The 144,179-nt window shown below is 38.3% G+C and overlaps 1 protein-coding gene across 1 annotated transcript; it reads right to left on the bottom strand.

The window, feature by feature from the left end:
- Positions 1-48,524: 48,524 nt before the first annotated feature.
- On the bottom strand, positions 48,525-123,962 carry DBP (D-box binding PAR bZIP transcription factor). The gene is made up of 4 exons (XM_053690648.1): positions 123,301-123,962; positions 100,942-101,274; positions 69,535-69,755; positions 48,525-60,125 (listed from the first exon to the last, which is right to left on the bottom strand). Exons 1-4 carry the CDS (start codon positions 123,461-123,463, stop codon positions 59,910-59,912), a joined length of 933 nt encoding a protein of 310 aa, XP_053546623.1. The 5' UTR covers positions 123,464-123,962; the 3' UTR covers positions 48,525-59,909.
- Positions 123,963-144,179: the final 20,217 nt, after the last annotated feature.

Raw genomic sequence — 144,179 nt, 5'->3', positions numbered from 1 at the left:
TTATGTTTCCATTGAAGCCAGAATATATTGTATACATATGTGTTACTCTCCATGAATTCTACAATAACTTCTTGCAACTATGAACCACAGAATATCATCTATCCAAATCCAGGATACTCTTCCCTGGGTCAGGGGTCCGTGTCTCCAATTCCGTACCACTGCCCCGAGGGTCTGTGTCCTGAGCGCATATACACCGGATTGTGACAGTTTCTCTCATTTCCTTCAGTGGTTTTGTGTATGGAAGTCCTAGGTCTTATGATTGCAGCTTCAGATGCAATTCCATTTGCTCAATTTCACATGAGGCATATTCAGCTTTGTATGCTGCGTCAATGGTGCAGGGATAATACTCAGCTGTCTAAAAGGATATTTTTTGGACCCCAGCACAAGTGATTCTCTAACTTGGTGGCAGGATCATCAGTTTATTATTCAGGGGACTTCTTTTGCTCATCCTACCTGGACTGTGATCACTATACAAGTCTTGCAGGTCGGGGCGCTGTTTGGGGGTCTCTGACAGCACAGGGAGTTTGGGATCCTCAGAGGGCGAAGTTACCAATCAATGTTCTAGAACTCTGTGCAATTTTCAGTGTCCTTCAAGCTAGGCCTCTGTTGAAAATGCAGTCTCAGCTCAGTTTCCAGACAGACATTGTCACAGCAGTAGCTTATATCAACCATCAGGAGGGAACCCTGGCTATGAGGTGTCTTTGATTCTCTCATAGGCAGAATCTAATTCTTGTCTAGTCTCTGTAATACATATTACAGGAGTGAACAACTGGGAAGCAGACTTTCTCAGTCATCAATCTCTACACCCGGGGGATTGTGGATCTTTGGGGTCTCCCAGAAATAGATTTGATGGCCTCTCATTTCAACAACTATCTTCCCAGGTACTTTGCGGGGTCCAGGGATCCTCAGGCAGGACGCTATTAGTTCCTTGGTCTTTTCAGCCTGTTTATCTGTTTTTGCCTCTTGTTTTTCTTCCCAGGATGATTTCCAAGATAAGGTTAGAGAAGTCATCAATAATCCTGATTGCCCCAGCGTGATCTTGCGGGATTTAGTATGCAGATCTGGTTCAGATGTCAAGTTGTCAGCAGTCAGATCTTCTGTCTCAAGGTCTGATTTGCCATCCAAATCTCAAGTCTCTGAATTTGATGGCATGGAAATTGAAATGTTTTGTCCTTAGACACAAGGGTTTCTCTTATTCTATGATTGAAAACTTGATTCAGGTCTGGAAGGCTTTATTTCTTGGTGTGTAGTTCATGGTTTTTCCTGGTATGCTTTCAGAAATCCCAGGATTTTGCAGTTCTTGCAGCATGGTCTGAATAAGGGTCTATCTGCCAGTTCTCTGAATGGGCAGATTTCTGCTCCACATGAAGATCACTAATATTCTTGATATTCATAGTTTTGTTCAAGCTCTGGTCCGTATTAAGCCTGTAATCAAGCCAATTTAACTTGGTGTTAAGGCTTTAGCAGGCTCCTCCTTTTGAGCCTATGCATGAGGTGGATATTAATCTAGTTTCTGGGAAAGTGTTAATTTTTGGCTATTTCTTCTGCTAGAAGAGTTTCTGAATTGCTCTTGTGATCCTTCTTATCTGATTTTTCATTAGGATAAGGCTGTTTTACGGACACCATTTGAATTTTTGCCTAAGGTTGTTGCTTCAGATAACATTATCAGAGACATCGTTATTCCTTCTTTGTTTCCTAATCCTAAGAATGCTTCAAAGAGATATTTGTATGATTTGGATATTGTTAGGGCATTGAAATGTTATATTGATGCTTTTAGTTTGTTGATTCATTTTTCTGGTCCTATGAAGGGTCAGAAAGTTTCTGCTGTTTCTTTGGACTCTTAATTGAAACATTTGATTCACAAAGCTTATTTGGAGGCAGGTCAGCCTCAACTGCAGCAGATAAACGCTCATTCTACTAGGTCAGTTGCCACTTCTTGGGCTTTTAAAAAAAAGAAGGCTTCAGTTGATCAGATTTGAAAAGCAGTGACTTGGTCTACTTTTACTTAATTCTACCATTTTGATGTTGTTTTTGTTTCTTCTGAATCAGCCTTTGGCAGGAAGGTTCTTCAGTTAGCTGTCTCAGTTTGATATTTTGCTTGTTTGATTTTAAGTGCATTTAAAAAAAATATTGGGGTTGTATATTTAATGTCTCAGTGAAAGAGATGTTTTTATATCCCTCCATTTATGTTTTTACTCGTGGACTACACAGTTTGGGTATTAATTCTCAGGAGTAATGGACTCTCCCCACCTGTATGAAAGGAAACATTATGCTTACCTAATAAATGTATTTCTTTCATGGTGGTGAGAGTCCCCCCCCCCTAGTATCACAACCATCTTAGGTCTGCTAATAATAAATAACACTTTTATTTCTGTTTTAATTTTTTTAATTTCAATTTTTTTTCTGTAGTGTAGCACCCCCGCCCCCACACACACACCCTCACAGATCACTTTTTTTCTGCAGAGTAGGGTCCTCTCCATCATTTTGTGCCATAGTGTAGAGTCCCATCCCTCCATCTCCCCGGCCTTACATTTTTTCTGTAGTGTAGGAAACCCTGTCACATCCTTCCCACTGCCCACCCACCTTGATCAACTCCCACTTGCTCCAATTCCAGCCCTCCACCCACAGCAGTATCAAATACAGGCAGTAACATTGCCTGTATTGGATCTGCATTCATATGGCAATGGGGCACGATCAATAATCCCCCCATGTGTGGCTCCCGCTGTTAAAGATGACAGCAGGGCCATAGCTTGCGCCAGAGTGTTGGGCATACTGTAGGTACTACGTCACACAGTACGCTGTGCAAAGTACTGTGTGACGTAGTACCTACATTCATTTGGCGCAAGGTGTTAAATAAACTGACATATATTTATTTCTACTCTCTATCTAATATTGAAATATAAATATTTATTTATATATACAGGTAGAAAACCCTTTATCCAAACTGCTTGGGGATGGAAAAGATTTGCATTTTGGAATTTGGAGAAGGGATAGAACCAACTGTAAACAACATCTTATGTAATTTAGGCAATTATTACATGTCATAATACAGCTTATAAATGTAGTTTTATATCATTTTTAATAATTTTGTGTGCATAGTACCCTCAGAAAGATAGTACAGTACTATAATCAGAAAGGTAATATTTTATTGTTTTAAATACATTTAGACTATTTGCATTTTAGAACACAAAAACAAAACAAAGACACAGCCAGAGAAGATTGTGTTACAGGCAATTTATTATAATTTTATTTAAATTTTTTTTTAAAAAAGTTTGGATTTCAGAATCCAGAATTGGGGGATTTGTACCTATATATGCATGTGACATACAGGGGTTAACCAACTCTGCGAAAGTCACCAGTGTCCCTCAGAACCATCTCAACCTTAACCAGTTTGTCACAGTCTAGTCACTCCAGCCAAGCCTCTGACATAGTTCAGTGGGTTTACAAACACTATCCCTTCTGTAGTAGACCCAGAAAAATACCCAAACTCCCATTTAAAGCGGCAGTCTAGTATAAATTAAACTTTCATTATTCAGATAGGACTTTTACACAGTCTAGTCACTCCAGCCAAACCTCTGAAATAGTTCAGTGGGTTAACAAACCCTATCCCTTCGGTAGTAGACCCAGAAAAATACCCAAACTCCCATTCAAAGGGGCAGTCTAGTATAAATTAAACTTTCATTATTCAGATAGGACTTTTAATTTTAATCAACTTATTTACTTTTATCATCAAATTGTTTTTTTTTTCTCTTGGTATTCTTAGTTTAAACTAAACATAGGTAGGCTCATATGCTAATTTCTAAGCCTTAGAGGGCTGCCTCTTATTACATGCTTTTGAAATCTCTTTTCAACACAAAGAGACAGAAAGTACATGTGGGCCATATAGATAACATTGTGTTCAGGCACAGAGGGTTATTTAAGATTTAGCACAGAACAACGTTACATTTAAGACAATAGATAATAAACAGTCACAGTCATGTGATCAGGGGGCTGGAAGAAGGTTCCTAGATACAAGGTAATCACTGAGGTAAAAAGTATATTAATATAACTGTGTTGGTTATGCAAAACTGGGGAATCGGTAATAAAGGGATGATCTATCTTTTAAACAATAACAATGCCACCCAAATTAAATTATGTCTGTAAAATACAAATTGTACTTGTTCCACTTTCTCCCAAGGAGGCTTGGGTAAATACTTTTAGCTAATTATCTGAAGTTTTGTTTACCCACCTCCTATCTCTCATTCGGCTAGATTTAGAGTTTTGGCGGTAAAGACCCGCGTAGCTAACGCTGCTTTTTTTCTCAACGCACCCTTCCAACAACGCTGGTATTGAGAGTTGTCTGAGGGGCTGCGTTAGGCTCAAAAAGGGTGCGTTGAGCCTAACTTAGCTCCACTTCAACTCTCAATACCAGCGTTGCTTACGGTAGCAGTAAGCTGGAAAAACGTGCTCGTGCACGATATCCCCATAGGAAACAATGGGGCTGAGCTGGCTGAAAAAAAAACTAACTGCAAAAAAGCAGCGTTCAGCTCCTAACGCAGCCCCATTGTTTCCTATGGGGAAACACTCTCTAAGTCTGCACCTAACACCCTAACATGTACCCCGAGTCTAAACACCCCTAACCTTACACTTATTAACCCCTAATCTGCCGCCCCCGCTATCGCTGACCCCTGCATATTATTATTAACCCCTAATCTTCTGCTCCGGACACCGCCGCAACCTACATTATCCCTATGAACCCCTAATCTGCTGCCCCTAACACCGCCGACCCCTATATTATATTTATTAACCCCTAATCCTCGCCGCCACTATAATAAATGTATTAACCCTTAAACCGCCGCACTCCTGCCTCGCAAACACTAGAATAAATTGTATTAACCCCTAATCTGCCCTCCCTAACATTGCCGCCACCTACCTACAATTATTAACCCCTAATCTCCCGCCCGTACCGTCGCCGCTACTATAATAAAGTTATTAACCCCTAAACATAACTCTAACTCTAACCCTAACACCCCCTAACATAAATATAATTTATATTAAACGAAATAATATTCCTAAAATTAACTAAAGTATTCCTATTTAAAACTAAATACTTACCTATCAAATAAACCCTAATATTGCTACAATATAATTAATAATTACATTGTAGCTATTTTAGGATTTATATTTATTTTACAGGCAACTTTGTATTTATTTTAACTAGGTACAAAAGCTATTAAATAGTTAATAACTATTTAATAGCTACCTAGTTAAAATAATTACAAAATTACCTGCAAAATAAATCCTAACCTAAGTTACAATTAAACCTAACACTACACTATCATTAAATTAATTAAATAAATTACCTACAATTACCTACAATTAAATACAATTAAATAAACTATTCTATAATACAAAAAAAACAACACTAAATTACAAAAAATAAAAAAATATTACAAGAATTTTAAACTAATTACACATACTCTAACCCACCCAAACCCCCCTTAAATAAACCTAACACTACCTCCCTGAAGATCTCCCTACCTTGAGTCGTCTTCACCCAGCCGGGCCGAAGTCTTCATCCGATGGGGCAGAAGAGGACATCCAGACCGGCAGAAGTCTTCATCCTATCCGGGCAGAAGAGGACATGCGGACCGGCAGACATCTTCATCCAAGCGGCATCTTCTATCTTCATCCATCCGGAGCGGAGCGGAATGGAGCCATCTTCTTCCCAGCCAACGCAGATCCATCCTCTTCAACCGACGCCTACTCGCCAAATGAAGGTTCCTTTAAATGACGTCATCCAAGATGGCGTCCCTCGAATTCCGATTGGCTGATAGGTATCTATCAGCCAATCGGAATTAAGGTAGGAAAAATCTGATTGGCTGATTCAATCAGCCAATCAGATTGAGCTTGCATTCTATTGGCTGATCGGAACAGCCAATAGAATGCGAGCTCAATCTGATTGGCTGATTGGATCAGCCAGTCGGATTGAACTTCAATCTGATTTGGCTGATTGAATCAGCCAATCAGGTTTTTCCTACCTTAATTCCGATTGGCTGGTAGAATCCTATCAGCCAATCGGAATTCGAGGGACGCCATCTTGGATGACGTCATTTAAAGGAACCTTCATTCGGCGAGTAGGCATCGGTTGAAGAGGATGGTTCCGCGTCAGCTGGGAAGAAGATGGCTCCGCTCCGCTCTGGATGGATGAAGATAGAAGATGCCGCTTGGATGAAGATGTCTGCCGGTCCGGATGCCCTCTTCTGCCCAGATAGGATGAAGACTTCTGCCGGTCTGGATGTCCTCTTCTGCCTCATCGGATGAAGACTTCGGCCCGGCTGGGTGAAGACGACTCAAGGTAGGGAGATCTTCAGGGGGGTAGTGTTAGGTTTATTTAAGGGGGGTTTGGGTGGGTTAGAGTAGGGGTATGTGGGTGGTGGGTTTTGATGTTGGGGGGGTTGTATTTTTTTTTACAGGCAAAAGAGCTGATTACTTTGGGGCATGCCCCGCAAAAAGTCCTTTTAAGGGCTGGTAAAAGAGCTGATTACTAGTAATGTAGAATAGGGTAGGGACTTTTATTATTTTTTTTATTTTTTTATTTTATTAGGGGGCTTAGATTAGGTGTAATTAGTTTAAAATTCTTGTTATATTTTTTATTTTCTGTACTTTAGTGTTTTTTTTTTGTAATTTAGTTTAGTTTATTTAATTGTATTTAATTGTAGGTATTGGTAGCTAATTTATTTAATTAATTTAATGATAGTGTAGTGTTAGGTTTAATTGTAACTTAGGTTAGGATTTATTTTACAAGTAATTTTGTAATTATTTTAACTAGGTAGCTATTAAATAGTTAATAACTATTTAATAGCTATTGTACCTAGTTAAAATAAATACAAAGTTGCCTGTAAAATAAATATAAATCCTAAAATAGCTACAATATAATTATTCGTTATATTGTAGCTATATTAGGGTTTATTTTACAGGTAAGTATTTAGTTTTAAATTGGAATACTTTAGTTAATAAGAGTTAATTTATTTCGTTAGATTAAAATTATATTTAACTTAGGGGGGTGTTAGGGTTAGGGTTAGACTTAGCTTTAGGGGTTAATACATTTATTATAGTAGCGGTGAGGTCCGGTCGGCAGATTAGGGGTTAATACTTGAAGTTAGGTGGCGGCGACGTTGGGGGGGGGCAGATTAGGGGTTAATAAATATTATGTAAGTGTCGGCGATGTTAGGGGCAGCAGATTAGGGGTTCATAGGGATAATGTAGGTGGGCGCGATGTGCGGTCGGCAGATTAGGGGTTAAAAATATTTATTATAGTGGCGGCGATGTGGGGGGACCTCGGTTTAGGGGTACATAGGTAGTTTATGGGTGTTAGTGTACTTTAGAGCACTGTAGTTAAGAGCTTTATAAACCGGCGTTAGCCCATAAAGCTCTTAACTACAGCCTTTCCATGGGCAGTAGGAGTCTTGTCGGTAGAGCGTCTACCGCTCACTTCAGCCAAGACTCTAAATACCAGCGTTAGGAAGATCCCATTGAAAAGATAGGATACGCAATTGGCGTAAGGGGATCTGCCGTATGGAAAAGTCGCGGCTTGAAAGCGAGAGGTAGACCCTTTCCTGGCCGACTCTAAATACCAGCGGGCGGCCAAAAGCAGCTTTTGATGGCTAACGCAGAACTCTAAATCTAGGCAATTCTCTTTACTCCTTTGCTTTTTTTAAGGTGGAGCATCAGTTTTACATCAACAATCATGATAGGTAAAGTATTTTTTTGCAATAGCAGTGAGCATATAAGGTAATTAGGTGTTAATATTATTGTGTATATATAAATATATATATTTAGCAATTAGATACAGATTAAAAAGGAATACATGTCTGTTTATTTAAATACCTGTTAAATATATAGTTTTCCCCCCACTAATTAACTATGCTGAGTCAGTGCTAAACCACCTTTAGAGAGTAAAAGAGGGCAGGCTACCCCAGTCTCTTTCCTAACTGCACATGTGCAAACATAGTTCATGCTATATCTGTGAATTAGTTTGTGATTGGTTAGCAAGGGTTCTTTTGTTCCAGGAGACAGGGAAATCAGTGAAAATTAAAAACATAAAATAATATGCTCATTTGACAAAATAAAGCTGCATTATTTATTGCTATATTCTTATCAGATATAAAGGTACATTGTTATGCATCTTACAATTTGTGTTTTATGTCCCTTTAAGATTAATATATGGGAAATCCTAAGGAAAAACCCAGACTAATAGATAATCTCAAACATTTTGGCAAATATCAATCTAAAAGCCACATTTATATAAAAATGGAATTTACAAAACACAAATACACAAAGTAACAGTTTAAAATAAAAAAGGAGTAAAATAACAATATAATACTGCTTTAGCATAGATCTCTGTCCCAGGGGAGCTTGATCCTATCACTCTAGAAAAGTTTGAGTCTCATATGTATATGAAGTTACAAATGGGAAGCCCCTTATAAAGTCCCAAAAGTATAAAGTATCAGCCAAAAAAGTTGTAAGTTCACTGTTGAAAGAAGTTATACTTTAAACGCCTGAAAAGTCAATATGTGTCTGAGCCCCACATTAGTACAGTTCCTGTTTGTACTTGTATGCCCAATCAAATGTATAACATATAGGCACGCCTTGACATGAATAAGCCACTACTGTCACCGGATCTCTCAAATCAGTTCAGGCCAGGTGTACAACCCACATCTGTTCTGTGCTGGTAGCACTGCTCCGTTTGTCACCAGAATCCTTCAGATGGTGGGCATGTGCTCCTCCAATGTCTCCAGGTTGGCTTGTCTACATCACAGTGAGAGACTCTCTCTGGCTTCGGAATAGTAGCAGTATATCCAAGGTAGAGAGTGGAGCTCTCAGGCAACAGTTGACTAATGTATAAACATGGACTTTGTGGTATAAGTCACAGCTGTTGAACTGGTACACCTAGCCGGAATTATAGCAAATCGTCATGAAAAAGAAAGCAGCAATAGACTGGCATACTTGCAATATTGTCAAATTTGAATGGTCAGTACCATATAAAAAGCTCAAAAGTACACTCAGAGCAATCTGACACATTTTGCGCATGCGCATATGTGCTTCATCATAGGTTGTCAGCTCATATGATCAATGAAATGGCAATATCCATCTGACCCTTTCTGGAATCAGTTAAACAAACAAACAAGCTAGACGATTGTAAAAAATCCTTAGTAGCCCACAATATAAAACTTAAAAGCTCTGACGACATCCAAACAATGGAGAATCTCCTCCTTAGAATTCTTTGGATTAGGACACAAAGAGAAAACAACAATCTCATGACTGATGTTAACAGAATAAATCACCTTAGGCAAAGGATTAAACTTAGTTCTCAAAAACTGTTGTATCCTAAAGAAAAAACAAGAAAAGGATGCTCACCACAAAGAGCAGACAAATCAGAAACTCTTGTAGCAGAATACATAGCCAAAAGAAACAAAACCTGAATATTCAAAGCATGCATTGTTTCAAAAAGGAGGAACCTGCAAAACTTTGAAAAACAAATAAGATTCCATAGAGGAACATTTGTTTAATTGCATGCTTAATCATAACTAAGGCCTGGATAAAATGCAGAATATATAGGAAACTTCTTGTGAAATAAGGCAGAAAGAGCAGAGCTCTGGCCCTTTGAAGAACTGCACCTTCATGCAGACTTGGTAGTGGAAAAAGGCTTTTTGGACTGTTTGGATCTGTTCCAATTAGGGTTTGGCTTCCAGTTAAAACCGGAAGAACCCTGCTTTAATGCAGGGCTGGATTGGGCTACCGGCAGGCAGAGGCTGCTCTGCTTAGCTGCAGCCTGCAGTTTAGAGCATCAATTTGAAGCAAGCAACTTAGCACAGTTATCATGGGAGCGCAGCGGCAGTCAGAGCCGCCAGCAACATTGCACACAGACTCAGGGGCGACTCTTGAGGCGCAAGGTCCGGGATTAGTGAGGCCGCAGCGCTTTGAGTCACCTGAGCCCTCCCACCCAGTGACTACTTCCCCAAAAGCAGCCGCTGCTCCACCCACCCGGCTGCCGGGGCCGTGCACAGAATATATACAATTTTGATTGAGCAGTGCGCACTGTGCGCAGTTAATATCAGAGGCGGCAGCCCTAGCAGGCGGAATAGCTTGTGATGGTGACGGCGTGGCATGGTGAGATGGGGGCGCAGCTACTCATCAGAGTCTATATCATGAAGGTACCCAGCACTGTTCTGTTTGTACTTAGTAATAATGCTCAGTAGGCAAGACCGTGACAAAACTTCAGTTATAAGACCTAGACTGTGACTGTCCACAAGAGAGCTTGTAGCACACCACATCTTCACAGCAGCCACCTCTAGTCATCATGCACTACCTAAAGTTTGTGACTTGTTGAGACTTTTGCCACACTATTATTGAATAACTTTTAAAGGTAAGATTTTATATCCAGTTGTCATATGTAACAAATAGGATAACAAGAAGGATCCATAAACATCCCAAGTACACAGCTACATATCATTCACCAATATAAGCAGTGGTGCCCCGCTATAAAGCTTGAAATTAGGGAACTCTAAACCACCTTCAGAATATGGTAAATAAAGCTTTCCAATTGCTATTTGGGCCTTTTTCCCTCTCCAAAGAAACAAATGAACAGCTGTAGTCAGTAGGTCAGTTGAGCATAGTTGGCTGGGCTGCAGGGAGTGTGGCTGGGCTGGAGGGGCGTGGCTGGGCCAGTCTATACAAATTTCCAGGGCCGGTCTGATTTCCCAATCCGGCCCTGCTTCAATGAAGAGATGGAGAACTTCTTATTCTTAGGTTGACAAAAAGAACGAAAACAGTTAAATGCCCTAGAATTACCCTTAGACTTTTAAGGCACCTTTCCTCCCCAGTCACTGTAGAAATAATGTATTTCAAACCAGGCCCAAACAATACCCTTCCCTTAAAAGAAAAAGAAAGAAGTCTAGATTTAGAAACCATCTCAGCAGACCATAAGTACTACCATAAGACCCTCCTAGACAAAACTGCCAGTGCCATATTATTAGCACTGATCTTAATAACATCAATAACATCATCACAAGTTAAAGCATTAGCTGTTTCTAAGAGTTTAATTTGATAAGAAAACTCTTTTCACAATCAGAATCCTCAAAAAGTTGTTCAGATTAGCCCTTACACCAAAGGGTTGAAGCTGCATTGCTGGCCTAAAAAGAAAATCTTATTGCAAAAAGGCCTTTCAATGAAAATATTCTTATGTCCATGGTAGTACATTTAACACTCCTTAGAAATTAGCTCAGAGATAGCTTTAGTAACTGGAAATACCTCAGGTTACTTAACAGAGGTCTTAAAAAATCCAGTTGTGTAACAGACATCCACAGGAACCCCTAATGTACATAACAGTTCTCTTAGAAGAGAATGAAGGTGTTCAAGCATAAACAAAAAAAGAGGAAGATTCAGTTTCCTGATCAGAGACTCTTGATCATCTGAAAACACTTCACCATTAGAGGATAAATCAGAAGCACCAGGGCATGGAGCATTTAGCTTAACAGACTTTGATTTGCATAAATCAGATAAGATAGTAGAGGAATTATCAGAAACCTCCTAATTATGCTTACTTGGATGGGGCTGCAACCAATATCTCAGATATAGTAGGACATACAAAATGTTTAAATCCTGGAGCAAAATCTGAAGAACCCCCCTGTGTAGAACAAACAGAGAGAGACCAGATACCCTTAGAAGCAAGATCAGTATTAGTCTGATCAGAATGCATAAGATACGTAAATGATTTGCAAAGTTTAGCAGGAGGGGTTACGTCAAATATCTTGCACAAAATACACTTTATATTTGTAGGAAAGTGTTCAGAGGATCTAGTTTCTGTGGTACTAATAATAACAGAAGAGGGGGCAGAATCAGTATGCTCCATAATGAAAAATGATAGTCAGGAAATGAGAAAATCGAATTACAGACAATGATTTAAACATAGCAATAATATTTGGGGTAAATAAAGCAGCTCTTGGCAGTAATAAAATCTTACCCCCTCACCAGAGGCTTAAGCAAACTTCAGGAGCATTAAATATCCATATAGTATCAGATAAGCACAAACCCGACAACAGAACAAAATAATAGAAGAACCCGATACACGAAAAAAGACGCTCATAAACAAGCCAACACCCACTAACAAAAATAAGGGCAAACAAAGAGAAGCCAGCATGCACTAAGAAATACTTAACACACCTCAAGGCCTATAATAGAGTGAAATAAGGTACCTATGCCCAAACCTAAAAATGCCTTATATAATGGCCCCCAGACTATGACATACCCAAAGGTGAGTACCTGCTAATAGCCTATAGTATAAACAGGTACCAAAATACTTTTTTCTTTTCTTTTTTACAACCCCCCACACTTACCTGCCAGGCACCTATACCACACTTACCTGAAAGGCACCCATTCTGCTGGTCTTACCATAAGCAGCAGAAACTGCTTGCAATATATAGCCAATCCAGTGATGTACGTTTGACAGCAGATGATCTAAATATATAGATTATTATGTAAAGCAAACTGGAGGAGGCTAGGGACCAGCCCCTGTGACAACTGTGGCAGGCCTGTGACTAACTCCCATAGGGTGTTCTTGTGCCACTACCTATCCCCAAAAAACATCCCTCTGTCCAAAGAGTAGCTCTCTGAGGGGAAAACTGGGCCTCAAATTGACCTGAACACCCTTCTCACAAATACTTGGAGCACGTCCCTTCTTCACCTTCCTCCTGTGAAGGCAAAGACAAGACTAGTTTGGGCTCTGGAAATTTTGGGATATTTGCATCCTCCTAGTGGCCAGGAGTATAATTCCCAGGCGTAATGGATTATGGACTCTCACAACCTTTATGGAAGAAACACAGTTTTCAGATTTACATTACAGCAAAAGAAAACAAAATAAATAATGACTGTATATTGCAATAATGTTTTACTTTCAATAATGAAACATTTTGGGCTAGATTACAAGGGTTGTGCAAACAGTTTTGTGCAATCTATATTGTCTTTTCACAAGCAGTTTTAATTGCGTGGATATTACAAGTTGAGCAATCGCAATTTACGTTTCAATCCATACCGCGTTCTCAGAGCTGTGGTTAACTGTTTTCTGAAACAAAAAGTGGCACAAAACACATCCAAAATGCATTACAAGTACAGTTACACTCATAATAAACTCTAATAAAAATGATTAAAAAAAAACCACTATGTATTTACTGTAAATATTTCACATTCCAATGTTCTGCACATAGCATAATCTATAATATGTATTTTTAAATATATATATATATATATATATATATATATATATATATATCTGTATATATCTATACCCATATATAATCATCTATATACACACCATTTGGCCGCCTATTTCTGATCTATTGATTTGTCTGAAAATCACAACCATTAATAAAATGGAATCTGTCATATCAGAAAAAAATAGAGAAGGTATCAGATCAAGTAATAGTCTATCTAACTCAATAGAAATAATCATATAATTTTATAACAGGTGGAAACTGTTTTAGTGGCTTTAATAAGGCAGAGAAAATTTAAAGGAATACAGCTGTGTGACCCTTCATTGATTTATATATATATATAAAATCAAGTATTGTGTTAAACACCTTACACAGCAGCGTTTACTATACTTAGATAAGTATAGTACACGCTTAGCTAAGTATAGTACACGCTGCTCTGTAAGGTGTTTAACATAATACTTGATTTTAGGAATTGCCTTTACTGCTTTCCATGTATTTTGTTCTCCACTATCGAAAATGTTTGGACAAATGTTGCATTTGGAGATTTAAAAAAAATCTATCAAGGGGCATCAACAAACATGAGAAATTGACAAGTCACATTCAAAACCAATTTGCTTTGAAAACCTTTGGAACTGCGAGAAGGATAGATATGTCTTTAAATGAACAGCGGAGATTAAATATCATCAACCACAATGCTAAAGTGAAAGAAAACCATGAGATTTTAAAAGACCTTATTCAGGCAACCTGCTATCTAGGCAAACAGGAAATAGCATTTCGTGGTAACAAGGAGGGTACAAAGTCTTCTAATCGTGGCAACTATGTGGACCTATTGAATCTTTTGACATGGAAAGATGTAACTTTATCAACACATTTGAAGACATCCACTGTGTTTTCTGGATGTTCAAACAGAATACCAAATGACTTAATCGAAGCAGTCGCTGATGTAATAAGAGAGGGTATAAGAAAGCCCCATTTATTGCTGTTAAAGTAGACGAAACAACTGATGTAACAAACAAAACACAAATCTCTGTAATTTTGCGTTATGTGGCTAAAAGTGAGCTGAGTTGTGAGGTAATTGTGAAGGAGGCTTTCTTAGGATTTGATGAAGTGGTTGACAGACGAGCACCGGCTATTGCTAATTATGTATTGGGAGTGTTGGAGAAGTACAAGCTGGTAGCTCAGACTTACGATGGAGCCTCTGTGATGGCATCAGATATTAATGGCGTGCAGGCCAAGATGAAAGAAAAAGTACCTCAAGCCACTTTTATCCATTGGTATGCCCACAAGTTGAACCTGGTGCTCTCTCATTCAGCAAAATCTATACCTGAGTGTCAAGTATTTTTTTCAACACTTGAGGGAATGGCCACATTTTTCAGTAAGTCGACCAAGCGCACCCACCTACTGGACGATTTGGTGAAGAGACGTTTACCGAGAGCAGCACCCACCAGATGGAGTTCAATTTCCAGACTAGTGCAGACTGTCAACATGTTCCAAAGTGATCTACGTGCTATGTTCCTGTTTCTCAGAGAAAATCCAGCTGGTTGGGAGCATGACACCTTGATGATGTCTGAAGAATATTTCTACTTTTCTGGCTAAAGCATCAACCTGCTTCTTGCTAATGACATATGAGCCAATTTTCATGCAAAATGACACACTCTTTCAATTGCTGCAGAATAAAGTGATGGATGTTGGATTCTGCTGTCTTAGAATTTGTGACACTATGAAGAGTTTGATAATTTGTATGGGAAATTTGAGGCGGAATGCATCAGAATAGGGCTGACAGTCAATGAAAGGAGTAAATAGCCGATAAGAGATGTGAGGAGAAGATTGTTTTACAACATTCTGGACAATGTCCTCGTTCAAATGAAAGCTCGGTTTGATCATTTTGCTGAGCTAGAATTCCTTTGTTTGGTTGATTGCACTAAACTGCTAGAGATGTCCAAACATATTGATGACCATAAACTGCAGAGCCTATCAAAATATGGCAAATTATTTGACTTAGTTCTACTAAAATGTGATCTTATTGGATTTTATAGTTTTGAAATGGTGAGGAATGATTGCAAATCACCTACAGATCTCCTTTTTGGCCAACAACGATCTCATGCAGACTGTTCCAAAGGCTGTTAAATTACTCAAGCTGGTTCTCACAATACCAGCTACAACAGACTCTGATGAAAGGTCATTCTCTGCTTTAAAGCGAATAAAAACACATAGCAGGAATTGAACCAGTCAAGGATGACTTTCCTCTCTGGCTATTTCAGCAATTGAAAGAGAAAGACTGGTACAGTTACATGAAAGAAACTGTGAAGATTTGTTTGAATAAAGTTATAGAACATTTTGTGAAAAAAGATAGAAGGATTGACCTTGTCTACAAATGAGGGAGCTGAACAAGACCAGTCACATAGAAAAAAAGTTTTGATTCTTAATATTTGTTACATGTTTTATTATATAAGTTATTAAAGACCTATTTTCTTTTCTGTGAAGTTAATTTGCAATACAATATTCCGCTGTTGCAATATATGATCAAACTTTTAAAAACTGCTTTATTCTCCAGGTAATCAACATATTGCAGATGAACTGGTGCTTTAGTGCAATGTTTCTTAATCATGGTCTTCAAGTACCCCCAACAGGCTAGGTTTTCATTATAGCTGAACCAGTGCACAAGTGAAGTTATCAGCTTAGCAGCAGTAATACCATGTTTGGTTACTAACCTGCTCTCACCCATCAGCTGATTATTTCACCTATGCAGCACTGGTTCGGCTATTATGAAAACCTGGCCTATTGGGGTACTTGAGGACTGCAGTTGGGAAACAATGCTTTAGTTTAACTGCCTAATTTTAAATTTAATTTCAATGGAACCTGCAGAAAAATGTTCAATTCCACAAATAGAACAGCACCATCCAAAAGGTAAGATAAAATATTTCTTTATTGGGACATAACACAGCAACACAACGTTTCGGTCAGGTGACCTTAATCATGTGATATCACATGATTAAGGCCACCTGACCGAAACGTCGTGTTGCTGTGTTTGGTTATGTCCCAATAAAGAAATATTTTATCTTACCTTTTGGATGGTGCTGTTCTATTTGTGGATTTGATGGCATTTTGAGGTCGATGGCAGGACCTTGGTACGTGCACCTCTATACAGACTGATGCTGTTCTCATCTCTTTGAACATTTGAAAAATGTTCAATCTCATCATTGAAAGTGAAGAAATTGCTGCCTTTGGGAAGGTAAGACCATGCACTCTATATTTTCATTTGTTTTGAATGAGAATAAATAGTGGAATTGTATTTGCCTATATAATGAAAATTTAATTGGTTTATTACCTGTATGCATGTGTTGTAAAGAACTTAAATCATCATTGTGCAACCTGCTAATTTAGCTGTAAATTTAAACTACCTCTGTTGGGTTTATATATGTGCTACTTGAGCGTATCATAGTCAGTGCCTCACCAGCCTCTGACCTCACCACACGTCTCTGATATATAGGTATATAAATATATATTTGTTAAAAAAACATCAGATATATGTATAAATATTTATTTATGAATAAATAGAACATATTCCGTTATGTTAAGAACATTGGAATATTAAATATTTATATTTTCATGTTGAGGTAGTGCAATTGTGAAAATGCTATAGTGTTTGTATGAGATAGTAGATGATAGATTTTTTTCCACTTTTTTGACTCCATTGCCTTTTATGAGGGAATGGGAAAATGCGATCGCGATATTCGATTTTGGAATTTAAGCGTGATTGGTTTACTGCTAGTGCAAAATATGTTTTTTTTTTAAACTTGTAATATGAACACAAACCGACTAGCGCAAAAAGCTTAACTCTAGCTGAGTTTTTGCGATTGCAAAAAAAAAATATCTGGAGATTGGATAGCTTGGCTGTGCTAAATCCCTCAAGTCATTTCTATGGGGCTCACTGCAAAACTTTGTTCTGGCTTTAGCCCGAGTGCTTACCGAAGATGCTCGCCTCTAAGCCTAAGTGTGCTAAGCCAAAGGTGTGCTAAGAAACTGTTTAAAAAGTTTTCTTCTTCACTCAGAAGATAATTATATATATATATATATATATATATATATATATATATATATATATATATATATATATATATATAAAATTATATATATATATTTATTTAAAAATAAAAATAATTTTTTTTTACTGAGTGAAGAACAAAACTATTTCCTAAAAAGAAGTGGTGTTAGCATTGTTTTAAATTTATTTGGTATATGACAAGGTGTTAGACTTGGAAGGGCTCAAAGGTGCACACACACACACATATACACATACAAAATACACACACAGTTACACATATATATTTATATACACTTTTGATCCCTTCCCAGTCCAACACCTTGTTATATACAATATCACTTTGAAATACTTCTTAAATGTTTATTTTAATATGTTTAACATGTGTTTTAATGTACTTTTATTTTAGTCCTAACACTTTACTTCAGGTCACCAGTCACAATAACTTTTTTAGTTCTGTTATGTGTTGTGCTTGAGTGCAACATATAACTCACAACTTGTAATATGAGTGATGTTTAGCATTAAACATTATCTGGAAATTATTTTTATTTATTCACTTTTAATACCAGATTGTGTGTTATTCATAGCACATGCTTGCAATATTGATAGTGAACCCTGCGCTATCAATAGAGCTCCACTTGTAATCTGGGCCTGTGTTGGTAATATTAACACTTGCAGTCCTGAGCACCTCTATTCAATACCCTCAATGAATCATTAATAGCATAGTCTGTAATAATGATTTTCTATTTAGTAAAATGTCCAGTGCATTTAAAGGTTTTTTTTTCAAATAAGTATAAATTAGTGTCTATAACAATTGAAAAAAAACTGCTGGCTCACATTTTTTAAAAAATTTTTTTTAATAGAATTCCTAGAGAATTTAATGTCATTAAGAGAATATACAGAGGCTATTGTGAATTTCTGATTGGTCATGGACCATTGAATGTAATGTAATGACCCACAGGATCTGCAAACACCTTTGAAACCAGGAGGGAAACATTTTGTTTAAGGGGGACTAGTTTGGGAACAAGTAAAAACAAAAAGATATAAAAACATGAAAATGTAATTATGAATGGGGATTTGTTAAGTGGGTACATGCATTATATATCTCAGGGTTGTAATCCATCATTTAGCTACCACAAGCAAAGTGTGCAACTAGGGTTACTGTACAATCTATAGGTGACTTGGCACAGAGTTAGGTCATGCAATGCCCCCTCCCTCACAAACTGTACCCTAGCCATCATGTATGATCCTGCCATGTATATTTTTCACAACTGAGCAGTCATTGTACCCCTTGGCTGTTTGTTTACCAGTAACACAAAAAAACCCAGTAGTGACTCAACCCCCTTGACTGTTTCTCACTTATATATTTAGCTAACACTCATGGACTTCAGATAAATTACATCTTTGAATAGAAACATATTTTAAATATACATCTATTAGCAAAAATACTTCTAGCAAGTTATCACTGTTTTAGTGTTAACATTTTCCTCTGCACGTGCATGTGAAGCATAGCTAGATATTTTCAGAGAACCACATTTTTAATACTGCAGCTGCTCAGAGCACCAGTGGGGCTTGTGTTATGTCAGCAATTAACAAATTGAGTCATTGCCAGATGGTAAAAGCACATTAGGCTCTTTGAGCCAATGCTGTGTTTAAAATGCTGTGCACGGTGCATACATAAATACACTTTTGAAACAGCTCTAGCTTTTATTAGAAGCAGTTTTGCTAATACATGTATATTACAAAAATGCTTCTATTCAAAACTGAAATGCATCCATGTAGATTCCAATTTTGCTTAGAATGTTCCTTTAAGCATACCGGCAGAGGACAAACACTGAATCCAAAAGCACAGGTTTCACCTTTTCTTGCATTTGATAAAGAGGAATGACATTTTGATATTGGTGTTTGATCACAATACAAGCTATAAAACAACACAATATTTTTTAGGAAGTTTGTGGTATCTATAATGTTTTCTTTCAATCCTAAGGGGTCGATTTATCAAAGCCTTTGGCAGGTTTCGTTTCCCTACAACTGCAGGTTCTCACAAGAGAACCTGCAGTCCGTATTTAACAAGCAGCTGTCATCAGACCGCTGCTTCCCTAACCTTTTGCCACCTCTTAGGTGGCGAATTTCAATCTTCCCAAGTCTTGTCCAACAGCTCCTGCCCGCACGTAATTGGTTGTTTGTGGGCAGGGGGCAGGATTGCACGCGAGCGCAGAATAGTGCTCGTGTGCAATGCTGAATTCCGGCAACAGAATTCAGCCCGCCAGAGGCGAGTTGCGACAGACAGAGATGCCTATGTGCACCCCTATACGCTGCAGCTTGATAAATCGACCCCATAATGTTGTTTTCAAAGGGTCACAAATGTTTACTCTTGACAGGTGATGATATAAACGACAAAGAACATACTTAGCAACTATATACAGGGCGATTCTACTAAGTCTCACATTACAAACATTTCTTGTTAGATGTATTTTCAGAAAAACAAAAGATGCTAGAAATTTGCAATATTATTATTTTATTAAACATATTTATTTAATTAAACATATTGGGGCCGAATTATCAAAGCGATCATGTCCGCTGCACACCGATAAATGCCGACAGCTTACGCGGAATTCAGCCCGGCAGCGGAATTCAGCCCGCCAGAGGCGAGTTGCGACAGAGATGCCTATGTGCACCCCTATACGCTGCAGCTTGATAAATCAACCCCATAATGTTGTTTTTAAAGGTTTCAAAATGTGTACTCTTGACAGGTGATGATATAAACGACAAAGAACATTCTTAGCAACTATATACAGGGCAATTCTACTAAGTCTCACATTACAAACATTTCTTGTTAGATGTATTTTCAGAATAACGAAACATGCTAGAAATTTGCAATATTATTATTTTATTAAACATATTTATTTAATTAAACATATTGGGGCCGAATTATCAAAGCGATCATGTCCACTGCACACCGATAAATGCTGACAGCATACGCTGTCGGCATTTATCATTGCACAAGCATTTCTAGTGAAATTCTTGTGCAATGCCGCCCCCTGCACATTCGTATCCGATCGGGCTGATAGCTGTCCGCCTCCTCAGAGGCGCTGCTTCTTAACTTCTGCTTCATAATTCGACCCCCTTAAGTAAAGTCTACAAGCGGAACGCAATTAATAGCGTAAAGTGCATTATCTTTTGTACAACCTCACACAAAGAATAACGCTCAATCTGATATTACAAGTGGATAGTTAAAGGGACAGTCTACTCAAGAATTTTTATTGTTTAAAAAGATAGATAATCCCTTTATTAACCATTCCCCAGTTTTGCAAAACCATCACAGTTATATTAATACACTTTTTACCTCTGTGTTTTCCTTGCATTTAAGCCTCTGCAGACTGCCCCCTTATGTCAGTTCTTTTGACAGACTTTTTCCTCAATCATTAAAGTTTAATTTTGATTTTACTGTCCCTTTAAGTATGTTATATATAGGGGTTCATGTCCTGTCACTCTGGAAATAAAGAATTATTGAATGTTTTTTTTGTACAATCTTTTGTAACTGCACAAGTTAATTTAGGAATATTGTGCTTGCAATTAGCTAGCAAAATGTTTTCTTTCATACAGGTGGTGAGAGTCCATGATCCATTACTTGTGGAAATTACATTCCCTACCACTTGAAGAAGGCAAAGGTTCCCAAACATCAAGAGCTCTATATAACCCCTCCCACCTCACCCATACCTCAATCTTTTCTTTGCCTTTGCTGGAGGTGGCTGAAGATCGAAGATGTGCATGAGTTTCTTCAGAGAGGGGTTTTCAGTGTATTTTGAGGCCTAGTTTCCGATCAGTGTGCAGTGCTTGTCAGAGGGATTTATTTTGGGTATTGTTTATGATTCTTTTTTTCACCTCATAGGAATATCTTTATAAACTCTCCAAAATCAGTCACAGGACTTGTCTGTTGCCTCCCTTTATGAATCTACAATATACTCCTATTCCATAACCTCTACAGATATGTTTCAGTACTGGTTTGGCTGTCTGCTACTTAGATGGTGGATGAGTGTCTGCTGGTAAGCTCAAAACTTAATGAGTATATGTAACAATGACCAAGTAACTGCTTTACATGCTTGCTTTTGCCTTTTGCTTACTTGTTGATGAGGAGGCTACAGATCCAGTAGTGTGTACCAAAGTGCTAAACAGTAAACATTTATTTTTGAAATTGTAAAATGAGTAGTAGAATGTATTGATGCACCTATTGTTGTGTTGAAGCCTTTATTGCATTTCTTTAAACCTGACTAAAGAAGAACAAATTATTTTTCAAATTTGCTTTTGGGACAAAGATAGTATGGAACTAAAAAAGGAAATTTATGCTTACCTGAGAAATTTATTTCTTCTACGATATGACGAGTCCACAGATTTCATCCTTACTTGTGGGATTTATCCTCCTGCTAACAGGAAGTGGCAAAGAGCACCACAGCAGAGCTGTATATATAGCTCCTCCCTTCCCTCCACCTCCAGTCATTCGACCGACGTTAGGAAGAGAAAGGAAAAGCCAAAGGTGCAGAGGTGACTAAAGTTTAACAAAAATATATACCTGTCTTAAAAAATGACAGGGAGGGCTGTGGACTCGTATCATAGAAGAAATAAATTTATCAGGTAAGCATAAATTTCCTTTTCTTCTACAAGATAGGACGAGTCCACAGATTTCATCCTTACTTGTGGGATACAATACCAAAACAACAGGACACGGATGAAATGGGAGGGACAAGACAGGGATCTAAATGGAAGGCACCACTGCTTGAAGAACCTTTCTCCCAAAACCAGCCTCAGAAGAAGCAAAAGTATCAAATTTGTAAAATTTTGAAAAAGTATGAAAAGACGACCAAGTTGCAGCCTTGCAAATCTGTTCAACAGAAACATAATTTTTAAATGCCCATGAGGAAGCCACAGCCCTAGTAGAATGAGCCGTAATTCTTTCAGGAGGCTGCTGTACAGCAGTCTCATAAGACAGACGGATGATACTCTTCAGCCAAAAAGAAAGAGAGGTAGCCATAGCTTTCTGACCCCTAGGCTTTCCAGAAAAGACAATGAATAATGAAGAAGATTGACGGAAATCCTTAGTCGCCTGCAAGTAAAACTTCAGGGCACGGACCACGTCCAAGTTCTGCAACATACATTCTTAGAAGAAGGGTTAGGACATAATAAAGGAACAACAATTTCCTGATTAATATTCTTATTAGAAACAACCTTAGGAAGGAAACCAGGTTTAGTACGTAAAACCACCTTATCAGAATGGTAGATAAGGCGAATCACATTGTAATGCTGAAAGCTCCGAAACTCTACGAGCAGAAGAAATAGCAACCAAAAATAAAACTTTCCAAGATAACAACTTAATATCTATGGAATGCATGGGTTCAACGGAACCCCTTGAAGAACATTAAGAACTAAATTCAAACTCCAGGGTGGAGCAATTGGTCTAAACACAGGCTTAATTCTGGTTAGAGCCTGAAAAAAAGACTGAACGTCTGGAACATCTGCCAAAAGTTTGTGTAATAAAATTGACAAAGCAGAGATTTGTCCCTTTAAGGAACTTGCTGATAACCCTTTCTCCAATTCTTCTTGGAGAAAAGACAGATTCCTGGGAATTCCAACTCTACTCCATGAGTAGCCTTTGGATTCACACCAAAAAATATATTTACGCCATATTTTATGATAGATCTTTCTAGTGACAGGCTTCCGTGCCTGAATCAAAGTATCGATGACCGGATCAGAGAACCCCCGCTTAGATAAAATCAAGCGTTCAATCTCCAATCAGTCAGTTGCGGAGAAACTAGATTTGGGTGTTGGAAGGGTCCCTGAATGAGAAGGTCCTGCCTAAATGGAAGCTTCCACGGCGGCAGAGAGGACATGTCCACTATACCAAGTCCTGCAAGGCCACGCAGGCGCGATTAGAATTACTGAAGCCCTCTCCTGTTTGATCCAAGCAATCACCCGAGGCAGGAGAGCAAACGGTGGAAACGTATAAGCCAGGTTGAACGACCAAGGCACTGCCAAGGCATCTATCAGTTCGGCCTGAGGATCCCTTGACCTGGATCCGTATCTTGGAAGCTTGGCATTCTGACGAGATGCCATCAGATACAACTCCGCTCTGCCCCATCTCAGGACCAGATTGGCAAAGACCTCCGGATGGAGTTCCCACTCCCCCGGATGAAACGTCTATCTACTTAAAAAGTCTGCTTCCCAGTTGTCTACTCCTGGGATGTAGATTACTGACAGATAACAAGAGTGGGCCTCCGCCCACCGAATTATCTTGGATACTTCTGTCATCGCTAAGGAACTCCTTGTTCCTCCCTGATGAATGATGTAAGCCACAGTCGTGATGTTGTCCGACTGAAAGTGAATGAATTTGGCCGAAGCCAACTGAGGCCATGCCTGAAGCGCATTGAATATTGCTCTCAATTCCAGAATATTGATTGGAAGGCTGGCGTCCGTCCCTTGGGACAGAGGATCCTGAGACAACCACCAAAGAAGAGAGTCTCTTGTCTCCTGATCCAGATCTATCTGAGGAGACAAATTTGCATAATCTCCATTCCACTGTCTGAGCATGTTCAGCTGTAGTGGTCTGAGATGAAAACGAGCAAACGGAATGATGTCCATCGCCGTCACCATCAATCCAATTACCTCCATGCACTGGGCCACTGATGGCCAAGGATTGGACTGAAGGGCTCAGCATGTATTCAAAATCTTTAACTTTCTGACCTCTGTCAAGAAAATTTTCATGGATATGGAATCTATTAGAGTTCCCAGGAAGGGAACCTTGGTCTGTGGAATTAATTAACTCTTTTCTAGATTCACCTTCCACCCGTGAGTCCTCAGAAAGGACAGAACCATGTCTGTATGAGACTTTGTCAGATGGTAAGACGACGCATGGATCAGAATATCGTCCAGATAAGGTGCCACTGCAATACCCCGCGGCCTGAGAACCGCCAGAAGGGACCCTAAAACCTTTGTGAAGATGCTGGGTGTTGTGGCTGACCCGAAGGGAAGAGCCACAAACTGAAAATGTTTGTCCAGGAAGGCAAACCTTAGGAACTGATGATGATCCTTGTGGATAGGAATATGAAGGTATGCATACTTCAAGTCCACAGTAGTCATATATTGACCCTCCTGGATCAATGGCAGAATTGTTCGAATAGTTTCCATCTTGAAGGATGGGACTCTGAGAAACTTGTTTAGACTCTTTAGATCTAAAATGGGTCAAAATGGGCCCTCTTTTTTGGGAACCACGAAAAGATTTGAGTAAAACCCCAGTCCCTGTTCAAGTCTTGAAACTGGACGAATTACTCCCATAGTAGAGAGGTCTTTTACACAACGTAAGAACGCCTCTCTTTTTGTCTGGTCTGCAGACAATCGTGACAGAAGAAACCTCCCCCTTGGGAGAGAACTTTTGAATTCCAGCTGATACCCTTGGGACACGATCTCCAGTATCCAAGGATCCTGAACATCTCTTACCCAAGCCTGGGCAAAGAGAGAAAGTCTGCCCCCTACGAGATCCGGTCCCGGATCGGGGGCCGCCCATTCATGCTGTTTTGGTAGCAGCAGCAAGCTTCTTGGGTTGTTTACCCTTGTTCCAAGCCTGGTTGGGTCTCCAGACGAACTTGGCCTGAGCAAAGTTCCCTTCCTGCTTGGCGGAAACAGAGGAAGAAGAGGGGACTCCTTTAAAGTTCCAAAAGGAATGAAAATTATTTTGTTTACCCCTCAGTTTAGCAGGTCTATCCTGAGGTAGAAGATGACCCTTACCTCCCGTAATATCAGAAAATGATTTCTTTCAAATCAGGCCCGAATAGGGTTTTCCCTTTGAAAGGAATAGCCAAAAGCTTTGACTTAGATGACACATCAGCCGACCAAGATTTTAACCATAACACTCTACGCGCTAAAATAGCAAATCCGGCATTCTTAGCCGCCAATTTGGCAATCTGAAAGACGGTATCCGTAATAAAAGAATTAGCGAGCTTAAGAGCCTTAATTCTATCCAAAATATCTTCTAAAGGAGTCTCAGTCTTAAGAGACTCTTCTAACGCATCAAACCAGAAGGCCGCCGCAGTGGTAACTGGTACAATGCAGGCAGTTGGTTGCAAAAGGAAACCCTGATGAATAAATAATTTCTTTAGAAGACCCTCCAATTTCTTATCCATAGGGTCTTTAAAAGCACAACTGTCCTCAATAGGAATAGTTGTACGCTTAGCCAGGGTAGATATAGCTCCTTCCACCTTAGGGACTGTTTGCCAAGAGTCCCGAACAGTGTCAGGTATGGGATAAATTTTCTTGAAATTAGGAGAGGGTGAGAACGGGATACCCGGTCTGTCCCATTCCCTCTTAATAATCTCTGAGATTCTCTTAGGAACCGGAAAAACATCAGTGTAAGCAGGTACCTCTAAGTATTTGTCCATTTTACACAATGTCTCTGGTGGTACCACAATAGGGTCACAGTCATCAAGAGTCACTAAAACCTCCCGAAGTAACAGGCGGAGGTGTTCAAGCTTAAATTTAAAGGACATGACGTCCGAGTCTGTTTGAGGTAACGCACTTCCTGAATCGGAAAGTTCCCCCTCAGACAGGAGTTCCCTGACCCCCAAATCAGATCCCTGTGAGGGTACATCGCAAATAGCCAATAAAGCATTAGAGGACTCAGTATTCACATTGACTTCAGTCCTACTATGTTTACCCTGTAACAATGGCAACTTAGATAATACCTCTGTAAGGGTAGTTGACATAACTGCAGCCTTATCCTGCAGAGTAAAGAAATTAGATGCAGTTGAAGAACCAGGCGTCGCTTGGGTGGGCATTAAAGGTTGTGACGCTTGGGGAGAAGCTTGCGGTATACCCTGATTTTCCTCAGACTGAAAATCATCCTTAGACACATTTTCTTTACATAAAATCTGTGCTTTACATTGCAAGGCCCTCTCAGTACACGAGGGACAAAAAGACAGAGGGGGTTCCACAGTGGCATCTAAACACATAGAACAAGGAGTTTCCTACTCAGAGTCAGACATGTTAAACAGATTAGCAATCTTATAATAGTCGTTCTTTTATTAAACATTTTTTGAGCTCTGAATTCAATTATAGTCAAAAAGTTAATGCAGCAAAAAAACGGTACTGCGCCTTTAAATTTTAAAAGCGCAACTATTTTTCTGGAACCTTCAAAAACGTGTTTATAGCAATAAAAATTATTTTGATGTGCCCAAAATTCTCTAATAGTATTGCATCACTTGCTGAAATATGTCAGACCAATTGTCAGTATATTTATGAAAATCTTAGTAGTGCTATCCAAATAATATCTCAGCTTAGGGGCAGGGTTATAAACACAATACAAATTATAATTTTCCTTAAAAATAGAAACCCTAATCAACCATGCATCTACTAGACCATACAATTAATATAAATATCTGAATTTTTTTATTTAGTTAATATCCATGAACATATTGAAATATATTTGCAATAAAAGGAAATGAAATAATATTATATGCGTTTGAAAACTAAAACTATTTAAAATATGCTATGCAAAGCTCATGCCAATTTACTTTAAACCCAATCTTTCATTCAGAGCTGCATTTAAAATATTACAATGAGACCTAAAATAGCAGTTACAAACATTCAGCAATATGATTTACAGTGTTAATTTAAGCAATAGTACAATATACACTTCTATTAAAAACATCAGAAATTGTATATATTATTTATGTAAAAACCCAATTCTGAGTTATCACTCTATAGTTGTACAGATAAAATAATTCAGTAGCAAGGATTTGTTTAACCCTACACAGGCTGAATACTAGTAAAATGCAGACTGCCCTCTTTCTTTTTATATATATACGTTACCAAGGATTTCTTGTTTCATCTCAGAAAATATATAAATAAATTTTTGCATTTACTGAGAAAAAGGTAGATCAGCTTGTTCAGAATTTATGTATTTTGGACGCCCAACAGTATATCATTCAAGTCAGCAAAAATCTGTCTCTCTTCTCCTTCATGCGTTCACTTAAATAACTTTTTAATTCATTGATGAAACCATGGGAGTGGCCCTACGAGATCTGACCATCCCATTGGTTAGGTGGGATGTCTATTTGGATTGGCCCTTGGTCACCATGGAAACGCATCCTGTAAACAGTTAAATCTCAACTGCTATACCGGTATCGGCCCTTCGGTGGTAGCAGATAGCATAAAACAAATTCATCCTTAACATTTCTAAACATTTTTAGACAGTGAAATATTTCTTTAAACTATGTAATAACTGCCATAATTTCTTGTATTAATCTCTCTCAACATCAATCATAGATGGAGCAGCGTCAGATCAATTCCCTGATCGTTTTGATATGAAACGTCATGTTTTATATTATTAACATTGTATTATATTAAAGCAATTTAGCACTGCTAATTATTAGCTTAAAATGCATTATAATTTTATCAGTATCCTGGCATTTCTATACAAATAACAGCTTATTTTTATATTTCCAATAGTTTTGTCTGTATTGTCTTCTCTACGATCCATCTGAAAAATAGAAGATTCATGTTATATATATGCACTTCAAATATGGGATTATTAAAATGGCTATTTAATCTATACTAATTTTGAATTTATTTCCTATATGAATATCCCATGCAGCAATTATCTATTAATACAATGCGTTTATATTTATTATCATATAAAAGACCGTCACATATCCATTACAAATATATATATTTTCTTATAATGCTGAAATGTAACTACAGTTGTTTTCAAATCATGTGCTTTCTCTATGTTATTCTAACCCCAGACACATTGTCTGTGTCACGTGTATTCTGGTGTTATCAGCCACACAGCCTGAGTCACTTGACAGGCAGTTGTCAATTTTCAGCTCCTTTGAAGAATGTTTGCATCTCTCACATTTCTTCAGACGGATTGGCATTTCCCTTGGAGGAAACCCATATATGGGCCTGTATCCTGTTCTCTGTCAAAATTACTTCCCCAACATTCCTCTAAGTGACTGTATTAAATTGGGCAGGCCAAATGTCTTAGAGTCATAAAACTCTGCATATAGTCAAATGAGCATGGTCACTGAGTTAGTTCCTTTTGGAAGATGTCTGCGTGCTCACACCGCAGGAGGTGGTGTTTCAAAGCTATGCTGATCTCCAATCCTGATAAATGTGTATTCACCCAGCTCCCATCTGGTAGGGTTTTTTGAGTTAAATCCTGACATCAGAATTTCTATTCTATAGCACATCTGATAAAATAGACGGCTTCATATATGCACACATCCTTTTTATATTATTTAATTTACGTATATATATATTATGTCATTGACCTTTACCCTGACATAATTCCCCCTTTCAAATTCAAATATATGTAGGACACATGTGTTTGAATTGGATCAAAGTCAGTGGTACTCAGTGAGGATGTTGGCCATATACAACATAGACAGTCTCTTATGTAGATAGTCTGTCAATTTTGAGCCTTCATGTAGTTGGGATCTGGGATGACATGCCCGCAATTGATTGATATGGACCCATTTATCTATGAAACCTTCATTTTTGGGGATTCTTATTTTATAGGCCACTGGAGATATTTTGTCCGTAATGACAAAAGGACCTTTCCATGAGGGAAGAAATTTCTTCTCCCTAACCTGATCTCTTCCAAAGTTATAAAGATAAACTTTATAATTTATTTCATATTCCTTTTTGGACGTTTTGAGATCATAATAGGTTTTGGTGGCGGTTGCGGCTCTTTCTAAATTCCTTTGAGCAAATGCAAAGGCATGTTGCAGGTGTTTTCTTAGGTTCTCCACATATTGATGTGTATTGGCAGCGTTTATCAAGTTTTGGTCTGATGTACGGTACAGCAGATGCTGAGGTAGAACCATTCTTCTACCAGTCATCAGTTCAAAAGGTGACATCTTGGTAGCACTACTTGGAGTTGCTCTTAATGCCATTAAGACTAGAGGTAGTTTTACATCCCAGTCTTTACCCGTTTCACTCACAAACTTTTTGAGGATTTTAACAATGGAATGGTTGTAACGCTCTACACCACCACTTGAGGCAGCTCTATAAGCAATATGGAGCTTTCTTTTTACCCCTAGTATTTTCCACATTTTGGTCATCACTTCGCTAGTGAAGTGGGTTCCCTGATCTGATTCGATTCTTTGGGGCAAACCAAATCTGGAAAACACATGGTTGATGAGCAATGCTGCGCATGTTCCTGCATTATTGTTAGGTGCACTAATGCACTCTACCCATTTAGTGAACAGGCATGTTACGGTTAACATGTATTTGTTACCTCTTGATGATCTTGTTACTGGACCGATAAAATCAATTTGTATATCTGACCATGGCATTACCATCCCCCTCTTCTGCAATGGCGCTCTATGCGTTGGTGCAGTGGGTTGGAACTGTGGACAGATTAAACACCCTTGACAGTAGGTTTGAATATCTTTCAACATGTGTGGCCAAAAAGCATAATCACGCAATATTTCGTACGTGAGTTTGGCACCACGATTTCCAGATGTGGGAGCATCATGGGCATGTTGAAGCATGAGACCTCTGAACTTGGTGGGTACTACCCATTGCTGGATGCCAGTTTTGGAGGTTCTAATTAACAACCCATCCTGTAACTTGAATTGTGATCTAGATTTTATTAAGATCCTAAGATCTTCTTTGCCAATACAATCATCTTTTGAGATGGGGTTGCTTTCTGGATCTTCTATGTGTTTATAGAAGATGCCTACAATGGGGTCTTCTTTTTGACTAGTGATCAGGTCCTCACTAGGAGAATCCTGACTCCATTGTACCAAATTAGGCTCACTCTGTTGTTTTGCCTGGTTTCTGGTAATGGCTTCTACCTGAATTGCACCCATTAAGTGGTCAATATTAAGGAGTTCTCCAGTTATGGCTCCTTGTTTGGCTAATTAATCCGCAAGGTCATTGCCTTCCTTATCCGGACCTAGAACTCTGGAATGACCCTTGGTCTTTTTCCAGTGTATGGTTAAATCATTGTTTACTACCAGATTATCAATCTCGCAGAACAACTTGCCATGCTTGACTGGTTTGTTATTGCTTTTCTGCATGCCATTTCTTTTCCAAGTTGGCAGGTATTCAACAAAACTGTCACGCACATAATTTGAGTCAGTTATGATCACAAATTCATGAATACCATGTTCAATAGCCATTTCAATGGTTTTGAAAAGAGCAGTTAGTTCTGCAACTTGACTGGATCTTGGTCCAATGTTGAAACCTACAGATATATTTGAGAATCCATTTGCCCCAGTTATACCAATGCCAGCGACCAATCTGCGCTCATTATCAATAGTGGCATGGTAAGAACAACCATCAACATATACCCAAGATAATGTTTGACAATGGTCCTCATTGTACATTTTATATGGGGAAAGCAATTGTTCCTCCAGAAAATCATCTTCTGATAATTCTTCCCCAGGATCTCTAGCAGTACAGTCGTGGAGCTCAGCAAGCCCTTGTGCGACTGGATTCTTTTTATTCTGCTTGTAGCGAATTTCTAAGGGCCAGCCTTGTAAGGAAAGAGTCCACGCTGTTATGCGGCTATTAGACAAATTCTCATCTCTTATTCTCTCACTTTGCAAATATAGCAAAGGCTGGTGGGCCATTTCTACAATAATTTTCTCGCCCTGTATATAGCTACGGAAATTTTGTAGAGCCCATACAGTATTACCACCTTCAGGGTACGCTAAGCAAGGTGCTTGAGTGAGTTTTCTCTTCAGCTCTCTGATGGCTGTATCTTGAGACTCACTCCAGTGCCATTTCACATCCTTCTTTAGAAGAAGTAGTAGTGGTTTAGCTAATTCCGCATAATTATCAATGAATTTGCGAGAATAATTTGTCATACCCAGGAATGATTTCAATTCCTTTAAGTTAGTTGGGTTTTTAGAATTCACTATAGCTTCCACCTTTTTCTTTTGGGGATTTAATCCTTCAGAGGTAACTTCATGTCCCAAGAAGTTTACACGAGTGCGACACCATTGAGCTTTTTTGTAGACCCAAATGCAAGGGCGAACTTAAACAAGACCCTTGTACTCTGAGTTTAATCCAGGACGTGACCCCACGACAACCTCCAAAAAACAAAGTACTCACGATATGGAGCAGGGTTAGCCTGTGCCAAAGTAATTCATGATATCAGCCAGATAGACTTCTGAATAAGGAACTGGTTTCAGGAAATGCCTTCCACAGAATCAGGAGAGCAGGGAAAGTCACTTATACTCAGACAGAAGAAGGGTAAAACAGGAAACAGTTAATAATGCAGGATTAGGTCATTTGTTATCAGGCAGTCTGAAGGTTAACACTGTGTAGACAGTCTTTGCAGAGTATGCAACAGGTAATCAGGCAGTTTGAGGGTTAACTCTGAGTAGACAGTCTTTGCAGAGTATGCAACAGGTAATCAGGCAGTTTGAGAGTTAACACTGTGTAGACAGTCTTTGCAGAATATGCAACAGGTAATCAGGCAGTTTGAGGGTAAACACTGTGTAGTCAGAACTTGCAGAATTAACAACATGTAATCAGGTAGTTTGAAGGTTAACACTGTGTTGTCAGAACTTGCAGTGATAGCAACAGGTAAGCTGGTAGTTTGAAGGTTAACACAGATTAATCAGTACTTGTGGAGATTGGCAACAGGATATCAAGCAGTTTGAAGGTTTACACTGAATAATTGTATTTGCAGAGTTTGGAAACAGGTAAACATGCAGATTGAAGGATTCACAGAAATAACAGTATTTGAATAGTTTGCACTACACAGAGTAGTCTGAATATGCAGGGATTGCAGCAGGTAAACAGGAAGATTGAAAGTTTCACAAAACAAACAGTACTTGCATTGTTTGGAGAAAGGTATTCAGGAGGTTGAAGGTTAATCCAGCATAGTAAGTCCTTGAAGAGATTGGCAACAGAAAAGCAGCAGTTAGAGAGATTCCTCAGCGAAATACTAACAGAAGCCTAAAAGTTAACAAACAAACGGACACTGGAGAAACAGGAAGCCAGAATAAAAAGCCTGGTTGTGACATCATCAGGAAGGGGTGGCTCAGACACCTGTCAATCAAGCACACAGAGAGGACTGCAGAGCTTCCCAGCAGCTGAGCGTGACAGTGCCCCCTCCTCAAGGACCCCTCCAGGGGACCCGACCGGGCCTGGCAGGGTATTTCTTGTGAAAAGACTTGACAAGAGCTGGAGCATGAACATGAGAGGCCGGTTCCCAAGATCATTCAGAGATAGGATAACCCTTCCAATGGACCAGGTAGTACAGCCGATTGCCCCGTAGCTTGGAATCGAGAATCTGGCTGACTTCAAACTCAGAAGTTCCCTCTACGGAAAGTGGAGGAGGTGGTTTACTCTTGATAGAGTACCGATTGTAGATGACTGGCTTGAGTAGGGAGACATGAAACACTGGATGGATCTTGAGAGTCTTGGGTAAGGCCAGGCGGTATGCAGAAGAACAAACTTTGGAAAAAATTCGAAAAGGTCCAATGTACTTAGGACCCAACTTGGTACAAGGTTGTTTTAGAAGTATGAATCTGGTGGATAAAAATACTCTGTCTCCAGTACGAAGTAAAGGAGCCTTGCACCTTCTGTGATCAGCATATTTCTTATGTCTTAAGGAAGAAGAGAGTAGATTTTGACAAATGAGTTGCCAGTGATTACTGAGATTTTTCACTATACGATCTGCTCCAGGGACTTCAGTAGAACTGGTAATCATAGGAAAGGTTCTAGGTTCAAATCCATAAGCTGCCTTAAAGGGAGAGGTCTGTAATGAGGCGTTATAACGTGAGTTGTGAGCTAATTCCGCCAAAGGCAATAACTGAGACCAGTTGGAGTGGTGATGGTCTACATAATGTCTTAGAAAAGATTCCAAGGCTTGATTTACACACTCAGTCTGTCCGTTGGATTGAGGATGGTGTGCAGTAGAAAGTGATATGTTGATTCTGAAGTGTTTACAAAAAGACCTCCAAAATTTGGAAACAAATTGGACTCCACGATCTGAGACTATGTCAGTGGGAAAACCATGTAAACAAGATATATGTAGAACAAAGAGTTCAGAAAGTCTTTGAGCTGTAGGCAAGCCTGGAAGAGGTATGAAGTGAGCAGACTTGGAGAACCGATCCACCACTACCCAAATGGTCATATTTCCAGCAGAAACAGGAAGATCTGTAACAAAGTCCATGGATAAGTGAGACCAAGGGTAATGAGGAATAGGAAGAGGGTGTAATAGACCAAACGGTCGATGAGAAGATTGTTTGTTCGAAGCACAAGAACTACAAACAGCAATATAATCCTTAACATCCCTCCTCATAGTGGACCACCAAACATGCTGCTTCAGTTTCCACAACGTATTGGTTATTCCCGGATGACCTGCTGAAATGTTGTCATGAGCCCAACGTAGAAGCTTAAGACGTAATCCTTTGGGTACATACAGGATACCAGAAGGTAGTTTGCAAGAAGATGGTACCCGGACTTGAGCAGCATGTAAAGCCTGTACTGGAAAAGAGGATACTTGAGCCAAAACTTTGACTGGACGTAGTATAGGTTCTGAATCCAATGGAGAAGGTTCAGAAGATTGGAACTGCCTAGATAAAGCATCTGCCTTGAAATTTTTTGAACCAGGAACATAGGAAAGTACAAAATTAAACCTGGAGAAGAACAAGGCCCACCGAGCCTGACAAGGATTGAGACGTGTAGCTGTTTGGAGGTATAAAAGATTCTTGTGATCTGTCAGAATGAAAAAAGGTTGACTGGTACCCTCTAACTAATGCCTCCATTCATCCAAAGCTAATTTTATAGCCAAAAGCTCCTTATTGCCCACATCATAATTTAACTCGGCAGGATTGAATTTTTTCGAAAAGAACGCCACAGGATGTATCTTGCTGGTAGTCGGATCACGTTGGGAGAGAACAGCTCCAGCTGCTATAGAGGAAGCGTCAACCTCCAAAATAAACTGGAAATCAGGAATTGGATGACTGAGAAGAGGTGCAGAAGAAAATGCTGATTTTAGCATTTCAAAAGCCTGTACTACCGAAGAGGACCAGTTCTTACAGTTTTGCCCTTTCTTAGTAAGAGAAGTGAGTCGAGACGTGATGTCAGCGAAGTTCTTTATAAACTTTCTATAGTAATTGGCAAAGCCAAGAAACCTCTGCAGGGATTTGAGAGTAGTTGGTCTGGGCCAGTCCTTGATAGCCGACAGTTTAGCAGGATCCATCTCAAAACCTGATTCAGAAATGATATACCCCAAAAAGGGGATGGAACTCTGATGAAAAGAGCATTTCTCCAATTTAGCGAACAGGGAATTGTCTCGTAACCTCTGAAGAACCAGTCTTACATGATGTACATGTTCCTGTAATGTCTTTGAATAGATTAGAATGTCATCGTCGCTTGAGAAGGAGCGGAGAGGTTATGTAGCAGAGCAGTAATCTGGTCAAGCTTGGAATCCAAAGATTGCAAATGAGCAGAATGATTTCCTAGAAGTTGCCCTTGTAGAGCCACAGCCCTGGATAACTCGTCAGGGTCCATATTATGGTCCGTTTGTACTGTCAGGTTAGGAAATATCCAGAAGTAGACCCAAATGCAAGGGCGAACTTAAACAACACCCTTGCACTCTGAGTTTAATCCAGGATGTGACCCCACGACAACCTCCAAACAACAAAGTACTCACGATATGGAGCAGGGTTAGCCTGTGCCAAAGTAATTCATGATATCAGCCAGATAGACTTCTGAATAAGGAACTGGTTTCAGGAAATGCCTTCCACAGAATCAGGAGAGCAGGGAAAGTCACTTATACTCAGACAGAAGAAGGGTAAAACAGGAAACAGTTAATAATGCAGGATTAGGTCATTTGTTATCAGGCAGTCTGAAGGTTAACACTGTGTAGACAGTCTTTGCAGAGTATGCAACAGGTAATCAGGCAGTTTGAGGGTTAACTCTGAGTAGACAGTCTTTGCAGAGTATGCAACAGGTAATCAGGCATTTTGAGGGTAAACACTGTGTAGTCAGAACTTGCAGAATTAACAACATGTAATCAGGTAGTTTGAAGGTTAACACTGTGTTGTCAGAACTTGCAGTGATAGCAACAGGTAAGCTGGTAGTTTGAAGGTTAACACAGATTAATCAGTACTTGTGGAGATTGGCAACAGGATATCAAGCAGTTTGAAGGTTTACACTGAATAATTGTATTTGCAGAGTTTGGAAACAGGTAAACATGCAGATTGAAGGATTCACAGAAATAACAGTATTTGAATAGTTTGCACTACACAGAGTAGTCTGAATATGCAGAGATTGCAGCAGGTAAACAGGAAGTTTGAAAGTTTCACAAAACAAACAGTACTTGCATTGTTTGGAGAAAGGTATTCAGGAGGTTGAAGGTTAATCCAGCATAGTAAGTCCTTGAAGAGATTGGCAACAGAAAAGCAGCAGTTAGAGAGTTTCCTCAGCGAAATCCTAACAGAAGCCTCAAAGTTAACAAACAAACGGACACTGGAGAAACAGGAAGCCAGAATAAAAAGCCTGGTTGTGACATCATCAGGAAGGGGTGGCTCAGACACCTGTCAATCAAGCACACAGAGAGGACTGCAGAGCTTCCCAGCAGCTGAGCGTGAAATTTTTGTAGGGATAATTTAACACCTGCCCTTTTAAGTTGGCTGAGGACGTGTTTAAGCTCTGTGATGTGTTTTTCAAAGTCTGTACTTTTGATTAAAACATCATCAACATAAGATAAGGTCCCCCTTTCCAGTGCATCAGGCATAGCCTTATGCATGAATACAGCAAATTCATGTCCAGAATTTATGTATCCAAAAGGAAGTCTTTGAAATGCATATTGAACCTTTTGGAAAGAGAATGCTAGCTTATATTGGTCCTCTTCATGTACCTTTATGATCCAATATCCCTGTGCACAATCAATGGCAGTGAATATTTTGGATCCTTGCATTTGTGCTAGGCACTGGTCAATGTATGGTACAGGCCAGCCAGACATGTATACTCATTTGTTTAGCTGTCTTAAGTCAGCACACAAACGCAATTGTCCATTGGGCTTAAGGACACCTAGAATAGGATTATTATAAGAGCTGTGCACCTGTCTGATAATACCTCTTTCTTCCAAATTCCTTATGATCTCTGCAAGAGAATCATATGAGGCTAAGGGAAGTCTGTATTGTTTGACAAATACAGGTGGCGCATCGGGATCTGTTTGTATTCTTTCAATGTGCAAGTCTGTAGTACCACAGTCATAAGAATCCTTAGCGAAAATATCCTTGTATTCCATTAGGAGTTCTTGCAGCTGTTGGCGTTCGTCATCGCTGGAACAGCCTTTAGCTAAGGATATTTGCTCTTCGACTATTTGCTGAAATCCTGGAAAGATTTCAGGCTGTCCTATTTCATAGGCTTCTTCCAATCTAGAGGTGAGATCCCCTTGATTATAGTTTACATTGCTCCCATGACTCTGGGTATTGGGGTAATCTTGCTGTTTGATTGGCTGATCAAACACTAGAGAGGCTTCTTCAATTTTACAGATGCCTTCCTCTGAGCTGAAGGGATAAATAGACTGAATATTAAATAGACCCTCTGGCATAGATGCAAAGGATTGTTCTATTAATTGTTCTTCAGTTAAGTATACTTCAGGTATTAGCCCAATTACATTATTCTGGAATCCAAAAGTGTTATAACTTGATTCCAGTGCATATCCTATGGTAGTTCCCTTGGATAATGTTATATCCTGTGGGGTCATGTTATGCACAACAATATGTATTGGAACAGTTCCAATATTCACCATAGGAGTGTAGGTTACTGTGACACCCAGATTTTGTATTCTATGGGAGAGGCAAATTAGTGTTTCAGAAGTTTTTAATTTCTGACCTCTCTTTACCTGTAAGGGTAAAAGAAATTTATCAGCCCCAGCAGGAATTATAACATTGCTAGATACCTGCATATTCACGGCATATGGCAATTGCTGGTTTGATTTCAGGGCTGCATTTTCATCCTGAAATACTTCAGGGTCCCCCTTTAACCTGCTCCAGAGGCAAGAATTAATCAAATCTATTTGTATGGCATATCTATGTAAGATATCATTGCCAATGTATATTTGATTATGGGGAGTATTTAAAACTAAAAACAGGTGCTTCACTGATTTATTACCAATGGAGATAGATAATAAGCACTTAGCTGTGATGTTATAGCTTTCAGACCTGTCATCCAGGCCGTTGACACAGTGGTTTTGGGGAGAAAGATATTTAATCACTTTAGGTTCAGCTATTTGCGCTAATAAACCTTCGTTTATATAGCTAGCTTCCTGTTTTAAGTTTATTTTAGCATACTTGGTTTTACCAAGGTCATGTACTTGTATAGGGATAAATAGATCCTCTTTAACTCTCTCAATCCCTGTGAGGTATTGAGTGTGGTCTCCCCCCTTAGGGATTTTATGATCCCCCTTGTGGAGTGATATGGTTAATACATCGCCATCTAGGGAAATATTCGCTATCTTTCCAGGCGATATTTTAAAAGTATTACCATCAGAGCCACTAAAAGGAGTCTGACCATCTATTTGTAGAATAGTGATTTCAGGTGCAGAGTTATTCCTGAAATGAATCTCCACAGCATCTGGTTTCTCTTCCACCACGTGACAGCTATGTCGGGCGTGAGATATACCAGATTTTTCATAATTGATAGGTCTCTTAACTTGTGACCAAATTACATTATTTATGCAATCAATTATGGTGCTTAATCGTTTCAGGAGATCACTACCAATAATTAAACGATCAGTTGGCAGATCCACTATAATGACAGGGTGTCTTATGACCCTGTTCCCCAATTTAAATTTTAACCAGGCAGTACCGTAAACTTTTAGGGAGTCACCCCCAACACCTATTAGAGAACCGTCAAATTCTTTTATTTTAGGTTTGTGGGGTGTTAGCTCATTTAGCTGTGTGTAGTACCTGTGGGATAAGATAGTTGCCTGTGACCCAGTGTCAATTAATCCCCTGATAGGGTTGGAGACTGAATCTTGCAGCTCAACTAGTACATAATATCTTCCTGCAGTTTCTGCCATTTCACACATAAAATTTGCATTCTTGTACATCTGTGGGCTTCGCCGCGTGTTACCTGAATTCGCAGTGTCATTCGATGCAGAGGAAATTTCATACCTACCTGTTTCCTCTATGACAGGGTCGGCTGGATTCTTTTGTACTGCATCTGTGGAGACAAGGTTAAGAGAGTGCTGCAAAGGAAGAGATTTGTTAATTTTTCCCGGATGAGGTTGCCTGTCATCACAGCTAAACTGTCCGTTTCCAGTCTGTGGGGAGAGAACATGATTAGTATCATTGATATTTATCATTACATTTTGCATATCTCTCCCCTCCCCTTCAGGTGATACTGCAGTATTTATGACTGTGCCTGTGGTCCACTGCTGACCACTGGCTGTACCCCTAAAAAAGTATTGTTCGGTTGCTGAGCCGTAGATTTTTGACTCATATTAGCGATTTGTTCGCTCAACCGATTTAACTGGGTAAACAGCATATCTACCTGATTGTACAAGTTACCTCTACCCCTCGGCCTATCTCCTGGTGCCCCATTGTAATGATTCCTGGACCATTGGGTTCCCTCAGAATCAGGGCCGCTATATCTATTGAATAATTCTATCTGAATTATTTTATTTAGTTTATATCCATGAACATATTGAAATATATTTGCAATAAAAGGAAATGAAATAATATTATATGCGTTTGAAAACTAAAACTATTTAAAATATGCTATGCAAAGCTCATGCCAATTTACTTTAAACCCAATCTTTCATTCAGAGCTGCATTTAAAATATTACAATGAGACCTAAAATAGCAGTTACAAACATTCAGCAATATGATTTACAGTGTTAATTTAAGCAATAGTACAATATACACTTCTATTAAAAACATCAGAAATTGTATATATTATTTATGTAAAAACCCAATTCTGAGTTATCACTCTATAGTTGTACAGATAAAATAATTTAGTAGCAAGGATTTGTTTAACCCTACACAGGCTGAATACTAGTAAAATGCAGACTGCCCTCTTTCTTTTTATATATATACGTTACCAAGGATTTCTTGTTTCATCTCAGAAAATATATAAATAAATTTTTGCATTTACTGAGAAAAAGGTAGATCAGCTTGTTCAGAATTTATGTATTTTGGACGCCCAACAGTATATCATTCAAGTCAGCAAAAATCTGTCTCTCTTCTCCTTCATGCGTTCACTTAAATAACTTTTTCATTCATTGATGAAACCATGGGAGTGGCCCTACGAGATCTGACCATCCCATTGGTTAGGTGGGATGTCTATTTGGATTGGCCCTTGGTCACCACGGAAACGCATCCTTTAAACAGTTAAATCTCAACTGCTATACCAGTATCGGCCCTTCGGTGGTAGCAGATAGCATAAAACAAATTCATCCTTAACATTTCTAAACATTTTTAGACAGTGAAATATTTCTTTAAACTATGTAATAACTGCCATAATTTCTTGTATTAATCTCTCTCCACATCAATCATAGATGGAGCAGCGTCAGATCAATTCCCTGATCGTTTTGATATGAAACGTCATGTTTTATATTATTAACATTGTATTATATTAAAGCAATTTAACACTGCTAATTATTAGCTTAAAATGCATTATAATTTTATCAGTATCCTGGCATTTCTATACAAATAACAGCTTATTTTTATATTTCCAATAGTTTTGTCTGTATTGTCTTCTCTACGATCCATCTGAAAAATAGAAGATTCATGTTATATATATGCACTTCAAATATGGGATTATTAAAATGGCTATTTAATCTATACTAATTTTGAATTTATTTCCTATATGAATATCCCATGCAGCAATTATCTATTAATACAATGCGTTTATATTTATTATCATATAAAAGACCGTCACATATCCATTAAAAATATATACATTTTCTTATAATGCTGAAATGTAACTACAGTTGTTTTCAAATCATGTGCTTTCTCTATGTTATTCTAACCCCAGACACATTGTCTGTGTCACGTGTATTCTGGTGTTATCAGCCACACAGCCTGAGTCACTTGACAGGCAGTTGTCAATTTTCAGCTCCTTTGAAGAATGTTTGCATCTCTCACATTTCTTCAGACGGATCGGCATTTCCCTTGGAGGAAACCCATATATGGGCCTGTATCCCGTTCTCTGTCAAAATTACTTCCCCAACATTCCTCTAAGTGACTGTATTAAATTGGGCAGGCCAAATGTCTTAGAGTCATAAAACTCTGAATATAGTCAAATGAGCATGGTCACTGAGTTAGTTCCTTTTGGAAAATGTCTGTGTGCTCACACCGCAGGAGGTGGTGTTTCAAAGCTATGCTGATTTCCAATCCTGATAAACGTGTATTCACCCAGCTCCCATCTGGTAGGGGTTTTTGAGTTAAATCCTGACATCAGAATTTCTATTCTATAGCACATCTGATAAAATAGACGGCTTCATATATACACACATCCTTTTTATATTATTTCATTTACGTATATATATATATTAGTATATATATATATATATATATATATATATATATATATAATGTCATTGACCTTTACCCTGACACAATATAATAATGATTAAATTATATACTATCTTTAATTAGGCCCCTGCACCACGCCACAGCTCTGCTGTGGCGCCTACCTGCCCCTGGGATGAAACTGCTGCTGCTCGAGAAGCTTTTCAGGTTCCTGGAAGTCAGGATAACTTAGGCCCCACTCGAGATCCGGATTCTGCCGCCCATGCGATACGGCTGAACTGCGCAAAAATAGGCCCCGCCCACCGTGGGCATCACTCAAGCTCAGTAAGACCCGCATGGGTCATAATTGAAAATAAATATGTCCTCTAAGTACAAGCCATGTGCCCTCTGATATACACTCCAGATATCGAGTGAAAAGCATCCTAAAAACACTGCACACCTCCGGCCAGTGTATACATAACAATGGAAGCCTTTAAGCAAAAACCGCAACTCCCAGCGTCTAGCCCCCCTTGATAAGACAAAGAATATTTTACATACTTTGGCAATAAAGATAAAGGGATTCCAGGTACACCATTTCTTTACACATAGTGTATACTGCTTACCCCTCCCCATAAAGGGAAAAATGTCAGCCTGTTCTGTGTATCAAGTCTCCCAGAAACAGAAAGACTGAACATACCTCAATGTTGCTTGTAGCAAGTCACCTTTCTCCACACTGAAGATTTTCTTACACTACCTTCAGCTGCTGTGGGAACCATCATGGACCTTAGAAACGTTTGCTAAGATCATCAACATCAGGGCAGAAAGATTCCTCACTCTCCCTGAGAAAAATAGTACTCACTGGCACCATTTTAAAATAAAAAAACTTTTGATTGAAGAAACTAAACTAACACCTCACTTTACCTCTTCCTATTACTATACAGGCAAAGAGAATAAATGGGGGTGGAGGGAAGGGAGGAGCTATATATACAGCTCTGCTGTGGTGCTCTTTGCCACTTCCTGTTAGCAGGAGGATAAATCCCACAAGTAAGGATGAAATCCGTGGACTCGTCTTGTAGAATAAATAATAGCCAAACTCCATGTATTGTCTGGCTACTGAATAAGAATAATAGCCAAGCTCTGTTTATTGTTTTGCTACTGAATTAAAATGATTTAAGAATGATCCCAGAAGAGTTTTTTTTTCCTTTGCGTAGCAATATAATCTTTGCAAATGCAAGAAAAACACTCAGAGTTTTTATTTGGAATAATGAACAGGTTAGGGATTAGAACAAGCATATCAGGGGTCAAGTTGAGCGGGAACACATAGAAACGGAGATCCGGCAATATTTTTGCAGGTGGAACTAAGTCCCCCCCCCCCCGGAAAGAGAACAAAAAACACTTCAGTAAACACTGCTGCTGTTGGTGAGAGGAGCTGTAACATAGTCTGGTTAGAGGGATAGTGAGATCTTTTAGTAATGGGCAGTAACATTTTCTACAATACACTAAATGCAAGTCTGTCAGCGGTCCTGCTGTGTGAAACACATGTTGCTTAGATTTCTTTGTGGCTTGCTTGGGGTTATTTAGCTCCCCTCAGCAGAAATAGGACTATTGCACCTTAAAGGGCACAGTCAACACCAGAATTTTTGTTGTTTAAAAAGAAAGATAATCCCTTTAGTACCCATTCCCCAGTTTAGCATAACTAACAATGTTATAGAAATACACTTTTTACCTCTGTGATTACCTTGTACCTATGCCTCTGCAAACTGCCCCCTTATTTCAGTTCTTTTGACAGACTTGCATTTTAGCCAATCAGTGCTATCTCCAGGGTAACTTCACGTGCATGAGCTCAATGTTATCTATATGAAACACATGAACTAATGCCCTCTAGTGGTCAAAATGCATTCAGATTAGAGGCAGTCTTCAAAGTCTAAGAAATTAGCATATGAACCTCCTAGGTTTAGCTTTCAACTAAGAATACCAAGAGAACAAAGCAAAATGTGTGATAAAAGTAAATTGGAAAGTTGTTAAAATTACATTCCCTATTTAAATCATGAAAGGTTTTTTTGGACTTGACTGTCCCTTTAAGTGGGTGTGACAGAGGAGGAGTCTTAGCCCCAAAGGCAACCATTTAACCCTTCATTTGATTTAATTTGCTTTCATTAACCAAAGTGTATAAATTATACACATATAAATACAGTGGCCTCTAGTTATGAAGCTGTCTACTTACCTGCATTCGCCGGCCCAATACGCTCGCCTAAGCTCGCCTACCATTGCCGCCGCGGACCTGAATACGCTTGCCAAAGTTATCAAAAAAGCTGTCAAAAAGCTGCGCACCAAGTACGGGGCGATGAGCAGCGGACTGTGATAGTTATCAATCATCAATCTTGCTGCTCTTCGGCTTTTTTACAGCTTTATTGATACCCCTGTCACTAAGCACTCACACTATACTATACTGTTCTACCCCCTATACCGGCACCCCTGGAGCCCCCCGCAACAAAATAAAGTTATTAACCCCTAAACCGCCGCTCCTTGATCCCGCCGCCACAATAATAAATATGTTAACCCCTAAACCGTCTCTCCTGGACCCCGCCGCAACTATAATAAATATGTTAACCCCTAAACCGCCGCTCCCGGACCCTGCCGCCACCTACATAATACCTATTAACCCCTTTCCTGCCCCCCCTATACCGCCTCCACCTATAATAAATTTATTAACCCCTATCCTGCCCCCCTACACCGCCGCCACTATAATAAAATTATTAACCCCTAAACCTAAGTCTAACACTAACCCTAACACCCCCCTAACTTAAATATTAATTAAATAAATCTAAATAATAGTACTCTTATTAAATAAATTAATCCTATTTAAAACTAAATACTTACCTGTAAAATAAACCATAAGATAGCTACAATGTAATTAATAATTACATTGTAGCTATTTTAGGATTTATTTTTATTTTACAGGCAAGATTGTATTTATTTTAACTAGGTAGAATAGTTATTAAATAGTTAGTAACTATTTAATAACTACCTAGCTAAAAGAAATACAAATTTACCTGTAAAATAAAACCTAACCTAAGTTACAATTAAATCTAACACTACACTATCATCAAATTAAGTAAATAAATTAGCTACAAATACCTACAATTAAATAAACTAAACTAAATTACAAAAAAAACAAAACACTAAATTACAGAAAAAAAATATATTCCAAGAATTTTAAACTAATTACACCTAATCTAAGCACCCTAATAAAATAAAAAAATAAAAAAATAATAAAAGTCCCTACCCTATTCTACATTACAAAGTAATCAGCTCTTTTATCAGCCCTTAAAGGGCTTTTTGCGGGGCATTGCCCCAAAGTAATCAGCTCTTTTACCTGTAAAAAAAAATACAACCCCCCCCAACATTAAAACCCACCACCCACACACCTCTACTCTAACCCACCCAAACCCCCCTTAAATAAACCTAACACTACCCCCCTGAAGATCTCCCTACCTTGAGTCGTTTTCACCCAGCCAGGCCGAAGTCTTCATCCGATGGGGCCGAAGAGCACATCCAGACCGGCAGAAGTCTTCATCCTATCCGGGCAGAAGAGGACATCCGGACCGGCAGACATCTTCATCCAAGCGGCATCTTCTATCTTCATTCATCCGACGAGGAGTGGCTCCATTTTCAAGACCTCCGGCGCAGAGCATCCTTCCTGGCCGACGGACTAACGACGAATGCCTGGTCCTTTAAATGACGTCATCCAAGATGGCGTCCCTCGAATTCCAATTGGCTGATAGGATTCTATCAGCCAATCGGAATTAAGGTAGGAAAAATCTGATTGGCTGATTCAATCAGCCAATCAGATTGAAGTTCAATCAGATTGGCTCATTGGATCAGCCAATCGGATTGAACTTCAATCTGATTGCATCAGCCAATCAGATTTTTCCGACCTTAATTCCGATTGGCTGATAGAATCCTATCAGCCAATTGGAATTCTAGGGACGCCATCTTGGATGATGTCATTTAAAGGACCAGGCATTCATTGTTAGTCTGCCGGCCAGGAAGGATGCTCCACGCCGGAGGTCTTGAAGATGGAGCCGCTCCTCGTCGGATAGATGAAGATAGAAGATGCCGCTTGGATGAAGATGTCTGCCGGTCCGGATGTCCTCTTCTGCCCGGATAGGATGAAGACTTCTGCCGGTCTGGATGTGCTCTTCGGCCCCATCGGATGAAGACTTCGGCCCGGATGGGTGAAGACGACTCAAGGTAGGGAGATCTTCAGGGGGTTAGTGTTAGGTTTATTTAAGGGGGGTTTGGGTGGGTTAGAGTAGGGGTATGTGGGTGGTGGGTTTTAATGTTGGGGGGGGTTTGTATTTTTTTTACATGCCCCGCAAAAAGCTCTTTTAAGGGCTGGTAAAAGAGCTGATTACTTTGTAATGTAGAATAGGGTAGGGACTTTTATTATTTTTTTTTATAAGGGGGCTTAGATTAGGTGTAATTAGTTTAAAATTCTTGTAATATTTTTTTCCCTGTAATTTAGTGGGGTTTTTTTTGTAATATTTTATTTAATTTTATTTAATTGTAGGTATTTGTAGCTAATTTATTTAATTAATTTAATGATAGTGTAGTGTTAGGTTTAATTGTAACTTTGGTTAGGATTTATTTTACAGGTAATTTTGTATTTTTTTTAGCTAGGTAGTTATTAAATAGTTAATAACTATTTAATAACTATTGTACCTAGTTAAAATAAATACAAAGTTACCCGTAAAATAAAATAAATTCTAAAATAGCTACAATGTAATTATTAATTACATTGTAGCTATCTTATGGTTTATTTTACAGGTAAGTATTTAGTTTTAAATAGGATTAATTTATTTAATAAGAGTACTATTATTTAGATTTATTTAATTAATATTTAAGTTAGGGGGGTGTTAGGGTTAGACTTAGGTTTAGGGGTTAATAATTTTATTATAGTGGCGACGGTGTAGGGGGGCAGGATAGGGGTTAATAAATTTATTATAGGTGGCGGCAGGATAGGGGTTAATAGGTATTATGTAGGTGGCGGCAGATTAGGGGTTAATATGTATAATATAGGTGGCGGTGGGGTCAGGGAGTGGCGGTTTAGGGGTTAACATGTCTATTATAGTTGTGGCAGGGTCCGGAAGTGGCGGTTTAGGGGGTAATAACTTTATTTAGTTGCGGCGGTGTAGGGGGGGGCAGATTAGGGGTGTTTAGACTCGGGGTACATGTTAGGGTGTTAGGTGCAGATGTTTCCCATAGGAATCAATGGGATATCGGGCAGCAGCGAACATGAGCTTTGGCTATGGTCAGACTCCCATTGATTCCTATGGGATCCGCCGCCTCCAGGGCGGCGGATTGAAATCCAGGTACGCTGGCCCGGAATAGTGGCGAGCGTACCTGGTAGTAGTTTGATAACTACCAAAAGTAGTCAGATTGTGCCGAACTTGCGTTCGCAACATCTGTAGTGACGTAAGCATCAATCTGTGTCGGACTGAGTCCGGCGGATCGAAGCTTATGTCACTAGATTCTATTTTTGCTGGGCAGTAGGGGTTGATAACTAAGGCGAATCAGCCTCGCCACAAATATGCTGTGGAATTCCAGCGCATTTGTGGTTGATGGCTTGATAACTAGAGGCCAGTGTGTGTATGTTAGTGTGTGTGTTTATAAAACAATATTAATTGTGAGGGGGTTGGAAGTATTGGTGAGTTCCGAGACTTTTTTTTGTAGGACTTGATCTCTGAAGCATATGGTGTAGTAGATACTCATTACTTAAGCCATTATAAAAAGAAAAGAAAAATATTAGCAGCCATAGCTAACATTTACATGTAAGGGTTAGCTTTCTTTTTTTTTTTGTAAGGGCAGTGATCCAATTTCTGAAATGGTATTTATTGATTTGAAATATCAATCTATATTTACACAATCCTCAATGGGGAATCATTTATCAAAATATACAGCGTAATTTTTTTTCTTCAAAGTATTGGAGGGAACCTCAGTTATACATTTCTGACCCTATAACCATTTGGTACCCTTGAAAGTATGCTTTCTTTTAGTCTTCCTTTACAAGAAGAATGAGTTTCACCTATTTCAGTTATGGTTCATTTTGTCTTCCAGTTTGTTTTAAGGAAATATTCACTTTGGAGTATTTTTCAATTGCAAATTAAAAAAAAAAGTCATTTTATGGTACGTAAATTGTATCTCACAATGCCAGTAACTAGGAAGGACATTCCTTAGAAGTTGCTGATTGTCAACTACACACAAGACACATTTACTAGCCTGATAAAACGATGTGCCAAAATAGAAGCAAATATGTCAAACTAAGCAGTATTACATTTTGGTTTGCGTTCATTTGAATCATTTGCTGGGTGCTTTCATCTTAACCTGTTCAGCCCAGTGTGAGATGCTGCTTACTAGTTCTTGCAATTCTTCGCATCACAAGTGGTTTGGCCAACACTAGACTAAGGGGCAAATATATCAAGCTCCGTGTGAAGCTTGATGCCCCGTGTTTCTGGCGAGCCTTCAGGCTCGCCAGAAACACAAGTTATGAAGCAGTGGTCTATAGACCGCTGCTCCATAACCTGTCCACCTGCTCTGAGGCGGCGGACAGAAATCAACCCGATCGGATACGATCGGGTTGATTGACACCCCCTGCTAGTGGCCGATTGGCTGCGAATCTGCAGGGGCGGTATTGCACCAGCAGTTCACCAGAACTGCTGGTGCAAAGATAAATGCTGAGAGCGTATGCTGTTGGCTTTTATCGATGTGCAGCGGACATGATCCGCAATATCGGATCATGTCCGCTCGCACAATGATAATTCGGCCCCAATATATTTGATTATATTTTGAGAACACTAGTTTAGTCTGCGTCCAGTTTCTTTCAGGAAGTTTGAGTATACTCTCTAAACAAAATAACAGATCACTCTTTTAAAGATATGTTTTACAATTATACACTACAAAAATAAATTAGAAGGATACTAAACCCAAATTTTTTCATTCATGGTTCAGTTAGAGCAGGCAATTTTAAGCAACTTTCTAATTAAATCCTATTATTAATTGTTCTTTGTTCTCTTAATATCTTTATTTAAAAAAGCAGTAATGTAAAGCTTAGGAGCTGGCCCATTTTTGGTTAGAAACCTGAGTTACGCTTGCTTATTGGTGGCTACATCAAGCCACCAATAAGCAAGCACTATCCAGGGTGCTGAACCTAAAATGGGCAGGCTCCTAAGCTTTACATTCCTGCTTTTTTGTGAGTAAATTAGGAAGTTGCTTAAAACTGCATGCTCTATCTGAATTATGAAAGAAAATATTTGGGTTTAGTATCCCTTTAATTAATGTTAAAATGTTTATTTTTATTTACACATTACCTGCGCATACAGCATTTTCTAAAAAGCATATGTGCCTGAATGGAGGAATAATATTATTTTTAAATTATGATTTCATCCTTTGATTTAGCGAACATACTAACAACATTCTTTTGTGAAAATAATACAGCATTGATTTTCCAAATACAGGTTGTCACATTTAGTCAAATTGCACACTTACCTACCTACATAATTCCATATACTAGAGTATCTTCATTCTAGAATGAACCCACAGCCATTTATAGGATCCATAATTTCATCCATGAAAAATCTTCCTTCTATAAGGAACCCATAGCTAATATATATTTCAGTATATCTTACCCATTGTAAAACCATTCATATTTTAGTTTAAATTTACAAATAAAAGAGGAGACTGGAATACATTTGAAGTTTTTATTTTATTTTTTAGTATTTATTTTTTTCTTTACAATTGTAAACAGCTTTTAAAAATCTCCATTAAAACAGGTTCTGACCAAGAAAAAAAAAAAAAAGTAAACATACATACATACCAACTTTTATTTATTTTTTAATCTCAAGCATATCTGGAATATTGAAATTGTTTTAAAAAAAAAAAAATGTTTTGATTTTTTTTTTTGTGATCAAAGAACTACAACAGCCAGGCAAAAGGTGCTGAACACAATGAGGAAAATGTCTAAGAAGACAAAAAGGAAGTGGAAATGGAAATATACAAAATAAATCATTTACCTTTATATATTAATAGTGTGCAAAATCAGTTTATATTAGTGGATAAACTCTAACAAAACATTTGTTTGCAACAGGTCATACAGATCACTGTATTGTGGCTCAGTTCCAAAAATATACTCTTTATCCGGACTTTAAAAATCACTTCTTTTTTTTAGTTTTATGTGTAGGAAACAAAATTCAGAAATAAAAATAAATTCATTTTCAAAATTGGTAATTCATTTATATCAATAATCTTTTCAGTACCATAGAGGCATCATTCAATGTTTTGTGCCCCTCCAGTGCTGGTTGGGTTTAACAAATATATTAAACATCTTCTAAATTAAAAAAAAATATTCTTATGCGAGTAGTACCATAACTTATCCAAACAACTTTTAGTATAATCAATACACATTGTACACACAGTACAAACTTTTGTGCCAATATCAGATTAAAAAAAAGACAAAAACTCATAATCTGTTTTTATTCATCAAATACTCAATTAGGAAATTTTATGTAGACAAATGTCACTTCTGAAACATGGCTTAGAATAAGTTCAAGAATGAAGTATGCACATATTTATCAAAAATATCTTCATTGTGACTTGATATAAACTTATAGATGTGATCATCCACTAGATACAATGGGGTCTATTTAACAAGGGCCGAAATGGCCCCTGTTCCCCATGTTTCCGTGCAAGCTTTCGGGCTTGCCGGAAACAGGAGTTAAGAAGCAGCAGTCTTAAGACCACTGCTCCTAAACTCATACGCGGCCTCTTAGGCGGCGTATAGCAATCCGCCCGATCAGGCTGATTGACACCCCCTGCTAGCGGCTGATTGGCCGCGAATCTGCAGGGGGCGGTATTGCACCAGCAGTTCACAAGAACTGCTGGTGCAATGATAAATGCCGACAGCGTATGCTGTCAGCATTTATCGATATGCGGCGGACATCTTTCGCTATAGCGGATCATGTCCGTCCGCACATATATAAATAGAGACAAAATGAGTGGGTGGCCTGTAATACTATCAAATTAGAGATATGTCTTTAAACCAGACATTTGGACTTATTTATGAAATATTAACATTGATTAGTACAAAATAACAAATTAAAATTTAAAACGGAACATTTGAATGCATCAAATGTTTTCCGTCTCTCGGTTGGGCGAGACCGATCTCTGAAATTAATACTAATTTTTTTTAATACGATATACCAATTTTTCATAACGACTTACAGGTATAGTAAAATCTTAGGAAAGATGTTATTGATGTTTAATGAGTAAGTCTTGTTATCTACAATTCTAACCCCGGATTCATGATTCTCCAAAGCAGGTTTTCAAACACCAACCCCCGGATTTATTGCTAGGCCTCTGTTTTATATATATATATATAAATGAAAAAGATACTTAAATGCAAAAAGTACTACAGATTTTAGAAGTGCATTTCAATGTATTGTATGGATTCCATCAATCCATTATGCAGATATAAAGTTACTCTATGTTAAGGATAATTTAAATATACTTTACTCTAAAAAAAAACATTATTTGGATGACATTCATCTTTACTTCAATAGCAACTTCCTTATCTGCCTAAAAAAAAAAGTAAAAAATAAAATTCACATCATATTACTAAGCTGCTTGCTGTCCTATGTATACAAAAATAGAATTTATTTGCAATAAAATTTGTTGAGAAACACAGATTTAGCTAATTTATTTTTATTTCAATAGAGCCACTGAGTACAAATTTAGTAAAAATATATATTAGACCAACTATCATATCTTATATCTCTTGTTCTTAAACTCTTTTAATACACAGATAATCTACACATTTTCCCCAAAATAATATCTCTTTTTACTTTAGTGACTACATTATATAAAGAACAATAAATAAATAAATTAAAAAAAAAAAGTATTCAACCCACCCCTGTGTTTTTGTATTACCTCTATTTCCTCCTGACAAGAAACCAATCAAATTGATCTATGATATGAATGAATCCTAGTCTATCACATACTTAATTCAGTTGTATATATCACTACTTGCATCTCCGGCAAAAATGAGAGAAAAATCATATTCCCTAAACAATATTTGTTACACGGTTAAAGGAACATGGAAAGCAATTGTTTTACTGTGAAAATGAAAAAACAGAAGTTACATGTTAAGATATATTACTGCATGAAAATGGTTACAAAAGCTGGATAATGTTGAATTTAAAAGTGTGAGTGTAAACTACCGTTAATACTGCAGTACTCCTGCTCACTGGCTGATTGCGACAACTTTCACATTTACACTTGGGAAAGTATCTGCAATTTTGAAAAGCCAATGGGGCCTATCTCTCTCTCTCTCTCTCTCTATATATATATATATATATATATATATACACATACACCCACAGAATCATACATTTTGAACAGTATTGTTATTTGTAATACAGAGATATGCTTTCCAGTTCCCTTCAATTGCCAAAATGTGCTCTTTGTTCCATGTTAAAAAATATATTTTAAAATGAGGGACATTTTTTAAAGACCTTCTGCTGACAACAAATTCTCAGGCTTGCAGAGGAGTATCTCTCTATGTCCATGCAGATATTGTGAGACTCTTACACATGCGAGGATGAGATTATAAATTATGGGTTCCAATCATCTGTTTATATTAAACAATCATTCTTCATATATAACCCAAATTGCTCTGGTCATTACAAAATGATTGGCTATAGATACACCCTGTTTGACATGAATTAAGTGGCAACTTAGCTTGTCTGCTATAAAAATAATCACACCCTCTAGCTCATTGTATATGGAATATTCTGAAGTAGATCTGGATATATCACAGATAACAGATGGTAATAACACCGAAGTAAATTCCATTGCAATTAAATAAAGGATATCAGACTGTGTCATATACATTTAAGACACTTAATTGTTCATGGCTAATTCAGACAGCTTTGCTAAGAAAAAAAAATATTTATTTACAACTGATTGTCAAAACGTATTTATTTAAGTTCATGAATACTGGCATAAAATAGAAAGGTTTTGCTAAAAACTGTAGATTTTAGCTATACTAATAAAATGTATTCTCAAGTGGTTTTAAACCCCCCCAAAACAAACAAAACTACCCAGCTTTGTGTCAATTAACAGCACTATAAGAGCAAAGGCTTATATTTTTGTAAAAAAAAGTTGATCTAGCATTCCAACCAAGCTCTCAGATTAATACATTTGTGCTTGTATACGAAGGTCAGCAAATGTTGGCAATTTCATACAGAATAAAAAAAATTTTTTGACCTTGTGTAAAAATATAGAATACCAATTATTCTAACATTACACTAAAACATGAAGAACCAGGATTAAGGAAACCTTAAGGAGGAAGTAGGGCAGTTTATAAAATCACACAACTTCTGAGAGATTATAGCTTTAAAAATGTGTCTTGAAAATGATATCCAGATACAAAAACCCAACAGCACCAGGCATATACTCAATATCCGTAAAAAGTCATGAATTTTAGAAGTTATTGTCTGCAACACATGACGTCTTAGAAAAAGAGTTATCAGATTTTAGAAGGTTTTAGAAATAGCACATAGGCCCCAAGATTGCACAGTGGGTCTTGACTGAGAAATGGCTCTAACAAATGCCTGTAAGCACAATTCGCAAAATGAATCTTAAAAGGACAGGAAACCCCAAAACTTTTAAACAACTTTCCGATTTACTTCTATTATCAAATGTGCATCATTCTCTTGTTATCCTTTGCTGAAGAAACAGCACTGCACTACTGGCAGTTACATGAACATATCTAGTTAGCCAATCACATGAGACAAATGTGTGCAGGCACCAATCAGCAGATAGCTCCCACTTGTGTAAGATATGTGCGTATTCTTTTTCAACATGGGATACCAAGAGAACGAAGCACATTTGAAAATATAAGTCAATTTAAAAGTGTCTTAAAATTACATGTTCTATCTGAATCATGCAAGATAAATTTTGACTTTTCTATCCCTTTAAGTTCTATAACTACACTTTCTTTAATTAAAGAGTGTTTAAAGCATTAACAAAACATTGTTCCTTTTAGAAGTTATTGTCTGCAACAGCCAATAAACTTAAAGGCTGAGAGTTTTGTATGAGCAATGGGGTTTAAACAACTGTACTACTTTATTTTAATCATTCACGTTCATTTTGTATTTATTATTGCATGGCTTACTAAGAACAATTAGTAGGTGACAAGAAGGGTCACAGTTAGCTCATACAATGCCATACACTGAGGAAACAAATTCCAACCCTATACACACATTGGGGACGATTTATCATCAGTCTGTCCGACATGATCCGCTCAGCGGATCATGTCCGACAGATATCGATAAATACAGACAGCATACGCTATCTGCATTTTTCATTGAACAAGCAGTTCTTGTGAACTGCTTGTGCAATACCACCCCCTGCAGATTTGCATCCAATTGGCCGCTAGCAGGGGGTGCCAATCAGCCCAATCGTATACGATCGGGCGGATTGATGTCCGCAGCCTCAGAGCAGGCGGACCAAATATGGAGCAGCGGTCTAACGACTGCTGCTTCATAACTGCCGTTTACGGCCATCGGAGCTTGATAATTCGGCCCCATTGTATGTAATGCTGTTGGTCATTCTTTAATGAGTAGACTTACTTTAAAGAACTAGCATTTACCTTACATAATGCCAGAAGGAAATACAATAAAACGAAGAAATCTGTGGCAAACATTTGCTTTAGAAAGACTGTTAATGAACTGGGATTTGTATACAGTTTTCTAGATATGGTGCTTGGCCTTTAAATAAGATGCAGTCTACCTGTTAAAAACAAACAAAAAAACACTAAAGTAACAATGAATGGGGCAATACCAACATCAACCCCACATGCCACCATGCACAATGTAACATTTATTGCTTACAAATATATTTTCTGGATGATAAAATAAATATATCTATACATTTATATAATATATATATTTATATATATATGCTCTCTTCTCTACATATTTTTGTGCTGAATATAACCATAACTTGGCAGTTTTAGGACTTTTTTTTTTACAGCAAATAATGTTAATTATATTAATGTATCCATATATGGGCTGAAAATACAATTTTTTTTATGATTATATATAAAATAATTGAAAAAACAACAAAACACACATTCATATATTATTTGTCCATGTAGCGCTCATAATAGATGCAAATTTAACTGCAACAGTTTACAGAAAAGATACTAAAAGGGGCATCTACACAATAAAAAAGACATAGGGGCATATGTATGAAGGTCTGGCGGACCTGAGCCGACACTGCGGATCAGGTCCGCCAGACCTCGCTGAATATGGAGAGCAATACGCTTGCCGTGTTCAGCATTGCACCAGCAGCTCACAAGAGCTGCTGGTGCAACGCCTCCCCCTGCAGACTCGCGGTCAATCGGCCACCAGCAGGGGGGTGTCAATCAACCCGATCGTACTCGATTGTGTTGATTTCCGGCGATGTATGTCCGCCTGCTCAGAGCAGGCGGACAGGTTATGGAGCAGCGGTCTTTGTGACCGCTGCTTCATAACTGCTGTTTCTGGCGAGCCTGCAGGCTCGCCAGAAACACGGGGCATCAAGCTCCCTACGGAGCTTGATACATATGCCCCATAGTAAAAACTCACCTATCCTTAATGCATATACTTCCTTGTAACAAGAATAATTTATTATAATTTCACTTAAACTTTCTTGGCCAAAAGGAAGAGCATCGTAGATAATGTAATAAAGACATATACAATTCATATGTAATTGTGAGAAGCTGGTGGTACAGCCAATTAAAAGCTGCACCCCGTAAGATCAATTACGAGCATGCTCATTTTGCTCTACTTTTGAGTATATGAATCCATCGTCTTGCTTAAGTCTTTGGGGTAGCTGGGCAGCTTTTGATTGGCTGTACCTTCTGCTTTTTCACAACAAAAAACTGTTATTCTGGCAACATGCATTTTAAACAAGAACTGCTTTGACACCTCTAGAAGTAAGAAGTAGCATTACCGAGGAACAAATCATTTAATGCTGTGCTAAAATGTTTTAAGTTGGGTGTCTCTTTAAATTCTAAAATAATCACAACAATTTAAACTACATTGTGCAAAGATTTTGTCTTCTTGAACTTGTGTGATCCATAAAGACCCAAATAGCTTATGCAGAGAAAGAATCTGTTACAGACATTCTCTGCTTTAAATGCTAAACTAGATAGCAAAACAAAACACACATTCCTCCCTGTTTCTTTATTTATTTGTTGCATAAAACACTGATTAGTTAAGAAGAGTAGCCACAGAGAAATACTAATCATTATTTAGATAGCTTAACAATTAGTATTGTCACTATATGCAAGTATTATGTGTAGAAGTATTGTCTGCTTGCCTAAATAACTCACAGGGTAAGATTACTGATTGAACCTAATAGTAACTGGCTCAAAAGCTATTCAAATCCTGATGGCAAAACACAAACAAACCATACACCACCCCCTTATGCACAGCAGGCAAATAAAAGTGGCAGCCAAAACTTTCTATGAGATTTACTTTACACTTTTGCCTTCTTTATTTAAATCTGCATGATGCTAATTGCAAGCGGCCGGTAAACTTTTTTTTCTCTCTCCTTAAGATCCATTTAAAGCTGCGTTAAAACCTTTTGACACCAGAAGATTGATGAAGTACTTATTTGTACCTGAGAAATGGTTTCCATTATGCAAAGTAGGTAGCTGCCTTTGGATAATGTTATTTTGAAGTAAAATTCTTTAAAACAATTTTTGTTTTTTAATGTTTTCTAGTGTTTGCTTGGCTTGGAAAGCAGCACCAGAGCAGATAGGTGCTAAAAAAAAATATCAGCTCACGTTTGTGGCAATAGTGCAGACTCTCTCTCTTGGTTATTTCATGCAGATGGAGAGCGCTAGTAAGCCATGATTAAAATGATATAACTTGATTGTTTAAAATAGAAAACTGACAATGTTTTCCCCAATGCCCCCTCCTTTTAGCTTAGATGTTTAATGATGCCCATCGTGTACTGTTGTCTAAGAAGCCTGACACATGGTAGGAAGAATATAACATTTAGAATACTTTTATTATAAATCATTAGTAAATTAGTTTTAAAATTATATGTGATGGATACACAATACAATAAAAAGTGTAATTTTATTAAAGCTTTTGACTAGTACTGATTGTCTCTTTAAATCGCAAAAGTGACACATTTATTATATGTATTGCATGTCACCAATGTCTGCATTTTAAAAACAAGCATCCAGGAATAGAAATATCATGAAGAATTTAAAGTATGTTTTACTTTTGTGCCTTCCATGTTCTTGAGATTCTGTTTTATTGAGAAGGAGAAAAAAATACAATGGTAGCGGACACTGTAATTGGTAATATCTCATGGACAAAACCACATAAATAATTTCCTTTTAATGACTGAGCATCACTAGTGACATCTTGTGTACAATCTGAATATTACAAGTATGGTGTAATTCATGTATTTCTGGTATTGCATCCCATTCCAATGCAAAGTGCCACATGCAAGAAAAAGTTAATCTGTTTGGATGAAGCATTTACCAACTTTCAAAGCACCAACAAACACATCTGAAACTTCTAAGAATATAGAACTTATCTATAAAATGTTGGGGCTTTTAAAAAAGTGTAATCAATAAAATGTTATATAAACACAGAAATACAGTATCCATTATAAACTAGTGCAAATTCCTAACTTGTTACAGTCATTCAGTTCACTTGCTGACAGTTTAGGTGCTGGGTAAAAAAAAAAACAGGGCATGCTTTAAAACGGATAAAGACCATTGGTTTTAACTTGTAACTGCGAACACCCAAAAATAGTTAAACTTGTATTAAACATTCTGTTCTTCATACCAAATAAATATCAATCAAGCATGCATGTATGTAACTTTTATATGGAAGATGTAATACTCCTATAAAAGAAATAAAACTTAGTGGCAGTGAAGGAATTAAGGTACCATTTTGGGAATATGGAATAAATAAACTATAGATGTATTAATTATCCTGTCCAGTAATTTGTGTAAAGTCTTGTACTGTACTGCTAATTGTACAATATTAGCATCATATGGCATCTACAAAACTAACCACATCTTTTCCTGCTTCCAAAAGACGAGACAAAGATAAACAAAAACACAAATTGCATTAGAAAAGGGAAAAAGAAATAAAAAGGTGAAGATAGAGTTAAACATATACTACTGTGACCAAAACTTTGTGTGAATCAGACAAGGTGACATCTGACTGTCTTTTTTACATTATTGATAGCTATGAGATGTTTATTAACAAAGCTTGGGGCAGCAAATTCAACCCCCTTCCTCAAATATATTATTTTCTTCCCTATGGCTAATACACATGGGGATAATTTCAATAAGGTATCTATATACAACTTTAGCCATTTTTATTGCAATACATTGAACATTTTGCATTGCTAAACGTTATAATATCTAAACTTTTACTGAGATTTTTTTTTTAAACCCGTAAACAAGCAGTCTCAGATAATCTGTTAACCCTAACACTGTTTGAGAAGCCTGAAATATACTTCTGTGGTTTCATTTATTGCATTTATATTGAATTTAAAATGTACCACACAACATGACTACACAAAGGAAAAAATAGCACTGGTGTAATTTTTTTTTTTTAACAAAATACAAAATTATTTTTTTAAAGTGGAATCTAAAAACAAAACCACAAATACACTGCAGGCCCCTCTACAGGAAAAGGTTAAGTAAAGTGCTTTTTTGTACTCATATATTACTTATTAAAAACATAAAATATATGGGCTCTAATATATATGCTTTGGAACATTCTATTTAGAAAATAGATACAAATATTTTTTATACTTGAAAACATAAGGTGAACATTAGTTAGAACATCTATTGATTTTGTAATGGTTTTGCAAGCAAACCTTTTTTAAAGTTGTTTGGATGTTGGCCGTTTGCAAAATTTGCTCTATAAAGTGCGAGAGAATTACTGGGCATAACTATTGGACACCCTAAACAAGAGAGGAAAAAAACAAGCCATTTGTTCTGTGCTTATAGTATTGTTCTGCTGTGTTTGTGAAAAAGTGTGCACAATTAGAAAAAACAATGTTCTTTTTCAGTAATAACTCTGTATTGTTGCATTAGCGCTGCAGAATCTGTTGGCGCTCTACAAATAACCGATAATAATAATAATAATTGAGTAATTGAAGGTTTATGTTGCCGTTTTTGTTTAGTTGGTGATTTGATGTACAAGTTAAATCTTTGAGCTGTTACAATCAAATATCAAACCTGTAGATCAGCCTAAAAAGCCTTCTAAGGACATTAAATACCTCTTGCTTTTGTATAAAAAAATGTGCTTTTTACATGGTCCCTATACCAGACAAAATGCTAATTCTGTAACCTGCAATTCAAATAGCTGTTTTAGGAAATTGGCATCAATGTCGGTTAAAGAATCTTGTTTGTATCCTTTGTAGGTATTGAGAAAAAAGTACAGTTTTTACTGAAAACAAAAGGGGTTTGATATCCCTTTAACTCCTTTGCTGCCAACCTATTTGGTCAACACAATGTGTAATGAGATCCGAACGACTCATTTATGTTTATACTTTCTTTCTTTGAAATTATTCAAATAATAAAAGCAACATCACCAACTAAGAACAAATGATGGGAAACAAAGAAATTAAATTTGTGCTATTAATGAGTTCTGTGTTACAGTAGTGTTTTGTGTGTGTGTGTATATATATATATATATATATATATATACATAAATAATGTGAGATAATCTTACATTTCTTATATGACCTTTAAATTCAGAGTGGCATAAAATATGTATTTATTGTCTATGTCTTGCTTTAGAGCCTTTTTTGATCTTCTGAAAGGGGAGGGTGCCTATGGTCAGTGTAAATCTTATATGAAGTAGTAAAGCCGGCTACTCACTCAACTCCTCTTGATTTGTACACAAATAGATATTTCTTGTGTTCCTTTCCTGACAAAGACCACACATTAAAATACCAAGCAGTGTATTCACTAGTTACACACACTAAAGTGAATGATATTGTCTTAAAGGGACATAAAACCCAAAATGTCATGGTTCAGACAGAGCAAGCAATTGTTACCTCTATTATCTAATTTGATTCATACTTTTGGTTCCCTTAGTTGAAAAGTATACCTACTTATGCGCATAAGCAGCAACGCATTAATGGGAGCTAGCTGCTAAATAGTGACTGTGCATGAATCTTGTAATTGGTTCACCAGATTTGATCAGCTACCTCCCAGCAGTGCATAGCTGCTCCTTCAACAAAGAAGAGAAGTAAACTGGAAAGGTGTTTAAAATCACATGCTCTATCTGAATCATGAAAGAAAAAGTTTGTGTCCCATGTCCCTTTAATACTATTGTATTTCAGATTTTAGATTTCATATTTAGTGTTAAAACCCCTAAATAAAAAGAAACCAGGAAATGACCAGCGTCACATTCTACAGAAAAAAATGTTCGACCATGGCTTTGCTTAGGACATAGCAGAATGACTGGTCACTTAACCCCATACTATAACACATTTAGAATATCAATGTTGTTGTAGCAAGGCTCCCCACTTGTAAATAAAAAGCTCCTTTCCAGGGGGTTTGGTTTCAGCCTGTTTTAATCCCGCACCATTCACTTTTTGTTTGCCATTCTGCATGTTGTACCCTCCACCCTCTTTCCTGTAAACATACAAAAAAGAAACTAGAGATATAAATGCTACCAGAGAATTGTGTGCATTGGATAGTGCTTGTGTACATATGGCAGAATCAGCTCTTAGCGCCCTTTTCCTCTTCATTCATCTGTTTGCTCCAAACGCTGCATCAGTCTATGCAGTATTCTCTCATGGGAAAAGGATATTCCATGGAATGCTGAACGGAGGAAGAGAGCAAAGGCATAAAAAATGATGTATAGCAGCCTGCTCTCCGTAGGTCCCTCTTGCCCTATAAATCTTGTGTAACTTGTCAGTGAACAAGGGCTGTTTTATAGGGAAACAAAAAAAGGGTTTGTGGGAGAAAATCTTGTGAAGTTGTGTTAGTTCGTGCAACCACGTACAACAGCTACACATCTGACTAGCGCTTTACAAGGCTCCATGCTGTGACTCATATTTGGAGAGTATATTTCGGTAGCGTGAGAGTTCTTGACGTATTTTAGCTACCTCTTGACGCAGCACTGAATTCTCTTTTTCCAGAAAGGCAGCTCGTACTGTGATCTGGTTCTCCTTCAGGCGGCGAGCATCCCGTGAGCGTTTGGCTGCTTCGTTATTTTTGTATCTTCTGTTCCAGTATTTTTCATCCTAGAGATTATAGGAAAATAAGATTATATTAGAAGATACTTAATAAACAATCAATATAGAGTCACACCAACTAATGTTTAGGTTTGTCTTGCTGTGAAATATAAACAATTAAAACACAAAATAATCAGATAACCAATATGCATTGTAGACATCTTATGGAATCTTGTAAACAAAAAACAAGGCTGCAACAGCACTACACAGATGATAAGGGGGTGCCTTATTTGGTTACTTGTATTGATAAAGCTTAGCGGCTGGGGTGCTAATGCATATACAAACTTTAGAGTGGTTTAAGTAAAAAAGAAAAATTGACCAGAACAGATGCATCTAAATAGCACTCATCTCTCCCCTGATAAATTTATTGAACATCATATTTTTACAGGGTGATGGTTTTAAAATGTAACTTTTATAAAAAACATAATTTATGCTTACCTGATAAATTCCTTTCTTCTGTTGTGTGATCAGTCCACGGGTCATCATTACTTCTGGGATATAACTCCTCCCCAACAGGAAATGCAAGAGGATTCACCCAGCAGAGCTGCATATAGCTCCTCCCCTCTACGTCAGTCCCAGTCATTCGACCAAGAATCAACGAGAAAGGAGTAACCAAGGGTGAAGTGGTGACTGGAGTATAATTTAAAAAATATTTACCTGCCTTAAAACAGGGCGGGCCGTGGACTGATCACACAACAGAAGAAAGGAATTTATCAGGTAAGCATAAATTATGTTTTCTTCTGTTATGTGTGATCAGTCCACGGGTCATCATTACTTCTGGGATACCAATACCAAAGCAAAAGTACACGGATGACGGGAGGGATAGGCAGGCTCATTATACAGAAGGAACCACTGCCTGAAGAACCTTTCTCCCAAAAATAGCCTCCGAAGAAGCAAAAGTGTCAAATTTGTAAAATTTGGAAAAAGTATGAAGCGAAGACCAAGTTGCAGCCTTGCAAATCTGTTCAACAGAGGCCTCATTCTTAAAGGCCCAAGTGGAAGCCACAGCTCTAGTGGAGTGAGCTGTAATTCTTTCAGGAGGCTGCTGTCCAGCAGTCTCATAGGCTAAACGTATTATGCTACGAAGCCAAAAAGAGAGAGAGGTAGCAGAAGCTTTTTGACCTCTCCTCTGTCCAGAGTAAACGACAAACAAGGAAGAAGTTTGGCGAAATTCTTTAGTTGCCTGCAAGTAGAACTTGAGGGCACGAACTACATCCAGATTGTGTAAAAGACGTTCCTTCTTTGAAGAAGGATTTGGACACAAGGATGGGACAACAATCTCTTGATTGATGTTCCTGTTAGTGACTACCTTAGGTAAGAACCCAGGTTTAGTACGCAGAACTACCTTGTCTGAGTGAAAAATCAGATAAGGGGAATCACAATGTAAGGCTGATAACTCAGAGACTCTTCGAGCCGAGGAAATAGCCATTAAAAACAGAACTTTCCAAGATAACATTTTTATATCAATGGAATGAAGGGGTTCAAACGGAACACCCTGTAAAACGTTAAGAACTAAGTTTAAACTCCATGGTGGAGCAACAGCTTTAAACACAGGCTTGATCCTAGCTAAAGCCTGACAAAAGGACTGGACGTCTGGATTTTCTGACAGACGTCTGTGTAACAAGATGGACAGAGCTGAAATCTGTCCCTTTAATGAACTAGCTGATAAACCCTTTTCTAAACCTTCTTGTAGAAAAGACAATATCCTAGCGATCCTAACCTTACTCCAGGAGTAACCTTTGGATTCGCACCAGTATAGGTATTTCCGCCATATTTTATGGTAAATCCTTCTGGTAACAGGCTTCCTAGCCTGAATCAGGGTATCAATAACCGACTCAGAAAAACCACGTTTTGATAAAATCAAGCGTTCAATTTCCAAGCAGTCAGCTTCAGAGAAGTTAGATTTTGATGTTTGAATGGACCCTGTATCAGAAGGTCCTGTCTTAGAGGTAGAGACCAAGGCGGACAGGATGACATGTCCACTAGATCTGCATACCAAGTCCTGCGTGGCCAAGCAGGTGCTATTAGAATTACTGATGCTCTCTCCTGTTTGATTTTGGCAATCAATCGAGGAAGCAGCGGGAAGGGTGGAAACACATAAGCCATCCTGAAGTTCCAAGGTGCTGTCAAAGCATCTATCAGAACTGCTCCCGGATCCCTGGATCTGGACCCGTAGCGAGGAAGTTTGGCGTTCTGGCGAGACGCCATGAGATCTATCTCTGGTTTGCCCCAACGTCGAAGTATTTGGGCAAAGACCTCCGGATGAAGTTCCCACTCCCCCGGATGAAGAGTCTGGCGACTCAAGAAATCCGCCTCCCAGTTCTCCACTCCCGGGATGTGGATTGCTGACAGGTGGCAAGAGTGAGACTCTGCCCAGCGAATTATCTTTGATACTTCCATCATTGCTAGGGAGCTTCTTGTCCCTCCCTGATGGTTGATGTAAGCTACAGTCGTGATGTTGTCCGACTGAAACTTGATGAACCCCCGAGTTATTAACTGGGGCCAAGCCAGAAGGGCATTGAGAACTGCTCTCAATTCCAGAATGTTTATTGGAAGGAGACTCTCCTCCTGATTCCATAGTCCCTGAGCCTTCAGAGAATTCCAGACAGCGCCCCAACCTAGTAGGCTGGCGTCTGTTGTTACAATTGTCCAGTCTGGCCTGCTGAATGGCATCCCCCTGGACAGGTGTGGCCGATGAAGCCACCATAGAAGAGAATTTCTGGTCTCTTGATTCAGATTCAGAGTAGGGGACAAATCTGAGTAATCCCCATTCCACTGACTTAGCATGCATAATTGCAGCGGTCTGAGGTGTAGGCGTGCAAAAGGTACTATGTCCATTGCCGCTACCATTAAGCCGATCACCTCCATGCATTGAGCTACTGACGGGTGTTGAATGGAATGAAGGACGCGGCATGCATTTTGAAGTTTTGTTAACCTGTCTTCTGTCAGGTAAATCTTCATTTCTACAGAATCTATAAGAGTCCCCAAGAATGGAACTCTTGTGAGAGGAAAGAGAGAACTCTTCTCTTCGTTCACTTTCCATCCATGCGACCTTAGAAATGCCAGAACTAACTCTGTATGAGACTTGGCAGTTTGAAAGCTTGAAGCTTGTATTAGAATGTCGTCTAGGTACGGAGCTACCGAAATCCCTCGCGGTCTTAGTACCGCTAGAAGGGCACCCAGAACCTTTGTGAAGATTCTTGGAGCCGTAGCCAATCCGAATGGAAGAGCTACAAACTGGTAGTGCCTGTCTAAGAAGGCAAACCTTAGATACCGGTGATGATCTTTGTGGATCGGTATGTGAAGGTAAGCATCCTTTAAATCCACTGTGGTCATGTACTGACCCTCTTGGATCATGGGTAAGATTGTCCGAATAGTTTCCATTTTGAACGATGGAACTCTTAGGAATTTGTTTAGAGTCTTTAAATCTAAGATTGGCCTGAAAGTTCCCTCTTTTTTGGGAACCACAAACAGGTTTGAGTAGAACCCTTGTCCTTGTTCCGACCACGGAACCGGATGGATCACTCCCATTGTTAACAGATCTTGTACGCAGCGTAGAAACGCTTCTTTCTTTATCTGGTTTGTTGACAACCTTGACAGATGAAATCTCCCTCTTGGGGGAGATAATTTGAAGTCTAGAAGGTATCCCTGAGATATGATCTCTAGTGCCCAGGGATCCTGAACATCTCTTGCCCAGGCCTGGGCGAAGAGAGAGAGTCTGCCCCCTACTAGATCCGGTCCCGGATCGGGGGCTCTCGGTTCATGCTGTCTTTGGGGCAGCAGCAGGTTTCCTGGCCTGCTTGCTTTTGTTCCAGGACTGGTTAGGCTTCCAGCCTTGCCTGTAACGAGCAACAGCTCCTTCCTGTTTTGGTGCAGTGGAGGTTGATGCTGCTCCTGTTTTGAAATTCCGAAAGGGACGAAAATTAGACTGTCTAGCCTTAGCTTTGGCCTTGTCTTGAGGTAGGGCGTGGCCCTTACCTCCCGTAATGTCAGCGATAATTTCTTTCAAACCGGGCCCGAATAAGGACTGCCCCTTGAAAGGTATATTAAGTAATTTGGACTTAGAAGTAACATCAGCTGACCAGGATTTTAGCCACAGTGCCCTGCGTGCCTGTATGGCGAATCCTGAGTTCTTAGCCGTAAGTTTGGTTAAATGTACTACGGCCTCCGAAATGAAAGAATTAGCTAGTTTAAGGACTCTAAGCCTGTCCGTAATGTCGTCTAGCGTAGAGGAACTAAGGTTCTCTTCAAGCGACTCAATCCAAAAAGCTGCCGCAGCCGTAATCGGCGCGATACATGCAAGGGGTTGTAATATAAAACCTTGTTGAACAAACATTTTCTTAAGGTAACCCTCTAATTTTTTATCCATTGGATCTGAGAAAGCACAGCTATCTTCCACCGGGATAGTGGTACGCTTAGCTAAAGTAGAAACTGCTCCCTCCACCTTGGGGACCGTTTGCCATAAGTCCCGAGTGGTGGCGTCTATTGGAAACATCTTTCTAAATATTGGAGGGGGTGAGAACGGCACACCGGGTCTATCCCACTCCTTAGTAACAATTTCAGTTAGTCTCTTAGGTATAGGAAAAACGTCAGTACTCGCCGGTACCGCAAAGTATTTATCCAACCTACACAGTTTCTCTGGTATTGCAACAGTGTTACAATCGTTGAGAGCTGCTAAGACCTCCCCTAGTAGTACACGGAGGTTCTCCAATTTAAATTTAAAATTTGAAATATCTGAGTCCAATCTGTTTGGATCAGAACCGTCACCCACAGAATGAAGCTCTCCGTCCTCATGCTCTGCGAGCTGTGACGCAGTATCAGACATGGCCCTAGAATTGTCAGCGCACTCTGTTCTCACCCCAGAGTGATCACGCTTGCCTCTTAGTTCAGGTAATTTAGACAAAACTTCAGTCATAACAGTAGCCATATCTTGTAATGTTATCTGTAATGGCCGCCCAGATGTACTAGGCGCCAAAATATCACGCACCTCCCGGGCGGGAGATGCAGGTACTGTTGCGTGAGGCGAGTTAGTCGGCATAACTCTCCCCTCGCTGTTTGGTGAAATTTGTTCACATTGTACAGATTGACTTTTATTTAAAGTAGCATCAATACAGTTAGTACATAAATTTCTATTGGGCTCCACCTTGGCATTGGAACAAATGACACAGATATCATCCTCTGAGTCAGACATGTTTAACACACTAGCAAAAAAACTTACAACTTGGTTATAATCTTTTTTAGCAAAAAAACGCACTGTGCCTCAAAGAGGTACTAACGATTAAATGACAGTTGAAATAATGAACTGAAAAACAGTTATTGCATCAAACTTTAAAACAACACAACTTTTAGCAAAGGTTTGTTCCCATTAGTAAAAAACAACACTAATTAAATTTGTACATAAGAAAACAAAACAACGTTTTTTATACACAGTCACTATAAGAATTCTCACAGCTCTGCTGAGAGAATTTACCTCCCTTCAAAGAAGTTTGAAGACCCCTGAGATCTGTCAGAGATGAACCGGATCATGCAGGAAATATAAAAGTAGCTGACTGGAATTTTTTGATGCGTAGCAAAGAGCGCCAAAAACGGCCCCTCCCTCTCCCACACAGCAGTGAAGAGAAACGAAACTGTCACAATTAAAGCAAAAAAACTGCCAAGTGGAAAATAATGCCCAAATATTTATTCACACAGTACCTCAGCAATGTAAACGATTCTACATTCCAGCAAAAACGTTTAACATGAGAATAGTTATTAAAAGGATTAGTGACCTTTAACACAGTAGTTCCGGTGAAATACCATCCCCAGAATACTGAAGTGTATACATACATGTCATTTTAACGGTATGGCAGGCTTTTCTCATCAATTCCATTCAGAAAATAAAAACTGCCACATACCTCAATGCAGATTCATCTGCCCGCTGTCCCCTGATCTGAAGCCTTTACCTCCCTCAGATGGTCGAGAACAGCAATATGATCTTAACGACTCCGGTTAAAATCATAGTAAAAAATCTCTGTCAGATTCTTCCTCAAACTCTGCCAGAGAAGTAATAACACGCTCCGGTGCTATTTTAAAATAACAAACTTTTGATTGAAGTCATAGAAACTAAGTATAATCACCATAGTCCTCTCACACATCCTATCTAGTCGTTGGGTGCAAGAGAATGACTGGGACTGACGTAGAGGGGAGGAGCTATATGCAGCTCTGCTGGGTGAATCCTCTTGCATTTCCTGTTGGGGAGGAGTTATATCCCAGAAGTAATGATGACCCGTGGACTGATCACACATAACAGAAGAAAAATGATTAAAAAATGAAAGATGTGACATTAAAAATACAAATAGAATACAGACATATGTAAATAGTACACCATATAATTGTGGAGCAACTTAGATTTTGACCTCTTCAATAACTAAGTGTACTATTTGCATATGTCTGTATTCTATTTGTATTTTTAATGTCACATTTTTCATTTTTTAATATTTTTTTAAAAAAATTAAAATTTTAAAACCATCACCCCATAAAAATATGATGTTCAATACATTTATCAGGGGAGAGATGAGTGCTATTTAGATGCATCTGTTCTGGTCAATTTTTCTTTTTGACTTTAACCACTCTAAAATCTTATGGAATCTGCTTTATCCTCCAGATGACTACGACATTTTTTTAAAAAACTCTGTAATTCTATTATCAAATTAACCTCTTGCCTGACTTCAAAATGATCCCTTTCTATTAGAGGCTAAGGAGCGCGTACGTGTTGAATACTATGTGCTAGATTACAAGTGGAGCACAATTAGTAGTCCAGGGTGCTTTATCTTGTGCTCTGTGAATATAGCGCACCCTATACTTTTGCTGGATAGTGCAGGGAGGACTATCAATGTGCTCATTGCGCTGGTATTACAAGTTAAGTGTTCCATTTAAGCACATTCCAAAATACCTCTGTAAAATTAAGCACTTTTTGAGACTTGAGGTAAACAATTATTATTAATAGTATAGAACAGAACTACATGAAGAACTCCATTACTTGATTACAAATGGCTTAGTGCCAGGGCCGGCTCAACAATGAGACCAAGTGGGTCCAACGGACCCAGGAAGCACTTGAGAAGGGGCAGCACTTCAGTGACTAAGTCAGCCACTGTCAGACCGAAACCACTCCTGTCCTCTTTTTCCGTGGGGAAGTCCCAGGCTCCGAGCAACATAACCTCATCATGCACAAAGACACAGAACTAGTCAGGGGCAACATTCTAGGTGGGACAAGAGCATCTCTTCCCTAACTGCCTTTCTACTTATTGAGCAATTGTGCATAAGCATTAGTTGCATGCAAGTAGGCAGACAGTAAAGTCAGTGGGCAGGCTAGTAGGTTGATATGCTAATCAGTACTGTTACTACTGGGGGGGCATCACTGCACTTTCAGACTGAGCCAGCCCTGCTTTAGCGCACCCTCAGATTAGCACTGCAATATCCAACATGAATTTTTCTTTGCTACCCCACAGAATTCTATTATGTAAGGGATTTAGTGTATCAGCTCTATCTGACATGCCAATGTTAGCGTGCTCTAGGATATTGCTCGAGCAATAAAAAAAAAATGAAAACAAAGATAGAAGCACTATTAATTGCATTTGAGCAATGTTAACTCACAAAACTCTAATACTTTTGTGCTCCACTTGTAATCTGGCCTATGTTTATAACTGTTACAAAAACTGCTGCCATATATTGCTCATGACACATTCATCTGTACACTATATCTTAAACTTCATATCTTAATTTGTCAATTTTAACTTCATTTTTCCTTCAATTGGATAATGAGATTCATGTTATAGATTTAAAAGATAAAAAATACAATTACTAGTTTCAGATTTTTAAGAACAATTATGCAATTAATAATGTTATCTCTAGTCAAAAATGAAAAACTAGTTCTAAATGTAGTTGTCAGATCACATTTGTTTATTTCTGATAGACTAAACAACCAAAATGAGATCCTATGGAACTGGCACATAAAATAATTCTGCAACAGTTTAAATGTAACACATTTATTTGACCACTTTTAAATACACTAGTTTAAGACAGCAACTTCAAAATATATTGTTAAAGGGACACTGAACCCAAGTTTTTTTTTTCATGATTCAGATAGAGCATGACATTTTAAGCAACTTTCTAATTTACTACTATTATCAAATTTTCTTCGTTCTCTTGCTATCTTTATTTTAAAAAGCAGGAATGTAAATCTTAGCCAGCCCATTTTAGTGTCAGCACCATGGATAGTGCTTGCTTATTGGAGGCTTACATTTAACCACCAATAAGCAAGCATAACCCAGGTTCTCAACCAAAAATGGGCCGGCTCCTATGCATCACATTCCTGCTTTTTAAATAAAGATAGCAAGACAACGAAGAAAATGTAATAATAGGAGTAAATTATAAAGTTTCTTAAAATTTTCTGCAAGTTTAAAAGGTGAACACACTAGAGATCTTTCTAACTGCATTTGTTATTTTTATTTCTGTGGCATAATATATGGACAAGGTAAAGTCCCGTTTGGTTGTAATCTAAGAATAATCGTGTGCTATTTTAAAAAAAATAAAAAAATTGGTTCAAACAAATAACCTTCACTGTAAATAGCTAACAATAACCCTTTAATATAACAACTTTCAACTGGCATCATTTTTTGAAGGGACATTGTACACTAAATTTTTCTTTGCATAAATGTTTTGTAGATGATCCATTTATATAGCCCATCAGGGAGAGTTTTTGTAACAATGTATAGTTTTGCTTATTTTTAAATATCATTATGCTGATTTTCAGACTCCCAACCAAGCCCCAAAATTTTAGATTTACACCGAAGTCTACAGATTCAAGTTTGATCCTGTTTGTCTAATGGGTCTTTTCAGGAATGGAGGGATTGTCTGCTCCTCCTGATTTCCCAGCCACTTTCACAGCCTAACCTCATCAACTAGGCTAAATTGGGAGCTTCTAAGGAAGTTTTTAAAAGGTTTTATACTGGATTTTTTGATCAGTATCTTTTTCTTCTTTAAAGTGTCTGTTACATGCAGTTATATGAATATTGGTGTATACTGTCCCTTTAATCTGAAGACCTAATATACACGTGACTTACAAATTACAAGTATAAACATGGTCCTTTATTATTTTCAAAGAAATCTATAAAATAACTTGCAAGACAAAGATCTTTGAGGGAGCACAATTGCTCTCTCTCAAACACACAAATATGTTTTTAAATGGCTTAATATTTTGTACCCTAAAAGCAGTGGTGCGGGGAATGTTTGTGCTATGTAATTTCTATTACAGACAATCTTTTGCATTGTACACAATATGGCCGACCACTGTTGATCCGTTGTCCAGTCTTAGTAAATTTCAGCTCAGCAATTTTTCTAAAGATCAAATTTTTCTAGAAGTTATTAGAGTTTCCTTTACCTTCTGTTCGTCTGGAACCTGGATTTTTCTTGCTTTTTTCATAATAGGCTGAGGTTTCAGTTCCTCTTCAGAAAACCGATGCTTTCTTGGGTCAAAGGTCTCGTGTCCTGGCACACTAGACAAGGCAAGGTCTGCTGGATCAGGGTCAAAATTCATCATCACTTCCACACCTTCTGGGTCAACAGGACTTGGGCTATCTCTGGAGACGGGAGTCATCTGACCTAGAACAAGAAACAAACCTGGTCAATAACAATAGTCATTTCAAGACACTAATGGGTTATTGGTATGTATGAAGAAATTACATAATAAATATATATATATATATATATATATATATATATATATATATATATATATATATATATATATATAGCAGTAAAAAGTATGCAGTAATACTAGCATTACATAGTAATGTAAGCTTGTATTTTACTATGTAATGGTAGTCCAATAAAAAAGGTATACTGCAATACTTTTAACTACTGCACTGATACGGCTACTATATATATATATATATATATATATATATATATATATATATATATATATATATATATATATATATATATATATATATATATATATACACACACAAACATACATATATATATATATATACACACACAAACATACATATACATACACACACTACACACTGAGTATGTACCTGCCTGATTTTTACATTTATAGATTAAAAGGGTCGAATAGCGAGTTAAAAATCACTGAGCTACACAAAGCTTGCACATTAGCAGAAACATGAGAAATGAGCTGTGAAACGTGAGTGTTCAGGAAAGTGGAAGAAATGTTATGTGTAACGAGAATACATCTGTGCTATTCAGCCCAGCTAGACTTAAAATGTTATCTGCTTGGTTTATACAGCAGCAATGGTACCAACTCAAGTGTGCAAAATCCAGATGAAGCCCTGAAAATGGAAGGCATGTCTATTTTTATTTCCATCCTATTCTGCTTGAAGCAGAAACTCCCACGCCAGCAACACAGAAGAGCTTGAAGATGTGGCTTTAGTTTTGAATGTATACTGCTGTTGGCAAATACACTGTCACCCACTAATGCTAAACCTTTTAGTTCCTCTTAAAGAAGTAAACAGCAGTGTTATGTCTTCTAAATATAATTTTATTAATTAAAAATAGTCACAATTCTGAATTCAAATTACATTATACTATTGCTACATGGGGAGGAGAGACAAGGGAAGAGCAATTGCCTCAACATTTAGGAGCCAGGTGGCAAGTGGTCTGCGTTTCCCTGCTCCTGTGCTTCTTTCAATTAACAACTACATACTGAAGTCTTTACATAGTGTTAGTCCTATTTGTACTGTGGAGATGAATAGATAAAGGCCACTAGCATTGCATTCTGGACCATGAAAGGGGACTATAATTCCCATAACGCTGGCTGGAAGAGGCCAATAAAAGAAATTCCCCAGTCAAAGGGTGGCATGGAGATATAATAATTAGGTATAATCAGACACACACCTAGGAGCTATCATGCATTTTTGGTTGCCATAGTGACCTGGAGCCATTGATTTGTCGAGCCCTGGACTATGAAATAACAATATGGATTTACATTTACAAACAAACAAACAAGGAACAAGAATCAAAAAGTTTCATAAAAACAGAAGTAGTACGTATTGACCAACTGAGCCATTCTCACAGCAATTTACGATCATCACCCCTGCAATGGTAACAAAGTTTGAACTGAATTGCAACATATTGATTTTGCGCTTTTTAAAATAAAATTGTGAAATTGTGTAGCAGAATACAAACAAGATTTCTGGATTTACTTTTAGTGGATACCCGACTTGACCATGAATGCTATATGAGACAGATGTTTAAATCACACATTTTATCTGAAGCTGGGAAATAAATTGTTCTAACTTTGCATTACAGGGACACTGGAGCCCCACATACACAGAATTCCATCGCTAAGAACTAATTTTAGCACTGAAATATTAAAATTGCATGTACACATTTTAATATTATTAATATAATGTATTTCTATAGAGCTGCACAATTCTTTAGCATTGGGTACAGAGATAGAGGTACAAAATGACAAAGATGTGTGATAAGATACAAAAGAGCTTACAGTCTACAGGTAAAGGGTGCAGAGAAATTCAGTCCGGCCACATGATTCATTTTTTTTAAGCCATTAAGGGGCTGTATCATCTGAGAGCTATATTATTTAAAGGGACACAACATTTCCTTTCATTATTCCCATAGATCATTCAATTTTAAACACCTTTCTAATTTACTTCTATTATCAAATATTCTTTGTTCTGTTAGTATCTATTGTTGAAAAGCAGTAAAGTAGGCTCAGGAGTGGAGCAGTATATGGCAGTGGTTTTGCAAGAATGTTTTTCATTTGCAAGAGCACTAGATGGCAGCAGTATTTTCTGCAATGTAGTGCTCCAGATGCCAACCTAGGTATCTCTACAACAGAAAAATAAATACCATGGGAACAAAGCAAATAGAACTAAATCGGAAACTTTTTTTTTTTTTTTTTTAATTCTAAGCTCTGTCTGAATCATACAAGAACATTTTGTGTTTCATATCCTTTTAAGAGGAGTGTACTCCTGTGCCTGCACCAGCGCTGTTGCTTATTGTTAAGCGGAAGAAGCTGCTATAGATACGTGCTAGCATGAGTGATATGACCTCTGATTGGCTGCACTGACCCAAATCTAGAAACTGCAAAAAATGCACATTATTGTGGCCCTGGCTGCAGCTATAATTAGTTGTCATTTGCAATATTGCAGTAAATGTATTGCTGTTTATTCAAACGTCTCTTTAAAAACACACATTTAAAAATACTATTTAAAATATTGATTTACATGGGACAATAAATATATTGCCAGTATTTGGATAATAAAATAGAAAAAAAAACAAAACTAAAAATTTTCAGTATTTTTCCTGTACCCCTGGTTTACAAAATCAGCACAAAAATGATTAAGTATTCTGTTTCTGTGAAAAAACAAAAACAAACAATATGGTCTGTGAGCACACTGTGCCTAGAAATAATATGGGTTCCATATTCCGTGAGGGTTAGCAAATCTGCAGCATGTTGAAGAACAGCTGGGCTTGCTGTCACATTGCTTTGGGACATGGGAATGCACGTGTGTGGGAGGAGTCGGCACAGTGCACGGGCAGAGACACAAAGCAAGCTACAGATGAACAGCACATGATCTCTGCTGTCTGAACTAAAAGCCACACACCCGTACAAACAGGATGTTCCTAACTCTCGTGGACACATGAATCCTCACTGTACACACATTACACTGGGTGTGTTTGTAGTTTTACAGTACCATGGACATACTGTATCTTTTAATAGGTATTAGTCAGCATCCTCTAGTGAAAGCTGTGATTATTTTGTTATTTTAATAAACAGGTAGTGAAAAAAATGCCTCTTTTTCTCACCCTTCACCAAGACAGCAAAACCATATGGTAAGGTTAGTACTTGCATCTATGCCTGAATAAAGTTATTTGCTCAGTAGACAGATTTGACACAATGGCCCCTATTTATCAAGGTCTGGCGGACCTGATCCGACAGTGCAGATCAGGTCCGCCAGACCTCGCTGAATACGGCGAGCAATACGCTTGCCATATTCAGCATTGCACCAGCCGCTCACAAAAGCTGCTGGTGCAACGTCGCCCCCTGCAGACTCGCGGCCAATGGGCCGCCAGCAGGGGGGTGTCAATCAACCCGATCATACTCGATCGGGTTGATTTCCGGCGATGTCTGTCCGCCTGCTCAGAGCAGACGGACAGGTTATGGAGCAGCGGTCTTTGTGACCGCTGCTTCATAACTGTTGTTTCTGGCGAGCCTGCAGGCTCGCCAGAAACACGGGGCATCAAGCTCCATTCGGAGCTTGATAGATAGGCCCCAATGAATAAAAAAACAAAAGAAACACCTAAAACAAGATAGAAACTGGAAAACAAAAAACTTTAATTAAGCGTATAATACTATATGGGTACTTGTCAGCTATCCCCTACAATTTGCATGACCTTATTAACAATTGATAATTATTAATAGCAAACATTGCCCCCAAAACATTTCTCTTTTGTATAAAGGTAGAGTACAAATAACTACAACCCCAATTCCGAAAAAGTTGGGACAGTATGGAAAATGTAAAAACAAAAAGAGTCATTTGAAAATTCAATTCACCCTGTACTATATTGAAAACATATTATTAACACATTATTTGATGTTTTACTTTTTGAATTTAATGTATTTTTGAAAATGTACACTCATTTCAAATCTGATGACTGCAACGCACTCCAAAGTTGGGGCAGTCGACTGTTTACCGCTGTGTAACATCACCTTTTCTTTTAATAACACTTATTAAGCATTTGGGCACTGGCGACACCAGTTGGTTAAGTTTAGCAAGCGGAATTTCCCCCTATTCATCTGTTATGAATTTCTTCAGCTGCACAACTGTACAGAGCCTTTGTTGCCTTATTTTGCGCTTCATAATGCGTCACACATTCTCAATCAGAAACAGGTCAGGACTGCACACAGGTCATGATAGAACCCGCACTTTCTGCTTACGCAACCATGCACTTGTATTCCGGGCAGAATGTGGTTTGGCATTGTCCTGCAGGAAAATGATGGCAGCATATGTTGCTCCAAAATGTATACATATCTTTCTGCATTACTGGTGCCCTCACAGATGTGCAAGTTACCCATGCCATGGGAATTGACACCCCCCATACCGTGACAAATACTGGCTTTTGGACCTGATGCCGATAACAGCTTAGATGGCCCTTTTCCTCTTTGGCCCGGAGAACACAACGGATTTTTTGTCCAAAATCTATTTGAAATGTTGACTCGTCGGGCCACAAAACACAATTCCACTGTGATACCGTCTATCTCAGATGAGCCAGAGCCCAGAAAAGTTGATGTAGCTTCTGGACAGTGTTGATCTAGGCCTTTTTTTGGAGGCTCCTTATATACTATGATTACACGATTGCCTCACCTGTTTCGCATCACCTTCTTATTTCAACTTGTCACATCGCTATTAGTCCTAAATTGCCCCTGTCTCAACTTTTTTGGAACATATTGCAGTAATCAGATTTGAAATGAGTGTATATTTTCAAAAATATATTACATTTGCAAAGTAAAACATCAAATAACGTGTTTTCATTATTGTGTAGGGTTAATCGAATTTTCAAATGACTTTTTTTTTTTTTGCATTTTCCATACTGTCCCAACTTTTTCGGAATTGGGGTTGTAATAAGAGGCGGTATTGGCAAAGCCATTTGTTTTTTTGACTGTGTACTGTAAATACTGCTTGTTACTTTTGAGAGACTAATGGACATGGGCAAACCTCTTCAGACATCTGCAAGATATGTGCAGACATCAGCTAGTGCTCATGAGATATGTGCAGACATCAGCTGGTGCTCATGAGATATGTGCAGACATCAGCTGGTGCTCATGAGATATGTGCAGACATCAGCTGGTGCTCATGAGATATGTGCACACATCAGCTGGTGCTCATGAGATATGTGCACACATCAGCTGGTGCTCATGAGATATGTGCACACATCAGCTGGTGCTCATGAGATATGTGCACACATCAGCTGGTGCTCATGAGATATGTGCAGACATCAGCTGGTGCTCATGAGATATGTGCAGACATCAGCTGGTGCTCATGAGATATGTGCACACATCAGCTGGTGCTCATGAGATATGTGCACACATCAGCTGGTGCTCATGAGATATGTGCACACATCAGCTGGTGCTCATGAGATATGTGCACACATCAGCTGGTGCTCATGAGATATGTGCACACATCAGCTGGTGCTCATGAGATATGTGCACACATCAGCTGGTTCTCATGAGATATGTGCAGACATCAGCTGGTGCTCATGAGATATGTGCACACATCAGCTGGTGCTCATGAGATATGTGCACACATCAGCTGGTTCTCATGAGATATGTGCACACATAAGCTGGTTCTCATGAGATATGTGCACACATCAGCTGGTGCTCATGAGATATGTGCACACATCAGCTGGTTCTCATGAGATATGTGCACACATCAGCTGGTGCTCATGAGATATGTGCACACATCAGCTGGTTATCATGAGATATGTGCAGACATCAGCTGGTGCTCATGAGATATGTGCAGACATCAGCTGGTGCTCATGAGATATGTGCAGACATCAGCTGGTGCTCATGAGATATGTGCAGACATCAGCTGGTGCTCATGAGATATGTGCAGACATCAGCTGGTGCTCATGAGATATGTGCAGACATCAGCTGGTGCTCATGAGATATGTGCACACATCAGCTGGTGCTCATGAGATATGTGCAGACATCAGCTGGTGCTCATGAGATATGTGCACACATCAGCTGGGTATAGGTGCTATGTGTGTGTGTGTGTGTGTGTGTGTGTGTATCAGACACTTACAGAAGCTGCAAATGGGATAACTTTTTATTTTAATTTAAAAAAAAATATATATGTGTCATATACAATTTGAAAAAACAAAACAAAAACAAAAAAAACAGTTGTGACTGCATCACTTAAACTTAAATGCAGGATTCCCTCTAAGTAAAAGTGCCCATAGACAACTACCTACTCTGCTTAATAATAATAATAAGTTTGGCACTCACCCAAATATAGCACTGCTCTCGTCCTTATATCACCCTTCAGTTCCACCACTGACATATGGGCCATATGGGACCTTCACATGTACATAAAGATAAGCGAAGTAGAAATTAAAGGGTGAGCTTGCCCTATACCCAACAACAGGGTTGCACTTGCTTCGTCTAAGACCTCTATTCTTCCACTTATGTCCTCCATCAAATGTTTAGTTCACAAAAATAAAACAACATTAAAATACACATCCATTTTTTTTGCTGTAAAAATCCTTCTGCAAAGTGTTCTTGTTCCACTCCCTCTTGAGATGTAGGAGAGCCACCATTATATTTTAGTTTAGTAAAACGTATCTGATCCTGCAACATTTTACACAGTGATTGCTTACTTATGTGCGCCTTTATTTATTTAAACATAAAATGATTTCCAGCATCTTTTATTTTAAAACCAGACCTCTATTTCCATTTACTACATTAGAGTAAAAAGACAAAAAAAAAAAGCACAATGTATCAAACCTGCTATTGGCTCTTAGTCATTTTTTCCAAATTCTTTGCTCGGGAACACTTGGCTACACTAGCCCATGTCTTGTTGATGAACTGACTTCAGTTTTGTAGCTAACACAACTCTATACATGTTTCCTAGGAAGCAATAACTGCATGAGTGTTTTTCTGGTAATCTTAAAGCAGGTGATCGCTGTGACCCTGCACAAGTCTATGTACAATAATCCGGTCTCGTGTTGAAGCAGAGTGAGGAGGCTGCTGCTTTAGCCCAAACCCTCCCCGCCTTCCTTTCCTGGCTAGGCACATGTCAGCTCCTGCAGCTGCTCCCTGTGAGTGGATTTCCCTGGCTTGTTCATCTGAAAGAAGAGAGGGAGGGGTTTGTTTGTGGTGAGCATGCACATGGAGAAGGAGTGTGAGGTGGCCCCAGGGAAGGGAATGCAAAGGAGGGTGACAGATAAGGCAGTGGGGTGGGTTAGAGTTAGGGAGAGGACGTGTACAAAGGGAACCGGCCAAGTGAAACTAATTGATGTGAAATCCTAAATTCCTAGGGGGGAACTGGGAGGGGGCTGGGATGCTGAATGCAGGATCAGCTCAGCTGCCAGCCTTCTGCATAGCTCTGTTGCTAGCGTCTGTGGCAGAACTGTGCCCACATAGAAATACTTTAATATTCACAAAAATGGCTAGGAACTAAGCTAAATAAACCATATATTAAAACCTTTAATATTTCTTAAATAATTTTATAAATAAAAGATTCTGGAAAATGCTTCACATATATTTCTAACCTAAAATGACATTCTAGAGTAAAAATGCCCTCTTTCGATAGATTGCTTTTACTATGTGCTTAATAGCAGGCGTGCACATGAGAAGCAAGAGTACATGCGTATGCTCCTCATATGGCAGTAGAATGGGGCTGTTCGAGGAGTTCAACACTGACTATATTTAACACTTCTTGAAAAGTTACACCCATAGTAAAAGGACAGTATATATTATAGAATTGTTTCTTTAACTGTCTCCCTGACAAGAACAGCAAGTCTACTATTCTCTCTAAAACATAATAGATCTGTATATATATGTTAAGTGTTTTTAAAGATAAACATACCAGGCTAGTGTGGCATTTACAATTATGCATTAACGCTTTGGAATCTGATATTGAGATTTTAAGTTTAAACTCCTCCCACTGTTGTCCATATAAGGAAGCTGCAATATATGAAGTTTTAGGGCTGCATGGTCTTGCCTGCATGTGCGATACACTGCTGATGAGCTGGCTTCAACAGCAGTGCGCGTTATGTAAATGTGAACTTACTATAGGGATGCATGGGGCAGCTTGTATGAGCAATATATATGTATATATATATATATATATATATATAATCAAGAATCTATCGCTTAATAAATGTTTAAGGCTGCCTACTTATTAACCCCTTCTTTATTGTGTGCAAGACCATAATTAGTCAATTATACAGCTGACTGTAGCAAGCATGGTTCTCTTCTGTGCACACTACAGTCAGAGCCAATAGAGAGTGCTTGGGCATGTGCAAGATTGATGAGACCCAATTTGATTCGACTCAGCCAAACCGCTGATAAGAGGAGGCCGATCAGGGCAGAAGTTGAAGCAATGAAAAGTAAGGGTTTTTAATCAAGTTTACTTTTTTTTTTAACTTTGTAAAAACATTTTTATGCATTTACGCTCATCATTTCCCACCTTGACTATTGCAACTCCATCCCTTCTGGTCTCCCTAGCTACCGTCCTTTATGAAATTCCTCATCTGTTGCACCTCTCTGCCAATACCTTCACAGAGTTCTTCTAGCCTCCAGAATAAAACACAAAATCATGCAAGGCCCTCAATAACAAGGCTACCCCTTCCTATATCTCTGGTCTTGTCTCTAGATACTCTCTCTCCTGTCCCCTTCGCTCTGCTCATGACAAACTTGCCTCCTCCTCTCTTGTTACCTCCTCACATTCTCGTTTACAGGACTTCTGGCCCCTATTTTGTGGAACTCTCTGCCTCGCACCACAAGACTCTCCCTTAGTTTTTATAGTTTCAAGCGCTCCTTAAAGACTCTACTATATAGGGATGCGTACAATGTACGCCAACCTTTTCTTACCTCAGTTCCTCGCCTCTTTTATCATCCCCTTGAACCCCCTTAGCATGTAATCCTACAAGCCAAGCTGTTTGTAGATCACCTTCATGAAAGGTGATTTACAACAGTGCAACACATCTCCTTCTTATAAATATTACCTATGTTTATATCAGTGCAGAATCTGTTGGCACTTTACAAATAAATTATAATAATTGCATAAGAGTGTTTGAAGCAAAAAGTAAGCAACAATTCCTTTTTTTCTCTCTCTTTCAACTTGAGACATTTTTTTACTTTTTGCATGAGATCTTTTAAGAGCTGGTAAAGTTCTCTGGATTTGATATATCAGGGCCCAGGGGAGGGTGTATGTATAAATAATTAAATTAGTTTGATAGCGCAGAAGTTGTCTGCCTTGAATAAAACAGATATATACTAGCTATAACAGGAAGTCTTCCTTAAACTGAAGGTCAATTTTCATGTGAAAAAGCCAGGTTTTTAAAAAAAACTATTAAAAACAAGGGCACTTTCATTCATGAAAATTGACATTTCAGAAGTTTTTTTTTTTTTAAATATACTTACCTTTTCTTCTTGAAGCCACTCCAGTGCTTCACCAGCCCGTCACAAGCCTCTTTATTCGTCAGTAATGACGATTCCGGCATTTTCCTATCACGGCTCCCCCCCCCCCCGGGTAATCATTGCCTGAGGCAAAGCCGTGATTGGTGAAAGCCGGTTTCGTCATTGCTGGGTAAGTAAACCAGGAAGAAGCAGGCGGGGCATTGTTTCAGAACGGTGTTCCGGCATTTCAGAAGAACAAGGTAAGTATTTTTAAAATATGGTGCTATGTCAATTTTCATGAATGAAAGTGCCCCTGTTTTTAATAGTTTTTTTTTTTTTAAAAACGGGCACTTTCACATGAAAATTGACCTTCACTTTAACCTTTTTATTTTGCTGTATATTTTATGCAGTTCTTACAATGTAATATTTCTAAAAGCCATGCAATATATGTTGGTAGAAATAAAAGCTAAAACGTTAGCAGGGAGAAGTAAAATATCTCCATATCCTGGATATGTTAAGCAATGGTTTATCTTAAAGGGACAGTCTAGTCAAAAATAAACTTTCATGATTCAGATAGGGCATGTAATCTTAAACAATTTTCCAATTTACTTTTATCACCAATTTTGCTATGTTCTCTTGGTATTCTTAGTTGAAAGCTAAACCTAGGAGGTTCATATGGTAATTTCTAAACCCTTGAAGGCCGCCTCTTCTCTCAGGGCATTTTGACAGTTTTTCACCACTAGAGGGTGTTAGTTCATGTGTGTCATATATATATATAACACTGTGCTCACGCATGTGGAGTTCCTATGAGCCAGCACTGATTGGCTAAAATGCAAGTCTGTCAAAAAAACTCAAATAAGGGAGCAGTTTGCAGAGGCTTAGATACAAGATAATCACAGAGGTAAAAAGTGTATTTATATAACTGTGTTGGTTATGCAAAACTAGGGAATGGTTAATAAAGGGATTATCTATCTTTTAAAACAATAACATTTCTGGTGTAGAAACACATACATATCTGGTGTACAAACACACACACATATACATACATAAATACACATATATACATAAATTAATACACACACACATAAAGACATAGGGGCCGATTTATTAAGATGCGGGCAGACATGATGCAGCGGATCATGTCTGTCCGACATCGCTAAATGCCGACAGCATATGATGTCTGCATATATCATTGCACAAGCGTTCCTTGTGAAATGCTTGTTCAATGCCGCCACCTACAGATTCTCGGCCAATCGGTGGCGGATGAGTTAAGGAGCAGCAGTCTTAAAGGGACACTAAACCCCAAATTTTTCTTTTATGATTCAAGTAGAGAATGCAATTTTAAACAACATTCCAATTTACTTATATTATCTAATTTGCTTCATTCATTAGATATCCTTTGCTGAAGAAATAGCAATGCATATGGGTGATCCAATCACACGAGGCATCTATGTGCAGCATCCAATCAGCAGCTACTGAGCCTATCTAGATATGCCTTTTCAGCAAAGTATATTAAGAGAATGAAGCAAATTAGATAATAGAAGTAAATTAGAAAGTTGTTTAAAATTGCATGCTCTTTCTAAATCATGACAGAAACAATTTGGGTTTCATGTCCCTTTAAGATAAGACCGCTGCTTCTTAACTTATGTTTTCGGTGGGAAACCGCTGCATTTGCAGCTACCTGAATCTACATCATACACTGTGTTCTCCGCAGAAAATGTGGCCTGTGTTCTAGAGCAATACTTTGCAATATTATAACATTTTCTGTTAATTATAAATGTAATTTACATTATCCGAAGCACAAATGAATTGCATAATTTGACATAAATAAATTTAGTGCTAACTTTTGCAAAAAACCTCGAACAAATGTAATATTAGCTAATGTGAGCTTAAAGGGATACAAAACACATTTTTTTCTTTCATTATTCAGATAGAGCATGCAATTTCAAGCAACTTTCTAATTTTTTCCTATTATCTATTTTTCTTCATTCTCTTGCTATCTCTATTTGAAAAAGCAGGAATGGAAGGTTAAGGAGCCAGCCCATTTTGGTTCAGCACCTTGGCAGAGCTTGCTGATTGGTTTGCTACATTTAGTAACCAATCAGCAAGAGCTACCTAGGTGCTGAAATAAAAACGGGCCGGCTCTTAAGCTTACATTCTTGCTTGTTCAAATAAAAATAGCATGAGAATGAAGAAAAAATTAATAATAGGAGTATATTAGAAAGTTGCTTAAAATTGCATGCTCTATCTGAAACATGAAAGAAAAAAATTTGGGTTTAGTATCCCTTTAATATTGGCTTAAATTTCATCTGGGTGGCCAGTAAATGAGTGCTGTGGAGAACACTGATACATACACACACTCAGATGGGGGACTAACAACTTTATATCAATGTTTGGAGTGAGCTACAAAACTTTTAGGAGATAGGGAGGAAAAACACAAGTGTTAGAAGTAAAATTTTTGTAGCTTATGTAAAGCAATAGGTGCAAATTTAGATTTGCCAAAAAAAAAAAAAGAAAGAAAAAAAAAAAAAGATGGAGTTTAGTAAATAATATATACAATGTACAATGGCTGCTTATAGTATGGAGACAGCACTGCAGTCCTCATAGGAGGCTGACCAAGCCTTGATACAAATAATACAAAAATAAGTCCCCCAGCTGCCATTATTAAAATAGACCCTTATTATTTAAACATTGGATCCAGAAATTTGAAACGTTCCGGACGCAAGAAACCCCTTTAATCATACTTATAAACTTTTCTTATTGTTGAACAGTATTGCTATATACTGACACAATTTTATTGAAAATCAAAATGAAAAGAATGAACAGTATTCATGCTTATATATAAAAAAGGCAGTTTAAAATGGATACTGGGACAAGGAAGGGGAAGGATCTGGACACAGCTTGGCTGAACTTTCTGTTGTGAATAATAATAAAGTCCCTTAGGGGCTCTTTTGGGCTCTCAGCAAATTCTCTGTAAAATAGCAAGTCTATGATGCTGCTACAAAAGCAAGATTACATCAAGCAAGTCTGGAAACCAAGAGCTAGGAATGGAAAGAATAAGACTTCAAATATATATATGGCCACAGACTGGACTGCAGCACAGACATAAGCTTCCATATTTTATATCAAGAGTGGGTCTCACACTTCACAAGCATTATGGGTAGCCTTCAATGGAGTCATATCTGTATTATATCAGGCCTATGCGTTTTAACCCCTGCACCGCCAACCCCCTTGTAGCTCTAGTTGGCAGTGAAGGGGTTAATAAAATATACTGACAGAGCTATTACAATCTGGCGGAGCAGAAGTTGTCAGTAAGACAACCTACTTTTTTTTTTTTTTAACAACATGTACTTGGCCTGTTTCCAAGACAACAGTTTATTTAAAAATGAAGCAAATTAACATTTGTAGGTTAAAATAGCTACACAAAGGAACTATGTTACATTTTACTAATATAAAAAATATATTAGTAATAAATGAAATGCCTCATATTGACAATTATACTTTTAACTGAAACCATACACTATATTATGGACTATAAGGCAGATTTCAAAAGAGACATGCTAGTGTTATTTTAAATGAATAGCAATTTATTTCAAATACCATTACAAGCCTTTTTTTTCAAAATGCTTAAAGGAATAGTCTAGTCAAAATTAAACTTACGTGATTCAGATAGAGCATGCAATTTTAAACAACTTTCTAATTTACTCCTATTATTAATTTTTCTTTGATTTCTTGGTATCTTTTTAAAACAAAAGAAGGAATGTAAGCCTAGGAGCCAGCCATTTTTGGTTCAGCACCTGGGTAGCGCTTGCTGATTGGTGGCTACATTGAGACACCAACCGACCGACAATCGCTACCCAGGTGCTGAACCAAAAATGGGCCGGCTGCTTATCTTACCTTCTTGCTTTAGATAATAGATAATAAGAGTAAACTAGGAAGTTACTTAAAATAGCATGCTCTTTCATGAATCATGTAAGTTTAATTGTGACTAGACTATCCCTTTAATTTTGCAAAAATGCTTTGGTCAAAATTGGTCACAGCCAGAGGAGCAAGGACGTTTAGCATGCACCGACCATGCAGAATATGGATGTTACAAGCATGCTGCGGAAACACACAGATAATGCTTGCTATCTACAAATGTGTCCACAGTGGGTAACTCTCACATTTAAAGTGCTCTCTTTAACATAAATAAGCATATTGCAAAAAATAGCTTCTAATGGTATCAAATGGTATTTGAAAAGCAATTCCGTCCATTTAAGGAATCAAATAATATGAAGTCTCCTTGATAACTTCTGTGGCTCAAGATAACATTTTACTTTGGTTTTCAGACTTACAAACACTTTGTTTACAGATCATACCATAATCTGTCATATTGCTAGATTTAATCTGAGATAACAGTCAGCCCACATCTTTAGAGCCAGAAACCAGCTCTTGAATGTTTATAGGATGAGAGAACGTTTGAAGTGAACACATTTTTGAGCTCTCAGATGATTTTAAAATGCATCCCATCCAAACAGAGTGGTAGTGGTAACAAATCCAGTACAGCTGCAGAAACTAATGATCAATTGAGAGACAACCTCACCGGTAAAACAGATAGATCATGAAATAATTATATATATGCATTATAACTGCACATTCACTGAGATAAGTCCAACTACACAGGTCTCATGGTAGCCCAAGCAGGAAAATCACAATCATATAACTCTCTGAACACGCATGAGATGCCTAAATACCTAAGAAACAGTAAATCACTATTCAAACTACACATACAGAGAATCTATGCAAATACAAGAACCTTTATGTACCAAGTACTATTGCACATGACAGCTTAAAACATGACTGCAGGGGAAACACAGGCATTATTGATCATTTAAAGGGATACAAATGAAGAACATTGACCCTATATCAAAACATTCTCTAAAATAAAAAGTAACAGAACATTACAACTTGAGGTTACCAAGGAGCAGAACTTTGCCAACTCATTTACAAAAGATATAGTAGGTCAATCAGCAAAAATAAAGATGTAGGATACCACAATGCTGGAACACTTCTGGCATATGCTTTGCCTGCTTCTACAGTCTGAGTAACCTGCAAAGAGTAAGGTCCCCTGTACCTTAGAAGCAAACCTACTTGATACTCTAATGTGCCTGTCAGAAACCCAATGGTTGCCGAGGGAGTGGCCGGACCCTTGCAGCAACAGTAAACTATAAGAAAAGAAATCACAATTGTCTTTATTCAACTGTAAAAACACATTAGATCTGTGGGATCTGTTGGCACTCTTCAAATATCTGATAATAATAAAAATGAGGTCATCATATAGCACATAAGCACATCAATCAACAAATAGTGTTTCCACTGAAGCACGGTACTCTGGGTAATGGTATGCAAATGAACACCACAATCCCTCATCTTTTTGCTTCTATATACATTTTATATAGAGACTCCCTGCCAATTCTGTGTTACTCTACGCAGATGTATAGTAGGGATGAGAGAAATCTCATGTGGCCAGCTGTTTTGGACGTATTAGACCTCATCAGCACATGATAGATTTTTTACTTGCTGTATAGCGAAGCTGGTAAAAAAAATAAAAATCACAGCTCAAACTGTTATTCTAAAGGAAAAGAAATGAAGAGCATTTCAGGGATACAACCAGTGAAAAGCTTTGTGGAATTTACGTTGCTGCTCTCTTTTACTGAGGTCAGTTAGGGACAATTTTAAAGGAGATTGTATTTTGATCCTGTGTAGAATGATCCTAAAAAATCCTGGACCAATTCATTTAAAGCAGGGGTGTCCAAACTTTGCTCTCCAGAGGTTTTGGAACTACATTTCCGATGATGCTCAGCCAGCATTTTATCTAGCTGAGCCTCATGGGAAATGTAGTTCCAAAACCTCTGGAGAGCAAAGTTTGGACACCCCTGATTTAAAGTAATGTACCCCCTGTATAGCACTGCAGAATTATATGGCTCACTACAAATAAAGATAACATTAATAATTAATAGTATAAGGTAGGCATCCTCAAACTTGGCCCTCTAGAGGTTTTGGAACTACATTTCCCATGATGCTCAGCCAGCATATCAGCAGTTTGAGGATGTCTGGTATAAGGCATGGTAGAGTACCACTGTTTATATAGTCTAGCTATGCACTGAACACATTGTAGATTATATTCCAGATGTAATCTTAACACTTGGCAGTAACAGCAAAAATCTTCACAATCTTCACAGATGCATTTATTGCTAAAGTTGGTAAAGTTTACCGCTGGAATAGAATATGGACAGTAAAAGAATAAAAAGGTCATAGGCATTATAATAAAGGAATAGAAACCATCCTGTCATTTAAAGGCACCTTTGTTGTATTGCTGTAAAATAGAAAGCACCTGCAATTGTTTTGTTAATAGCCAAACTCAACCCACCACTTACTTTTTTGGAGGAGCCTTACTCAGACTTGTTACTGTATATAAGGTTAGCTCCGGTCATTTTGTTGGAAAAAAAAAAACCTGCATCGGTTGCAATTTGTTATATGATAACCTCGGCTGAGGCCAATTAAAAACAAGTATGCAGCAATGTTAGGCTTGTGAGGGTTTTACAGTTAAATTATATGAAAAGAGGGCAAAATAAACTATGCAAAGTTTAATGTAGAGTTGTTTTATAATGCATAATATTACAACCTCAATGTGTTTATTGCCCCTTTAGTAGATTGTTAAAAAACAACAACAAAAAACAGACCCCCGCCAATCTCTGGCTGTGTTCAGCTTGGGAGAGAGTCATGTGACTGTCGCTGCCAATTGGATCACTGTTTTTTTCATGCTCAGGGCCAGCAGTTCTCTGCTGCTCCAAAGCATGACCTAATAAATGTGTTTAACACCTTGCAGAGGTCAAACACATACAGTTTACCAAGTGAGCAGTGCAAAAATAACTTACTCTAACAAATAAGGGCATCATGTCATTTCTCAACTACAATTTAAATTTAATATACGAGGCTAGAAATATATTGGTGAAGATGATCAGTCTATCAAAAACTATTATTATTATCATTTATTTGTATAACCCCACCAAATTCCGTAGCACTGGGTACATGATAGGGGTATACAATGACAAAGATTTCTGATAAAATACAAAACATAAAACTAAACAAATCTAGTACAGGCGGAAGGGGGCCCTGCTCTGGAAAACTCACAGTCTACAGGTTTAGGGTGCAGAGACATAAGGTTGGGGTAGCTTGTTACATCGGTTATAGTTGCAGCAGTGAGTCAGGCAGTTCATGTATTAGTTTGGTTTGGATGAGGGAAAGAGGAGAGATGGTAAGCCTCTCTGAATAGGTGGGTTTTCAAGGAGCGTCTGAAGCTATACAAGGTTGGAGACAGTCTTATGGAGCAGGGTAAAGAGTTCCAGAGGACAGGAGTAGCACGTGCGAAGTCTTGGAGGCGGGAGTGGGACGTAGAGATAACAGGAGTGGAGAGACGTAGGTCAGAGGTTGATCGAAGAGGACGGGATGGGGAATATTTCACAAAGAGAGAGGAAATATAGTTGGGAGTTAGACTGTTGGGTGCTTTGTAAGTTAGGGTTAATACTGGAGTGTATGGGGAGCCAGTGTAGAGACTGGCAGAGTGGAGCAGCTGATGTAGATCGGCGACTTAGGTGGATGAGTCTAGCAGAAGCATTCATAATAGATTGGAGGGCGGAAAGGCGGTGTTTTGGAAGGCCATTTAGGAGTAGATTGCAATAATCAATGCGTGACAAAATGAGGGAATGAATAAGTATTTTTGTAGTTTTATGAGTAAGGAAGGTATGAATTCTGGAAATGTTGCGTAGGTGTGAATGGCAGGATTTGGTAAGTGCTTGTATATGTGGGTTGAATGTGAGTTCTGAGTCTAGTGTGACCCCAAGACAGGGAACCTGGGATGAGGTGTTTAGATAAGAGTCTCCAACCGTCAGAGAAATGTCAGGTGGGAATAAGAAGCAGCTCAGTTTTGGACAGATTGAGTTGGAGGTAGTGTGAAGGCATCCAAGAGTAACTTGCAGAGAGGCAGTTGGAAATCTGGTTGAGTAAAGAGGGAAAGATATCAGGAGAGGAAAGATAGATTTGGGTATCATCAGCATTTAAGTGGTAATGGAATCCAAAGGAGGCTATAAGTTTTCCAAGGGAGGATGTATAGAGAGAGAAAAGCAAGGGGCCCAAGACAGAGCCTTGCGGTACTCCAACTGAGAGAGGCATAGGATCACAAGATATGTTGTTAAAGGAAACTGAAAATGAGCGGTTTGAGAGATATGAGGCAAATCAGGAGAGGGCTGTGTCTCGGATGCCAAATGAATGTACTATTTTTAGGAGGAGAGGATGGTCGACTCTGTCAAAAGCAGCGGGTAGGTCAAGAAGAATTAGTAAGGAGCCTTTTGCTTTAGCTGATAACAGGTCATTTGTCACTTTAGCAAGAGCGATTTCTGTTGAGTGTTTAGGGCGGAAACCAGATTGTAGTGGATCAAGAATGGAGTTAGTTGTGAGAAATTGAGTTAGTCGATTATAGACCAATTGTTCCAATAATTCTGAAGCAAAGGGAAGTAAAAAGACTGGTCGATAGTTAGAAGGCATGGAGGGGTCAAGCGAGGGCTTTTTTAGGATTGGTATGATTGACACATGCTTGAATATATCAGGAAATGTGCCAGCGGTGAGAGATTGGTTAAAGAGATGAGTTAGGGTAGGGGTTAGTAAAGCAGAGAGAGGGAAGAAGTCGTGAAGGAATAGGGTCAAGTGGGCAGGTTGTGAGATGAGCCAAGGATAGGAGTACAGAGACTTCTTCCTGTGTTAAAGGAGTTTTGTTAATAGAAGGGATGGGTAGGATTGCTGGGGTTGAGGGGTGTGAGATGCAGATATCTTTTCTAATGGTGTGTCAAGGTTACCAATGGACTACTTACAGCAAAATCCAAAGGCCACTTCTCTCTGCTTATCCTCCTTGATCTGTCTGCAGCCTTTGACACTGTTCACCACCCTCTTTTGCTCCAAACCCTTCAACACCTGCGACACAGCTCTCTTGTGGTTCTCTTCCTATCTATATAACCGTACCTTTAGTGTAGCCTTCTCCACAGCATCCTCTGCCCCGTTACCACTTTCTGTTGGGGTACCTCAAGGCTCTGTCCTTGGTCCCCTTCTCTTTTCAATATATACATCATCATTAGGTTCTTTAATAAAGTCCCATGGGTTTCAATATCATTTGTATGCTGATGACACCCAAATCTACCTCTCTGCACCAGACCTACCTCCTTCCTTACTGACTTCCAGACCTACCTCCTTCCTTACTAACCCATGTCACTAACTGTCTCATATCTCATCTTGGATGTCCTCTCACTACCTTAAGCTAAATCTCTCCAAAATTGAACTCCTAATTTCCCCCCCTTCTTCCAAAATATCCACCCCCCAATTTTCTATAACTGTTGATAATTCCATCATTACCCCTACCCCGCATGCCCAATGTCTTGGGGGGTCACACTTGACTCAGACCTTTCCTTCACTCCTCACATTCAGTCCTTGGCTAAAGCCTGCCGCTTCAACATTAAAAACATCTCTAAAATTAGACTTTTCCTTACATAAGACACAACTAAGATTTTAATCCACTCTCTCATCCTTTCCCATCTCGACTACTCCAACTCCGTCCTCTATTGTCTACCCAGCTGCCGCCTAGCTCCTTTACAATCCATAATGAATGCCTCTGCCAGGCTCATCTTCCTTACACGTCGCACTTCATCTGCTGCACACAAAATCCTCACACTGATATATAAAGCCCTCAACTGCACTGCTCCCCACTACATTTCAGACCTTGTCTCCAGATACTCTCCCTCCCATCCCCTTCGCTCTGCTCACAATCTCCTCCTCTCTTGTTACTACCTCACATTCCCATTTACAGGACTTCTCCAGACTGCCCCCCATCTTGTGGAACTCCCTACCTCGCTCCACAAGAATCTCCCCTAGTTTTAACAGCTTCAAGCGCTCCATAAAGACTATGCTATTCAGGGATGCATACAACCAACACTAACCTTTCCTAACTCTATTGCTTTCCCCTTGATCCCCTTAGAATTTAAGCCTATGAGCCGAGCTGTTTGTAGATCTCCTTCATAAGAGCTGACTACAACAGTGCAACTCTCGGCAGGGCCCTCTACCCATTTGATCCCTATAAATGTTATCCTGTATACCAACTATGTTAATAGCGCTGTGGAATCTGGCGCTCTACAAATACCTGTTAATAATAATAATAATGTCAATTTTATTTTTGAAGTGATCAGCAATAATCTGAGCAGTGAGGTTGGTAGTGGGCGGGTGTGCAGGCGGACATAGAAGGGAGTTAAAGGTTGAGAACAGCTTTCTGCGGTTGGATGCGTGAGATGACACAAGGGAGGGGAAAAAGACTTGTTTGGCAAGGCTGAGCGCAGAGTTGTAGGACTTAAGGATGAATTTATAATGCCGGAAATCAGCACAGGTGCGTTATTTCCTCCACTGCCGTTCAGCAGCCCGTGAACATCGCTGAAGATATCTGGTCTGTTTGGTGTGCCACGGTTGCCGTCAAATGATTGATGTACGGCGAACAGTGGAGGGTGCAGCTTTGTCAAGTGTTGATTTTAGTGTCAAATTATACTGTAAAGCCACAAGGTTTGGGCAAGAGAGGGATGAAATGTTGGAGAATATAAATGTGAATGAGACGTTTCTAGTCAGATTAATGTTAGATACAATTAGCAGTCTAATGTATTTCTACTTGTATTAATGGAAATGTTCTACCTTGGGTATATCAATTTGTAGTAATCTTATAATGAATTTTACCCAATACAGGTAATAATGCCAGACTTAGTTTAGCAAATATGCCAGTTTTGCAACCCAGGTCTCTATTATCTCTAATGTATTTTAGAAGCTTGAAAACTTCATACAAATGAGATGCATTGCCAAGTTTGACTTCAATTTCATTTAATCCTTTAAACAAACTGTATTAAGGTACCCTGGTTTAACATTGCTCGAATTAAGAGGACAGGTTGGTGAACTAAAAGAAACTCTCCGTCTGTTAAAATGAGTATTTTGCTGAAAGTATTTTACTATGCAGAATTAGCTAAATAAGTCGTTTTGGGGAGGGGGGGGGGGTATAAACATAATTTGCTCCATAGGTTGGATCAGAATTCAACAAATCTAAAGTGTCAGGAAGCAATGATGACTCATTTGGCTCCGGCATAGGGACTTGTAAGCCCTGCTTCACTCCGTTAATGGTAGCTGCACATTTTAACCCATTCAGTGCCAGGTGCTATCACTGAAGGTTAGACATATTCATTTGAGCTTTATTGCTGACTGTAGATAAACATTTACACCAAAACATTTTTTTTTAATATGTACATTTCCCCCCCCAGCACCAATTCAACTTTAATATGATGTATTTTTACATTAATTTGTTTTTAGTTTTCAACAAAGGAAAGCAAATATGATGACAGAAGTAAGCTAGATATGTAAGTTAAAAAAAAGTTTGCAGTTATTTTAAAACAAAGTTTTAAGTTACACTACAAAGAAAAAAAAACTTGACTGTCCCTCTAATGTCTCTTTAAATACAAAAAACCCTCATACTTAAATTTTCAGATTTCTTGGCCTGACCCTGTCAAGTCCTTGGTTGAATAGTTGGAAGAACACAGCATTATAGTGTTTTGGAGTAAACTTTAACAATATTTTAAACCCCCTTTGCAAGGTTTAAACATAGTTTTACGCAATAAAAAGGAGCATTAATAAAAATGCACTAACATATTAGAATATTTGATTTTTCTACTTTTATGTAACAGTTGTGGAACTGAACATGACCTGGAACTAAACCTGTAGGACCTGGAAGAAGCAGGTTGTTTTCATTTTCTTCCATAAGTGACAAATGTAGAAAACAAATATTGGATTTATTACCATGTAACACTCTATTATTGTGTATTAAAGGGACATTAAACCTACATTTTTTCTTTCATGATTCAGATAGAGTATAGAATTTTAAACAACTTTCCACTTTACTTTATTTATCTAATTTGCTTCATTCTCTTGATATTCTTTCCTGAAAAGCATATGTAGATAGGCTCAGTAGCTTCTGATTGGTGGCTGCACATAGATGCCTCATGTGATTGGCTCACCAATGTGCATTGCTATTTCTTTAACAAAGGATATCTAAAGATTGCAGCAAATTAGATAATAGAAGTAAATTGGAATGTTGTTTAAAACTGTATTCTCTATCTGAATCATTAAAGAAATAAATTGGGTTTAATGGCCCTTTAAGCAGACTAGGAGAATAAAAGAAGGTTGAATAAAAAGAGCTCATTCCTTCACCTCACGTAATTCTACGCCCTGAACTACTGCAATCCTGTCAGGCTAAACCTCTCATCTGCCAGTTCTCAGCTATAGTAAACAGATTGTGTCTGAAGTAATTCTAGCTGAGAAGGAGGAATAATTACAGATAAAGTGCATGCTCTTGAGTAGATGAGGTGTGAGTTACATCAGTGTACATCATGTAGTGATATTTGAGATAGAATCAGCAAGTTTCTTATGCTAAATAAATACCAAGCTCTGCTCACCTGTGTGCAATGTCACAGGCATTTGGTCCCCTATCGCTTGATATTTTTAGAGACTAATACTAGTAATTTTATACAATATGATATTTACATGTGCTTTTTGTTTTTGTTACTCTATTGACTGGAAAATAAAAAAAAAGATGTAAAACAAAAAGGTATGCTCAATGTTGCTATATTTATAGGTTAAAGGGACAGTCTACACCAGAAGTTTTATTGTTTTAAAAAGATAATCGTCTTATTACCCATTCCCCAGTTTTGCATAACCAACACAGTTATATTAATACACTTTTTACCTCTGTGATTATCTTGTATCTAAGCATCTTCTGACAGCCCCCTGATCACATGACATTTTATTTATTATCTATTGACTTTCATTTTAGCCAATTAGTGCAGTGTCTGCCACAAGCCACGGGCGTGATCACAATGTTATCTATATGGTTCACATGAACTAGCTCTCCCCTGTTGTGAAAAACGAATAACATAGCATGTGATAAGAGGCACCCTTTAATGGCTTAGAAACATGCAGATATTTAGAGGTTTCAATGTTATAAAGTATATTAATATATCAAGGTTGGTTGTGCAAAGATGGGGAATGGGTAGTAAAGGCATTATCTATCTTTTTAAACAATAACAATTTTAGTGTTGACTGTCCCTTTAAAGGGACACTAAATAAATTCTTTAATAATATAGATAGAGCATGTAATTTTAAGCAACTTTCTCCTATTATCAATTTATCTTTGTTCTCTTGCTATCTTTATTTAAAAACCAGGAATGTAATGCTTAGTTGCCAGCCCATTTTCTGGTTCAGAACCTAAGTTATGCTTGCTTATTTGGCTTGCAAAATGTAGCCACCAATAAGCAAGCACTATCCAGGGTGCTGAACCTAAAATGGGCTGGTTCCTAAAATTTACATTCCTGCTTTTCAAATAATTATAGAAAGAGAATGAAGAAAAAAATATAATAGGAGTTAACTAGAATGTTGCTCAAAACTGCATGCTCTATCTGAATCATGAAATAAAAAAATGGGCTTAGTATTCCTTTAAAGGCTCAATCAAGCATATGGGGGCCCATTTAACAAGCTCCGTAGGGAGCTTGTGGGCCTGTGTTTCTGGCGAGTCTTCAGACTCGCCAGAAACACCAGTTATGAAGCAGCGGTCTTAAGACCGTTGCTCCATAACCTGTCCGCCTGCTCTGAGCAGGTGGACAGACATCTCCGCAATTCAACCCGATAGAGTACGATCGAGTTGATTGACAGCTCCCTGCTGGCGGCCGATTGGCCGCGAGTCAGCAGGGGGCGGCGTTGCACCAGCAGCTCTTGTGAGCTGCTGGTGCAATGCTGAATACGGAGAGCGTATTGCTCTCTGTATTCAGCAAGGTCTGGCGGACCTGATCCGCACTGTCGGATCAGGTCCGCCAGACCTTGTTAAATATAGGCCATGGCATCAGATTGGACTACAAATTACTTGAGAGGCAAATTGAAAACTAACTGATAAAAATATGTAAGAAAGATTTGTGTTACAGATCAAATAACTGCCGTGCAAGTAATCTATTGCAAAGGACACAGTTAACCTGCAAGACATCCTGCATCTTTTAGTGTATAACAAATGCCTGCTTATAAGATATACCAATTACTTAAAGGAAAATTTAAAAAGAAATCCAGACATTCTGTATAAGAGGCTTCTCTCCAATACGATAATTATGTAGCTATTTAATAGCATCTATTTACAAAAATATGTATGAAGCCTTTTATGTTAATGAATAACATCAGACAAAGTAGTAAGTAACGCCACTTTCTCCAGAAGCACCATAGCAATGTTGATGTGGATTTACTAAGACTGATATTGTGACATCCTAAGATATCCTAACTCTCAAAATACCACCCAGATGCACACATTTGCCATCTCAAGGTAATTTAAAGGGACACTGAACCCAATTTTATTCTTTTGTGATTTAGATAGAGCATGCAATTTTAAGCAACTTTCTAATTTACTCCTATTATCAATTTTTCTTTGTTCCCTTGCTATCTTTATTGGAAAAAGAAGGCATCTAAGCTAAGGAGCCAGACAATTTTTGCTTCAGTACTGGACAGCACTTGTTTATTGGTGGGTATCTAATCAATCAGCAAGAACAACCCAGGTTGTTCACCAAAAATGGGTCGGCTTCTAAACTTACATTCTTGATTTTAAATTAAAGATACCAAGAGAATGAAGAAAATTTGATAATAGGAGTAAATTAGAAAGTTGCTTAAAATTGCATGCTCTATCCGAATCACGAAAGAAAAAATGTGGGTTCAGTGTCCATTTAAGATCAGATGATCCAGCTCAACTGAAGAAAATAAACAAAACATAAATGAAAACGTTAGACCTGCCTGCACATGCAAACACACCCAATCATCTGCTTTTATCAGGGAAAACTCTACCTTGCTAACTAATCATTTATTTTTACCTGATCAATTAGATTTTACTGAGGACACAAATTCAAAGAAGCACTGAAATGATAAGCAAAACCTAAGTGATCTATCTATACAAATAGTTCTACATTACATTTGACAAGAAACCATCCTTTTTTCATTCCAACAGAGGAAGTATGACCACACACTAGAATAACTAAGACAACTATACTGACTTGCTGTAAAAAAATAACACTTACAGGTTTATCTTTACGATTACCCAGGCTCTCTACATAATTGGTCCACTATACCTACAAGATGTGTCCCAATTCAACATACTTGCCTGTTATTTACAACCATCTCTGTCCATATTTAGGTTATAGAAAGAAAAGGAAATTGCCATCCTAGGCACAAACCTCTGGAACAACTTACCGCTAAACGTCAGATTTAAAACTCCTTTTACAGGAAAGTGTACTGCAATCTCTGCAGACACGGAAGAAGGCTTGGCAAGATTTACTTATCAAAACTAGTTATATTCGGGCCCTAAACACTATATCAAATGAAGGTCCTTTTAAATTAAAATCATCAGTTTTACGCATCTTCAAGAAATAAGTATAAGAAGTGACTTTTCAAAGCCCAGACCATCTCTATCAACCAAACAGTGCTTCTAAGTCCCTTCTTCATCTCCCTCTTGCATCTGTTCTCTACATGTGGGTGTTTTTTTTTTCTTCTCTTCAAGAACTGAAGCAAACAGTAGGGCTAATAATAAACAAATACCACCTTGCACGCACTGCCCAATGTAACGCAGTATCAAACTAACAAGTCATAAGTATTGAAAAGCTTGTCATATACTCTCTTATATATATATATATATATATATATATATATATATATATATATATATATATATATATATATTTTTTTTTTTTTCATACATATTTATGTAGAATAATCCAAAAACTTGCCACAAATCTAATATAATTCGAAAATTATTATAACAAATAAATAGAGGAATATAGCAATTATATATGTTTTCATTCATTACTTATCACACATGCAGTGATCGTCATAAAATAAGGAATAATTGGTATCTGACTTCATTTAACATATTACTCAATATGTGCACAGCAAAACAGATTATTAAAAATAACTGTTGTTTGGAACACTAGATGCCATGCCAACTATACCCATAACCATTTTTTTCTCATTTTCTGCTACTCAAATATTTCTAAGCTTTGTTCATGCCAATTTACCCTGAATCACCTCTACAAAAGTCATTTTTTGGCTGTTGACAAGGAAGCAAGAGGCTTAAACAGAACTTCTGTTTGGTTGGCAAGTAGGTGCATGCTTACAGCCAGACAGGGACATATTAATGCACTGTTCCTCATACAATGACAGTGGGTGAAAACAAGGAAGACACAAAAGCATTCACACAGTCACACACAAGCATTTACATAGTCACACACCCACAAGCATTCACACAGTCACACACACAAAAGCATTCACACAGTCACACACAAGCATTTACATAGTCACACACCCACAAGCATTCACACAGTCACACACACACAAGCATTCACACACACACACACACACAAGCATTTACATAGTCACACACCCACAAGCATTCACACACATAAGCATTCACACAGTCACACACACACACAAGCATTCACACACACACAAGCATTTACATAGTCACACACCCACAAGCATTCACACAGTCACACACACACACACACACACACAAGCATTCACACAGTCACACACACACACACCCACAAGCATTCACACAGTCACACAGTCACACACACAAGCATTCACACAGTCACACACACACCCACAAGCATTCACACAGTCACACAGTCACACACACACACACACACACACAAGCATTCACACAACAATAAGCCTCCTGCCATCTGTTCCTCCCTGTCTTTTTCAATATAAATGCAGACCATAACTCAAGTTGCATCACGAGAATGGGTTCTGTTGTGGCACGTGGACTGTACAGTATCTGGCATCACACGTCTGCTTAGCTTGTCTCATGTTTTATACACGGGTTTAGGGAGGAGCTAAGGGGGTGTGAGGGGGACGCTCAGCATTAATGATATGTTAAGCCAACATATTAATAGAAAAATAAGCAGAGTGAGAGATTTACAATGAATGTGTGAAGCTAACTCCCTTGCTGGTTTGTGTTAAAAGCTGATGTATCACATTAAATGTAGGACTTAAGGGACATATTATAAAGTCATTTTTCCACTATATATCACCATACTGCAGTATGCACAATGATCTCCATTAAAGGGACAGTATACACCAATTTTCATATAATTGCACGTAATAGACACTACTATGAAGAATAATATGCACAGGCAATGATCTAAAAATCCAGTATAAAACCTTTTAAAAACGTACTTAAAAGCTCCCAATTTAGCACTGTTAATGAGGTTAGGCTGGGACACCCACTGAAAGGGGCTGAGAGCAGACCCTCCCCTGCATATGAAAAGACCCATTATACAAACAGACGCAATCTGAAGTCTGTATACATCAGAATGCATCTAAAACTTTGAGGCTTGGTTAAGAGTCTGACAATCAGCACAATGTTATTTAAAAATAAGCAAAACTATACAATTTTACAAAAACACCCCCAGATGGGCTTTATAAATGGATCATCTACAAAATATTTATGCAAATAAAAATCTAGTGTACAATAACCCTTTAAGTAATAAACAAAAATATGGGATATTGCTTAATCGTGCAGTGTAATATATTCCACTTGGCATAAGCCTAGATTCTATTACAATATTGCATATATTCTTATTTATATACAACACACAATAACATAAATTCCACCAGCTTCTTCTGCTAGGTACAAAAGAATGAGGCACTTGTTACGGTTCCTGACCAGGTTAGAAGATTTGATCTCCCAGCGCACAAACACTGGCATTTCTGGCTGCTATAACATGGCAAACCGGTTGCGTGTTTGTGGTTGGGGCGGGTTTCCTCCTGTTAAACTCAAAATAAGACATAGGCTTGGCCTTTCTCCCCTCTCCATAAGCTTGCCAGGGCAGCAGGAACACACAGCGTTTCCTCCAAGCTGAGCAACTGCATGCAATTATTGGTAACTCTTTCAGCTCTATACAAATCACTGTATTCACTATAAAAGACACAGAGAAACAGTATATATTTTTAGTTGACTAACCGCTATTCACAGGTGAATGTGCATCACACAGGAGCGGCACCCTATGTGTTATATAAGTGATATAAGAGGATAAAAACATTTTATGATACTCCAACAAACATATAAACACTATAATTTATCTGTAGCTTTTAATGGCAAACAGCTACAATACAAATATACAAAGAGATGCGTTGTATTGTAAGTGAAGAGTATTGATTAAATATAAGAAAAAAATATATTTGTATATAGCATATGGAATAAAATGATGTAAAATACATTCAGTTTTCTTATTTAGCTGGCATGCATTTTTTTCTCTAGAAAGAAAAATTCGGAGATTCTTGTTCCTTTAACCCCTGCAAAGGATTTAAGCACATAGGTAAAGTCCAACTCAGTTGATTCAGATGGTGATTATTGGGGTCATGCTACTGCCACTTCTGATTGGCTCACTTGCTGCTTCCTGCTTGGAGCTACCTCTTTGCAAGGGTTGAACTAATACACAAATTATATGCACTAATTAATTAGAGCATGCCTTTTTTTTGCATTAAAATGTCCATTTAAAGAATACCATATATAAAAACTTGATATATTAACCTACCCAAATAAACTCAATTTGACAAGGGTATTGGATTCTGGACATTTAAATCAGACAATGTACATCTATCTGTAAACACTGCTGACTGAAACCAAATAAAAAGCTGAAACCAGAGACAGTTTAATCACATAAATAAATATAATAAGCTCTTGACAATGTAGGTAGCACAATATATTTGCTATTAACCATTTCCCCATTGGATGATTTTAATCATGCTAACCTAATCACAAATACGTAGTCTTAGATTATAAACATAAATCTCCTAAACTGTAACTTTATATAATACAATAGCAACATATTGCATATTTACCCTTTGCAAAATATACACAATGTCACAGAAACAGAATACCATGAAAAATATTTAAATAGAATAATAATAAATAAACTTTTTCTAACAATGCTCAATGTACACATTTTGTTTCTGGGAAAATCAGCAAAATTACTACAGCTTTTCAAGTCAAAGTTATTGGCTCTAAAGAGTAAAATTAGATTATTGAAAATGACCTCCTCTCTACTTTGAGATGCTAATTTGCAAAACTGAAGGCCCAATTCTCAAAAACCTGCCGGCATGGAGAGAAATCTGTGGTTCTGCTTTCAGAATTTAGAAATCTGTCATAGGCTTAGTAGGGTTCCATCAGATGTGGCCCTCAGTTCTCTAGCAGGTCATCAGTGCTGGTGCCTGGGAAGTGTTCATACTGACCATACTCTTATATCTTCAGTCACCTTCTTCCATAACATTGCTTGAGCTATGCAGTGGATCATCAATCTGTTACTACACTTTGTCATACCCACTTATGTAATCACTAATAAATCTGCCTCACTTAAAGCAACGCAATGAAGCCACCATAACCGCATCCTAAAAAGATCACATGGATCTGCCATACAGAAAAAGCAGTGATTCTGTTTTACTTGTATAATGACTCCATTGAAGTGACCATATCGAATCAGACCACTTCTATTTACTAACTGTCCACAAATTGGTCAAACTAAGTAGAAGCAACACTCAAGCCTGGTCATACCATATAGTGGACCAATTGAACTTTGAAATGAAGCCCACCGTGGCAATAAAGAGGAGGTCACAGAAGAGGAACCAGGCTGCACCAGCAGATCTTTCAAGGTAAACCCTCTTTGCTCCTGAAGGAATAAGGAGCACTGCACACCGTAAGTCAGCGAGGAGCACCGGTTTTCTCCTCATTATGACCAGCATCCTTTTGTTGTGGCAATAACTATTATTATACAATAAAATTGCACAATTATCTAGAGAGGCCCCAAAAGTCTACGCACCTTGGCTGAATGAACCAAATCTTAAGAATTTTTCTTAGGGAATAAAAATATGATGTGTCTATGCCATCCTAAAATCTAAAACACATTTAGTGTGGTAAATTTATTAACATGATGATATGTCTTGCAGTTTACAAAAACCTTATAAAAACATCCTACAAAACAACTAACATCCCTATTAAAGGGATAGTCAAGTCAAAGTTAAACTTGTATGATTCAGATAGAGCACACAAACTTTCCAAATCACTTCCACTATCGAAATGTGCACAGTATTTTTTAATGCACACTTTCTGAGGCACCATATCCTACTAAGCATGTGCAAGATTCACAGGATATACGTATATGCGTTTTGTGATTGGCTGTTGGATGTCACATGATGCATTAGGAAGGAAAATGTAACTGACATTTGTCAGAAAAAAACAAACTCATTTGGAATTCAAACTAAGCGCTTTTGCATTCTCTTTTTATTATGCATTTATTGATTATGCTGTTCTACTGTGTTAATCTATATGAATGAACTGTCAAATAGATACCTATAATTTAGTCAGTTTGCTTTATGTTCCTCTTGGCTATGTTAATTCTCTTTACGTACGAGCATATCCTTCACTATAACTGTTGAAAATATGACCTCCAAACTTCATACTGCTTAACCCATTTGCCAAAAATAAGCCCTCCAGTACTTTTTATGTGCCCCCGCCGCCCGACAGTTTAATGTTTGTTTCAGAACACACTTTCAATGTGATTTTACCACTCTGAAGCAGGTCTGTGATCCAATACTATTTTCCTCCCCCAATCTACAGCATAACGTGTACCCGCCCATGTGACTCATCCCTGATCATATTTGGGAGAACTTGCTTGAACTTCGATACCATTATTTCATTCCTAACGTATCTGACAAAACCAAAAATGCTAAAGCATCTAGATCTGTGTGTATACTAGGTTTGTCTGTTCCACTATTATAGCACAAGGCTTTCTTAAGCGACATATTTTTGTTTTTATTAAAAGAAATTGAGCATGTGATTTTGAACAACTTTCAAACTTACTTCTATTATCTAATTTGTCTGTTCAGTTGGTATCCTTTGTTGAAAAGAATACCTAGGTAGGGCTGAGGAGCTGCTGGTTGGTGGCTACATATAAATGCCTCATGTTACTGGCTCACCCAATGCGTTCAGCTAAATCCCAATAGTGTATTGATGCTTCTTCAAAAAAGGATACCCAGAGTATGAAGCAAATTAGATAATAGAAGAAAATTGGAAAGTTGTTTAAAATTGTATTCTCATTCTGAATCATGAAATAAAGATTTTGAGTTTCATATCCCTTTAAGTTTCCCATAAATCTGTCAAATCATTAGAAAAGGTTGGAAAAAATCTTGAGTGAACCAGTAATCTTTTTTCAACAGATAGCATAACAAAAGTAAAAAACCAACTCCCTTTAACCTAGTTATACTTTTTTCGTTTCTGATTAGTTTAGAATATAACGAGACTTTACAAGGTACTGTTCCAGATAATGTGCTGTCTAATTTGCCTCAATATACTGTTTAATTTCACTATGTTTGTACATTGATTGTACTCTATGAATAAATAAGGGTATAAGAAAAGAATCATAAAATGTACAGCTAGATATTTTTTTTAAAACAATGTTACCCAGATTTTACAATAAACTGCAATACCTGCTTTGCTGCTTGGGTGTTCAAATTCACTACCCATCATGCTTTGCTCTGGAGAGGAACAAGCAGAAGTGGAAGAGGCGCAGGAAGCTGGTCGGCTGAGATCCACCACCGACTGATTGGATGGAGGTGGTGTTAGATTAGCTGGTGAGAAGGACTGGTGAGGTGGGCTTGGCGGTAGACCATTCTCCAAAAGGAACTCATCTAGGTCAACATACTCAATCTCGTTGTATGGTAATGTGCGCTCCCATAGGAGAGATCCAAGAAAAGCACAGTGAGAAGGCCGAGGTCCAACCATTTCATCTTCCAGTTTTCTTTCCTTGTCCTTCATTAAGGCTGAGAAAACACAACAAAACATTGGGCAGTTAAAACATGGAATAATACATGTGCTGAAAAGTTAGTGGTTTGCTAGGCAGTACTACTCTCACAAAAAAAGTAATAACTTCTTGCTGGAATAATTAATTTTACCACCCATAAAAGGATAGTCTAGTCAAAACTAAACTTTTATGAATCAGATAGAGCATGCAATTTTAACCAACTTTCTAATTTACTCCTATTATCAATTTTTCTTCGTTCACTTGGTATCTTTATTTGAAAAAGCAAAAATGTAAGCTTAGAAGCCAGCCCATTTTTGGTTATGCACCTGGATAGCACTTGCTGATTGGTGGATACATTTAGGACACCAGTCAGCAAGCGCTACCCAGGTGCTGAACCAAAAATGGGCTGGCTCCTAAGCTTACATTCTTGCTTTTACAAATAAAGATAGCAAGAGAACGAAGAAAAATTAATAATAGGAGTAAATTAGAAAGATGTTTAAAATTGCATGCTCTATCTGAATCATGAAAGTTTAATTCTGAATAGACTATCCCTTTAATACTTGTTAAAATAGATATTAAAGAGAACAAACATCTATTTAGGTTATGATTTTTATTAACAAAGTTTAAAACTAGACTCTCAATTTTTACAGTCACCAACGTTATCCTGTAAACAGCCTGATCTATTGTATATACACTACGTAAACTGAAATTGCTTCCAAACACTCATCTTCAATCAGCTCATTGATAAAGACACTGATTCCCAAACCGTGTTTCACAGGTTCGCCAGAAACACGGGCCCTCAAGCTCCGTCCAGAGCTTGATAGATAGGCCCCCTTAAGTGTAAGGGGGGAATTTAAAGGGCCATTAAACACTAAATAAATGCTAGATAGAATAATTTATTCAAAGCAAATATAACCTTGAGAATAATTTGCAAATGTATTATTTTCCTTGTTTAAATATTTTAAAAAAATAAGTATCTTTTCATGTCCAAAAAGCAATTGGCACCAGCACGTTTTAATCTAAGTTTGCTTCCCTGCCAATTAGGGACAGATGCAAATGGGTCACTACAGTGTGCAACCAATGACTCTGTGGAATATAGCAATGTTAAATCTATACTTCCACTTTAGAAAGCCCCAAACTTTCAGAATTTAGCTATAGAGAAAAAAATACACGATGAAAGTAATGGCCTTTGTGAGAGAGTGTGGACTAGAGAGTTTTCCCTGAGGTAAAAGAGAGAGAAAAAGTTAACCATTACTAAAAAAGGAGACATTTTTTCCTTCCCCTCAGGATGATGGCCTGGATACCAGTTCATCAAAATGCACTGTATGGCAGATCTGGTGATGGTTTGCTTTGTTTGTAAACTATTCCTATGGATTAATGAAGAAGAGAGGGCGCCACATAGCGTGATAACGTTTCAGAGAAAATAGCACAAACGTGGATAGGTAGTGAGCTTACCAGAAGCTGTGGTACTGTTCTATGACCAGTACAATCTCGCCTGCTAGCACTTAATCAGTGGCTAGTACACTGCCAAACGATATACTTCTTGGGACTCCCCTCTTAGATGACGGCTCGAAGATTACCCTCTGTTTAGCCGTGGGAGGTGTTATGTTTGAATGCTCAAAATAAAAGATATCTTTTATTCTGTGCTATCAAGCAAGATTTCAAGCATTCAAACATAACACCTCCCACGGCTAAACAGAGGGTAATCTTCGAGCCGTCATCTAAGAGGGGAGTCCCAAGAAGTATATTGTTTGGCAGTGTACTAGCCACTGATTAAGTGCTAGCAGGCGAGATTGTACTGGTAATAGAACAGTACCACAGCTTCTGGTAAGCTCACTACCTATCCACGTTTGTGCTATTTTCTCTGAAACGTTATCACGCTATGTGGCGCCCTCTCTCCTTCATTTCCCTACAGTAACATCCCTGCTCTCTGGGACCAGGAGGAGCTGCCTTTACCGGGAATCGACCGCCAGAAATATCACCTTTCAAGGGACATTAGCCATTACGGCTTTCTCATCTAACGGCTGAACACGATACATACTAAATTACACCTTAACATTTGTTAAAAGCACCAGTATCTTTCCTAACAGCACGCCTTTGTATCCCCTTCTGGGATATCACTATTCCTATGGATTAGACAAAGATATAGAGCAACAAAGTCTTGTTAAACACTAGAAATACTAGATAAATAGGTGTATTGCAGGCTATTCATGGGGATTACCTCCTGGAGTTTTCACCAATGTTTAAGCAAAATATATCAGGCAAAAATCTACAGTAAAAAATGTCAGCTAATTACTTTAATATTGGCCATGACTGTCTAATACGTGTGAATAAATTTTTTTACTTAAAAAGGATGTTATGCCACTCCAGTTTCCACCAGTATCCTTATTATTACTATATACCGTTTTCTACCTGATCAGCCGCCCGCCCAGAACTGAAGTGTGCAAGCTGAATGGGACAGCCAATTAAAATTGCACCACCTGCTCCTAAACTGAGTAACAACACGTTCCTGCTGCTTGAGTTCCTTATCCGTTACAGTCAGTGATAGGGTTGTAAAGGATCAAGAATGCAGGCAGTAGGAGCTTCATGTAACTGAATGAAGGAGTAGCTTGCTAGACTTTGACAAAAAAACAAACACATTCCGTGCAGGGCAGCCATAGATCAGGTAAATAACCGTGCATAGGGTAAAGATTAGGATGTGGTAGTGACAGCTGCAATTGCAAATGCAGCAGTAAGATTATTACATTTATGCACATAGCAACCTAACAAAAAAAATATAGTTAAACAGTAAACTCTATTTATGATAAGCAATTACTATAAACTAACGTAAATATTCAAACACTTCATTGCAATAATTAAGTTAACTTTTTCGGATTATATTGAATTTGTGTAAATATTTCATAGTTAAAAAGTGTGGTCCGAGCTATATTTTTCCATTTGTAACTAAAAATAAAAGAAACTTTTTATTAAAGGCACATTAAACACTTATTATAAGCTGCATAAATAATGTACCTTTATATTTGAGAAGAATTTTGCAATAAATAATTCAGCTTTAGTTTGTCAAATGAGCATACTTTTGTATGTTTTTTCTTTTCACTGATTTCCCTGCCCCCTGAACCCTTACTAACCAATCACAAACGAATACAAATATATATCATGAACTCTGTTTGCACATGTGCAGAGACTGAGAGTAGCCTGCACTCTTCTATTCCCTTAAAGGGACATGACGCCCAAATGTTTTCTTTCATTATTCAGATAGAGAAAACTATTTTAAACAACTTCTAAATTGACTTCTATTATCTAATTTGCTTGACGGTTGATACAAGAACTGATAATCCATCCTAAAAAAAGAAAATGAGAAAAAATGCAAGGTAGGAGGGGGGTAGGGGGTAAATAAAACCTTACAGATAAATTAGCTAAAATTATTAACCCAAGCTTCTGTAGGAGAAAGGGGATAAAGTATAATTTTCAGGTGTATTTTATTTCAAACGGAAGCAAAATAAACAGTGAGTGTATATGGCAATAATGTTTCATGTTCAATAATGAAACATTTTATGTGATGTTGAAATGCCGATTTTAATGGTCTTTTAATACGTGGACTAAGGGGCCACCAGACAATGCTGAATGCAGACAGCTTACGCTGTCGGCATTTAACATTGCACAAGCAGTTCTAGTGAACTGCTTGTGCAATGCTGCCCTCTGCAGATTCATGGCCAATCGGCCGGTAGCAGGGAGTGTCAATCAACCTGATCGTATGCGATCGGACGGATTGATGCCCGCAGCCTCAGAGGCAGCGGACGAGTTAAGGAGCAGCGGTCTTAAGACCCCTGCTTCTTAACTCCTGTTTCCGGTGAGCCTAAAGGTTTGCGCGGAAACAGGGGTATTTGGCCCCATTCAGGCCATGATAAATCGGCCCCATAATATGCACAAAAACTAGGGTGAAAAATGTGCAGACAGACAAAAAATTCCACTTGGAAGTAAACTCAATGGGTTTTAACAGGTTCTAGGTGTAGAATATGAAAGGTCAAATACCAAGAAGAAAAGTTGCTGGGGAAAAAAGACTTACTTACCCAAAGACACTCATCTACATAAAGTAGTTAGCCAAACCAGTACTGAAATGAGAATCAGTAGAGGTAATAGTATATAAGAGTATATCGTCAATCTGAAAAGGGAGGTAGGAGAAGAAATCTCTACGACCGATAACAGAGAACCTATGAAATAGATCCCCTAGAGGAAGACCATGGTATTCAAATAGGCAATACTCTCTTCACATCCCTCTGACATTCACTGCACTCTGAGAGGAAAACCGGGCTTCAGCCTGCTGTGAATCGCATATCAACGTAGAAATCTAGCACAAACTTACTTCACCACCTCCATGGGAGGCAAAGATTGTAAAACTGAATTGTGGGTGTGGTGAGGGGTGTATTTATAGGCATTTTGAGGTTTGGGAAACTTTGCCCCTCCTGGTAGGTATGTATATCCCATACGTCACTAGCTCATGGACTCTTGCCAATTACATGAAAGAAAAAGTGCTTTTATTAACCCTAGGCAAAGTATAGGGGGTGTATTGTGGAGTTTTCAAACAGATTGGAATGTCTTCAAATGTGAAAACCTCACAAAAAATAAACTTTGTATACAAACCAAAAGCCCCCAAAAGCCACACAATACCCTTGGACTCCCAACTGCCCACATGTGGTTTATGAGAGCTATTTGAGGACACGTATTTCCCTCAATACATTTACATCTTTAAAGGCACATTGTACACTAGATTTTTCCTTGCATAAATGTTTTGTAGATGATCCATTTAAAGTTGCAAGAAAAAGTATGTGAACCCTTTGGAATGATATGGATTTCTGCACAAATTGGTCATAAAATGTGATATGATCATCATCTAAGTCACAACAATAGACAATCACAGTCTGCTTAAACTAATAACACACAGACAATGAAATGTTGCCATGTTTTTATTGAACACAACATGTAAACATCCACAGTGCAGGTGGAAAAAGTATGTGAACCCCTAGACTAATGACATCTCCAAGAGCTAATTGGAGTGAGATGTCAGCCAACTGGAGTCCAATCAATGAGATGAGATTGGAGGTGTTGGTTACAGCTGCCCTGCCCTATAAAAAAAACACACACCAGTTCTGGGTTTGCTTTTCACAAGAAGCATTGCCTGATGTGAATGATGCCTCGCACAAAAGAGCTCTCAGACGACCTACGATTAAGAATTGTTGACTTGCATAAAGCTGGAAAGGGTTATCTCCAAAAGCCTTGCTGTTCATCAACCCACGGTAAGACAAATTGTCTATAAATGGAGAAAGTTCAGCACTGTTGCTACTCTCCCTAGAAGTGTCCGTCCTGTAAAGATGACTGCAAGAGCACAGCGCAGACTGCTCAATGAGGTGAAGAAGAATCCTAGAGTGTCAGCTAAAGACTTACAAAAGTCACTGGCAAATGCTAACATCCCTGTTAGCGAATCTACAATACATAAAACACTAAATAAGAATGGATTTCATGGGAGGATACCACAGAGGAAGCCACTGCTGTCCAAACAAAACATTGCTGCACGTTTACAGTTTGCACAAGAGCACCTGGATGTTCCACAGCAGTACTGGCAAAATATTCTGTGGACAGATGAAACCAAAGTTGAGTTGTTTGGAAGAAACACATAACACTATGTGTGGTGAAAAAGAGGCACAGCACACCAACATCAAAACCTCATCCCAACTGTGAAGTATGGTGGTGGGGGCATCATGGTTTGGGGCTGCTTTGCTGCGTCAGGGCCTGGACGGATTGCTATCATCAAAGGAAAAATGAATTCCCAAGTTTATCAAGACATTTTGCAGGAGAACTTAAGGCCATCTGTCTACCAGCTCAACAGAAGATGGGTGTTGCAACAGGACAATGACCCAAAGCATAGAAGTAAATCAACAACAGAATGGCTTAAATAGAAGAAAATACCTTCTGAAGTGGCCCAGTCAGAGTCCTGACCTCAACCCGATTGAGATGCTGTGGCATGACCTCAAGAAAGCGATTCACACCAGACATCCCAAGAATATTGCTGAACTGAAACAGTTCTGTAAAGTGGAATGGTCAAGAATTACTCCTGACCATTGTGCACGTCTGATCTGCAACTACAGGAAACTTTTGGTTAAAGTTATTACTGCCAAAGGAGGTTCAACCAGTTATTAAATCCAACGGTTCACATACTTTTTCCACCTGCACTGTGAATGTTTACATGGTGTGTTCAATAAAAACATGGCAACATTTCATTCTTTGTGTGTTATTAGTTTAAGCAGACTGTGATTGTCTATTGTTGTAACTTAGATGATGATCAGGTCACATTTTATGACCAATTTGTGCAGAAATCCATATCATTCCAAAGGGTTCACATACTTTTTCTTGCAACTGTATATTGCCCATCTGCAAGTGTTTTTGTAACAATGTATAATTTTACTTATTTTTAATAACATTGTGCTGAATTTCAGACTCCTAACCAGGCCCAAAATTTTAGATGTAGACTCAAGTCTACAGATTATTGCTGCTATTGTTTGTGTAATCTGTCTTTTCATATGCAAGGAAGGGGCGGGGAGTGTCTGTCCTTTCTGCTTTCCCAGCCCCTTTCACGGGGTGTCCCAGCCTAACCTCATAAACAGTGCTAAACTCAGCTTTTAAGTAAGTTTTTAAAAGGTTTTATACTGGAATTTAAGATCAGTATCCCTGCATATTATTCTTTATAGTAGAGTATATTACAGTATTAATTTCGTCGATTAAAACTAAATCAAAATTTGCTGTCAAAATTAACACTTTATGCAATTTGTTATAATCAATCCATATCTAATTACTGCTCTTTTGTAAAAAATAAATAAATAAAGCAAGCCTATTTTATTGTTTATTTACAAAACTTGGTTTCATTTAATTTTAAGATAAAGACATGTTATATATCAAAACAGTTAAATCTTTTTTTATTTTAAAAAAAAAATAAAAGTAGGTTAATAAACCTTTACTCCAGGAGTATATAATGAGTTTGGAAGTTCTAGAGCAGTGTTAATTTCGTTGTCGAAAATTTTTCGAATTTGTGAACAAACAATTGATTCTTCCTATAGAAATAAGAATAACCCACGAGTATGGGTTTAAGTTATGCTGTGCCTGTGCTAGCTGCAGAAACTTTTTATTGTGTTGAGTTACTTGATACTTGTTTTAATTATTAACAGAGAACTGTTAAAGTTTTTATATTGGGTAATATGTGCAATGGCATTACAGCCAATACAGTTTAGAGTTTGTTTTTTTATATTTTAAAGTTGCACTTCTGTTTGTTTATGAAACTTGGTTTTATTTAATTTTAGGTTTAATAAAGACGTTATATCACCACGGCTAAATCTGTGTCTGTATTACATGTTTAAACCTTAATACCATAAATAATAACAGGTGTTATGTTTACTCCTTGAGTATATAATGAGTTTGGAAATTATAGAGAAATGCTTAAATAGTGCATTACACTTTAACTAAACCCCTTAGATTTTAGTTGACTATAATTTTTAGTCGACTAAAATCTAATGAAGATTTAGTAGACTAAAACTAGGCTAAAACTAAAAAACAATTCAGATGACTAAAATACGAATAAAACTAAAATGGCATTTTAGTCAAAAGACTAAAACTAACACTAAATCGAAATTTGCAGTCAAAATGAACACTGGTCTATTACATGCAGTTATATGAAAATTAGTGTACACTGTCCCTTTAAAATTGTTTCCCTACTGATCAAAAAGACATCTCACACACAATATGTAAAATATCTCTGCTTGGCTACATAACACTGGAGGAATACAGTTTATTTTCAGAGAACCAATGTATGCACAAAGTTTGAAGCAGTCCTGTTGCAAAGACAAAATAGGAACTATGCCATTAACGTGGTTGTAAAATAATTTTTAAAACATGCATAATAATTTATTATCCATTCATTTAAACTAAATAGGTTTCTTTACTACAACAAATTTACTAGCTTGTAGCATACCTGTATAAGCATATAAACCAAATATATATATATATATATATATATATATATATATATATATATATATATATATATATATGTTGTAATAAAGTTGCACTCTCACTACTTGTTCACCAACTGCCAGGGTAGTCAAAAAACAATCTCACTGGGCTTGAGTCAACTGTGCAAAATATTCCTTTATTGTGAGGTTTGCGGATTAAAACATCCCTTCTTCAAACGGTCTGTGAGTGCTTCATGTATTGTGGAATATATATTATTATACTTTATTTATGAAGCACCAACATAGGCCTCGCTTCCATTGAGACGTTAAAAATGGAGCCGTAAGCTACCGAAGCGGCCGACAGCTAAATGTAATTTACGGCTGCATTTTAGTACCAGGTTTCCATTGAAAAGATTAGCATGTTGCGCGCAGTCGCTCTTTTCGTGTAGCTGTAAGTTAACGTTGTGTTAACGCTTCCATCTGACGTCGGATTTCTTGAAAATCAATTAGTTGCTAAGGTAACCCGACCTTACGCTATAGAATTTACGTTTAACGTCCGTGCTTCTTACCTGTGATCGCCTCTCAAGAAAAATAAAAAAACACTTATCCATATTTTTAATAATCAAATACTATTTTTTAATATAATTATATTTACCACTTCAGAAATATAAGTAATATGTATTGCTGCCCTAGGCATAGGTCTAGTTTGCATTCTGTAGATATGTTCTTGCATATATTATTATATTTAAATATATACTGATATTTCTATTAGAATATAAGTTCAACTATTTCTATACATGAGACAACATTAAATATTACTTATAACAATTTATTTCTACATTAAAACACTTGCATTATTTGCAAGTTTTATAATTTCAATAGAAAATAGATCTCAAAAAGCACAATTTTCCTCTTTTACACCTAGTTGAGCTGGGGGTAATATATCTCAATGTATCGACAGCCTCCGACAATGTATTAACGCTTAGCGCTTTCATTGGAAACCTGGTATAATTTATCGATTAACGGCTTCTATTACTTTCTATGGGACACGAAGATCTTTTCGGCAGCCGAAGTCCGGCTGCCGATATCGAGTTATAACGCGCCATTGGAAACAGTCGATAAACGATATTGCTTCCGACAGCATATTTATCGGTTTGCGAGTGCACGCAAACTGAATTACGACTCAATGGAAGCGAGGCCATATTCAGCAGCGCTGTCCATGGATACAATTAATTTAAATAAAACAATGATTTTATATCTATCTATCTATCTATATATATATATATGTTTGTATGTATGTAAATGTATGTATGCAATGTACATTTTAAAAATACTTCAAATGTCTTCTTTTCTATCCATACAAGGCAATTGTTATGCTAATAATCGCTTAACACTAAATAACATATGCTTATTGTCATTCCTTCTAGTTAAGTCAACTCCTTATTACATAACTGGGATAATGTTAATTTGAGTTCCTTGAGTAACAATTTCAGATCCAAACAAACAACTTACTCTTAAAGAATTCTAGATGCAACACTTAGTCACCATAGAAGAGATACTACTACACAAATCTCAGGCTTATGTAAATATCAGGCAAACAAATTCCTATACTATACACAAAAAGAAACTACATATCATATCATTATATCCTAATATGTTTTGTTTTTATTTTTGAGGTATAAGTTCAGTATTTTAAAAGGGACATAATAAACAAAAATGCAATCCTCTCTTTCATTAGAGCAGTTTCTTTAGGAAGTAAATCATATGAGTACTATATTTAAAGGAACAGGCAATACCTTGTAATTACAAGGAATTTCTGTTGACTTTCTATTAAAAACAATAATATAACAGCCAGGTCTAAACATTTTTAAAACAAATTAACATCTTGTTTGCTAAAATCATTCTTCATTAGCTAAACTCCTCCTACCACTTGCCTTAATTTAGAGGAGCCAATCCAGGCTTGAGTTTACAGACAACAAGGCTATGTCATTATAAAGTGCTTTGTTTAGCTTGTTCTATGGCTTGTTACCAGCCAAGAAGCAGCCTCTTTTTGCTCAACATGTGCCTTTCACAGAGAAGAACTTTCCTGAAGCGTATCAGTCTGATCCTGACTTAACAGTACAGTCCAGCCCCGAAATATCAGGCAATCCCTCTTTGAACGAGAGAAACAGCAAAACCCCAGACGTAGGTTTCGGCCTAGTGTGGGCCTCGTCAGTGAGGTGCAGCCATATCCCTCTAGGCAAAGTTATTATGCTATTGTTCATTCCCAGGTTGAGCACTTCTCTCTTTTAATATATGCAAATTATGACTCTTAGGGAAGCTGGACTGTATTATTAAGTCAGAATCAGACTGATATGCTACAGGAAAGTTCTTCTCTGTGAAAGGCACATGTTGAGCAAAAAGAGGCTGCTTCTTGGGTGATAACTAGCCATAGAACAAGCTATTATGCTATTGTTCGTTCCCAGGTTGAGCGCTTCTCTCTTTTAATTTATGCAAATTATGACTCTTAGGGAAGTCTTCCTAAGTGTGATGCGGTAATAAAGACGTGGACCCGTTGCTCAGTGTGCCTAGAGGGATATGGCTGCACCTCACTGACGAGGCCCACACTAGGCCGAAACGTACGACTGGGGTTTTGCCGTTTCCCTTGTTCAGAGAGGGATTGCCTATTTTGGGGCTGGATTGTACTGTTAAGTCAGGATCAGACTGATATGCTACAGGAAAGTTCTTCTCTGTGAAAGGCACATGTTGAGCAAAAAGAGACTGCTTCTTGGGTGGTAACTAGCCATAGAACAAGCTATTATGCTATTGTTCATTTCCATGTTGAACGCTTCTCTCTTTTAATTTATGTAAAAATAAAACTACTCATAAAAAATAGAGGAGTTTATTTTTACTTAAAGGGACAAAATACCTATATGCCAAATCACTTGAAAGTGATACGGTATAACTGTAATTAGCTGACAAAAACACCAACATGTAAAAATGGAAGATATTTTACCTCACAATTTCTTCAGCTCACAATTGTAAGTGCTGGGTGAACAGTTGTCCTTCAGCTACTGTCCAACTGCTGGTAGAATAAAAAAAAAAAAAAAAAAAAAAGCCAATCAGCATCAGCAGTGCTGAGGTCATGCTTTGCTCTACTGTGATCTCATGAGATTTTACTGAAATCTTGTGAGATTTCATAGTAAACTTCCTTAAACTGAGTAGGGAAATAACATCACTCTGCCTGCACATGCCAAATGCACGCTCCCTTGCAAGTCCTAGGACTAGCATTCTGATTGGATGCTTAAAAGGGATACTGAACCCAAATGTTTTCTTTCGTGATTTAGATAGATCATGCAATTTTAATCAACTTTCTAATTTACTCCTATTATAAATTTTTCTTCATACTCTTGTTATCTTTATTTGAAAAATAAGGCATCTAAGCTAAGGAGCCAGCCAATTTTTCTTTCAGAACTCCGAACAGCATTTGTTTATTGGTGGGTGAATTTATCCACCATTCAGCAAGACAAAGCCAGGTTGTTCACGAAAAATGGGCCGGCATCTAAACTTACATTCTTGCTATTCAAATAAAGATACCAAGAGAATGAAGAAAATTTGATAATAGGAGTAAAATTAGAAAGTTGCTTAAAATTGCATGCTCTGTATGAATCCCAAAAGAAAAAAAATTGGGTTCAGGGTCCCCTTAAAGGGACATTATACACTCATTGTTTCTTTGCATGAATGTTTTGTAGATTATATATTTATATAGCTCATAACGTTTTTTGTTTTTTTTTAAATGTATATTTTTGCTTATTTTTAAATAACATTGCTCTGATTTTCAGACTCCTAACCAAGCTCCAAAGTTTTATGAGAATACCGTCAGCTACCTTCTCCAGCTTGCTCCTGTTTGTGTAAAGGATCTTTTCATATGCAAAAGAAGGGGGAGGGGAGTCTCTTATTTCCCACTTGCAGTGGGCTTTCCAGCTACTTTTTTGAAAGAGCTAAACTGAGAGCTTCTAAGTTTTTAAACAGTTTTATACTGGATTTTTATATCAGTATATATGCATGTTATTCTTTATATTAGTTTCTATTACATGCAGTTATATGAAAATGAGTGTATACTGTCCCTTTAAAATCCCTTTACAATGGGATGTGGCTACTGAGAAAAATTTAAGGTAAAATATTTCCTTTTTTATATACAGATGTTCAGGTGATATTTTCTAGCCAGCTTTTACAGCTATACTGCATCACTTTCAGGTCCTTCAACATTTGTGTATCATTTCCTTTTAAAGGGAAATTAAAGTCAAACTTTCATGGTCCAGATAAAAAATAAAAGCCTCTTAAAATGGCACACTCTATTAACTATTTATCATTCTCTTGGTATCCTTTGTTTAAGAGCATCTATAGGTAGGCTCAGGAGAAGCAATGCACTACTGGGAGATTGCTGGTAATTGGTGGCAACACACACAAGCATGTTGTCATTGGCCCACCAAATGTGTTCATATAGCTCCCAGATATGTATTGCTGCACTATTTTAATGTATGTGTTTGTACACACATATCTCACTTCTAGGTTTTGAATACATTTGTCTAACCCTGAAAACAATATGTTGATTTTTAAGTTCAGCAGAACATGCCTTTTCAAAAAAATCTCTACTTTACAGATAAACACAAATATGGTAAAAGTCACAACCCAGAACGCAAAAAAAAAACCTACACGGTATATATTCAAATGGGAGAGCTCATGTCTCTTTAAGGGCCTCTTTGATGATTAAAAACCGATAGAGAAAATTTTAAGCAATACAACGTAGGTGGCTCTCCTTAGCATTCAGAAGCCTGCACAGTTTAAATCTGCCATTTTAAAATTCTTTTAGGGACCTCTCAGTACTGACAAGAGACCTCAGATCATTTTTTCAGAACAGACAGCTTTAGACGTTAGGGCCCTAAGTGTTGTGAAGATTAACCTAGGGCTCTGTAAGTTCTGTTTTCCCCCACAACCAAAACAATGAGAATGTGATTGTTATAGGGTACTGCGTGTGACAACGTTATACATGATGGCAACACTGTTTGTCCCCCATTCTTGACAACACCCATAAAAGAGCGACTCTCTTCTACACTGAAGAGGTAAAATGGAGGACAGTCATCGTGTTGTCCATAATGAAAAGAGTCACACAATACAATTTCATTTTGAAATAATGACTAGTTATTGCTATTGCTTTTACAGAAATGCAATGTTCAGTTCAGCAAATGAAAAGCTGACTTATTTTAGATGATATTTTTGAGGCAGCAGGAATACCGATGAGTTAGGCAAAATAAAAGATTTGCACATAATTGTGTAAAATAATTAAGGTGTCAGAAGTAAAAGTCATTGAGGCATATTTAAGAAATGTCTTGCGGACCTGATCCGACAGTGCGGATCAGGTCCGCAAGACATCGCTGAATGCGGAGAGCAATATGCTCTCCGCATTTAACATTGCACTAGCAGCTCACAAGAGCTGCCGATGCAACGCCGCCCCCTGCAGACTCGCGGCCAATGGGCCGCCAGCAAGGAGTTGTCAATCAACCCAATCGTACTCAATCGGGTTGAATTGTTGCGATTCCTGTCCGCCTGCTCAGAGCAGACGGACAGGGTTATGGAGAAGCGGTCTTTGTGACCGCTGCTTCATAACTGCTGTTTCTGGCGAGTCTAAAGACTCGCCAGAAACACGAGCCATCAAGCTCCTTTCGGAGCTTGATAGATAGGCCCCATTGTCATTAGATAACATATGTAAATTATTAAACACCAACATTATAATGTGCTAACAAATATAACAATAACTTATATAGCAAGTTCGGCAGTCACTAAGGAGACATTATTGTCAAATTTGTATTTATGAATGAGAATTTTTCCACTGCATTGCAAAATATCTCCATACAAAATAAAGGTTTTTAAAAAGCATTTACAACTGTCATTTTGTTATAAACATATGCATTGTTTTGCAGTCCCTGCACACACACCCATTGAAAAGCTTCTTGAATGTGGTTTATCTTACGTCCTTTGCTATGTCCAATTAGGGACAGATATAAACCAATCACTGAGCAGAATGTAGGAATGTCAGGATTCTGTATTTCGAGGAATGCACATCTATGAAAACACTACTTTTTTCAGAGGTAATTTACAGCAAAAGCAGACAAAATAAATAATAAAATTGCTTTGCATTTTTTTTTTAAATGATGAATAATTAAACATCTTATGGGGATGAAAGTTTGGGCTTAATGTCCCTTTAAAGGGGAGAGTAAACACATTGTAATTACAACACATGTCTGTTGCCTTGCTATAGAACATATCAGGCAAGTCTAAACATTTTTAAAATAAGTTAACATTGGGCTTGAGTCTGCCACTGACAAGGCAAGAAGCCATAGTCATATTGTTAATCTAAAGTACATTGCTTTGCAGGTCTTATCTGTCAAAGCCAATTAGGGAATAGATGTAGCAGAAAATAATACATCTGCAGTGTGCTTTTTCAGTTCTGAGAATTAGAAAAGCCATCATTTTCAGAGCTAACATTACATGAAATTGGGGCAAAATAAACAATGAAACTATATTGCAAAGTGGTTTTACTATGCATAACAAAAACATTTTATATAAAAAAATATCAAGTTGTTTACTGTCCCTTTAAGCTAGCATTTGTAAAACCAAAATGGCAATGGGAATTAATTAAAATATGCCAGTAAATAGCTAAACTATTTTTGGTTTTAAATCTATTTAATTTTGCCTTCTGCAATGACATCTTAATTATACTGCTTAGTTGTGGATTAGATTTTTTTTTCTGTTAGACAGGGGCACATGGTAAAAAAAAAATATCAAATTCATTAGCATCTATTGTGGAAGAGTTAAAAAAAAATCACATGAAGAGCACAAGACCCCTGCAGTTCTATCAAATGGAAATTTCAGGGGAATCAGAGCCTGCATTCAAATACTATATATACCATCTTCAACTTTATAAAAAATACACAAATTGTATATACAGTGTACTATATTATTTTACAGAATACACAGTAGGAATGTTTAAACATCTCCCAAGAATAAGGTTTCTATGACCTATATCAAGGGGGCATATACTTTATAGTGATACAGTATACTTATACCACCATTTTGTCATGAAGCATGGATGTCCAGCACAATTATAATCATGAAAAGTATACATAAAAAAGCATAAATATGTACTAATACTTATTAATAAACAAACTTCCGTCCTTATGTTCCATATTGCACCCCCCAAAATGTAATCTCCCAATTCCCTAGGTGATGCATGCAAGTATAACTAAAAAAAGACTGCAAATACTATTACTATACAGAGCTAAAAGCGCGTGCTTGCTCCTGATCCGATCTAGGTAATCATGCTCTTCAACAAGGGATACCAATAAACCAAAGTAAAAATTAAGAATAGAAGTGAATAGAAAAGTGGTTTTTTTTTTAATTGTACACACACTTTAAATCATATGAAACTTATTTTTTATTATTCAGATAGAACATACCATTTTAAACAACATCCCAAATCTGTTTTTATTATCAAATTTGCTTAATTCTCTTGGTATCCTTTGTCGAGGAAGTAGCAATGCACTACTAGAAACTAGCTGAACATATTGGGTCGAGTCAATAAAAAGAGGCATGTATGCAGCCACCAATCACTAGCTAGCTCCCAGTAGTGCATTGTAACTCCTGAGAGAGAGTACCTAGATATGATTTTCAACAAAGGATACCAACAGAACAAATACATTAGATAAAAGAATTATATTAGAAATGTGTTTTAAATTATATGTTCCATCTGAATGATACAAGTTTAATTTTGACTTTACTGTCCCTTTAAATGTGTTCAAAAGCAAACTCGCTATACAAATGATATTTGCTGTAAATTTTTGTTTGGTTTTAAACTAGGCATAAAATGAGCTGTGAATCTGCTACATTACTTTTAAAATGTAAAAAATGAAAAATAATAACCAATTTGAGTGGGTCTACAGTCTGAAAAAAACCCGGTATGGCAGGGAGTTTCTCTATCTCGTTGATGCTTAAAGGGACACTTAACCCAATTTTTTTCTTTCGTAGTTCAGATAGAGCATGGCATTTTAAGCAACTTTCTAATTTACTCCTATTATCAATTTTTCTTCATTCTCTTGCTATCATAATTTAAAAAGCAGGAATGTAAAGCATAGGAGCCAGCCCATTTTAGGTTCAGACCATGGACAGCACTTGTTTATTGGTGCTGTCCAATCAGCAAGGACAACCCAGGTTGTTCACCAAAAATGGGCCGGCATCGAAACTTACACTTTTGCTTTTCAAATAAAAATACCAAGAGAATGAAGAAAATTTGATAATAGGAGTAAATTAGAAAGTTGCTTAAAACTGCATGCTCTATCTGAATCGCAAAAGAATTTTTTTTGGTTCAATGTCCCTTTAATAATTTAATACTCAGTTTTCCATTTTATAATGACATCTCACAGATGAACATATATGGTCTATCACGCTTGAATTTGAGTAAAAAAATAAAGCACTTGACCCACACTCCTTAGAGAGGCCAAAAAGCAAATTCTGTAACTCAGGTTTTTAAAATGCTGCAAATTGCAAAAAAAAAAAAAGCTATTTTACTAGCAACATTTTGAAAACCTAAGATACAGAATATGTATTTTGGGTACTCTAGGGGCCGTGGGACAAGCACAAAGGCAAGAGTTTTTTTAATGCCCCTTTAACAAACGGAAATGATCTATTTTCTTTAATAGACATTTGTTTATGCATTCCTTTTACTCACAGTACTGTACACAGTACTGCAGTCGATAGTCTTGAAATGACATGCTGTAACAGATTAGAGCATGTCATTCTTTGACTATAATGGCCCTTTAAGAAGTTTAATTTTGTAATATTGTATAACTTCCTTATTTATTTTCTTCACTTTTGTTTTAAAATAACTCAGAAAATGATGTTCGTTTAACAATCCCTAACAATAATACACCTCAAATTCTGTAACCTAAGGATGCTGCAAAATGCTGGAAACTACATGACCTGGCTACATACTACACAGTGATTACTTAGAACAGTGCACAAACCTATTTACAGCTAGCCCCAACTGGCCACAATCACAGGAGATACGATAAACTTGCTCAACAGAGTTATTAATAAATTACCAAAACTCTGCACATTGTGCTAACAAGATGGAAAACATTTATTATTTTTACTTGGATCTTTTGCAATTTAGAACTAAATTTACTATATACACTATAAACGCAATGAGTGCAACAAGATTAAAAAGCAACATAGGGGTGAAGAATGTCTCAGCAGTGAGAGGGGGTTAATCTTCTACAAAATCATCACTTTTTAAATAAATCAATGCTATTATTCTGACTTTAAGCTCAAGGGACAGTCTAGGCCAAAATAAACTTTCATGATTCAGATAGAGCATGTAATTTTAAACAATTTTCCAATTTACTTTTATCACCAATTTTGCTTTGTTCTCTTGAGATTCTTAGTTGAAAGCCACCTCTTTTCAGAATGCATTTTAACAGTTTTTCACCGCTAGAGGGTGTTAGTTCATGTATTTCATATAGATAACACTGTGCTTGTGCATGTGAAGTTATCTGGGAGCAGGCACTGATTGGCTAAACTGCAAGTCTGTCAAAAGAACTGAAATATAGGGGCAGTTTGCAGAGGCTTAGATACAAGATAATCACAGAGGTTAATAGTATATTAATATAACTGTGTTGGTTATGCAAAACTGGGGAATGGGTAATAAAGGGATTATCTATCTTTTAAAACAATAACAATTCTGGAGTAGACTGTCCCTTTAAAGTACAAATTAACTCATCTTGTTCTATCCAAAATAGGTTGCTATATCAGTTTAGTACCTGGATGAGACAGCTGCACAGACATTTTCAGTTGAATCCCATTAAAGGGACATTACAAACTAGATTTTCCTTTGCATAAATATTTTGTAGATGATCCATTTATATAGCCCATACAGGGTTTTTATTTTTGTTTTTTTATAGCTTTGCTTATTTTTAACCAAGCCCCAAAGTTTTAGGAGAATACTGCTGTATACCTACTCCATCTTGCTCCTGTTTGTATAAAGAGTATTTTCATATACAGAGGAAGGGGGGGGGGGTCTGTCCTTTCTCACTTGCAGTGGGTGTTCCAGTAACCTTTTTAACAGAGCTAAACTGGGATCTTCTAAGTAAGTTTTTAACGTTTTTTTACTGGATTTTTAGATCAGTATCTGTGCATATTATTCTTTATAGTAGTGTCTATTACATGCAGTTAAATTAAAATTGGTGTATAGTGTCCCTTTAATACTTTCCCTTTTTATTATAGAATCACTTCTATTTAATCAAATACATAATTTCAAGTGCTGACATATCAAAGGGCATAATGCTTTTGTTTTTCTGTCATCCAAATCTGAGATTAGAAATGTACCTTAATTCCTAAAAGTATGCCACTGTAAACAGTGATCAATTAAAAACAGTTAGGCACATAAGAATCAACCACATGGCCTATCCCATAACCACCCAGTACTACACGTGCAGTTCTCACTCATCCAGTCAGGTGTCACACAGGTAAAACACGGCTCTGAACTGCAGCTTCCTGGCTCACCTGGAATGCACCCTGCCTATACCCTCCCTTCTACAGTTCACAGGCATTGGTCCATGAGATTGTGCAACTGCCTAGTTACAGTACAGCTCGCTATTTAAATCCAAATTCCAGGAGATGGGTAGTCCTGTTCTAGTGATTATTTAATATGTTGGAGTTGTTGTATGTAAATTTCCACTATAGCATCTTAGGAGGTAGGAAACAGCAAACATGCAAATTAAGCAATTTGCCAAGAATACTATGGAATTTTCCAAGTGCTAAACATTCAGATTTCCTACGTTTACTAAATGCCTTTTTGCTACTGCAGAATGCTAACACAATCTTGCTTCATTTATATTAGAAATATGTTTCTAAACTTAAAGGAATACTAAACCCATTTTTTTTTCTTTCATGATTCAAATAGAGCACAACATTTTAAGCAACTTTCTAATTTACTCCTATTATCAATTTTTCTTCATTCTCTTGCTATCTTTATTTAAAAAGCAGGAATGTAAAGCATAGGAGCCAGCCCATTTTTGGTTCAGCACCCTGGATAGTGCTTGCTTATTGATGGCTATATTTAGCCACCAATAAGCAATCATAACCCAGGTTCTGAACCAAAAATGGCCTGGCTCCTAAGCTTTACATTCCTGCTTTTTAAATAAAAATAGCAAGAGAACGAAGAAAATTTGATAATAAAAGTAAATTTAAAATTCCATGCTCTATCTGAATCTTTAAAGAAAGAAATTTGGGTTTAGTATCCCTTTAAAGAGACAGTAAAGCCAACTTTAAACTTAAATGGATTAGATAGTTTTTTTCTCCACTGACTTCTATGGGGGAATAGGTTATCGCGCACACAATATTAAAGGGACATTATACACTCAATTTTTCTTTGCATAAATGTTTTGTAGATGATCTATTTATATAGCCCATAAAGTTTTTTTTTAAAATAAATGTATAGTTTTGCTTATTTTTAAATAACATTGTTCTGATTTTCAGACTCCTAACCAAGCCCCAAAGTTTTATGTGAATACTGTCAGCTACCTTCTCCAGCTTGCTCCTGTTTGTGTAAAGGGTCTTTTCATATGCAAAAGAAGGGGGAGGGGGGAGTGTCTTATTTCCCACTTGCAGTGGGCTTTCCAGCTACCTTTTCAACAGAGCCAAACTGACAGCTTCTAAGTAAGTTTTTAAACAGTTTTATACTGGATTTTTATATCAGTATCTGTGCATCTTATTCTTTATAGTAGTGTCTATTACATGCAGTTATATGAAAATGAGAGTATACTGTACCTTTAAGTTTGGCTTTTTGAGCTTGTCGGCTTAGCGTGAGCACAATAACTTTTTACTTTCATCTCGTAATACCAGTGCAACCCGACGCACGCAAAAAGTTTACTTCTAGTGCAATAAGCGTTCTAGCGAAAGCACTAAATAGCGCTTCACTCGTAATCTGGCCCATTATCAATTTTGCTTAGTTCTCTTGGTATCCTTTTTTTAAGAGTAATCTTATGTGAGCTCAGGAGTGTGCGCGTGTCTTTAGCCATCTGGCAGCAGTGTTTGCAACTTTGTTTATTTAAAGTGAAGGTAAAGTTAACTTGATCTCAAGATATAATAACACGTGTTCCCCGAAATGAATATGAGTTTCATTCATCATTTTTTAAAATTGTAATTATAAACTCAGTTTTTGCTGTTTATACTCACATTTTTTTGTTCGGCAAATTCAACCCGTATTTTTTTTTCCCATCTCTGGTCACGTTTTCTTTGCAGCCTATTGAAATGCTGGCCGTTAGGCGGCCGTCAATCTACGTCATCCTCCTCCCGGATGATCTGCGCATGCGTTCAGAATTATGTCTTGGTCTTGCAATACAAGCGAGCTCCTGTTTCGCACATGACTATATCTATTCTTATTGAATTGCCAAGTAGCCGATTACTGCATGCACGTTACATAATTCTGATCGCCACTATGTGCATGCGCAGTTCGACGGATCATTGTGAATGCGCTTTGGAGACACGTATAGTCACTAACTCAAAGATAAGGAAGTAGCTATTGGGAGGAGTTAGGATAGTAACGGTAGGCAAATATAAAACCTTTTTATTATATAAATATAAAACGCATTGTGGAAAAAAAAGTTAGAGATTGACTTAGTAAAACTATGACTGTATTCATATAGTTAAAACGTTACCTTCACTTTATTTTGCAGTTATTATCAGCACTTGACAAACCCTGAGAACCAGAGATCAATGATTAAAAAAAAAATCTAATTTTGTCTCCTAATTTTTTTGGTATCCTACTCAATATACTGGGTGGCTCCAAAGATTCCAACATATTTGCCAACTCTTGAGCTACAATGGACGTTTCTATGGCCTAACCAATCATCAGCCATCCATTTAAGTCTACCTCAGTTTAAACATAGGTTCTATGGACAGATTATGGAACCACTAACCATATCAAAACAAATGAGAGTAAAATATGCATTAAATTACATTGTATGCAAGGTACAAGTTGATTAACCAACTACAAGTGCAAAAAATATCTCATTTACTTTTCTGTTAAATAGTATATTAGGCAATAAAGTATATAGTAGCTCTTCCTAACTGATACATTTTCAAAAAGATACTTTTACATTCCATGTTTAGACACGGTTATGGTTGATGAAGAATAAATGTCTTAATTTGATGTAATTAAAAAAAAAACATTCAGAAAAACTATTTTTTAGAATTATGGCTGTAATATTTTTTTTCTTATATTTCTTTAGGATTAAAAGGATTCTGCTTATTACAGCCCAACATAAAAGAGGTGGTTGCAATATGGCTGTGTTGAGATTGTATCAATGTAAAGTTTATTTTTGTGGTAATAAATTACAGTAAAAGTAAAGATAAACTAATCAGCCAAATGTGAATAATGTGCAATCATTTTATGTTCAACCTATTTTATTAATTATGTTTTCACTAATAAAATCTGCTGTTCTCCATCACACAATAGATACATTGAGTACAATATTCTTCACAAGCCACAAATACACAAAAATAAATATTTTTTAAAAAAAGTGTCACAATGCAGTACTTTGCAAAAAATAAAAACAGTAATAATTCAAAAATAAAAATAATCAATGAAAGAAGTAATCCCAAGCTACTTCTTACAACAACAAAAAACTGCAAGATATGTCAGAATACAACTAAAAATAGATTGTTTCATGTGTTATTGCTGCAAGATTTCTCCTTTCACAAAGCATCCAGCCCATATTTAAATACCATTCTGGGCAGAATAAAATAAAAAATATATACAACTAAATATACCATTGTATATCACATATGTGAATAATATTGCATAATATTCATTGCATGACAGAAGAGTGCAGGTTGCTGCTTATACAGGCTGGCACAACCCACTATGTGAATAGCAGATTAATATGCATTATTGTAAAGCAGATCATATGGGTGTATTTATATTATCTGCTGTAAATCAGTTTTATACTCACAAGCTAGTTCCTTTGTCCTGCGATCCTGTCCCTTTATGGGCCCTTGAAGCAGGCTTTTCAGACTCACCATCCCCGTCCCAGATACCCCAGTAGGTGGGGAAGGATGCAGCTGCTGGCCCTGTAGCTTCTCACTACCAGCCAGCTGGGTTGTTGGTCGTGCCATCTCCTCTAGCTCTATGCAAACCAATAGGAAGCAGAGGATGCGTGCAATAAAAAAAACAAAAGCAAGAACCAGGCACCTATAAGTTAAATATCGTCTTAAAAAAATATCATAAAAAATATATTTTTGCAACTGAATGCAAACAAAAATACAAAAAAATAAAAATGCAAAATAAAAAAAAAATACACAAAGTCAGTAACTCTTCAACACTTTAGGCTGGAAAATACAAGACATTGGAAGATGATGAAGCTTTGCATGATGTTAAGGAGCACAGAAGTCTTCCCATTTCCTGAGCACTGTAAAAATGTTTTGCTTTTTTCTCTATTTTCTTCTATGGCAGTGAAAAGATAGGAGGAGTCTGCAGCAGTTACATCCATGAAATGAGACGTCTGGAACAACCAATCAGCTTTTGGATTTGCGTTTTTTTTCCTCTCCAGCATTTATTTATTTATTTGGAGGACCTTTATTTTAGGAGCCTGCTCTGTGAGTGCCTGTGCCTGCCTGGATGTGTTTGTGTTTTCCAAGTTTCACTGGGTAAGTCATGTGGTAGTGACATGGGAAAGAGGCAGGTGGACCCTGACCTATTTTCCTCCAATCATCGGTGGGTGAGGCGGAGCCTGACCTAGTTTTACCCAATCAGAGGCGTGTGGGGGTGGGGCCAGGAGGGTTAGGTACACATGGACAGGCATGTGTCACCTGGCTGTGTTCTCTGGGACGATGATTAGAAGAGAGAGCTGATTATGAGTGTGTTGCTTCCCTTAAAGGGATAGTGACTCAGCCCGTGCCCAGAAGGCAGGACACGCAGTAACAGCTTATGTTCACATGGCTATACTGTACGTGTTACATTAATTAGCCGTGAGTAGGGAGGCTGCTTGAAATATAAACAGGAACGAGTTTTTTTAAAGCACTATTTTATGAGCTGTAATAATGGAATAGTTACGCATCTTAAAAATGTACTGTTTCATTCTACTGTTACAAGTATAGAGCCTTATAATTATCAGCCTGAATTCTTGTTCAGTTGAATTATCCTGGGAATAGCTATTGTATCAGAGAAAACGAGAATGCCATATGTATTCTAATGTAAACACAAAATACTCAATTTGTTTAATGTATCCTATTTTCAAAGTAAATCTTTATACTACTTTCCTTAAAGGTACATAATTGCACTAGGTTAGAGCATTTTATTATTGCATCCTTGCTTGCATGTAACTGTTTAACCACTGCAGAAGTCTAAACACATATTTAAAGGGACATGTTATCAAATTTAATTTGTTGTATTGGTATTCTTTGTTGAAAAGCAGGTAGGTAGGCTCAGAAGCGTGCATGTGTCTGAAGCAGTATATAGCAGCATATTTGCAAGAATACTTTTAACATTGTTATACATTTGCAAAGGCACTAGATGGCAGAAGTGTTTCCTGCTATGTAATGCTTGAGACGTGTGCACTGTCTACCTACGTATGCTATTAAACAAAGAATACCATGGGAATTAAACAAATTTGATAATAGAAGTAAATTGGAAACTTTATTTATTTATTTTTTTATAAATGGTATGCTCCTTCTGAATCAAGAAATACATTTTGGGTTGAATGTGCCTTTAAATTCAGCTCCAGAGTAGCAATGCACTACTGGGAGTTAGCTTAACACTTCTGGTGATCCAGTAGTATTAAGCATATGTGTGTAGCCCCCAATAACCAAGTAACTTCCAGTAGTGCATTGCTGATCCTGAGCATACCTGTGTATATTGTTTAACAAATGATTCCAAGCGTAAGTAAATGTAAATGGAATATTCTCTTAAACTTGCATGTTGTAGCTGAACAATAAAAGTTGAAGTATGTGTGCCACACAATTAATGTTTAGCGCTTTATGAACTAGGTTGCAATATTATATATATAAAGATCTGTATGTTATACACAGCAGTATGCACATATAATGCCAATAAAGCATAATAAGGTACTTAAAAAAGTACAATCTTTGCCAAAGATGACCCAAAAATGAATCTTCATAAAATACACTGTGTTGAAGTGGTGCTGCTATTCGTCGGAAACCACAGCGTTTTCTCTCATTAAACAGAAGTCTAAAATCACATCCGCCATCTTCGGTATTCTGACACAGTGCAACATAATCTTAAAAAAACTTTACTTTATTGTTTAAAAATTACCATTCATAAGACTATTTAAAAACATATGTACTATAAAACATTTGAAAGAAACAATAACAAATCAAATATAAAAAAAATAATAATAAGTACATAAGTGTTATCAGACAGATTGGTTAGAAAATAAATATCTCCAATAATGGGCTACATTACAAGTGGAGTGCTAATTTATTGCGCGCCTGTAAATGGGCAAAATTGCTTGTTTACAGGCACGCGATAAATAACCTGCCATTGGCTTGTTATTGCTACCGTGAGCTTGCAGTAGCAAGTAGCGCTCTAATATTAACCAGAGATCAGATTTTTGGTTAACTTTCAAAATATGCCTCAATTGCCCCCAAAATACAGTGTAGTGTAGTTATTAATAAATAAAAAAATAACTGCAAGAAGCAGTTATGAGGGGTTAAAGTTGGTGGGTTAGGGGTGTTAGAGAAAAAACGGCAATGAAAAGTGCCTTTGCACTGCTGTCTATGAGGACTTTGTGCTCCCTGTAAATATATATGTATATGCTTATAAACATATATATTTATGTGTTAATATGTGTATTTACACATATAAACTCATATATATGTATATATTTTCATAAATACTGTATATATTTCAATTTGCTGCCCATCACTGCGAGACTTACCCCTTTGCTGCAATAGGTTCTCATGCCGTGTCTCATGACATGAGATCGAGGTTCCCATTGGAACCTATGGAAGCGCGCTCTTATGAGCGCAAAACTTCAGTTCAATGCAAATGCCCTGAACGTGGGTGGTGGATTTTACTGTTGGGGGGGTTGTTTGTATTTTTTTTACAAGTAAAAGAGCTGATTACTTTGGGGCAATGCCCCGCAAAAGGCCCTTTTAAGGGCTATTGGTAGTTTTAATTTAGGCTAGGGTTTTTTTTTATTTTGGGGGGCCTTTTTTATTTTAATAGGGCTATTAGATTAGGTGTAATTAGTTTAAATATCTGTAATTTGTTTATTATTTTCTGTAATTTATTGGGGGCGTTGTACTTTAGCTAATTTAATTTAGCTAATTGTATGTAATTTATTTAATTGTATTTAATTTAGTTAATTTATTTAATTATAGTGTAGTGTTAGGTGTAATAGTAACTTAGGTTAGGTTTTATTTTACAGGTACTTTTGTATTTATTTTAGCTAGGTAGTTATTAAATAGTTAATAACTATTCTACCTAGTTAAAATAAATACAAACTTGCCTGTAAAATAAAAATAAACCCTAAGCTAGATACAATGTAACTATTAGTTATATTGTAGCTATCTTACGGCTAGATTTAGAGTTTTGCGGCCAAAGGGGTGCGTTAGCTACGCAAGTTTTTTTCCCCCCCGCACCTTTTAAATAACGCTGGTATTTAGAGTTCTCTGAAGGGCTGCGTTAGGCTCCAAAAAGGGAGCGTAGAGCATAATTTACCGCCACTTCAACTCTAAATACCAGCGTTGCTTACGCTAGCGGCCAGCTTGAAAAACGTGCTCGTGCACGATATCCCCATAGGAAACAATGGGGCAGCTTGAGCTGAAAAAATACCTAACACCTGCAAAAAAGCAGCGTTCAGCTCCTAACGCAGCCCCATTGTTTCCTATGGGGAAACAGTTTCTAAGTCTGCACCTAACACCCTAACATGAACCCGAGTCTAAACACCCCTAACCTTACACTTATTAACCCCTAATCTGCCGCCCCCGCTATCGCTGACCCCTGCATTATATTATTAACCCCTAATCTGCCGCTCCGGACACCGCCGCAACCTACTTTATCCCTATGAACCCCTAATCTGCTGCCCCCAACGTCGCCGACACCTACATTATATTTATTAACCCCTAATCTGCCCCCCCAACGTCGCTGCTACCTTACCTACACTTATTAACCCCTAATCTGCAGACTGGACCTCGCCGCTACTCTAATAAATGTATTAACCCCTAAACCGCCTCACTCCCGCCTCGCAAACCCTATAATAAATAGTATTAACCCCTAATCTGCCCCCCCTAACATCGCCACCACCTAACTTCAAGTATTAACCCCTAATCTGCCGACCGGACCTCGCCGCTACTCTAATAAATGTATTAACCCCTAAAGCTAAGTCTAACCCTAACACCCCCCTAAGTTAAATATAATTTAAATCTAACGAAATAAATTATTTCTTATTAAATAAATTAATCCTATTTAAAGATAAATACTTACCTGTAAAATAAACCCTAATATAGCTACAATATAATGAATAATTATATTGTAGCTATTTTAGCATTTATATTTATTTTACAGGCAACTCTTTATTTATTTTAACCAGGTACAATAGCTATTAAATAGTTATTTACTATTTAATAGCTACCTAGTTAAAATAATTACAAAATTACCTGTAAAATAAATCCTAACCTAAGTTACAATTAAACCTAACACTACACTATCAATAAATTAATTAACTAAACTACCTACAAATACCTACAATTAAATCAACTAAACTAAATTACAAAAACAAACAAACACTAAATTACAAAAAATAAAAAAAGATTACAAGAATTTTAAACTAATTACACCTACTCTAAGCCCCCTAAAAAATAACAAAGCCCCCCAAAATAAAAAAAATGCCCTACCCTATTCTAAAATAAAAAGTTAACAGCTCTATTACCTTACCAGACCTTAAAAGGGCTTTTTGCGGGGCATGCCCCAAAGAAATCAGCTCTTTTGCCTGTAAAAAAACCCATACAATACCCCCCCAACATTACAACCCACCACCCACATACCCCTAATCTAACCCACCCAAACCCCCCTTAAAAAACCTAACACTAAACCCCTGAAGATCTTCCTACCTTGTCTTCACCCAGCCGGGTATCACCGATCTGTCCAGAAGAGGGTCCAAAGTCTTCATCCTATCCGGCAAGAAGAGGTCCTCCAGAGGGTCCAAAGTCTTCATCCAGGCGGCATCTCCTATCTTCTTCCATCCAGAGCGGAGCGGGTCCATCTTGAAGCAGCCGACGCGGAGCCATCCTTCCTCACCGACGGACTAACGACGAATGAAGGTTCCTTTAAATGACGTCATCCAAGATGGCGTCCCTCAAATTCCGATTGGCTGATAGGATTCTATCAGCCAATCGGAATTAAGGTAGGAAAATTCTGATTGGCTGATTGAATCAGCCAATCAGATTCAAGTTCAATCCGATTGGCTGATTGGATCAGCCAATCAGATTGAGCTTGCATTCTATTGGCTTTTCGGAACAGCCAATAGAATGCGAGCTCAAACTGATTGGCTGATTGGATCAGCCAATCGGATTGAACTTGAATCTGATTGGCTGATTCAATCAGCCAATCAGATTTTTCCTACCTTAATTCCGATTGGCTGATAGAATCCTATCAGCCAATCGGAATTCGAGGGACGCCATCTTTGATGACGTCATTTAAAGGAACCTTCATTCGTCGTTAGTCCGTCGGTGAGGAAGGATGGCTCCGCGTCAGCTGCTTCAAGATGGACCCGCTCTGCTCCGGATGGAAGAAGATAGAAGATGCCGCCTAGATGAAGACTTTGGACCCTCTGGAGGACCTCTTCTTGCCGGATAGGATGAAGACTTCGGACCCTCTTCTGGACGGATCGGTGATACCCGGCTGGGTGAAGACAAGGTAGGAAGATCTTCAGGGGCTTAGTGTTAGGTTTTTTAAGGGGGGTTTGGGTGGGTTAGATTAGGGGTATGTGGGTGGTGGGTTGTAATGTTGGGGGGGTATTGTATGGTTTTTTTTACAGGCAAAAGAGCTGATTTCTTTGGGGCATGCCCCGCAAAAAGCCCTTTTAAGGGCTGGTAAGGTAATAGAGCTGTTAACTTTTTATTTTAGAATAGGGTAGGGCATTTTTTTATTTTGGGGGGGCTTTGTTATTTTTTTAGGGGGCTTAGAGTAGGTGTAATTAGTTTAAAATTCTTGTAATCTTTTTTTATTTTTTGTAATTTAGTGTTTGTTTTTTTTGTAATTTGGTTTAGTTGATTTAATTGTAGGTAATTGTAGGTAGTTTAGTTAATTAATTTATTGATAGTGTAGTGTTAGGTTTAATTGTAACTTAGGTTAGGATTTATTTTACAGGTAATTTTGTAATTATTTTAACTAGGTAGCTATTAAATAGTAAATAACTATTTAATAGCTATTGTACCTGGTTAAAATAAATACAAAGTTGCCTGTAAAATAAATATAAATGCTAAAATAGCTACAATATAATTATTCGTTATATTGCAGCTATATTAGGGTTTATTTTACAGGTAAGTATTTAGCTTTAAATAGGATTAATTTATTTAATAAGAAATAATTTATTTTGTTAGATTTAAATTATATTTAACTTAGGGGGGTGTTAGGGTTAGGGTTAGACTTAGCTTTAGGGGTTAATACATTTATTAGAGTAGCAGCGAGGTCTGGTCGGCAGATTAGGGGTTAATACTTGAAGATAGGTGGGGCAGATTAGGGGTTAATACTATTTATTATAGGGTTTGCGAGGCGGGAGTGAGGCGGTTTAGGGGTTAATACATTTATTATAGTGGCGGCGAGGTCCGGTCGGCAGATTATGGGTTAATAAGTGTAAGTAAGGTAGAAGCGACGTTGGGGGGGGGCAGATTAGGGGTTAATAAATATTATTTAGGTGTCGGCGGTGTTAGGGGCAGCAGATTAGGGGCTCATAGGGATAACATAGGTGGCTGGGGTGTGCGGTCGGCAGAATAGGGGTTAAAATTTTTTATTATAGTGGCGGCGATGTGGGGGGACCTCGGTTTAGGGGTACATAGGTAGTTTATGGGTCTTAGTGTACTTTAGAGCACAGTAGTTAAGAGCTTTATAAACCAGCATTAGCCCATAAAGCTCTTAACTCCTGACTTTTTTCTGCGGCTGGAGTTTTGTCGTTAGAGTTTTAACGCTCACTTCAGCCAAGACTCTAAATACCAGCGTTAGGAAGATCCCATTGAAAAGATAGGATACGCAATTGGCGTAAGGGGATCTGCGGTATGGAAAAGTCGCGGCTGGAAAGTGAGCGTTAGACCCTTTACTGACTGACTCTAAATACCAGCTGGCGGTAAAAAGCAGCGTTAGGACCCCTTAACGCTGCTTTTGACGGCTAACGCAGAACTCTTAATCTAGGCGTTAGGGTTTATTTTACAGGTAAGTATTTAGTTTTAAATAGGAATAATTTAGTTAATGATAGGAAATTTTTTTTTTTTTTTATTATAATATTTTTATTGAGGTAACAATCGTAAACCATAGTACAATAGTAAGACATATTTAGGTGTTCCTTTCTATTTTACAGAGTAATCAGAAAACAAAGTAGTTAACATGCTAGTTTCTCTATGGCTCCTCGAGGGAGGTCCATTTAAACGATGAACCTCAGTTCTTTCATTTCTTTTTTAACAAGTAAAACAGATAAAACAAATGGTTGGACAATCAATAACATTGCTGACAGTCTCTGGTAGTAGCTTATAAACATGAAATGTCCAATAACAAACTATGGCCTAGATTTGGAGTTTGGCGGTAGATGGGCTGTTAACGCTACGCGGGCTTTTTTCTGGTCGCACCATAAAATTAACTCTGGTATCGAGAGTCCAAAAAAATGCTGCGTTAGGCTCCAAAAAAGGAGCGTAGAGCATTTTTACCGCAAATGCAACTCTCGATACCAGAGTTGCTTACGGACGCGGCCAGCCTCAAAAACGTGCTCGTGCACGATTCTCCCATAGGAAACAATGGGGCTGTTTGAGCTGAAAAAATACCTAACACCTGCAAAAAAGCAGCGTTCAGCTCCTAACGCAGCCCCATTGTTTCCTATGGGGAAACACTTCCTACGTCTGCACCTAACACTCTAACATGTACCCCGAGTCTAAACACCCCTACCCTTACACTTATTAACCCCTAATCTGCCGCCCCCGCTATTGCTGACACCTGCATTATATTATTAACCCCTAATCTTCCGCTCCGTAAACCGCCGCAACTTACATTATCCCTATGTACCCCTAATCTGCTGCCCCTAACACCGCCGACCCCTATATTATATTTATTAACCCCTAACCTGCCCCCCACAATGTCGCCGCCAGCTACTTACAATAATTAACCCCTAATCTGCCGAGCGGACCTGAGTGCTACTATAATAAAGTTATTAACCCCTAATCCGCCTCACTAACCCTATCATAAATAGTATTAACCCCTAATCTGCCCTCCCTAACATCGCCGACACCTAACTTCAATTATTAACCCCTAATCTGACAACCGGAGCTCATCGCTACTATAATAAATGGATTAACCCCTAAAGCTAAGTCTAACCCTAACACTAACACCCCCCTAACTTAAATATAATTTACATCTAACGAAATTAATTATCTCTTATTAAATAAATTATTCCTTTTTAAAGCTAAATACTTACCTGTAAAATACATCCTAATATAGCTACAATATAAATTATAATTACATTGTAGCTATTTTAGGATTAATATTTATTTTACAGGCAACTTTGTAATTATTTTAACCAGGTACAATAGCTATTAAATAGTTAAGAACTATTTAATAGTTACCTAGTTAAAATAATAACAAAATTACCTGTAAAATAAGTCCTAACCTAAGTTATAATTAAACCTAACACTACCCTATCAATAAATTAATTAAATAAAATACCTACAATTACCTACAATAAAACCTAACACTACACTATCAATAAATAAATTAAATACAATTTCTACAAATAACTACAATTACATAAACTAACTAAAGTACAAAAAATAAAAAAGAACTAAGTTACAAAAAATAAAAAAATATTTACAAACATAAGAAAAATATTACAACAATTTTGAACTAATTACACCTACTCTAAGCCCCCTAATAAAATAACAAAGACCCCCAAAATAAAAAAATGCCCTACCCTATTCTAAATTAATAGAGTTAAAAGCTCTTTTACCTTACCAGCCCTGAACAGGGCCCTTTGCGGGGCATGCCCCAAGAAAATCAGCTCTTTTGCCTGTAAAAAAAAACATACAATACCCCCCCAACATTACAACCCACCACCCACATACCCCTAATCTAACCCAAACCCCCCTTAAATAAACCTAACACTAAGCCCCTGAAGATCTTCCTACCTTGTCTTCACCTCAACAGGTATCACCGATCCGTCCTGGCATCCGGTGCTGAAGAGGTCCAGAAGAGGCTCCAAAGTCTTCCTCCTATCCGGCAAGAAGAGGACATCCGGACCGGCAAACATCTTCATCCAAGCGGCATCTTCGATCTTCTTCCATCCGGTGCGGAGCGGGTCCATCTTGAAGCAGCCGACGCGGATCCATCCTCTTCTTCCGGCGTCTCCCGACGAATGACGGTTCCTTTAAGGGACGTCATCCAAGATGGCATCCCTCGAATTCCGATTGGCTGATAGGATTCTATCAGCCAATCGGAATTAAGGTAGGAATATTCTGATTGGCTGATGGAATCAGCCAATCAGAATCAAGTTCAATCCTATTGGCTGATCCAATCAGCCAATCAGATTGAGCTCGCATTCTATTGGCTGATCGGAACAGCCAATAGAATGCGAGCTCAATCTGATTGGCTGATTGGATCAGCCAATCGGATTGAACTTGATTCTGATTGGCTGATTCCATCAGCCAATCAGAATATTCCTACCTTAATTCCGATTGGCTGATAGAATCCTATCAACCAATCGGAATTCGAGGGACGCCATCTTGGATGACGTCCCTTAAAGGAACCGTCATTCGTCGGGAGACGCCGGAAGAAGAGGATGGATCCGCGTCGGCTGCTTCAAGATGGACCCGCTCCGCACCGGATGGAAGAAGATCGAAGATGCCGCTTGGATGAAGATGTTTGCCGGTCCGGATGTCCTCTTCTTGCCGGATAGGAGGAAGACTTTGGAGCCTCTTCTGGACCTCTTCAGCACCGGATGCCAGGACGGATCGGTGATACCTGTTGAGGTGAAGACAAGGTAGGAAGATCTTCAGGGGCTTAGTGTTAGGTTTATTTAAGGGGGGTTTGGGTTAGATTAGGGGTATGTGGGTGGTGGGTTGTAATGTTGGGGGGGGTATTGTATGTTTTTTTTTTACAGGCAAAAGAGCTGATTTTCTTGGGGCATGCCCCGCAAAGGGCCCTGTTCAGGGCTGGTAAGGTAAAAGAGCTTTTAACTCTATTAATTTAGAATAGGGTAGGGCATTTTTTTATTTTGGGGGTCTTTGTTATTTTATTAGGGGGCTTAGAGTAGGTGTAATTAGTTTAAAATTGTTGTAATATTTTTCTTATGTTTGTAAATATTTTTTTATTTTTTGTAACTTAGTTCTTTTTTATTTTTTGTACTTTAGTTAGTTTATGTAATTGTAGTTATTTGTAGTAATTGTATTTAATTTATTTATTGATAGTGTAGTGTTAGGTTTTATTGTAGGTAATTGTAGGTATTTTATTTAATTAATTTATTGATAGGGTAGTGTTAGGTTTAATTATAACTTAGGTTAGGATTTATTTTACAGGTAATTTTGTTATTATTTTAACTAGGTAACTATTAAATAGTTCTTAACTATTTAATAGCTATTGTACCTGGTTAAAATAATTACAAAGTTGCCTGTAAAATAAATATTAATCCTAAAATAGCTATAATATAATTATAATTTATATTGTAGCTATATTAGGATGTATTTTACAGGTAAGTATTTAGCTTTAAATAGGAATAATTTATTTAATAAGAGTTAATTAATTTCGTTAGATGTAAATTATATTTAAGTTAGGGGGGTGTTAGTGTTAGGGTTAGACTTAGCTTTAGGGGTTAATCCATTTATTATAGTAGCGGTGAGCTCCGGTCGTCAGATTAGGGGTTAATAATTGAAGTTAGGTGTCGGCGATGTTAGGGAGGGCAGATTAGGGGTTAATACTATTTATGATAGGGTTAGTGAGGCGGATTAGGGGTTAATAACTTTATTATAGTAGCGCTCAGGTCCGCTCGGCAGATTAGGGGTTAATAAGTGTAGGCAGGTGTCGGCGACGTTGAGGGGGGCAGATTAGGGGTTAATAAATATAATATAGGGGTCGGCGGTGTTAGGGGCAGCAGATTAGGGGTACATAAGGATAACGTAGGTGGCGGCGCTTTGCGGTCGGCAGATTAGGGGTTAATTATTGTAAGTAGCTGGCGGCGACGTTGTGGGGGGCAGGTTAGGGGTTAATAAATATAATACAGGGGTCGGCGGGGTTAGGGGCAGCAGATTAGGGGTACATAAGTATAACGTAGGTGGCGGTCGGCAGATTAGGGGTTAAAAAAATTGAATCGAGTGGCGGCGATGTGGGGGGACCTCGGTTTAGGGGTACATAGGTAGTTTATAGGTGTTAGTGTACTTTAGGGTACAGTAGTTAAGAGCTTTATGAACCGGCGTTAGCCCAGAAAGCTCTTAACTCCTGCTTTTTTCCTGCGGCTCGAGTTTTGTCGTTAGAGCTCTAACGCTCACTTCAGAAATGACTCTAAATACCGGCGTTAGGAAGATCCCATTGAAAAGATAGGATACGCAATTGACGTAAGGGGATCTGCGGTATGGAAAAGTCGCGGCTGAAAAGTGAGCGTTAGACCCTTTCCTGACTGACTCCAAATACCGGCGGTAGCCTAAAACCAGCGTTAGGAGCCTCTAACGCTGGTTTTCACGGCTACCGCCAAACTCTAAATCTAGGCCTATAGGAGCTGTAAAGGCTAGCTCCTTTGAAGTACGTAGTAAACAGCATTGTGGTACAAGGATTTCACACAATTATCTTATCAGAAAACAGACAAGAAATAGCGAGAGGAAAGAAAGAATAGAAAACAGATTGACCAGAGGTGGGGGGGAAGGGGGCAGCAGGCAATAGGCACTCGTCAAACTACGGCCAACACATTTTGTGGAAGAGCGTCCCAGATGGACCAAATGTTTGAGTGTAGGTCAGTGAGCCCTCTGTTCATGTACACTGCTTCTTCCATTGACCGCACAGTAGAGAGTATCTCCAGAACTTTCCCAACCTGGGGTGCGTGGGAATGCTTCCAGTGTCTGGCAATAGCGAGCTTGGTGGACATCAGCAAGTACACGTATAGGTGTTTTAGTGGTTTGGGGAAATTAAGGTGGAGTAAGTAAGTCTCTGGGCCCCTATCGGTCGGAAGGGCGAGAAGTCCTCCTAAGGCCAGAACTCTAGTCCAGAGTTTCTGTATTTCAGGGCAACCCCACCAAATATGTAAGTCATCCCATTTTTGATTGCACCCTCTCCAGCACCTATCAGAGGCATCAGTAGAAAATCTACGTAGCCGGTTAGGCACCCAGTGCCACCTCATCAAGAGTTTGTAAAAAAGTTCGAAGAGAGTTACACTGTGTATTGCCTGTCTTGTGTGTGCTATAGCTCTCATCCATTCCTGGCAATCAAAAACCTTACCGATATCTCTCTCCCAGGCTAAAATGTTATGTGTCTTCTGGAGTGCAGGGAGATCTTGTATGCACTGGTAGTGAACTGTCAAGGGACGATGTCCCTGTGCACCCATTTGGTATCTAGATTCCCAGAGTGTGAGTTCGCGTGGTGCAGCTTTAAAAAAGTCCCAACTATGCAACAGTAACCTAAAACGTGTAACCTCGAAGTGCATTTTACGCGGGATTGAAAAGTGCTTTATGAGCTTTGGGTCTTGTAGCCCAGGCTTTGTCAATATACATATCCTTAATGGTCGCTATGGAGATAGAGGACCAACCTGAAACATGCGAGTCTGGGAGCCCCCTTAGGAGCCCTCGAATACTATGGATAGGAGATGGGTTGGGGACCACTCTAGGAGAGTGACGTAATTTATGCCAGAGACCTAGGCAATGTTTTATGATGGGGTTAGGGGTGAGGGAAATGGGTTTACAGTGTTGCAGGATCCACACTAATTCACAAAGTAATACATCATGGAGCAACAAGGCCTGCTCTATTTCATACCATCTGGGGCGTTCCTCATTAGGGCCCCAGCTTGATATGTGAGTTAACATGGCAGCCTCGTAGTACATCCTGAGGTTGGGGAGGCCAAGTCCCCCTTTATCTATCGGGGCCTGTAGAATCTTTCTTGCAACTCTGGGATGAGTGTCAGCCCAAATATATCTATTTAGGAGCGATTGGAAACTATCCAGATAGGTAGCGGGGAGCTGGAGGGGGAGGCACCTAAACAGGTATGTGAGTTTCGGGAGGATCATCATTTTAAAGGCAGAGATCCTGCCCATCCAGGAGACCTCCTTATATCTAGGAAGTAAGAGCGTCCATCTGAGGTCCCACAGGAACTGGTCGTAATTTGTTGTTATTACCTCTTTAAAGTCATGTGACAGGAAGACACCAAGGTGGCGCATGCCCTTCGGGTTCCATTTAAAATTGTAGGTGTCCAGGAGGACCTGTAGCTGAGTAGCAGGAATGTGGATTGGGTAAGCCTCTGTTTTAGATACATTCAGCTTATAGAACGACAGTTTGTCAAAGAGTTCAAATAGATTTAATAAATGGTGGAGTGACCCAATGGGGTCAGAGAGGAAGACCGTTAGGTCGTCAGCGAAGAGGATGGCCTCAGCAAGTGGTTCAGTAGCCAGGACAAAAAGGAGGGGGACAAGGGGCATCCCTGCCAAGTACCATTTCTAAGAGCAAAGGGTTCAGAGCAGAACCCCAGACCCCTCACCCTGGCTGTCGGGTTAGAGTATAAGGCACCTACTGCTCTACAGAAGGTCTCAGGGATACCCGCTGTTTTCAGAACCGCCATCAGGTATTCCCATCTCACCTTGTCAAACGCCTTCTCAGCGTTGAACGACAGGGCAAGAAGGGGTCTTGTCGCTCTATTTGTCTCCGCAAACACGTTTAGGAGGTGGCGTGTGCTATCAGTGCCCTGTCGGTTTAGAACAAAGCCTTCCTGATTTTTATGGATGAGCTTGGGGAGTAGTCGGCCTAGTCTATTGGCCAGGATTTTAGAAAAGATCTTAATGTCAAGATTAATGAGTGAAATAGGACGATAGCTTTGGCAAAACATCGGATCCTTTCCCTCTTTTGGAATGGTCAATATAGAGGCTTCCAGGAATTCTTGGGGGAGGGGACCCGACTGCAAGATTTCAGTATATAGTCGCTGCAACTAGGGTATCAGTAGGGGGGCATAAGATTTGAAAAATAAGGGAGTGAAACCGTCTGGGCCAGGGGCCTTATGCAATTTAAGGGATTTAATGGCTTCTTTTATTTCTTGGGTGGAAACAGGAAGGGCCAAACCATCTGCCTCTTCTGCCTCTAGCTTAGGGAGGCGAAGGGAGGAGAGGAAGCCGTGGATAGTCTGGGAGTCTGCTTTATGAGTGGAAGTACTAGAGTCTAAACTATATAATTCACTATAGTAGGACATGAAGGCCTTACCAATGTCCCGAGGGGCATGAAACACTTCTCCTAAGTGACAGATCTTTTGGATCTGTGTAGCCTTAGTTCTGGCTCTAAGTTTGCTGGCTAAAAGTCTATCCGCTCTATTGCCTTGGTAATAAAAAAGCTTTCTAAAATGGAGTAGAGATTCCAGTGTCCTACTTATCTCCTTAGATGTGATTTCCGATCTAATTTGACCTATACATAGGGCCAGCGCCGGGTCAGGGTGACACTTATTTAGTAGTTCCAAGGGTCTAAGTTCCCTGAAGAGTTTAGCTAATGTAGCTCCCCTTTCCCGACGAAGTCATGAAGCCCGTTTGAGGAAAGTCCCTCTAAGATAAGCCTTTAGAGTAGCCCATAGGATAGTGTCGCTAGTTTGGTATCATTAAGTTGAAGGAAATCTTGTATGTCCGTTGCAGTTTGTTGAGACCAAGGGTTTTTAATCAGGGAGTCTGCTAAATGCCAGGATCTCCTACAACCCTCAGGGGGTAGCGGGTTCATAGTGGCCATTACCATGTCATGATCTGACCAAGTGCAAATCACTATCTTAGCCAAGCGCAGCCTGTCTAGAGTCCAAGGATCTGAGAACAGATAATCTATACGCGAGTATGAGTGATGTGCACTGGAGTAATATGTGTAGTCTCTCTCCGTTGTGTGTAAGCATCTCCAAATATCAAAATAATTGTGTCTCATGATCAAATTACGAAATCTCCTGGATGGTAGGCTCGCTTTTTTGTCCGGGTCTACATCTCTGTGTGAGCGCCTATCTATTGTGTGGTCCCATGTGGTATTGAAGTCAGCTCCCAAGAGTACAGACCCTCTCTTTAGCTGGTCTACCATCTCTAGCAGTTTTCTCAGGAATAAGGACTGTTGGGTGTTAGGGGCGTAGGCAATGACCAACGTAAATAAGGAATCATTCAGAGAACACACAACTATTAAAAATCTACCTTCTGGGTCCCTTTCTATCATAATGGGAGTGTATTTAATGTCTTGTCTTATGAGTATAGCTACACCTCTTTTTTTATGTGTATGAAGCAGTCTCACATATTGGGTATAGGGTGGATCTGAGAGTGTGGGGGGACAAGGCAGTCCAGTGTGTCTCCTGTATGTAGGCAATCCCTACTTAATGTTTTTTGAGCTGTCTTACCAGCAGGCTCCGTTTGGTAGGCGTATTTAGTCCCTTGGTATTTAGGGTGGAAAATGTCAGCTCAGTCATGGGGGGTCTGTTGAGGCATAGAGGTGGAGTCTCATTTGTAGACCTGCTGCAAGGGGGAGAGAGAAGAAGGGGAGGGGAACAGAAGAGTAAAGGAGAGATGAAAGAGACAGATGGAAAAGAAAGAGAAGATCATATTTTGCTATTTCACGCTGTGTGGGGATAGGATAAATCCATTAGCGCATACAAGCACTGTCCTCGGTTTCTCGCAGATCTCCATAACTGGAGGTCTAGAGTTACTCTACTATAGGTACTATCTCAGCACCTATAAAGTGGGGGGTGGTGTGAAGGGTACGGGGTGCCTACATCAAAGGAAGGGTGAGTACTTAGGTCAGAAGACTTGACCAAGTTCAGGAGGGTAAGAAGCTGATTCAGCTAAGTAGGGCTATCCGGGGCGTGTCAGGGTCATTACTTAATCTCTTAAATTCTTAAGACTATCTGGACTACAGGAAAAAGTGCAAGGCAGGGACAAGGCAGCAAAACCTGTCAAAAGGAGTCCTGAAATGTTAACTGCTCAAGGGGCTCCTCATCTAACCCTCAGCCCTGTCTCTATACCTTTACAAAACTGGGTGGATACATAGAGGGTCTTATGGACCAGAGAGAAAGTGGGAGGGAAAATTATAGCAGCAAATTAGCAACACATTGACCAATGTACAAGGTACAGAGTTCCTGATTTAAAGTTGGACCTGGAAAGCATGAAAGGCAAAAACCTGTAGGAAGTAAACATTTGTTAGTGCAGTACATATAGTTATAATATTCAGTCCCAGACGCCCCCCAGGGGTTCGCACATTTTCTAGTCCATTCAAGTGAATATGTCCATATATATCTGACCCCTTAGTGCAAAGAAAAAAATTGTTAACCAATAAACTGTAAACATTCATAAACATCAAGTAACATATCTAACAGGTGAGAGGCAAGTTTACCTCAAAACTTCTCCTGAACTAGGGAGAAAAAATTGTACAGGATACTGTAGACACATAGTCAACCTTGTGAAAGTCCTGAACTTGGATTCTGTCCCACATTCTCCGGGACTTATTCAGACTCTCTAGAGGGATACCAGTTACTAATCATCCCCGGTCACAGGGGGTTGCGCCTGGAGTCAGACTGTAGTCTAGTAGGCTGTGTAGGTCTGCGGGGCAGAGGTTTCCACTCTGGGGCACCAGCTCTAAGGGGAGGTGGTCTTGTAGGAGGAGGCTCTTGGTCATCTCGGGACTCCGGAAGGAGGCCCCATTTTCCCAATAGGAGTTGAGCATCCTCAGGCGCATTGATTGTGAACTGATAATTGTCCTTAGTCATAAGTAGTTTGACCGGGAAGCCCCACCGGTACCTAATGCCTTGGGCACGAAGGATTTTGGTGTAGTCCATATATGTTCTTCGTAGGTAGAGTGTATGCGCTGAGAGGTCAGGAAATATTTGGATTTGTTCAAATTTTTCAGGGAGAGTTTTAGACCTCATATCAACGCTCATAAGTTGTTTTTTAAATGTGAAGGGGTGTAGTCTGGTTACTACATCCCTCGGTTTGTCAGAAGCTAGTGAGCGCGGGCGCGCCACTCTGTGTGCTCTATCCATCAGTAGGTCGGATTCTTTAGCCTCTGGGATCATTACTTTGAATAGTTCCTTCAAATAGTTTTCCAAGTCTTGGGGGGAGACAGATTCCGGAACTCCCCTGATTCGCAAGTTGTTCCTTCAGGACCTGTCCTCAGGGTCCGCAAGTTTAGCTTCTAGGGAAGAGAGTTGGGAAGCCAGATTTTGAGAATAAGCTAGGAGGTTAGCATGGTCAGTGATTAGGTCTTCTTGCTTACGCTCCAGAGCATTGGTCCTGTTACCTATTGAGGCTATGTCTCTCTTTAGATCTGCATGAGATTTCTCAAATTTCTTTGACAAGGACTCATGATGTCCTTCTAATAAAGATGTAATAGTATCAATTAAGGGTGAAGAGTCCTCAGGGGGTGATCTGTTCTTATTTCGGACATTTCCCAAAGCAGACCCCAACAGGGACTCATATGTGGTATTAGAGTCTGACATGTCGTCATCTGAGGGGTCCTGCTGTAGCGAGGAGGCTGGCTGAAAGTGATCTAAGACAGTTTTAAGAGGCTTTTGGGACTTTGATTTACGTCTTTGAGGTTGAGACATGGTGTAGCTCCTTTGATGGACTAAAACTTCTGAAGAGTATTATTATGGTTGAGACTCTATTATGGCTGTGTGTGTCTCCTGTGTCTTTCTGTTGGGGCAAATCTTCTCCCCACTAGGACAAGGAAATATAACTGGTCACTCCAGGAGAGTATCTTGCTTGTCACCTAAGTGGATCTCTAGGCCCCTAGAAGGGCATGCGTAATATATAGGCCCCCCTTCAATCCCACATCTTTTAGGCAATCATCACGTAGTTACAGGGCCTAGTCTTAGGCCCACCCTCCAGGGGAGTTGTCTCCTATTGACGATGCTGGGAAAGGGGTCTAGGGTTTGACCCACCTGTGGGAGCAGGTGGGAAAGGAAGAAGAGTGGGTTCAGGGCTCAAGGTAGGGGCTCCGTTTGTGGCTAGCTGGAACCTTGTATCAGGGTTATTCAGACTTGGAAGCAGAAAAGTGCTGTCCCTCTAAATATCCTTTGACCTCTGGGAGGTTGTGCGCTTCGCTGTCCCAAGGACAGTGTCAAGGAGGTGTGTTTTGGGGGGTGCTTCTGTTAGATAGTTAGCCTTCTCTCCAGGTTTGCACTAGCCTGGTTGATGTGGATGTCTCAGGGGACAGTGAGTAAAGTTGTTGACAGGAGGATAAATGTCTCTGTAAACTATTTGTATGAGAGGTCAGGGTAGTATAGGCCAAGCAGTCACAAAAAAAGGCCCTCCAGGGACTTAGGAGTTAAGGCCTTATTGTGTGTGTCAGTTAGGTTTATTGTGGCTGTGACTCTATGCCTGGTAGTAATAAGGCTCCCGGAGGAGCAAGTGATAGATGCGTAACAGTCTTTAGGCTAGCTTCCTTACTGGGCCCCTCTTACCTCTAATTGTGTATAGGAGCCTCCGTTCAAGATGCTGCCGTGTGGATCCGGCCCCCCTTGTGTTCCGGGCTAATACTGGTGGTAACTGGCAGGTCTCAAGCTGGGTAACGTGGCCCCCTCCTATCTCTCACCAAGAATAAGGCAAGCCACAGGCTGATGCGCTGTCTCTTTAGCCCCCGCAGGACCGGAACGTGATGCTGCGGGAGAGGAAGGCCACAAGCAAGATGGCGGATCTTCGCGCCAAATCTCAGGGGGACCGCAATGTGTCGGGTCAGCGTACAGAGCCTGTCGGCAGCAGGGTAAGCTCGGTCCCGTGGGTCCTGGAGTCTATTAGTGATGTGCTGTCCACCGGACCTGTGCCACTATGTGAATGGAGCCCCTCCTCAGACACCGTGGGGCTGGAATGTGTCGTATGGTCTCCAGATCAGACTGTGGGCTATTTGGCCTCTAAGCTTGTTATGGGTGCCAAGGTTTCTGCTCCAGAGCGGATCCCCGACCCTCCAGAGCAAGTGTGAGCCGCTTCTTGTCAGCTGAGTCAGGTCCGGGTCTGAGCCGAGAGGGAAACACTGTCCCTGTACTCAGGTGTACACCCCAAGTAATGTAGGGCTATTCTTTACGGGTTCTTAGAGATAAGTTTGCCTTCAGATGGCCATATAAGTACTAAAAATCTCACTTTTATTGCCCAGAAGCAGGGAGCTCTCTCTCTTCACGTCTGCTTCATTCGGCGGTTCAATGATAGGAATTTTTAGTTAGATTTCTTTTAATTATATTTAAGTTAGGGGGTGTTAGGGTTAGACTTAGATTTAGGGGTTAATAACTTTAATATAGTGGCGGCGACGTTAGGGGCGGCAGATTAAGGGTTAATAAATGTAGGTAGGGGGCGGCGAGGTTCGGGGCAGCAGATTAGGGGTTAATAATATTTAACTAGTGTTTGTGAGGCGGGAGTGCGGCGGTTTAGGGGTTAATATATTTATTATAGTGGCGGCAATGTTCGGTTTGGCAGATTAGGGGTTAAAATTTTAGCTTAGGGTTTGTTTTATAGGTAAGTATTTAGTTTTAAATAGGAATTATTTAGGTAATGATAGTAATTTTTATTTAGATTTATTGTAATTATATTTAAGTTAGTGGGTGTTAGGTTTAGGGTTAGATTTAGGTTTAGGGGTTAATAACTTTAATATAGTGGCGGCGACGTTGGGGGTGGCAAATTAGGGGTTAATAAGTGTAGGTAGGTGGCGGCGACATTGGGGGCGGCAGATTAGGGGTTAATAAGTATAATGTAGGTGGTGGCGGTGTCCGGAGTGGCAGATTAGGGGTTAATAATATAATGTAGGTGTCGGGGGCGGCAGATTAGGGGTTAATAAGTGTAAGATTAGGGGTGTTTAGACTTGGGGTTCATGTTAGGGTGTTAGGTGGAAACATAAATTTTATTTCCCCATAGGAATCAATGAGGCTGCGTTACTGAGTTATACGCTGCTTTTTTGCAGGTGTTAGACTTTTTTTCAGCTGGCTCTCCCCGTTGATTCCTATGGGGAAATCATGCATGAGCACGTTACACCAGCCCACCGCTGACTTAAGCAGCGCTGGTATTGAAGTGAGATTTGGAGCAAAATTTTGCTCAACGCTCAATTCTTGTCTTATAACGACGGGTTTCTGAAAACTTGTGATACCAGCGCTGTAGGTAAGTGAGCGGTGAGGGAAAACTGCTCGTTAGCACCGAACAGCCTCTAACGCAAAACTCGTAATCTAGGTGACAGTATATAGGAATACTGCGCCCTGACCATCCATCGGGTCGGTTCTAACCTGCGTGGGTTTATGTGATAGGTCTTTTTAAAATACAAAGCTATCCAAAGGATTTTAAAATGACTGCACCATGTAAATTTGTCACTGGTTTGCAAAGAGAAAACCTCCCCTGTAATGATATTCCAATCCATCAAAACAGTTTTGCAACAGTTTCCCATTAATTTTTTTTCTTTTTTTTCCAAAACCTTTGAAAACCCATTTTAGCAATTGCACTCTCTTTTTTGTTGGCA

The sequence above is a fragment of the Bombina bombina genome, chromosome 8 (assembly GCF_027579735.1).
Source record: "Bombina bombina isolate aBomBom1 chromosome 8, aBomBom1.pri, whole genome shotgun sequence".
Taxonomy (NCBI): domain Eukaryota; kingdom Metazoa; phylum Chordata; class Amphibia; order Anura; family Bombinatoridae; genus Bombina; species Bombina bombina.
Note: the sequence above shows the minus strand (reverse complement) of the source record. Positions and strands in the feature narration are given on the sequence as shown.

Excerpts from the sequence above, each read along its gene's own strand:
- DBP (XM_053690648.1), bottom strand. The coding sequence starts at position 123,463 with ATGGCACGACCAACAACCCAGCTGGCTGGTAGTGAGAAGCTACAGGGC. Across the intron at positions 69,756-100,941 it reads ACACCCAAGCAGCAAAGCAG|GTCAGATGACTCCCGTCTCC; the intron begins GTATTGCAGTTT and ends TTCTTGTTCTAG. Across the intron at positions 60,126-69,534 it reads AGGTTCCAGACGAACAGAAG|GATGAAAAATACTGGAACAG; the intron begins GTAAAGGAAACT and ends TATAATCTCTAG.